The sequence below is a fragment of the Rosa chinensis genome, chromosome 5 (assembly GCF_002994745.2).
Source record: "Rosa chinensis cultivar Old Blush chromosome 5, RchiOBHm-V2, whole genome shotgun sequence".
NCBI lineage: Eukaryota > Viridiplantae > Streptophyta > Magnoliopsida > Rosales > Rosaceae > Rosa > Rosa chinensis.
The window spans coordinates 37,060,972-37,188,195 of NC_037092.1; the positions used below are offsets into that span (position 1 = coordinate 37,060,972).

The 127,224-nt window shown below is 38.3% G+C and overlaps 11 protein-coding genes and 1 long non-coding RNA gene across 13 annotated transcripts; 3 read left to right on the forward strand and 9 right to left on the reverse strand.

Annotated features, from left to right (window-relative positions):
• Positions 1–2,361: 2,361 nt before the first annotated feature.
• Positions 2,362–8,589, reverse strand: LOC112201551 (leucine-rich repeat receptor protein kinase HPCA1). The gene is made up of 19 exons (XM_024342452.2): positions 8,394–8,589; positions 8,048–8,165; positions 7,890–7,961; positions 7,578–7,652; positions 7,420–7,491; positions 7,173–7,334; positions 6,999–7,073; positions 6,652–6,723; positions 6,475–6,546; positions 6,302–6,370; positions 6,092–6,166; positions 5,852–5,923; positions 5,524–5,658; positions 4,892–5,376; positions 4,649–4,782; positions 4,440–4,568; positions 3,816–4,035; positions 3,479–3,714; positions 2,362–3,056 (listed from the first exon to the last, which is right to left on the reverse strand). Exons 1-19 carry the CDS (start codon positions 8,479–8,481, stop codon positions 2,592–2,594), a joined length of 2,826 nt encoding a protein of 941 aa, XP_024198220.1. The 5' UTR covers positions 8,482–8,589; the 3' UTR covers positions 2,362–2,591.
• An 11,201-nt stretch (positions 8,590–19,790) lies between these two features.
• LOC112167306 lies at positions 19,791–20,779 on the reverse strand. Its single transcript, XR_002923699.2, has 2 exons — positions 20,461–20,779; positions 19,791–20,183 (listed from the first exon to the last, which is right to left on the reverse strand). It is a non-coding gene; the product is annotated as an uncharacterized LOC112167306 (long non-coding RNA).
• A 5,965-nt stretch (positions 20,780–26,744) lies between these two features.
• On the forward strand, positions 26,745–28,931 carry LOC121053130. Of its 2 annotated transcripts, XM_040519634.1 has the most exons (9): positions 26,745–26,956; positions 27,131–27,312; positions 27,621–27,705; positions 27,793–27,864; positions 27,954–28,064; positions 28,148–28,288; positions 28,369–28,386; positions 28,512–28,548; positions 28,628–28,800. In XM_040519634.1, exons 1-9 carry the CDS (start codon positions 26,831–26,833, stop codon positions 28,663–28,665), a joined length of 810 nt encoding a protein of 269 aa, XP_040375568.1. In that variant the 5' UTR covers positions 26,745–26,830; the 3' UTR covers positions 28,666–28,800. The 2 variants fall into 2 exon arrangements, with proteins under 2 accessions (XP_040375568.1, XP_040375567.1); XM_040519633.1 differs by having other exon boundaries at positions 28,369–28,548; positions 28,628–28,931.
• Positions 28,932–30,924: 1,993 nt separating this feature from the next.
• Positions 30,925–32,052, forward strand: LOC121049202. Its single transcript, XM_040505849.1, has 6 exons — positions 30,925–30,942; positions 31,043–31,289; positions 31,378–31,484; positions 31,559–31,677; positions 31,775–31,898; positions 31,990–32,052. The coding sequence occupies exons 1-6, from the start codon at positions 30,925–30,927 to the stop codon at positions 32,050–32,052; spliced, it is 678 nt and encodes a 225-aa protein (XP_040361783.1).
• Positions 32,053–39,508: 7,456 nt separating this feature from the next.
• LOC112203752 (protein FAR1-RELATED SEQUENCE 5) lies at positions 39,509–41,342 on the reverse strand. Its single transcript, XM_040505850.1, has 2 exons — positions 39,852–41,342; positions 39,509–39,679 (listed from the first exon to the last, which is right to left on the reverse strand). Exons 1-2 carry the CDS (start codon positions 41,340–41,342, stop codon positions 39,509–39,511), a joined length of 1,662 nt encoding a protein of 553 aa, XP_040361784.1.
• A 15,932-nt stretch (positions 41,343–57,274) lies between these two features.
• Positions 57,275–63,410, reverse strand: LOC112203753 (leucine-rich repeat receptor protein kinase HPCA1). The gene is made up of 19 exons (XM_024344675.2): positions 63,272–63,410; positions 63,002–63,110; positions 62,841–62,912; positions 62,543–62,617; positions 62,375–62,446; positions 62,083–62,244; positions 61,930–62,004; positions 61,600–61,671; positions 61,425–61,496; positions 61,268–61,336; positions 60,871–60,945; positions 60,647–60,718; positions 60,314–60,448; positions 59,685–60,160; positions 59,410–59,540; positions 59,118–59,246; positions 58,806–59,025; positions 58,192–58,427; positions 57,275–57,800 (listed from the first exon to the last, which is right to left on the reverse strand). The coding sequence occupies exons 1-19, from the start codon at positions 63,408–63,410 to the stop codon at positions 57,339–57,341; spliced, it is 2,853 nt and encodes a 950-aa protein (XP_024200443.2). The 3' UTR covers positions 57,275–57,338.
• Positions 63,411–69,439: 6,029 nt separating this feature from the next.
• Positions 69,440–70,394, reverse strand: LOC112203754. Its single transcript, XM_024344676.1, has 2 exons — positions 69,590–70,394; positions 69,440–69,453 (listed from the first exon to the last, which is right to left on the reverse strand). The coding sequence occupies exons 1-2, from the start codon at positions 70,392–70,394 to the stop codon at positions 69,440–69,442; spliced, it is 819 nt and encodes a 272-aa protein (XP_024200444.1).
• A 2,310-nt stretch (positions 70,395–72,704) lies between these two features.
• Positions 72,705–75,109, reverse strand: LOC112203755. The gene is made up of 7 exons (XM_024344677.2): positions 74,901–75,109; positions 74,738–74,796; positions 74,491–74,594; positions 73,698–73,765; positions 73,211–73,299; positions 73,018–73,105; positions 72,705–72,800 (listed from the first exon to the last, which is right to left on the reverse strand). Exons 1-7 carry the CDS (start codon positions 74,970–74,972, stop codon positions 72,705–72,707), a joined length of 576 nt encoding a protein of 191 aa, XP_024200445.1. The 5' UTR covers positions 74,973–75,109.
• A 28,406-nt stretch (positions 75,110–103,515) lies between these two features.
• On the reverse strand, positions 103,516–104,751 carry LOC112203756. Its single transcript, XM_024344678.2, has 3 exons — positions 104,731–104,751; positions 104,480–104,555; positions 103,516–103,935 (listed from the first exon to the last, which is right to left on the reverse strand). Exons 1-3 carry the CDS (start codon positions 104,749–104,751, stop codon positions 103,613–103,615), a joined length of 420 nt encoding a protein of 139 aa, XP_024200446.1. The 3' UTR covers positions 103,516–103,612.
• Positions 104,752–105,911: 1,160 nt separating this feature from the next.
• On the reverse strand, positions 105,912–108,478 carry LOC112167488 (mitochondrial import inner membrane translocase subunit TIM22-3). Its single transcript, XM_024304513.2, has 5 exons — positions 108,188–108,478; positions 107,302–107,366; positions 107,046–107,118; positions 106,913–106,966; positions 105,912–106,306 (listed from the first exon to the last, which is right to left on the reverse strand). The coding sequence occupies exons 1-5, from the start codon at positions 108,381–108,383 to the stop codon at positions 106,071–106,073; spliced, it is 624 nt and encodes a 207-aa protein (XP_024160281.1). The 5' UTR covers positions 108,384–108,478; the 3' UTR covers positions 105,912–106,070.
• Positions 108,479–114,355: 5,877 nt separating this feature from the next.
• LOC112166218 (40S ribosomal protein S15a-5) lies at positions 114,356–117,049 on the forward strand. The gene is made up of 4 exons (XM_024303005.2): positions 114,356–114,513; positions 115,141–115,324; positions 116,264–116,424; positions 116,596–117,049. Exons 2-4 carry the CDS (start codon positions 115,195–115,197, stop codon positions 116,692–116,694), a joined length of 390 nt encoding a protein of 129 aa, XP_024158773.1. The 5' UTR covers positions 114,356–114,513; positions 115,141–115,194; the 3' UTR covers positions 116,695–117,049.
• A 497-nt stretch (positions 117,050–117,546) lies between these two features.
• LOC112201904 (kinesin-like protein KIN-12F) lies at positions 117,547–123,545 on the reverse strand. The gene is made up of 17 exons (XM_024342827.2): positions 123,152–123,545; positions 122,986–123,039; positions 122,771–122,896; positions 122,412–122,495; positions 122,201–122,326; positions 122,035–122,094; positions 121,873–121,926; positions 121,667–121,759; positions 121,471–121,566; positions 121,159–121,307; positions 120,723–120,872; positions 120,465–120,594; positions 119,471–120,376; positions 119,261–119,356; positions 119,102–119,173; positions 118,262–119,005; positions 117,547–118,127 (listed from the first exon to the last, which is right to left on the reverse strand). Exons 1-17 carry the CDS (start codon positions 123,434–123,436, stop codon positions 117,885–117,887), a joined length of 3,468 nt encoding a protein of 1,155 aa, XP_024198595.1. The 5' UTR covers positions 123,437–123,545; the 3' UTR covers positions 117,547–117,884.
• Positions 123,546–127,224: the final 3,679 nt, after the last annotated feature.

The window sequence follows — 127,224 nt, forward strand, 5'->3', positions numbered from 1 at the left end:
CCGTCGCCCACTAGATGGATGATCTCAGCTAGCGCCGCCGTAGAACACTGTGCTCCAAGGTATGAAACGAGGCCACCACCAACCATCAATGGAAGTGCAACCAGATCCAGTCACACACCCATAAATAGGATCCGAAGAGCATCTCAGCCACAGGCCCAGCCACCACCATCCGCCGCGAACCCCCTACCAGTATAGATACCGCCCTTAACTGGAAGAAAAGTCTATTGAACCCTCGCAGCCTTCCATCCCGACCACCAGAAACATCAAGCTCCCATCCGGCCACACTCAATGGACGCCAATGAGGCCAGAGGCCTGCGCCAGCGCCGTGGTGCAGCCGGACGAGAAAAAGCCAAAGAAACGACAAGGGAGGCTAGGGTTTTTTTTTTTTTTTTTTTTTTTTTATCTTTAGTGGTGTGCAAATTTCATTCCCCTTAACTTACTATGTAAGTTTAATAATCGCATTTGCATATAAAGTGTATAACAAGTCATATTGCAATGTCATTATTAAATTATAATTTGTAAAAACCTAGTTAGAAGCCGCCAACTCTCTCTCAACCTAGGGTTAGGGTTTTCGATTTCTTTGCTTTTCCTTGTTAACAAGATGAGCTCTGTTGATGCCATGGCTGCTAGATTAGCCACCTCTCTTGCTATTGCTGAAGGTAAGAGGTAGATTGATTTGCTCCCAACACAGAGCCAAGGTTTGCGACAAGCAAACATGTTCTTGGTGGGCAAACTTCTCACAGCTCGTGACTATAAGATCAAGTCATTCATGGGGATGTTTCGCAACGCCTGGAGGATTCATGGAGCGTTGAGGAGCAGAGGGTGTTCTTCACCTTGTCGGACCTTGCAAATCGTGTTCGGGTCTGGCGCAGTGCGCCATGGGGCTATACATGCTCCAGTGGCGTTGGCGTGGTATGATGGCATCATGCAGATTGATAAGGTCCCTCTGACCACAGTGTCTTACTTGATCACCCTCCAGGAGATCTCGCCGACGTTCCGGTCGGAAAGAGTTATGACTATGATTGGCTACACATTGGGGGATTTTCATGAGATCGACAAGAATGCCCAGAAGGCAGGGAAACTTCGAATTAGGGTTGAGATCCCATTGAATAAGCCATTGCAGTTTAAGCAATAGTATCTAGTGGAGGACGAAGTTGAGTTTCGGTGCAAGTTCCGGTATGACAAGCTGTTTGGGCGATGTTCCACTTGTGGCCTTGTAATGCACGTTGGACTGCCGTGCTCGGGGCCGGATTTGGATGAGGACGATGATGCTGCTGAACGGACTATGTTGAGATCCCAAGGTTGGGCTTCGGAGGCAAATAGGGGTGGCATGCCAATGCAAGGGAGTGTAGGGGCATCATCTTCTGGCACCGCAAGCACTGGCGGGGCTCTCACTGGTATGAGGGCTAGGGTTTCTACCCCGTGCCCTTCTTTGGTGTTTTGGACTCCAATGCTTAGTCCAGGCGGCAAGCCCTCTTTGAGTGCCTTATTTCCGAAGCAAAAGAGACAGGTGATGGTGCATGACCTTCAGAAAACCGCCGGAACTCCAGAGAGCCTCACTGCCAAATGTCGTGGACGTGACGATGGCTTGACCATGTCCCCTAAGAAGCTAAAACTGAGTTTGGTTGTGGGTAAGAGAAACCTCATTTTGGATTCTGAAAAGCTTGGTTTGGATCCGGTCTTGCAGATAGAGCCCAATTCTGGTAGCAAGAAGAAGAAGAGAGGAAGACCTACGGGTAGTAAGAATAAGTCACCTTCTGGTGACCAGGCTATGACCTCAAAGCATGAGGAAGGCCATCCGCAGCACAAGTCTCCCAACAGGAAGCAGTTTGTGGGTAAACACTCCAACTCGAAAGGGAAGGAGATAGTTATTGCTTAATTTCTGCTATTGGGGTGAAGCTTATGTGAGAGTGCATGGACTTCTATGAGTCTTCTATGACGTTTCTAGTTTTTTGCTTGTACCATAATTGCGTGATTGGTAAGGGAGGGCTAGTTGAATGATTTCCTTTCCGTAGAAGGCGAGGTTCTTACATTCTTAGATAGGTTTGCTTAAAAGTGAGCGTCCCAGAGATTTTAATGATCTATTTTAGCTTAGATAGTTAGTTCGGTCTTTTCTGCCGAGTTCTGCTTATGTAAGTTTTGGTAGACTCTAGACTTTGGCTGTTGATCTAATGAATTCAACTTCTATTTCAAAAAAAAGTCATATTGCAATGTGACATTTACATATTTATTCAGGATATTGATTTTTTTTTTCCTTTCGTAAAGTATTGATTGAACTCATTTGGTTTTATGTTATGAAATCTTTACCTAGAAACTCATGTCCGCTATTTTATGAACAAAACCATTTCAGTCTATTACTTGGGCCACAATTAACATGTGTCGTCTCAAACAAATGTAAATAATGGAACCATTATGGTTCCAACAATATGACATTACGAATATATATGTATAAGATACTGATACAAACATCAGCAGGTTCAAATCCCTTGTTCAAACCAACATAACTGATATTCACACATCAATCTAAATTCTACCAATTTCAATAGTCTAACTGTGCAAGTTACTATACATATATCATACTAATTGAGCCTCTATCTTCGTCCTTGAACAGCCACACTATAATCCAAGACGCTGTAAAGATCTTTGGAAACTTCTCTACTCACATCCTCATAACTTGCTGAAGTAGCTGCTGAATTGGCACCGGCGTTCCAATTAGTAGCAGAAATCTGTATTATATTCTCTATCTCTTTTACCACTGCACCCATACTAGGCCTCTTAGCCCGTAATTCGTCTACACACAACATTGCCAAATTGACAAACATTTCTAAACCTTTCAGCTGATCATTTTCTAAATCAATGGCTGGATCAAGTACTTCATGAAGGTTATACAAATCTTTTGACTTATCCATTGCCGACTGTACCACTCTCACAATGTACTTCCCTCGCTCTATTGGCCTTCTCGCAGTTATCAGCTCCAACATTACCACACCGAAGCTATATACATCACTCTTCTCAGTTAACTGTTGAGTCATGTAATACTCAGGATCCAAGTAGCCCTGTAATCATGAAAATCAACACTCGGTTAAAATGAAGATGGTATTGCGGTATTTTGAATTTTCCGAACCCATGCCTGAATAAAAGAGATGTTTCATGTTTATTGTCTTAATTTGCGGCAGGTCAGAGAGCATAAAATCATGGAATTTAAGGCCAAAAATTCCGACGAAGTCTTTAGTATACCACATACTGTTTCTATGAGAACCTGAAGGTATCTCAACAGTGAATATTCTCTTTCATTTTATTGCTAGAGAAGGATATTTTCATTCTAATCTTTGAAGTCACAAGGTCGATCAGGCTTGTATTATTTCACTAAGAGTGATTAGAAAAATAGAGGTCGACTCATTTGACACTATTAACTATGGAAATACTTCACTAACTATCACACTACCAATCATGAAAAGTTGGAGTTTTGTATACTGACCATTGTCCCTTTGACTTGAGTAGTAACATAATCCTTTCCACTGTCAGCCATAGACTTGGAGAGACCAAAGTCAGCAACTTTTGCTTCCAGATCTTTATCTAGTAGGATGTTGTTTGATTTGATGTCACGGTGAATAATGGTAGGGTTTGCATGTTCATGAAGATATGCTAGACCTTTTGCCGCACCAAGAGCAACTTTCAGTCTCCTCATCCAGTCTAACCTGATTCCTGACTTTCCTGCATGGACAAAGTAGCCATATGTATTGATCAACAATTAACCAATTAAAGCCTCAAAGTCCTACAATTCATAAATGAAGGTAAAGAACTGCATGAAATACCTAAAAGACTATCCAGTAGATCACCATTTTGAACATACTCATATACCAACATTTGTTCTCCTTGGTCCAAACAAAAACCAACAAGGCTGACAAGATTCTTATGGTGTACTCTTGATAGAAGCTCAACCTCGGCCTTGAACTCAGGCGCACCTTGCATAGATTCCCGTTTAGCTCTTTTAATGGCAACCGTTTGGCCCATAGGAAGAGTTCCCCGATACACCTGAGAAATGTTGCCAAATTATACCTAGTATAATTATCTAGCAGTTACCAATGGGATGACCTGTTTGCCATGTATTGTGGCAATCTTTGGCTTCACCATTGATAGCATCCACGAGAACATTAGGGAGTACTATCTTCGAAATAATAGGAAATAGGGTTTGGGCATAATCTAATATTTACTTCTATATTTTTTTGTTGTGAATTTATAATATAGGACAGGAACTAGAGCAACTTTTGTAAAACATAAAAACAAAACAGTGGTATATGATTTCCGGCAGTAATTAAGATCGCCATCTTATAGAGTGGGCAAAACAAAGCAATGATGTGTCCTTAGGTCAACTAGCATGGTGGAATCATACATTTAGAAAATAATCTCCATCACAATGAAAGACAGTTGAGGCTAACCTGGCCATAACCCCCAGATCCAATATCATTTTCTTCTGAAAAACCGTTTGTATATTTCTTCAGCTCTTCAAAAGAGAACAACCTTGCTCCTTTTAACTGTGGACCACTGACATTTGAAACCCCTGTCTGCTGCATGTATATGGCATGAAATTAAACGTCATGTAAATTAAGGGCTAGTGCTGTATTTTTTCAGCTGCATATGGTCTTACCATGAGGATTGATCCACGTGATGGCGAGTCTCCTCTCCTCTTTTGGTAGAGAGCATAAAACCCTACAAGGACTATTAATAACAGAAGCACAGAACCACCAATGGATGCACCAATTATCAGTCCCTTATTTGATCCTGCAGGCTCCTCAAAATGATGCAACCAATGGTATTGAGTAAGTTAGCATTCCCTCTTTCTGAAGTGGAAATGCATGCAACTAGTATTTTTAGGTTCAATGCAGAATACCTCCAGAGCTACCGGAAGGATAAAACACAGAGTAGGGTCCAAAAAATATTGGACGCCCTTCGAGAGTCTGGTTGCTTAAAACAGAAGCAATAGCTGAAGCTCCTGTTTGGTTGAAGCGCACTTGATCACCAGATGGGAAGACTTCTATGACTAGCTCAAGATGAAAAGATGAACCCCAGGAAGGACGGCCCAGAGAAACTGAATCCACGGGGAGGTTAAAGGACTGACAACTTTTCATGATAGCTTTCTCAAGCTCTCTGTAATAACTAAAGTTTCCCAAATTTGAGAAAGAAACAAATATGAAGACTAGAGTTCCTCTGTAGGGAGATGCACATTTACAGTTGGGGGAAGAAACCTGGCCTGAAGGACAAGCAACAGCTGTACAGTTACTTAAAGTTGGTGACATTTCGTTTGGTGCATTAGTTGGAGAAACAATGCAGTAATTATTAGTCTGACTCCCCTCACAAATTGGATTATTAACCAGTCTGCAAAAAGATAATGGATAATTAAGCTCAACAATTTGATAAAACACATAACTAGGTACATCTTTTGGCAGTTAATCTTCCATTTCTCTCTGACACCCTAAAAAGATGCGAGTGACAAATATGTAATATCTCATGTAATTTGCTTACATCAATGTGTAGTTTGATCCTTCCTTGCTTGGTGCAAGTTCAGTAATGAAGTTCCGCTGCAGATCAATTAGTTGCAACTGGTTGCTGGAGTTGCCAACATCCAATAAGCCACTGAGAAGGTTGTTCCGCAGTACCCTGCCTCATGTCAGATATAATTATTTTCATAACTGTCGGACATGATATTTAGTAAATGGAGTGCTAGATTCCTTTGATGTGTTCTCTTCTTTGGAGCAGAGTCCTATGTTCAAAACTAACATTGTTTATATTCATGTAACTTCTATTACATTCAATGTGGTGGTGGTGCTATAAAGATGAGTACGATACTCACACTGTCTCCAAATTCCCAAAGCCAAAGAGGGCACGAGGAACTTCTCCCTGAAGCCCCGTGTTTTCCATCATTCTGCAATACAGGGTTGCTGTCAATCTCAAGAACTTAATCTTTCTTAATTTTTTGATGATATTTCAAATGCAAATGCAGGCACTCAAACTCAACGTGCAAGCATGTGTGCCTGAAAACATGTTACCATTAGCTTCTCTAATGATGTATGGAAGAAGAATGAAAACATACAATGTTGTCAAAAGCTTCAAGGTAGAAAACCAGGTAGGAACCTCCGACACAGCAAAAGTATTGTTGCTCAAATCCCTGCAGATTAAATTTGGTCGAGGGCCAAGAAATGATATCGATAATATTGAATATGGTTTTGAAATTTTCACAGAATGATTCTGTAAAATTATTCTCCATGGGAAAGAAGTGATGGACAGCATATTATCTTCTTACACATAGTTGAGGGAATTCATGCCAGTAAGGTTGGGCATAGGGCCAGTCAGCATATTATTGGACAAGTGCCTGAAACATTAGCCTCTCTAAGTAAAGTGAAATCCAAACAAAATGTTCAAAGATTTCCTGAAAGAGATGCTGATTATTTATTTGGTTATGCCTCCCATGCTTACAGTTCAGACACATTAGTAAGGTTGTTGAGGCTCGAAGGCACACTCCCACTTAATGAATTTCCATCCAGGCGTCTGCACCAGAAAAAGAAAAATATTCAGTACAAATAACTGTATGTATGCAGGCCACATCTCTAATAGTAGTATAACTACACTTGTGAATATTAGGGAGATACTCACACCGCCAGCAATGTCTGAACAAGTCCAACAGTTGAAGGGATGCTACCACTTAGATTGTTTCTGTCAAAAATTCTGCACACATAAAAGTAAATTGTGTCCTTTAACATCTGCATTTCCAAATGATGAAAGCTCAGGATTCGGAGACATTATATCCAATATTCCATTACAAAAAGATGAAGCTAGCAGAGGCAATGCCCTTTAAGATACGAAATGTGTGCAAAAGTAGAGACAATTAGACACATGTTTTTTTCTAACAAATAGCTCCTATTTCCTATTTGTCGGTAGCCAAATGGTATTGATTTTTACTAGATCCTCAAGCCATAGTTATTAAGTTTAACAAAACTTACAAATGTATCATGGCCATCGTTGAGCTGAAAAGTCGAGGTGGAATTGGGCCCGAGAGCTGATTGTTCCCAAAATGACTGTATTTGAAAAAGATCAGAGGAAAAATATGGACAGAACAAATACAAGGTAAAGAAATTAAACTAGTCAGCTAAGAATTATAAGTACTGTTGACATACAAGTGTCTCGCCTTAAGTAACTTATCAAGACCAAGTGTAGTCCCATTAGAGACTGGGATGGATCCCTGAAGCTTGTTGTCAGATAGGTCTATAAAAGTAAGATTGGCCAGATTACCAATGGAAGGCGGAATTGGCCCACTGAAACTATTGTTTTTCAGAGATCTGCAGTAGAAAACCAATGAAGATTGCCATACTTTGCATATTAGCCAAAAAAAGCAATAGGGAATAGAAAGACCAGACATCTTACAGGTAAGACAGCTTCGTTAGAGATCCTATAGCGTCTGGAATAGGACCAAAGAAACTGCAACCAACCAGGTTTCTGATGTGCAAACAAGAAAGCAAGTTAGTTGGATAGGCAATTGCATAAGAAACCAACGAGTGGTGAAACCAGTAATTTTCATTTACAAGTGTACTAGTTTCGTCAATTTTCCAATTGAAGCTCGAAGTTGTCCTGTCAGGCCCTTGTTGAAAGATAAATTCCTATATGAAACATGACCAGAAATGAGTTCCACAAGACTAATTGACATGTCTATTAACCATAATTTTAATGCATCAGATAATTGGGACTGAAATGTAGTAAACAGAATTCTAGTAATGATGATAAATTCTTCAAAGAAGCGAGCGCTTATGAAACACTGAGCACTGAACTGTGTTCCTGGAATTTGGTCTCACATATTATAACTAAAGTAAGATGCCAATTGCAAATAGAAGACCTACAGAATTTGTAGCTCAGATAACAACTCGATATCAGTCGGTAGCTGGCCTTTCAAACCCATGTCTGCCAACACTCTGCAATTAAAGAAACGGAATATCCTCATAAAATATGAAGCTAGTAACTTCCAGGAGCACTAAAAAGGTGAAGACCAAGAACTTACAAGGCAGTGATGCGTGAATTGGTGCACTTAATACCTTCCCAGCCGTCACAAGGATCGGCACTCACCCAACTAGGAGGTTTTATATTCCACTCATCCATGAGAATCTGCATGTAACCATCTGCATCCAAAATTCAAATCATGTTTAATGCTTCAATCCACAGTCAGTGACTTACCAGAAGCTTAGAGAGCAGAAACAGTTACATAAAGATTTTTGTACAACTAGGGAATGCAAAAAGGTGCTTATTAACAAAGCTAAAGAAGAAAAACCAATGTCTGCTGCCATACCATCAAGGAAAACTGATTAGCTTCACTTTGAGAAAGAACATAACAATTGAAGAGAACTTACATTCCTGAGTGTTTGCCTCTGCTGCAATAACAAAGAACTGGACTAACACAAGCACCGCAAACGCACCAATGGCTCGAGCACGACCCATTACAGAAAACTGGAACCAAAGCCCTGTAAGTCCTTTCACTTGTCTTGTTGTGCATAAGAACTTATGAACAACTAATTCAGATTAAACCAAATCAAAATCTTAAACTATTGAGCTTAAACTATTAGGCTACCTACTTTTAGGAAGTCGGTCAGATTCCAAAACTTTTAATAAAAGCAATTGGTCCGATAATTTTGGATTATGAAGTCAACATTCATATATTAATTGATCATGATCAAAAACAAAGGAATGATTATTGTGAACTTTATCTTGGTTAAAAAGGATGATCTGAATAAGTCTTCCCCAGAAAATCGAGGCAAAAAGTGTTAAACTAAAGTTTCCAGTATATTCATTGGCTGAAGGTCATTATCTGTACCTAGTAGCATGGATTGAGTCTCATCCCCGTACAGAAATATTCAGATGATCACAAGGACAACCCAAAACTGGCATATACTATTCCAAGTGTATGTAGGACAAAATCATATAATACGAATTCAACAACTGCAACAAGGAGAAATATTAATTTGTTATTCACAAGAAAAAAGAGTACGCGTACGTTATTAGTTTATTACTGGGATGGAGCCCAGTGAACACGACAAGGCTCAAAACAAATTAAGCCAAGCAAAGTTGTCGTTGACAAAAGATTGGGCGGATGTTGCAACCATTTTGTTTGATGCCAGAAATTTTGGCGCCAAGACGATCAAGTTAACTCTGACTACTTGCTTGAGTCCAAAACCAGCACCCTTGAACTCCATGTACTTATTAACTTGTAATTTGTAAGCCATTTCTCATTTCTCTGTTTCTTAGGGAGCATAAGTAACATGTCAAATGCGCTACCAAGTTGGGCTAAATCCCTTTCGATTCCACTTTAAAAGTGAGCAAGTGTCAATTGGGGAAAGCTGAGTGATGATTTGTGCCTAAAATATATACATCATAGTGATCATACCCTATTTACTTGCTGACAAAGGTTTCCAAGACTACAGACTGTTTCTTGATCAGATGATTGTATTGTGATACAAACATCAAAAGGTTCAAGACAATCCCTACCTTCTAACTGAGGTAACAATACTAACTAACATACAACTAACCAAATTCTGCCAAGTTTAGTCATTCTAAATGCATGTGATTCACCCTGTGCCTATATTTTTTCTAGATAAAAACCCCACACTACTCAAGGACATGCCCGCTAGCTGTAAGGATCCTCGGCACCAGCCTTACTCACATCCTCATACCTGCTTAAGTCGATGCTGAATTATGCACTGCCATTCCAAGTACCAGCATCTGTATAATGTTCTGTATCTCTTTCACCACTCCCCCCTTTTAGGCCTTTTTGCGTGTAACTCTTGAACAGACGACATTGTCAAATTGACAAACATTTCTGAAGTGTTCAGCTCTGTTACTAAACAAATGGCTGGTCAAGAATGTACTTCGCCTGCTCTATTGGCCTTCTAGCAGCTATCACTTCAAACACTGTCATGCCCAATCTGTACACATCACTCTTCTCAGTCAACTGTTCGATCTGTCATCTAATATCCAGGAATCAGGATCCAAGTTGCCCTATATATATATATATATATATATATATATATATATATATATATATATATATATATATAAAGAAAATCAATACTCAGTCATAACTTTAAATTATAATGAGATCTTTTCTAAACTCATGAGGCCGGTCAACTACATTAAATTGAAACCGAATGAAAACCTCTGTTGACCAAGGTAATCTACAGTTTAGGAAGTGCAGAGGCATTATTTTGCTAAACAAGTTCCCAAAAGAAATTTTTCTGAAAGGTCTCTCCTCATTAACATTTCAACCATGAGTTTAACTCCAATTATCACTTTAGCTTTCCAATTGATGGAGAACTGCACTATTTTGACAGAGGAGAGATTTGAAGATTATAATACTAACCATTGTTCCTTTAACTTGAGTAGTTGCATGATCCGTACTATTAAGTTTCGCATCCATTTTAACCTAAATCCAGTGCAGATTGAAATGGATGCAAAACTTAATAGTAGCATCTTTATCCATAATTTTGTATGTATGCATAAAGGGGTAATCAATTTTTTTTTTTTTGAAATCTGAAAGCAACATTAATGCATCAAACTTGAAGGGGTAATCAATTAAGGCATCAAACTTGAAGGTGATCAATCCTTTGGGATGAAATCAGCTGTCCCAAATACACTATCCCTATTCCTCATGCATTCATTGGTTCACAAAGATTAAGAAAATATTTTCTTAATCTTTTGTTCCATTTTTTATTTTTTGTGGACCAATGAATGCATTGGGACAGAATGGAGATAGTGTAATTCGGGACAACTGATTTCATGCCCAATCCTTTAGGAATGAACATTAATTGTGTGACGTCCCGAACCCGAATTCACCGGTTTACTAGTCACTTAGACGGTGAACGATCTTTACTTTCACTTTTACTATCGTTTTAGTGCTTTTAGTGGCCCTAAAAGTTGGCTTTTTGTTTGGGTCAAAATTTGAGAAAATGTTCTTTATGAAAGTTGTAGATGACATTAAACCGAGTCCGTGGACATATGGTACGTAAAAATCGGAGTTTGTATGCGAAAGTTATAAGCGAAAAGGTAAAGTTACTGTTCATAGTAAGTTTCTATAAAAGATGGAAACTGCTGTGGTAAGTTTCCATTTTCGGAAACTTACCGAGTTTTCTCTCTCCTCTCCCCCGATCCTTTCCTCCTCTTCGACCCGATTTTTCCTCCACCGATTTCTTCCTCCTCCGGCCACCCCACGACCGAATCCGGGCACAGGCAAGTTCTCCTCCTCCTCCTTGTCACACTTGCGGTGGTGTTTTTCGATGACTCGGCCGGAGGAGCTCGGATTTGAGCCGTGAAACTCACTGTAGCAATTTGGAAGTTTCGTCAATTTCCGGCGATTCCGACCGTTTCCGGCCACCAAACTGACGTCGAAGGTGCGGTTTTTGCCAAGCATCATTTTCCCCCTAGCCTTGAGCCACGATTTGCAGTGTAGAGGGAGAATCGATCAAAACCCGATCCTAGGGTTCTTGGATTTTTTGGGTTTTCTTCACCGGCCAATTTCGAGCACTTAAAGGTAAAATTGGAATGTGCTGTAGTTGAGAAACTTGTTGGGTCTGTTGTGATGTTGCTGCTGCCAAAATTTGGTGGCCATCGGAGGTGGTGGCAGCCGGCGCGTGGGGCCACTGTAGGTGGCGCGTGGACGCACGTAGGGCAGTTTTCTAACTTCGATTTTTTAGCCTATTAAATCCTATAATTGATATAGAGCTAGTAAATGTGAATTTGGTTAGAATTGAAGAAAAGTTGTGTTGATAATGAAATTTCCGGAATTTAGAATTCTATTACTGATTTACGAGAATCCGACCGTCGGATATCTCTCGGTTCTGCCTTGGAACCTTTAAATTAACGAATTGGTATTAGTGGTATAATTTGGGTTGAATCCGAGAAGAAGTGAAGATATGATTATGAGGATTTGATTTTAAGAATCGTATTTAATTGCCGAATCGATATTCACGAATTATAATTGTGTACAGGGCGATATACTGAGTTATTACTCGATGAAGGAACTCGTATGCGTGATCGCCAAAATTGTACTATGAGTGGACATTTATTTTAAATTAATTGTGCATGCAGTATATTAATATTTTCTGATTGAGATTTAATTTATTATTTGAATTATTGAGTTTTATGGTTTTATGAGATTTAGTTTATTGATTTGAGCTTTATGAATTACAAGGTTAGTATTGAAATTCCTTCCCGAGGGCTTTTTTAGTAGATTTTCGAGATAGTTATTTATGAGTTATTGAGTTGGGAAATGATTTTCGGGAAGTGATTGATTAAGAAAATATTATGAGAATTATTGATTTCAAATATCGGTTTTTATGAGGATTCACGAGTACGAATGTTTCATCGAATATTTGAGCATGATTGAATTATCGAGATTTATTGAGCTTTGAGCTCCGCACTTATCAGCCTTGAAGTTAGATTGAGATTTCTTTCCGAAAGCATTTATTGATTTACAGAGTATTTTATGCTTTCGAGGATTTATTGAGATATTGAGGTTTGAGTTAGCGAGTTAATCATGAGTTATGCTTTCGGTGAATTATTAATGATTTATTGAAGTAATATCGAGTTTCTTTCCGAAAGCAAGTAATTGAAAGAGGTTGTTTCCAGTTTATTGAGGAGGCTATCAGTCAGTGCATGCATGCATTACCTAGTTGGCAGTCCCTTCTAGGTAATAGTCTGGTTGGTAGTCCCTTCCAGACTACATCCCAGTTGGCAGTCCATTCCGATGCATCACCTGGTTGGCAGTCCCTTCCAGATGACATGAGGTAGTTAGTTAGCAGACCCTTCTAACTACCTGTGGTTAGTTGGCAGTCCCTTCTATCCACGGCCTCCTATGCCGGTTGGCAGTCCCTTCCGATGCGTCATCTGGGTGGCAGTCCCTCCCAGATGGTGTGAGATGACTAGACAGTAGTCCTTTCTAGTCATCAAACGAACCTCTTGAAAAAGGATGTTTTAAAAAGAATTGAGGATAAGATCTTAAGAGATTGCAGTAAAGGTGATGATTTAAAGTATTTCCAAGATTGTTATTGCATGCGAGGTTTTAGAGAATAACTTGGGAAAGCATTAAGTTTTACTTATTCATTCGAAATTACTTATTTTTCGTCCACTCACTCTAACTGATTTTAAATGTTTTCCCCTGGGCCCTTCGGTTTTAAATGCTCAGTTTGCAGGCCAGTTTAGCTTGAGGTCGAGCGTACTTGGGGTTGAGACATAGCTGTCATAGCTTCCGCATTATAAAAGTATTGGTCGTTTATCTTGTATTCTATTCTCTTGTATGCCTGTACATTAGATTGCTCTGATAACCTATGAGATTAATATTCTTCAGTTCAGAATTGTTTGTGAAATGGGAGATGTTGTGATATAGGGAGCAGGGTGGCTCTAGTGAGAAGAATAAGGGTGGATTATTTTAGAAGTGTAATTGTTTTTCTACAGGTTTTTTGGGTAATCTACTTTTAGAGGGAGTTCCGCCAAATTTTTGATAGAATTTCTTCTGAGGTGGGCCCCGCAGAGCCACTTTGGATTTTCAAGGTGAAATCCGGGGTGGGTCCTGTCAAATTGTACCAATGGGATTGGTCTTCTCCATGACTCATTTGCTCCTCCTCTTTTAGTTGTGAAGCAGAAATCATAAATCCCTATAACTAACACAAGCATTAGCACGGTATGCACCAATTATCAAGGCCCTTTTGATCCCATTGGCACTCCAAAACTACAAAAATAAAATAGAAATGTGGCATCAAATAATCAATAATAAATTTGAATTTTCCATTGCACACCTTCGGCAAGCAAGATGTGCAACTAATGTTTTTAAGTTCAATGATATATCCTGGTCAGAGCAGGACCTGACATGAGACCCGTGGGTCAGTCGTCTCAGGCCCAATATCTCGTTGGTGCCTAATTTTTTTTTTTTTTCTAGGGGTATTTAAAAAAATTATTAAGTAAATAAAATGTAAGCATTTTACTAAAAAATGAAATTGGTAACCACTAGGGATAGTGGGGTGGTAGAAGGTCCCAGTCTGGAACCCCCAGGTCTGGCTTTCGAATCCCCATGAGGCCTTAATGCCCCGTGGCATTCAGAAGGGATTAGTCCGACTCTGCTGAGATACCCCCCAAAGGATGTGTGTGTTGCTAACTACCTAATGCTAACCTCCCCGAATCAAAAAAAAAAAATTTGGTTTAGTTGGCAAGTTGCATTCCTTTCTTTTATGTTACTCCTAGCCTAGGTTTGAATCCCCTTTCTATTGTGTATTTATTTTTCTTTTCAATTTTTTTTTTTGTAAATATTTTTTGGCTATTTTTTTTCTTCTCTATAAAAAATGTAGGCTCATTTTTATTTTTCGCATCAAGCCTCAAAATCTCGAGTCCGGACCTGATCCTGGTTTACCTCCAAAGTTGGCAAAATTTACAACATAGCAATACTTTTCATGAATCATCATTTTTATTTTTATCCAAGAGTACAGTGCTATAACAACTGATACAGTTCACAAAAGTCAGTACTAGTTATTCATACATAGTTGACGCGATGCATGCCAGCAAGGTATGTTAAATCAGATTATAAATCCCCTCTATCCAAACAAGATATTCAAAACTATTACATGCACAACTTTTTTAATTCCCCTTCTTTTCAACCTCTTTTCTTCCGCCTTTCTTTTTCATATCTTAGCTCTTATTAAATGAAAAGTTCTGTGATACATCAAATAGATTTAGTTAATCTACCAATATATGCAGCTAGTCTACCATCCCGTACACAGAATTCTTTATTAAAAGTATATAGGAAGTAAAATTCAAATAAAAGCAAACATATGAAAAGAAAAAAAAAATCAAAGACAATAATTTGGGGAAAAAAAAAAAAGAAATTAGATCAATTTATTATTGAATTTGTGAATTTTGTACAATTTGAATAACTTGAAGAAAAAAAAATCAGCCTAATCCTAAATGCCGTTACTATTGACTCTAGCTCGCCCAAAGCAGTGCTTCGTACTCCTCGAGTGGCAACCCAGTTTCGTTTTTCACCGTCACCGTTACATCCAGCTTCTCCTTTGGTCGCCCAGACCGAAAAGCTTCATCGACGACACGCCGTATTCGGTGCACCATCTCATTAACCTCATCAAACGGCACGCCTCCATAAACAACACGCCCAATTCGGGTTATCATGTTGTCTACGACGCCGACGTCGTCGTCGTCGATGACGGTGAAGAGCCGATATTCCAGATCGCGAAAAGTGGCGGTTTCGAAATCGAGATCAACGATCGGCCTGGTGGGATCGTCGGAGCAGTAGCAGGTTCGCATCACGTCCCAGGACACCGTGACCCTCATGTGATAATCCTCCCGGACCTTTCTTTTCCGGCTGGGCTCGGCCGGATCTTTGTCGGAGACGGAAATGCGGTAGTGAAAATTGTTCAAGGGTCGCGAAGCTTGCATCTTGAAAGATCGAGAGCGATGACGGAACTAGGGTTTTCGACGGATTGCGAAATCGGAAGGAGAGAGAAGATTTAGAGATGGAGAGCGATGGAAGTGTGAGAGCGAGTAAATGAAGCCAAGTGAGAAGAGAGTAATGTGCTTCTACTATTTTATAGGCGATACTGGATTACTAGGTATTTCTACGCGTATTTTTGACGCGTATTTTTTTTACGCGTATTTGCAACGGATACTTTTTTAAGCCTACTCCTTGTGAAATTAGGATATGACAAAAATGAATAAAAAAATGAATTTTTTAAAATGAAAACCAAAATTTGTTCGTTTGCAACTTGCTTTCTCAAAAATAAAAAAAATAAATACTTATTTTTGATTTAGAACAGAAGTCATAAGTTTTGCCGAGTGGACTGCGGTACTCTTCTCAATTTTGAGTGATTTAGTTGTTAAGCTTAACAAGGTCACTATTTACCCTACTACAAATTTATATCAAGTTGAATGAAGCTTTATTTTGATTAAAAAAGTGTTCCTAATAATGGTTTTGAATTTTAAATTTGATTTTACCATTCCTCATTCCTTAAGAAGTTCTATGACGATCCCCATCTTTTTTTTTTTTTTTGTTTAATATCTAAGCAATTAAGTTTCTAAATCATCATGATGTTTTGTTATGATTTTGGTAGTGGAATAGTGTACGTGGTTTCATTAGTCACTCAAACAAGATCATATTCTTTCGACCATGAAACAAAAAAAAAACAAAAAAATCCCTCATTTTAGTTTTGATACAAGCATTCCAGATTCTTCGAACCAGCTTGAATATTAAAATATGAAATCCAAATCAAACCAAGATTGGGAAACCATATAGGGCTCTAGCTAGTTAATTGGTCTTCTTCTTTATTTATGGCACAAAACACAATGTAGATGAATATACAAAATTCACCCTAAACTTTTCAATCTCTCTCACAATTTGGATCAGTTTCTTATGGGTGCAGCTATTGCCACCCTATCATTTTCTTAGTTCACCCTACAAACATTTGAATTATTGAAATACTATATTACCCAAGTGCAAAATGACTAATAAATACACTAATTTTCTAAAATCCAAATATGTATGAAAAAATAAATATATAAGTAATTAATTAAATACAAAGACTACTTAATTTCTCATTGGATTACATTAATTTTTATCTTCTCAATCCAAATTTGAATTTTTTTTTTTGTCTCTTTGTTGCCCCCTCATCTTTAATTTGTTATTCAATTCACAAAATTATTACCTTTAACTTCATCAAAATATTTGCAATATTCTTTATGACCATCGAAAGTAAAAATTTAAAACACGAATTTCTTCATTGATCATAGTTGTAAATTTACTAATCTTTTTACATAGATTGAAATAGAGAACATGGGAGATTCTAGTTTGACCTCCAAATTTGTTATTTGGACCTCACATACTTAGTATACCTCTAATTTACTTTTTAGAATACTTGAAACGCTAAGTAGACCTCATTATTTTTACCAAAACGCTCTTAAACATGAGATATAACAATTTGTTACTCTATCTTTTTTCTCTCTTCAACCATGAGAAGAAGAATGAATCAAAATCACATTATATTGCTCTCTTATGAGTAAGTCTCTCCTCCATAAAAATTAATTAGAGGGTTGGTTCTCGATCTTCATATGATATGTTGTTGGAATCTCTTTGAATTTGCTAAAAGAAAGATTTCAACGGTTTTTGGGTCAGAAGATCGAAAAATAACTATATCATAATATTCAATTAATTTAGTTTAAAAAAATTTCAAATCAGATTGTTTTGAATTTATTTTTGTATTAAATGATGAGCCATGTATAGAAATTATTATTTTTACTTAATTATTTTAGGTAAATTGTAAAACTACATAGGCAATATAAGGAAATTTTGAAAAAAAAAAAACAAATTAATTAAATGTTATATTTGATTGGAGGAGGTAAGATGAGTATTTATTTATTTATTCATTTTTCTCTCTTTGTCCATATTTATCTTTTCATATAAGTTGACAAAGTCTATTAATAATTGAAAAAAGTTGGAGGTCCAACTAGAATCACCCCATTGAAATTGAAAGAAAAAATTTAAAAAATGGGAGTAAATCTGATTATGATTTTATTAGGAAACTTTAATAAATTTTAATTTTTTGTGAGTATAAATTAAATGAGAGATGTTCGTTAAAAATATTTATTTTTTAATTAGATATATCATATAAGGATATTCTTGGAAAGAGAAATGGGTTAAATAAGTAAATTTAATAATTGATATTAAAATGTAGGGCGTAATAAGTAAGTAGGGTGAACAAAAAAAATAGTAGGGTGGCAATAGCTGTACTCAATAATCTTAATTTCGTGCTTGCAGTAGATTGATGATCATTGGGTTCCGCCCCCAAGCACATGCAGTGCGACCAAGGTTCTAAAAAACGCTAGGCGCTAGTCGGGCGGTGACCCGGGGACTAGCGCCTAGGGGCCTAGGCGGGAGTCTAGGCGGGGACTAGGCGGTTTTTATTATTTTATTATTTTATGACATAAAATTAATTAATAATAATATTTAAAGTCCAATAATTAAATAAAAATAATCAAATATGTAAAAAAAAAGAAGGTACATGAACTTGTGAGCCTCATGATAGAAGCAGCACGTGTTGTTAACGTGGCCAGATGAATCTGATGAAGACTCTCCGACTATTTTAGCTTATCTAAGAGGCTGAGACCAATTTTCAAGAAAAGAAAGACCAAGAGCAGTAAACCCATAGCTCTCGTTCTTCTTTCTCTGAAACACACAGTGAGATGGAGGAGAAAACAATCAAATGGTGGAAACCCAGCATCACTGCCATCCTCACCATAACCCAAATAACCCATCAACACCGAGCTTGAAGCCTTGAACCCATAAATCAACACCGAGCTTGAAGCCTTGAAACCCAGAAATTCAATTGAAAGACAAAAACCCAGAGAGAGACAAAATCGATCGAGCTGGAGAGCTAGAGAGCTGGCGGGAGACTCGGAGAGAGACTGAGAGTCGACTGATCGAGGGATGAAGGAGCGACGAAGTGGCGTTCCTTCTTGATTTCAAACCCAGAAAATGAAACCCGATTTCATGATTTCGTCCCGTTTTGGTTTTCCTTAAAAAAAAAAAAAAAAAAGACAGAAAGAGCCTAGGCGCCGACCGCCCAGAGCCACCCAAAGACGCCCAGCCCCGCCTAGGCGGCCGACTTTACTCCCAGCGCCCAGCTCGCTCGACTAGGGGAGAATCGGAACGGTGTTGCTGCGCCTAGCGCCTAGGCGGAGCTAGGCGCCGATTTTTAGAACATTGAGTGCGACTACTGTAAGGATATTGGCGAGCTTGAAGTCCGGCTGAGACTGCTTAAATGTAAGCTAGAGGAATTACGTAAGGGAAAAGGGGCCATTCAAGAGCTTGAAGATTATAATTCCTTGGAGCCCAAGAATCCCCCGGTAGCAACAACAATGGACAATTTAAGAGGACTAATGGATGACAGTGAAAAGCTAACAGAAGAGTTATTGAAAACAACAACGCTTCCTCCTCCTGCTGAACACTCTTCCATAGTTTCTTACAACAAGCAACTCGAGTGCTTCAATCGTGAACTAGAATTCTTGTTTGGCTCTATAAAGAGCAGACTTCAGCTTATAAAACAAAAAGAAAAAGAAGAAAGAATAAGAAAACAACTTTGGGTTTCCTTTATTACTGCTCGACAGATTAGGTATCATTGTATATACAAGAATTATGTGTATAATGATTGGGGTAAAGCTATGGTATATTAACATTTTTCATATATCAACTATTTTTATCCCTTTAAAGACTCATGTTACCACTTTGAGGACTCACTACTAGCAAAAATAGCTATACACACTGATTGAAATCAGTGTGTATAAAACCTAATAGCTACTGAAATATGTGTGGGAAGCCCAATGGCTACCCTACTGTCCCTACACTCACAATTGCTACGTCTATTCCATTTGGTGGGGTGGTCTTTGGTCTTCCCCCACTGATAGAAAAATCAATGTGAGATTTTTGGTGGGACCCATTAACATTTCACATTACACAATTAAAATTATAATTATAACGTTAATATCAAAATCTGTGTGAATGATGAACAAAAAATCTGTGTGAATTTGATGAACCAAGAAACCGTGTGAAAGAATGAAAACGAATTCAACCTGGCAATAATATATCATCCTCCTACTGCAGTAAAAAATAAATTTCAACCACAATAAAAATTGCATTCTCTTGTGGCACAATAATAAAATCCTTTACACACATCCATTGATCCAAACTAACAGAGCTACGGAAAATATATACAAAGGAAAGAAAATTCTTCATTCCAAAATATAATTGTTAACATACAGACTACAATTCATATTGTTCTAGCTAGAGTTAACTTAGAAAGCATGAAGAGTTCTTGAAATTCAAAACAAGCTAGGTAATTGTTGAGTCATAATTAGTGTAATAATTTCTTGTGTCAAATCTATCTTTTAGTCATAATTTCCAGATTCACCGTCCCGGCCACCACCTCCACCACCGTTTCCATAGCTACCACCACCACGGCTGTATCACCGCCTCTAACCTCACGAAGGCCACCACCGCCACCACCTCCGCCTTCACGATGGCCACCGTAACCACCGCCTCCCAGGCTGCTACCTTTTATGTTGCTGAAGGTGACGAATCCAGTCTCACGGTCATTGATGATCTGAAGAACAAACAAACCAAAATCGAATCAGATCTGAGCAAACACAGAAATCAGAATCACAAAAAGAGATCAAACAAAAAGAAATAATAAAGGAACCGATCGATCTTCAATCTAGAAAGATGCAAATGAACTACCCGATTTTGAGATAGTAAAACATAAGAATCACAGTGGTATATAGTAACAGAGGGAATAGTATCATAGATCAAGTAACATAGAAACACAGATCACAGAGATGAGAGAACAGATCCGATCCATCTGATCTCTGCGACTAACAGACCTTCGATTCGATGATCTCCTTTCGAGCGCATCGTTGTCGGTGGCGCAGGCGATCCCTCCGACGAAGCAACGAAACTCGATGTCGGCAGAGGCCATAGCGAGGAAAACAAAAACCCTATAGAAAAGATGAGTCTCAAACTTAAGAGGAAGAAGTGAGAAACTGAGAGAGCAGAGGAAGTGGCTGTTGCAACCTCTACTTATTAAACTAATACAAAGATACAGATATTATGACAGCCGCAGCACATTTTACAACAATTCTATTATAAATTAATACATCATTTAGCCACAGCCATCGCATATCTGTGTGTGCGATGTGTTTCTAATCGTCTTAATTTGCTATACACACTGACATCTATGTGAGATGAATTTTTTTCTTTTTTTAGTCAAAACTACCTCTTAAACAAATATTGCCATAAATGTTTGTGGGAAAAGTAGAACTTGCTACAAAAAAAATGAGGGAAACTTCATACTGATATCAGTGTGAAAAATCAATTGTTACAGATGGCCATGTGAATGAAAATTATTTTTAAAAATGATTTTTTTAATAGTGATGAATATCTGTGTGTAAAATAATTTTCACAGATATTAGTATAGGTTAAATATTTGCTACATACAGACATCTGTGAGAAAGTTAAGCCACACTGATTTCAGTGAGTAATAGTATGAGCATATGCTTAGGCGGGACCCATTCTTCATTTCACACGGATATCAGTATAGGTTAAATATTTGCTACATACAAACATCTGTAAGAAAGTTTAGCCACACTAATTTCAGTGAGTGATAGAGTGAGCATGTGTTTATCTGGGACCCACTTTTCAGTTCACACGGATATCAGTGTATGTTAAATATTTGGTACATACAGATATCTATAAAAAAAAAGTCTAGATACACTGATTTCAGTGAGTGATAGAGTGAGTATGTGTTTATATGGGACCCAGTTTTCAGTTCACACAGATAACAATATATGTTAAACATTTGGTACATATAGATATCTGTGAGAAAGTCTATCCACACTGATTTTAGTGAGTGATAGTGTGAGCATGTGCTTATGTGTGACCCAGTCTTCAGTTCACACGGATATTTGTATCTACAAGCTCAAAACCACTGATTTTTTATCAGTGTGAAAGTCAATATGTATAAAATCTGTGCGTATTGCTCATTTTGCTAGTAGTGGTACTAAGAGCAACCCCAACAGATTCCCTATATTTTGATTTTTCTCTACTTTAGGGAAAAATAAGCCTCTTTTGCTCTAACAGATTCCCTATAATTACCTCTATTTTAGGGAAAGTGAGGAGAGAGAAAACCAAATTCCCTATATTTACAGCAAATTCCAAAATTTTAAAGAAGAATATGGAGATTTTATAGATTACTGTAAACTAGGGAATCTGTTGGAGTTGGAGAAGAAAAATAGGCTAAAGGTTTGACTTTTGTTTCTCTATAATACAACAATTATAGGGAAGCTGTTGGAGTTGCTCTAATATTACTATTTTGAGGACTCATATGGTAAACTAAGAAAATTTGCCACTTTAAGGACTCATGTTACCACTTTGAGGACTAATATTACTATTTTGAGGACTCATGTGGTAACTAAGAAAATTTACCACTTTAAGGACTCATGTTACTACTTTAAAGATTAATATTATTATTTTGAGGACTCATTTTACCACTTTTAAGGCAATTATATGTATGTCATACGTTAACACATTGTAGAATTTTCCTAATGATTGATATGTCAAGATTCAATACCCTTTTTTAATTCCATGTGCGACTTAATTTGATCCAAAGGTAGAGCAAATACTCTTGTATTTCTTGTACATGTTGAATTAGTAAATATTTGAAGTTTTACGACCTAAATCTGAAGGGTTTCGGTCAATTCGCCCTGGATTATTCATACGTACATAATCTTTAGAAATAATTCAACTACAAAAATGGAACAGATCTAGAAAAAGAATCACTTTTTTTTCAAATTGCTGGATCTCCTAATCATTCCCGAAGCAATTCTCAAATGATAAAAATCGAAACCGTTGCACAAAAAACTAGGCCAACCGCCATGGCCAAATGACTTTCACGCGCGCTTACGGTAAAATGGTAATCACAACCTTTGAAAGGAGCTTCCAGTTGGATTAGTTAACTCTCGATCACTTAATAGTTAATACACATTTTAAAATAAATTCAAAAGGCTCCATTGGACCTGACAAAATGAAGTTATGCAAGGTTCACTTCTTACCTACTGATAATCTAACTCCGTCTGCAATACGGACTATTTCTTGCTCACAGGATACTGATACTGCGATCCAAAACATAGATCATCAAGTAGGTTGAATAGAAATCCTACCTTCCATAGACTCTGCATGTGTGTGTGTATTAGTATATATAACATTCTAGCTAACTGTCTCCCTGTGCCGCTGTATAATAGTCTCTAGAAGATTCATTCATTTGATTTTGCTGATGTAATCATGGAAATATTGGAGCTTACCTCAACTAGGAAACTACTAACCCTGATCAAATAAGGACTAGCTATTATTTCAAAAAAAAAGAAAAAGGACTAGCTATAGCAAACATTGCTCTAACTTTGAAATAGGAAATATTACAATTATAAATCCTAATAATATTAGGAAGGCATATCGGATGGTTCTTCTTCTTCATATATATATATATATAGCAGAATAGATCGACGATGGGGATGAATATACAAAATTCACCAAAAAAATCTCTCTTTCTCTGTATTAGATCATGTGCTTCCGCCGCAAGCAGCGGCGGTGCAATATTGCAGAGCTTGAATCCCACCTGAGACAACTTCTTTGGGAGCTAGAGGACTTGTATAATGGACAAGAGACCAGGGCCGCCATTGACGAGCTAAAAAGACCCGATCAGATAGCTAAAATGAAAGACAATTTAAGACGACTAATGGACGATGGCGCAAAGCTGGCTGAGGAGTTGTCGTCGTTGCCTCCTCCTCGTAAACACCTCTCCATAAATTTTTACAAAATACGAATTGAGTGGTTGAACAATCAAGTAGAATTGTGGTCCAGATTTGTAAAGAGCGAACTTGCCTATATAGAACGAAAAGACAAAAAAGAAAGAAGAAAGAAGAAAGGGTCATTATCAAATAATATAGTTTGTTTCATCTTGCCTATCGCGATTAGGTGGAATTCTTGACTATTAAATTGATTCATTAACAGCTTGCTAGAATCCTTGTTCAATGGAGATCTATAACAATGATTAATTCAATATTAACTTCGGAGGAGTTCTCGAAGACGCAGACAAAGAATTTCGCATGAGAATATATGAAATTCATTGCAGAAAGCATTAGCGGTTGATTTGGTTGCTATTCCGAATGTGAGTTGTGAGTGAATGATTATTTATGGAGGTAGCAAACGGATTGCTAGGTCCGAGCACGGCACAAGCCCGGCAAGTTTAAAAGCGGCTCATATGGTCCAAGCACGTTATTCTAACGGGTGGGGCTGGACCAAGAAATATTGGCCTAATGGCCTGACCTAAGCCAATTATGGGCCCGACACGGCCCGAGCACGACATATTGCCGGCCACAGCCTGACTCATTTCTATAAGGATGTAGTTTTTTTTAATAATATATAATTTATAAACAATATAAATTAATTTCTTTATATGAGTTACAACTTATATATTTTTTACAATATAAAGATAATATATAATTTATAATTATAGTTTTCGGTGGTACATGAGTTGCAACTACATGAATAGTTTTCGTTTCTGTAATAAAATATATTTCTTTATATGAGTTACAACTTATATATTTTTTACAATATAAAGATAATATATAATTTATAATTATAGTTTTTGGTGGTACATGAGTTGCAACTACATGAATAGTTTTCGTTTCTGTAATACAATATTTATTAGATAATATATAATTTATAAATAATAAACTATAGCATTAAATTTTAATGAATAGTTTCGGTGGTACATGAGTTGCAACCAGGGGCGGATTCACATATAGGCGAGCTTAGGCACTTGCCTAGGCTGGTTTTTTTTTGTTTATCTTGGATTATATAGGTTGGTTGTAGGCAAGCCATGTAAAAATGGCAGAAAAGGGCAAAACCAAATGAATGTGGGGAGAAGATGACTACAACGCGATCATTTTTTTTTTCTTTGATAGCAACTCAAAACAACGTCGTTTTGAGCTTTTCATTCAATATTAATGATAGGTCAAAATGACGTCGTTTTAAAACTAAATATGGAAAAAAGAAAAAAAAAACCAAACGCACAGTTCAAATAGGACTTGGAGTTAAGAGACGTCGATTTGTCTGCTACTTACATCGTTCTCCCAAAATTCCCAATTTTGTAGAACTTCCATAGCTCTCTTTAGCCATATTCTTTGGATTCGTTTAGCAATTGAAGAATTGAAGATTGAAATTGATCCATTGACAATCAAGTAAGTTTTCTTCTTTTTTTTTTTTTTTTTGGATCGTGACGTCTGATGATGATGCTTTGAAACTTTTCAATGTCTCAAAGTCCAAGGCGTATTACGGTCCTTCACATTGACAGCTTGACCCGTTATGCTATGATGATGATGCTTTGATTTGTATAATTACATAGCTACTGACCATATTTATGCTATTGGATTTCATCAAACTATGCTTTTGTACTTCATCAAATTAGAATTAGTTTATCCATTTGTATGCATTTTATTATTTTATGGCAATATCTTTTATGTGTAAAATTCAATGAAAACAGTTATGAAGAGATATTTTAAAGAAGTATCGAAACCAGAGGAGACTTCATCTTCTACAAAGAAAAATGTTGATAGTGAAAGCTCAAAGAAAGATGAACTTGAAGCAATTTTGGATAATCTTCCTTCAAACCCTGCACGATGAAAGCGTATCTTGGATTATGATCCAAATATTCGTGATCAAGTTTGACGGCATTATTTGCTCAAGGGTCCTTGTCAACCTCGAAACCATGAGTTTCCCCAAACGTTAATAAGTGGAACACAACGATGTTTTGTTCCTTCTTAGTTTGATGAAAATCCTGAATGGTTAGAGTATAGCATAGAAAACGAGGATGTGTTTTGTCTCTGTTGTTATCTCTTTAAACCACGTCATGGTGACCAAGGAGGTATCCTTGGTTTTAAGAATGAGATATCCTGGTTTACCTCCAAAGTTGGCAAGATTTACAACATAGCAATAGTTTTTTTTTTGGTTCAAATAGCAATAGTTTTCATGAATCATCTTTTTTATCCAAGAGTACAGTGCTAAAACAACTGATACAGTTCACAAATGTCAGTGCTAGTTATTCACAGAGCTTCTTCTACCCACCCAGGTGGGTGCTCACTTAGGGTCTCCAACGGTGCGTGTAATATACGCGCTGTTAGGATCCTAAGCCAAAAAAACGTCTAGGTCGCAGTAAAACAAGTTTTACCACACTCACCCTTGCTCGTGATATATGAGATAACGTAAAACAAAAAGAGATAAGAGAATTTTCAGCCGCATAGAACGGTTAGAACCCAAATGAGAAGAGGAGACGCAGAAATTGGGAAGGAGAGATCGAATCAAGCTGATTAAACCTCAGCATCGGTGCTTTATGCCGATTCTCCTCTTTCTTGAAGTTGACGCCGCCGTTCCCGAATCAGGACCTCCCCTTTCCGGCTACTTCGGTGCCTTCCGCCGATTCCCCTGTTTCTTGAAGTCGACGCCGTCCCGGAATCAGGTCCTCCCCCTTCCCCTCGTTTTAAAACTGTCCCGCTGATTCCCCTCTGTCGGTCTGGTGTGATCCTATGTCAATGGTATAGTCGTCGGCAACAATCGCAAGTTGGCGTAAATTGAATCCGAGTGAGTTCGAGTCACTGGAATTGTGAAGGATTCCATTATTTGGGTTACTGGGTTTTGGCGATTTGATCTTTGGGGCTGCGCTTTCAGGACCAGAACAACATTAGCAGGTTATTCATCTGTGATTTTTGTATAGTCAATTGTTTTTGTTTATATTTGTTCCTGCGTATCATAAATATTGAATAGTGAATTAGAGTTTTAGCAGAATGTATCACCGGAATTACTGAACAGGTGATGGGCTTCATGATGGAGGAGCATAATCAGAAGAATTTTGAAGAGTCCAACTCAGGACCAAAAGGGGTACATTTGGTGGATTCAGCTAATTTGGATGTCGCATGTTTAGAAACAGAAATTGGGAGGTTGACATACACAGTTGATTGCATGGAACCCAAGCTGGAGGATTTAAGATTACATGTATATAACTTAGAACATGCGATGCTTGAAATATTGAAGGGTGATTGTATTGAGGAAATTGTTTCTGAGGTTGTCGAAATTGTGAGTTTAAAGGCCAATCAGACTCATAACCTGTTGAGTCGAACTGTTGGTACAACCTTTGTGGAGCAAATGGATGAGGATTTGTTTGGTGAACATGGGAGAAGCAGTGAAGACCCACTAAAAAAATTGACCAAGTCACCAGTGCTGGATGGCTATGCTGATGAGGGACCCCATGAGGAACTCATACATGATGAGGTAGCTTCGTGAACACTCCCACCCCCTTGATAAACTGATTAATGTACATAATGCTATATTCTTTTTAAGCCATTTTTCAACTAAAATTATGTGATACTATTAGAAAATTATATTGTCACCGCTCTCATATCAACGCCGCTCTAACTTGCAAACTCTATTTGTTGGTGAACACAGCACAAACCTGACCACGTTACGAGGGTTAAACAGCAGCCCCAAAAGACTCTTCGTTCTCGGAAGCAACAAAGGAGTAAACCCAAAGCCCCAATTTTTGCAATAAGCGGTCTCATCACACCTGAGAATGCACATCTCATGAAATTTTTATTTAGGAAGAATGGAATTGGAGAAGACAAGTGGAGGTAAAAAATCATGCTATTATTTTGTGTAATTACTTATCATTATAATTGTAGGCTCTGATATATGTTCCTAAGTTATTGTAATTGTAGTTTAGTCTGATATGAACCTGGTTATCTCTTTATTCATGAAATTTTATCCACTGTTGTCAAACTAATATTGGATTTAATAGCATAAAACTATATCTAAGTTCATCTGTGTATGTTGGAACCCGGTCATGTTATTATACTGAAAGTAGGAGTAGGGGCCTTCAGTTAATCAATACAGGGTCAGATTTATATTCCTAACTAAACACTCTTAAATATTCGTGCAGTGAAGTAGTAGCTAGTTATGGTGACTACGCCGTTACTAGAAAGGAATTTCAGTGTCTCTCTCCAGCAACTCCACTATCTTGCAAGGCTAGACTCTCATCTATTTCCCATTGTACATATAATTGATTAGATATTTATTTTCACACTCATTTAATGTCCAGTTATTATAACCAGGTCATAAACATATCTGCGGCGTATTTGAATGAGCCGGAGTCAGAACATTGGTTTCTCCCTTCCTTTTTTGGGGTATGAACATCTGTTGCCCAAAACATTGCTAGAAAATTTGAAATTATTGCATCCTCATGGTTTGGCTAACAAATCATTTCATATCGCAGGAACGAGCGAGGGTAAAAGATGAATCATGTAGCTATGCTAAGTGGCTCACATCAACCATTGAGATGTGTGGTCTGAAGAGGTTTCATCGCCGTCTCCAACAATGCTCCAAGGTAAATTTCTGCAGCCATAGTTCCATTATACTTGAATTTTTATTGAATGTATATTCTTTACCGTATTGAGGACTATGATGTAGATATTCATTCCCTTGCACGACAATATGGAAGACCACTGGATTCTGTTGGTCATGCACCTCCCTGAAAAAAAGGCAGAGGTGCTGGACAGCTTCCCTGATGTAAGGTCACGTGAGAGGCGAATGGATCATGCAAGAGATGTGGTTAGTTCCACATAGACAATGCCCCTTTTTATTAATTGCATTATTTGTCTATGATTATGATGTGATATCAATGTGGGCAGATGGCAATGTTGCAGAAGGTATTTGGTACTGAAACAACATGGTCAAACTCCAAATTTTATCATTTTCCATCATTCACTCTTAACTTTTCGGACTTTAACCCAACGCATGAACAAAAATCTGAGAGCGGGGTATTTGTTATAAGGCACATGCAGTACTACCGTGGCATGTGGTCAACAACGGTTAGTACTGCAACTTACCTAACGACTTTTTTGATGCAATAGACTGATTAAATATTTACTTTTTGTACTTTGGTGTCAGTTTCATTCGGAGGACCAGCGTACTCGATTGGCACTTGAAATTGTTCTTCATCCAAGGAATGAACACCGTCAAATATTGATTGGAGCAGCAGCAGGAGCTTCGATGCCGCCAATAGGTGAAAGTGAGCTATTCAAAAATATTCCTCTTCCACCAACCGGAAGAAAGTTTCGTAGCCACCGTAAGCGGCGAGATCATGTGTCGAAGGACGTCTAGGTTATATCTTGGTCTTAAGTATTAATTAAATGACAGTTTGAGTAATTTATTGTGAGAGCCCATACCCAAAACAAGGTCGTTTTTATTTTGTTTTTGTTTGGTTGTTGTGGTAGTCATATTTTCAGTTTTGGCATCACTTTATCAGTTTATCTAGTGCTACTGTTTTCATAGACTTTGTGGTATCCTTGTGTATTATTTTTGTTTCCATGGTCTAGTGTTTGTAATTTTTGTTTGTTTGTTTGGCAGCAATTTGTCTAGTCTTCGTAATTTTTATTTTAGATGCATTACTTATAGTTATATACTGTGTTAGCTTTTTTATTTGAATCCTTTTCTTTTTATTTCTTGAAGCATCCAAACTAAGTTTGAAATTTTGGCCTGGAACAATTTTGAAAGAGTGAAGAAATTTTTGGTGGCTGTGTATGTTTATGTGTTTTTGATTTAGAGCTTTCAAATATTGAGATATATTTTGAAATGGATACACAACTGCTCGGTACTATATATAGCTATTGAAGTTTCGAGAAGTATGAGTCAAGGTTAGCACTACTACAAAGCTTTAAGACGATGTAAATAGTAATATAGGAATTCCGTCAGAAGTTAAGGTTTCCAGTTTTTAAGGTGATGCTAATCTGCATATAATCTTGCAATTTTTACAACTTCATTAGTATTCCCTGTTTCCATTTTAATTTAGGTTGATAAGGTGGTCTGGGTTGGAGCTTTTTCACTGTTTTGTTTGTTTGGACTTTGGAAATTGATATTGACTCTTACTTTACGCAATTGTCTTGAAACTCTTACTATAATTTTATAAATGTATATCACTTCTCTTGATAATGACAAGGATTATTTTTTTGAGATCTCTAGACGATTAATTTCTTTGAAGTTGTAAGTTATGAAACAGGGTTTTGGTTAGATTGCTCTATGGTCTCTTACCGCTGGATCTCACCGGGAAAATGCAGGTATATCGATAGGTATAGATTTTCAACTGCTATTTTTGTTGTTGTTGAAGAAAGACAAGTTGATTTGTACCAATTATGGCAGACTTTCTGATTTTGTTCATAGTTTTCTGTCCTGAAGCTTATTGATTTATGTATCTGCTATGATTCTCATATTGGTAAGGTGATTTTGTACTTTGCACACAGTGTTTTGAAAATGGAAACTATGGGAAGAACAAATTGAAGTTAGATTTCAACTATAACAACCAGTACGTTGAAAAGAGTGGTAATACTGGAGTTGAGTGGATTGAATCAGAAACTTCCTTTAACACCTAGAAAACTATACTTCTGTCCAAAATTTGTGTGCGATATTATTTGCTTTCTATGACATAGTGAGAAAACCTAGAATTGGAATTTGAAGTTTTTTGATAGATTGTGTTCCCTTGGGGTTCAATTCTCCAGGTGGTTTTGGATGCCACACCTAAATTGAAGAAATTTTTGCATTCATTTTCTTTATGGCATTGATATTCGAATAATTGTTGATTTGCTTTTTGTGTTGTTTCCGGGAATTCTTATTAGTGTGTTATTGTTTAGGGTTTGATCTTGGAATTTCAAGATGCTGGCCAATTTTGTTCATAGAATGAATGGACCAACACCTTTTTGAGTGTAGAGTGTAGTACTCTTGCTGCCTGCCAGGTTTGTTTACATTAGTATGTTCTTTCTGATACCATGAGTGGCATGTTGTTTATATTAGAATGAATGGACCAACACTTTGTGGGTGTAGTACTCTATGATTACATAGATAATGTCCTCTTCTTATCCTTTTCGTTGACAGTTCTTACTTGATCAATGCTCTCATCAGGGAATTTGACTGAAGTTTCAGGCGCATCTGACATTGTTTCATCAAACTTGTTGCAGGTACTTTAACATTATCACTACCGAAATGTGTCACTGTTATAACTGAACGAAACTTTGAAATTTTGATTTTGATGAGGCAGGTAATCCTGTTGAATGACAATACTGAAGTCCGCACTATTAGATTAGGACTTCAGTTGCCTGAGCCTTGCATCGACATGGAGATTATTGTTCAAAGCGTTAGACTAATGAAGGTTGATGGTTATGTACTTTCTCTGAACATAAATCACAGCTCAAGACATGTTGCTGTGGGATCTAGTAAAGGACATGTAAGCTTAGTATCTAATGTGATCATTTCCTTTCTCAACCAGTCTTCTCCTATTCCCCTTAATTGATTGTGAATATCTTCTCCTCACAGGTTTCAGTTATTGATATAGAAGGGCCCACTCTATTATATAAAATCCACATTGCAAGTGAAATTTCTACCCGCATCATCTCTCTGCAGTTTGAAACCTGCAGTTTTAATGGTTTCGACAAGAATGTCTTAGCTGTTGCAACAGAGGACTCATCTGTTTTGGCTCTTGATAGTGATAATGGAAACACATTGAGCACTAGTCTGGTTCATCCCAAGAAACCCACTAGAGCACTTTTAATGCAGATATTGGGTAAGTTTTTCTCAGGATGGAATCTTGTCATTTTGACAACATTAAACAATCTCACAGAAATTTTCTTTTAAATGTATTAATGGTCTAGACTCCAGCAAAGGGAGTAGTGTTGAGGATGCCATGCAAAAGCAGTCTTTGCTACTGCTATGTTCCGAAAAAGCAGCATACATATATTCCTTCACACATGTCATGCTGGTAATTAGTACTTCATCTTATGTAGGCCCTACAAATCTGATTATGTCCTCTTATCTTTCTTTCTTTCAACTCAGGGAGTTAAGAAGGTAATATACAAGAAGAAATTTCAATCATCTTGTTGCTGGGCATCGACATTCTACACCTCTGATGTTGGCCTTATACTCGTTTTTACAACTGGAAAAATTGAGATAAGGTGGTGACATGTCATAGTTTTTTTCTTTTGTTTTTCTTTATTTGAATATATTCACAAGTAAATTACATAGCCTAAAAACCTGTCTATGAAATGTTAGGTCCTTGCATGACTTATCTTTGATAAAGGAGACTTCAATAAGGGCCTTCACATATTCCACATCAAAACTAAGTTCACATGCTGGCAATTCGATATGCTCTTCATCCGAAGGAGAACTTGTTATGGTATAGTATTAGATTCCAACCTTTTGATAACAGTTGCTTTAGGGGTGATTTAGTAAAATCTTTATCATATGATTTTCTCATCCTTGCACAGGTGAACAGTGATCAAGAAATCTTTCTCTTCTCTCTCATTTTCCAGAAGCAAAGCTTTTGGTAAATGTATATTTGAAAGTTTCTATAATGATTTTGAGTGACTAATTGCTATTGTAATTTGTAAAGGAAAGCTCTTCTAGGCCATAGTTTTCTTACTTTTCAGTGTCTTTCCTCATTCAAGGCTTTTAGACTCATTCAACTTGACGTACCAGAAAGATCTGATGGTTTCACAAGAAGAGCTTACATCAGGACGCATCATTCAAAAGGAAAAGAAAAAGGTATTATGTATGGTAATGATGATCACATGATTTCATCTGTCTACGCAACCTATTTGTTGTAGAATGAAAAATTGCACAAGTATTTAAATTTATTTTCTTGGCAGGGTATGTTTAGTTCTGTTCTTAAAGATATTGTGGGAAGTAAAGGGAAGAATGTCCCTGAGATGGAAAATGAAGATACTAAAGAAAGTATTGAAGAACTTTCAACAATCTTTTCGACTGCTAATTTCCAATTTGATGCTGAGAACACGGACAACCAGGCCATGGGTGTAGATGATCAGTTAGATATAGGTATTGTAAACATAAAAGTTTTCTTGCAACCAGGCCATGGGTGAGAACAATTGGTGTGAGTTCTCTTGCAAGAAAATTAATCAAGTTTCAATGTACAGTTTCGATGTAAATTCACTTATATCAATAGTGTACCCGCAGCACCGCGCGGGCTATTTGCTTGGTGTCAATTTACTAAATCCCCAAAAACGTTGAACCTTTAATTTTTTTTTTTTTTTTGTAAGTAATTGAGAAGTATTTAATATGAACTCCATGATTGCATGACAATCCTGATAGAACGCCAGCAAACGGAACAGAAGGATCACAAAAGGAACACCATGAATGGAATAATATTGGATCACACCAGCAAACGACAGAAGGAACACCATGGAATTAATGAAATAGATAAGATATATCGTTATCCAATATCATTCAAAAATGAATGATTATCCAATGAGATACCTTGTTCAAATGATATTCAAAAATCAATAGTTATCCCATCCTTCAACAAATCTTTATACATTATCAGTTTCTATTAGTTATGGAGACGTCACAGTTAGTCCCATGCTGCAACAGATCTTTATACAAACTCAGCTTTCCCTTCTAACAAAGAGCAGGTGAAGAAGAATTATAAGACTGTGAGCCATGCAGGATAGTAATATATCTCTGATATTAATATCAGATTCTATGTCAACGGGCGACGCCATTAATCTAGTGAAGAAGAACGAAATACAAGATGAAGAAGTGTGTACGTTTATGTTAACGCCAACGCAATTCATTGAAACCACTCAGGGTCTGACAATGGACCAAGCAAATGTCGTCTCCAGTATCGGCTTCGGGGAGTTACATCACCTGGGATGCAGCACAATATTTGACACGGTATGTGAGATGATGCTTAATAGCATTGATCCTCTAAATGAGATTGTGTTGATACATGGCAAGGAAATACCCTTTGGACCCGCAGATTTTGCACGTGTCATGGGCATAAAGGATGGTGGATTAGACATTCAGAACATGGGAGATACGAACGAAAGTCTTGTTAGGTTAATTAGGAAACACTTGGGGGGTGGAGAAGGTGGACTACACATTGCAAGTTTGAAGAAATGTATCATGGAAAGTACACGGGCTGATGAAATATTCAAGATAGCTTATGCACTTTATGCGGTCGCATGCATTTTATGTCCCAACGGAACCAATTTGGTCGACCAATCATTGATTTCTACTCTAGTAGAGACGAACTTGATAAAGGATCTGAATTGGGCAACGTTCTGCTATTATAAGATGCAGGAATCAATTATATCGATGCAATCGAAAGGGTTCCGCAACCAAGCAATTTGTGTGCTATTCCCAATGTTCTAAAAATCGGCCTAGGCGGCCGACTAGGCGGCGCCTAGGCGTTGGGCGTGGCTTCACCGTTCCGATTAGAGGCTAGGCGATGCTTCTGGGCGTTTGGCTTCTCGGCGGCCGCCTAGGCGGTATTAGGCGGCATTAGGCGGGCTTTAGGCGCTGGGCGTTCGACGTTGGGCGCTGGGCGCTTTGCCTTTTTTTTTTTTTTTCCTCAGACTTCGGCTTCGACTTCGTATAGGAATCTCAGACTTCTCTCTCAGACTCTCAGTTTCAAAGTTTCTCACTCTCTCAGGCAACGACATGGTAGGCCAAAACTCAGAAAATAAAATTGAAGAAGCAATGAAGAAGAAAGGTACTGTCCTGATCGGAGTCATCGGATGGTGGTGGTTCCGTCAATCAACCAATGAGAGAGAGAGAGAGAGAGATTACAAACATTCTTGGAGCTTACAGCTTGAGCTTGATGGTGCTGGGTTTGATTGATAATCTTCAGAAGCGAAGAGCCCAGGCTAAAGTGGTTTGGTTTTTCTGTATAGTTTATCTAAATAGTAAATAGTTTAAATATGCTTTGCAGATAAGGTCAACACTAATGGATTAAGATCACGCTGGTTTCAAATACAAAGAATAAAAAAATATATTATCTTATAGTATATAAGATAAGAAGTATCTGACATTTGCTTTAAAGTTTAAACCAAAAGAAAGACTGATTCGGTAGGGAGAGAGAGTGGAGATAATTAAGACCAAAGAAAAAAGAAATGTTTTAAAAGGAAAAAAAAACACACACACACACACACATTAATTAACACTTATTTATTTATATGTGTTATAAAAATAAAATTAATAAAAAAAAGAAAACCGCCTAGTCCCCGCCTAGGCTTCCGCCTAGGCTCCTGGGCGCTAGGCCCCGAACTACCGCCCGACTAGCGCCTAGCGTTTTTTAGAACCTTGGCTATTCCTACAAAACTTTTACTTTGACGTCGTTGATAATGAATCCAGATGGGTTGACAAAGGAATCACTCCAATCGCTGCATGGAACACTACTTTAGTGAAGAAATTGATTAGGTGGGTGGAACAAAATGGGGGAGTCACCAACACAAACCAGAATGTTTGGAGGAGACAACCTATAATCCATGAGAAGGAGTCTGATGCAAATGGGAAAATATATGATGCAAAACAAATATTGTTGAGTGTAGAAGGCCTGCATAAAAGGGTTTCTAATATGGAACAAAAAGAAAGTCGGCTGACAGAATCAATGGAGAGAATGGAGAGGATGCTAGGCTCATTCCAAGGGGCAACAATTAAACATATTGTTGGAGAGGTGTTGGCTCCTTTAGAACAGCGAGATGAAGGCAAGCATGGGGAGTGCCAAGATCAATTTAAGTTCAGAGCGGACCTTAATGTGCATGAATTCAGAGGCTCAGAGGCACAGTCTAATGATCCATCAAGGCTATTGAAGGGCAAAAATATTTGCATGAACCCCCTGCCAGACGAGGTCATATGCTTTATTCTTTATATAACTCATTTCCTAGGCATGCATTAATTAATTAATTTCATTGTATAATTTTATCATATCATGAAGAAACAAGGTCGTGACTTGGTGGCCAACTTATATATTTCTCATGGAATAATTCATATGTGTAGGTTTGCATGGGTAGAAAGATGAATCCCCCGCTCAAAGTCCAATCAAAATGTTCATTTAGCCCAGATGGTCCTCCGAAGCCGGCTAAGCGATCAATAAAGGAAAAGAAACTAAGGGGTGTCGGGGTGCAGTCAATGCATATACGGAAGGCTCTTTTCAAAACACGAGGAAGAACATATGGCAAGCAAACAAGAGTGGAACTGAAGGATGATGAAAAACAAGAGGAACAAGGTCTTCGTTGCCTATTCAACGTCAAAGCAAATACTCCAAAGGAGGACATCGAGTTGTTGACTTTCATTGGGTTTAGTAAGAAGCCACTTACAAATCTTCAAATGAGGTGTGTACAATTTACCAATTGCTATATATAATTCAAATTATATATTGTAATATTTAACAATGTTTGCTTTGATTAACAGATATTACAATGTCACAGTAGCTAAACATGGGGGAGTGATTGTATCAAGAGCCGACATGCAATGCCTACTGCTTGGTCAACTTTTGAGCGACTATGTACGTCCTCTATTTCCCATACAATTAGCATTGCATGCACAAACGTACATTTTCTTATTAGGACTACCATTTTTTTATTAGGAAGATATTTTTCATTAGAATGGTATATTAGGAATGCATGGGTTGGTGCTTAATATTAATAGTTTGGCAGCCCCTATGTTTAATATTAAACTCTGATAATGGAAAACGGATTGTGCAGGTCATCAACATGTTTGCAAGCTACCTTAATGAAGATGGGTTTGGGGATTGGTACTTCCCAACCTATTTTGGTGTAAGGAGTTTAATTTGTCAATGATTTTCAGATTAAATTAACTATTCCATTAGAGGCCTTGTTCTAACATGGTGTATAAATTGTAGGCAAGCTCTAATGTGAAAAATATTCAGATGACCAGAATGGAATGGATTGAACACACCTGTCGCGTTAGCATGTTGGATAGATTCAAGGGGAAATTCAGGATGTGCAGAAGGGTATTCAAACATGTTTTTTAGTTCAAATGTTAAGAGATGGCACAATCGAACAAGAAACATTATTCAATCCCATTTGCTGAAATTGTGTCTTCTATGCAGATATACATTCCTTTGCGCGATCCTGCATCTGAGGGGCATTGGTATTTGTTGGTGGTGCACAAAGACTCCAGATTTGGGGAAATCGTTGACAGTGCACCTGATGATGATAGGACTTCATTCCGTGAGGAAGTTGCAAGAATGGCGGTAATACTAAACAATAACGTTTATGTTAACTATTGTCATATTGAATTGAGCTGTCAGCAACCACATATCTTAATCAGTCAAAAATGAATTATTGGTGGAAATACTTTTTTGTTACAAAAACAAAATGGATAATAGCTGCTTCTAATATGTGATGCTGCCATCTCCGCAGATGAAGATGCTAGACAGTGTTTTTGGTGATGATATTAGGGAGGAAATGGGAGTGCTACCTCATTTTACTGATCTTCCATTCATGGATAAGCACAACCACCCGGTTCAAAGAAACTCGTTCGACTGTGGTGTGTTTGTAATAAGAAACATGCAGCATTATGGCACACAATGGAATGAGGATGTGAGCGGCCTCAAAACAAGAATCTAATGTTGCATAAGGTATTACTAATTATACAAAACAAATATACTTATACACTGTTTGTGGATGCAGTATGTTTCAGATGAGCACCGCGCAAATTTGGTCCTTGAGTGTGTCAATCACCCTCGCAATAAGGTGGAAAATGTAAGAGAAATGGTGGCAGATTGTTTGTCGCAACGAGGGGGGGATGTGGTAGATGGAAACAAGCATGAATTTTGTAATCTGTGTTCAAGTTGCACATCTGACCTGCAGTGAAAACTGGGTGAAATAGGTCATGGAACTGTTTTTATTTATTTATTTATGCATGAATTACCATTGGGTATCCAAGGTGATGACCAGTGAACCATATTGAATGATTGTGATTTAAATTTGAACCTAAAGTTATGGACAAAAATAATAATGACATGGCTCGTCTTTGCTTGAATGCATCTTTTTTTTTTTTTTTTTGATGGTTGTGAGGACCCTGTTCAATTTATCGTGCCAAGTCTGGCTACAGTTAGATTATGGTATCAGTCATATCGATGCTTATCAGCCAGTACTTTACACAGTAACTTGAAAAATTACATATCAAGTACTGAAAACTTTTTGATCAGTTGGAGCACTGGCCTTGTTCATCCTCAATGGAGAAGGAGTAGCATAAATATATGTTACATGCTTATCAGCTAGTACTTTACAAAGACAGTAACTTGGAAAGTTACATATCAGGTACTGAAAACTTTTTAATCAGTAGAAGCACTAGCCTTGTTGATCCTCAATGGTGAAGAAGATGGTTGCTTGATGGCTAGGACTCTGCAATTCATGAAGTTGTTTGCAGTATTGCTGCCTTGGGCCATTGCCAACCTATATAAACCAGATGATGAACAAAAACACTGTCGTTAGCATGTTGGATAGATTGAACACACTACTTTAGTGAAGAAATTGCAGTCACAGTAGAGCTTGCCTCAAATGAGATTCCCAATATTTTCTTAATTAGCTGCAAATAAAAGAAACTCCTCCTACCTCTATCTGTAAATAGCTGCATTTAATATAAAGAATCATGAAAAATGAGAATGGCACTATGAAATATGGGATCTGCCTCACATTTTCTAGAATCAATTGATCTATGAGTCATTGTCAACAGCCAAAAGAGGTATTTTTATTCATTGAAGATGCTATATTTTACAGAGTCACCCAACAATACTACGTTTATTTCTCAAATTATTTGCTAGATGGAGCCCTCAAATTATTTCTCAACCCTATATCACCAACATGTCACATGCACAGTGACTCCGATGAACCATATAGGGTCTCCATTTCCCACCAAGACCATGCTATTAACAGAAATTTTCCTCAAAACTTATTAAGTAAAAAGTACATTCTAACCACTAATTAGTTCTTTCTTGTAAAGCAGGACTTTCCTAGGAAGCTCACCTTATCTCTGACTGTTTCATTATGCATTGAATTCTTATCCCAATATCAACAACCCCAAACATCTCAACCATAATGATGAAAATCAAACACATAATTAGTCACCTAATCAATGATTCTAATCAAATTTGCTAACCAATGTCCATTCAAAACTTACTTGTATAGAAAGCTGTGATCATGGAGTCCAAGAACAAGCTCAGAAGCCCCAATCTCCCTCACCATTGCTGCAATCTTCTTCCCTTCTTCATCTCCTTCTGTCACAACCATTTTGCACCAATTTCTGTATTGGCACCAATCATCACATACACTGGTTTGATCATAAAAACTAATCAAATGGGCGACTATATATCTGAATCCTGAATAACACATAAAGTTTGCAACTTTGAATCCAAACTTTTTGAATTAATACCTTTCCTTAAATTGAGATTGAAAGCCCTATTCAGTCTCCTCCGTAGGTAAGAACCAAAATCAAACCCCTAGATCTCTTTTACTGAAAGAACCCAGAAAAACCCCAACTTGGAAATGAGGCTGTTCCCACACACCCAAATCAACCCCATTGCCAAAATCTCCAAAAACAAAACATAGACTAGCAAACATATATACAACAACAACCTTATAAAGTACCAGTAGTTACCTCACAAAAACAACAACAAATCTGCGACTAGGTAAAAAGATTACAAAAGACTCACCTTAACTGTTCCAATGGTTATGCAGATAATCCATTGATAATGTAAGTTTCTTATCTTCTTCGTTTTTGGTCTAGTCCCTTAAACGAACTTAAACCAGAATGTTTGTCATAAACTGTTTCGCCGAAATTAAAACACAAGTAAATACTCATGATGACCAGCGAATAATGTCTGAACAAAAACAAGTACATAGACAAAATACTCATGCTTTTCTGACTATAAAGTTTCACACTACTGATCTATAAATATATCAGTACCACAACTATTTCATTGCCTGTCAGTCCTGCAAACTTCTGGTAATGAATTGATGCTCAGAAAGGCTGCACGAATGTGTTCCCACCATTTAGATTTGCAGATGGAGCACTCAAGGAAGCCAAAAAGGTGTCGTGACGGGTAAAAAAGTCAAACGTCCTAGATTCTTCAACATGATGCAACATATGTTGACTGCTAGTTTGATTGAGGAAAGCATCATCCTCATCAATCTGACCAATGTTTGTGAAACCAGCTGGACCCTTATATCTATTGGAACCCGAAGTAGACTGCAAGCTAGCATCAATGGAGCTGTTCCGTGCTCTTTGGAGACAAGGTTCATCCTTCCCCCCCCCCCCCCCCCCCCCCCCAATTTTGTGCAGCTAGCAGTGCACAAGTGCGTACATTATGACCTGGCCGACTGCAAAATCCACAACCCCTCCCTCCTGGCTGATCCCTCTCAACCTCAACACTGGTGGAATGCCTGGAATGAGTGCCCTTGGTTTTGCACACGTTCGGATCCCTAATCACATTAGGGTGTAGACCATCAACAGTTTCTGGTGGTTGACTATCATTGCATCTCTTGAATGTTTTGGACCTAACCATTAGTCGACTAAGACAGTTAGTGATTTCTTCATATGCCTCATCTGAGAATGAAGCTGAATGACAGATTTGAGCACAATCACCCATCATTTGCCCATAACGGGCAAGCTGCAAATCCTTGGCGGGCATTATTCCACTACTAAGGGTGCTGGTATCTTTGGTACAAGCCTGTTTTGTCCACCTCTGATTAACCAAAGAATCTGGAAGGGTAGTCATATTCATTGTCATGACTGTGAAGATGTGGCAGCAAGGAATACCATCCGACTCAAAGAGGTGACATGAGCATACAAAAGAAAGGTCGGGCTTACCTTGATAATGTGTCACATGCCATGTCCTTTCAGGTTTACCATATTGGGTTACAAGATGAAGTGTTGATCCTTGATTCTCATAACGAACACGGTCAGCAACGAGAAACTTTGACTCAAAAAGAATTTGATCTTTTATGAGGAGGAATACGTCGTGGGTAAACCTTACACTAACCTGCTGTTGAATACACCGCATGTGGCTGCCAATAACCGGGTGCGAGTTCATTGATTTGAAGTCATCGTTAAGCCCATTAAACCTGATGCGTTCAATTATCTTGTCCATGCGTGGCAACACCTCACACAACCTCATGTAACGACTAACCCCACCTTTTAAATTTCTATGCATTGCCTCGCATCTTTGAGTGGTACACATACCACCGAAGAAATGGTTCCTAAAGAAAGCTTCTGCCCACCTCTCCCTCTTGTTGTACATTGCAGCAACCCATTTGTTGTCTTGAAGCCCATTCATTGTCACCATGTAATGCCACGACTTTTCCCACTCATCAACTCCGAGTCCGGCAAAAATTAGGTGGCAAAAATCCCTTTGGACATCCGCATCCCTAACATTTGTTACAACATTCTTAGCAATGTGCCATGCACACAATCGATGTCGGGCCTCCGGAATGAGATTCACAACTGCATTTCTCAATGCCTCGTCCCCGTCAGTGAGGACCGATATTGGTTTTTTCCCCCTCATGGAAGTCAAAAAGGCTGTAACCACCCAATTGTAGGTGTCCTCACTCTCATCAGCCAACAATGCACACCCAAATAGTACTGTCGCCCTGTGGTTATTTGCACCAACAAAGACGGCTAATGGTATGCCGTATATGTTGGTCTTGTAGGTGCTATCAATAATCAAAACATCCCCAAAATTATTGTAATCTGCTAGAGACTTCGTATCTCTCCAAAACATATTACCCAGCCGGCCTTCGGCATCAACACTGAACAAACAGAAAAACTCTGCCTCTTTAGATGCTTTCAAATTCATGAAACTAATTGTGGACTGGGCGTCACCATCAACCATGAGTTCCTTCCTTCAGAGTCCATCTTGTTATACAAATCTTTTATGAGGAAACCAAAAAATTCATGGCCACCGGCTTGGTGGACCAACAACTCATAAGCCCGGCAAGTACCAACAGAGACTTTCTTAAGTGCTGTTACCTGAGCAACGTCATGGTCTCGAACCTTGCGGTGGGATCGGAGGAAGGGAACAAACTCTGTTGTAGCAAGGTCGTGGTTATGTTCGGTGATGAATTGGACCACACGGAAGACACCATTTTCCTTGCATCGGCGTGCTGTGATACGGGCTTGACAATTACCTCTGGTAATATTTCTTTGTGGAGGGCGCTGCCTTTTTTTTTCATGTTCACCATCACCAAACTGCTTCCCAGAACGTTTCATACTTCTTGTATCAGCATCTTCCACGATTGGTTTCTGGTTAACTGTCTTCCTCTTGCAGACCGGTTTTGTCCCATGAGGTGGACTAGTATTTTTGGCGCATGAAATGATTTCTGATGCAAAACTAGGATCAGACTTGCCCCTTTTTTTTCTCTCACCCTCCTTTGAACACACTAACTGTCTTCTCACCACCACTTGTGCTGCATTTCGACACAACTTTTCCTTTCGGAAACTGAAGCCCATGGCAAGTGAATAGTAAGCATAGAATGTGTCCACTTCCTTGACGCTGCTAAACTCAACACCAATCATATCAGAGGATCTAAGATCTTCATACTTCTTGCCATTGAAGTGTAGACAATCCAGATTCTCATCCATATTTGCACTCTGCGAAGCTTCCTCATCCGAGAATAACTCTTCGTACTCATCTGAAAAGTCATCCTCATCTACAGACCAACCATGGTAATTCGGTTCACTGAATCGCATGCCGCTCCCATCCATGATTTCTCTCCCTATCTGCAGTGCAAAGAAAGTAGAATTTTACAAGTGGGCAAGATTCGTATAATCACATGCTTTCAAATTGAAATTTTTTTATTTAATCACAGAAAGCATAATCACAGAAAGTATAATCACAGATTATAGCCTTTGTGCTCTCTGTACGTAGAGGGAGTGAGGGACGAACATCAAGAAGCCAAGAACGGTTTTGTCAGATAGCATAATTGCATATCCAACTTCGAAGCTTACCTTGGTGTTAAAGGTTTAACCTTTTTATCCCTAATCTATAACAAACATTTAAAACTCTAAATCAACCGCAGTAATATATCTAAACGCAACTCAAAACATTACAATCTGTCAAGGAAAAGACCAATTCTCTCTTACTCCTCCTTCACTCTCAGTTTCATAGCATACTAGAGCAATTGATTTTGTCCGCAATGTTCATTTGACCACGAAATCTTCAATCCATTGCTAAATCAAAACCCACGAAATTGAATTACATATCAATCCTTAACCCTTAAAATTGCCCCAAATTGAATTGATTAAATTGAAATCATACTTACATTGAATTGATTGATTGCCTGGAATTGAAGAGGGAGGCTGACAGAAGTAGAGAGGGTAAAAGTCTGAAAGACTGAGAGGAAGTGAAAGGATTCGTCCGGCGAACAGGTCATACACTCGGCCACACGGGGTTCCAGTTCGCCACTTCGACAGTTTATTGCTTCGGGTGGGCTTGACAATCCTACACCAAATTGGTAAAACCAAACATAAAAAAAATATATACCAAATTCTTCCGGTGGGCTTCAGTCCTCCCAAGCCAATACCACTAAGTTACCTCATATTTTTTTTTTTATTGAAATCTTTTTAGTAAGTTATACCTCAAAATTTATGTCAATAATTAACATTAGTCACATAAACATTTGCACGTCAAAAAAAAGACCAATTAACCCAAAAAAAAATTGTGAAAATATATTGTTAAGTTATTTTTCAAGTGGACGTAATAATCATTTGAATAATGTATTAATATAGTAAATGAATAACTCAAGTTGATAATTTTACACAATACCTACTAAGACGCTATAAATATATGTGTAATCTCAAATTTATCAATTTATACATCTCATAACCAAAAAGGCTGAGGAAATAGAATTCATGAAATTCAACTGTTGGATGTTTACATGACATGAAGAAATGGTTATGATCAAAATTTCAACTATTTTCGTCTTCGTTTGGGTCTCGATCTTTGTGGTCAACGGTAAACCCTAAACCCTATTTATATTTTTCAAATTAAATCCATTTGATTTTCATGTCACTAATTGCCACCAAATTTGAGATAATAAATTCAGTTTATTATAAATTGAACCAAAAAACAAAACAAAGTGAAAACCAAAAGGGGGTGAGATTTCTCCAACCGCACTTTTCTATTTTTTTTTAATCAATTTTTATAATTTTAAGTTTCATAAATTCATTAAAAATATTTTATGTGTTTCCAAAAATTCCCATGAGCTCATCACACAATTTATTTTCAAACTTTTAAATTTGAGATTTCTCCTCAATAAAAATTTTGAAAAATTTAAAATGTCACTATTAGGTTTGTAACCGATGTAAGTTTTGTAACTATTATGTTGATTAATGATGTATCCACCAACAACCATGCCATTAATTTCACACGACATATGTAACTACTTGATGGATACATCTAAAGAGTTGAAAATAAACTTTATCAACTGATTTGGTTATTAGAAAATAATATCAAGACGCCTAGTACTGTTGTATATATAACTTGTTCATTACATATAGGAATATGACTTTCAAAATCGATTGCGTGGTGAAAACTTAATTTCAAGAAGCCGACCATTGGATGAGTGGATTACATTTTTTTGATTCCCAATTTTGATTATATGGATTGCACAAAATCCTTATATGCATACTAATGTGATCTAACTTGTTTAGTAGTTATATCGAGAAGTAAACCTTCCATGAGCAACAAGGTGGACTGGTGGAGTAAATAGAAATGATCAAAATCGACCGTTAGATGTTACCATGATAAGAAGAAATGGTTATGGTCAAAATTTCATCAATTTTCTTCATCGTTTGGGCCTCGATCTTCTAGGTCAACTCTAAACCATAAATACTACATAAAATTAATATGCTCATAACTAGTCATTCGCAATTTCTTTTTTCGATCTGTCAGCTATCACACTCTCGTGGATATGAGATATATCAACCAATGTAAAACTTTTCAGGAAGTTTATCTCTTCGTGGTATAGCTCCCCTTAGGGATGTATAAGTGTATAAAGAGTTGATCGCTTTAAGGAGATATCGAAATGACGGTGGATCGGATTAAATTTTTTTACTCAGTACCTATTGATACGCTATAAATAGATAGGTAATGTCACATTTATCGATTCCTAGTTTTGATTTTTTGGATCGCACAAAATCCTTATATGACTTCTAATGTGGTCCAACTTGTTTATTATGTGTATAAAAATATAAACCTTTCACAAGAAACAAGGTGGAGGAAATAGAATTTATTAAAATAGACCGTTAGATTTTATCATGATAAGAAGAAAAGGATATGGTCAAAATTTCAGTTATTTTCGTCATCATTTGGGTCTCGATCTACTAGGTCAACTTTAAACCAGAAATACCACATAAAACTAATATACTTATAACCGGTCATTCGCAGTTTTTTTTCTTCAATCTACCAGCTCTCACACTCTCGTGGGCATGAAATATATCAACCAATGTAAAACTTTCGAGAAATTTATCTTCTCGTGGTATACCTCCCCTTATGGAAGTGTAAGTGTGTAAAGAGTTCACTGCTTTGTTTGATGTCAAAATGACAGTGGATCGGGATACTTTTCTTACATAATACCTATTCATATACTATAAATTATAGATGGGTAATGTCACATTTATCGATTTTCTAGTTTAGATTTTTTGGATCGCACAAAATCCTTATATATGCCTACTAATGTGGTCTAACATGTTTATTATGTGTATAAAAATATAAACCTTTCACAAGCAACAAGGTGGAGGAAATCAACTTTATTAAAATCGACCATCGGATTTTATCATGATAAGAAGAAATGGGTATCGTCAAAATTTCAGCTATTTTCGTTATCGTTTGGATCTCGATTTACTAGGTCAACCCTAAACCATAAATACCACATAAAACTAATATGCCCATAACCAGTCATTCACAATTTTTACTTTTTTTTTATCTATCAGCTCTCACACTCTTCTGGGTTTCAGCTATATCAATTAATGTAAAAATTTTGGAAAGTTTATCTCCTCGTGGTATTGTTTCCCTTAGGGAAGTATAAGTGTTTAAAGGGTTGATGGTTTTGTTTGATGCCGAAATAACGGCGGATCAGGTTAATTTTACACACAGGACGTACTAATACATTATAAATAGATGGATAATGTCAAATTTATTAATTTCATTTTTTAAGAATGAAATTGAAAATCGATAAATTTAACAAAAAGTTTATTACTACTAGGAAAAATTTAAGGTGGAATACATGAGTAAGGTAATATCAAATATTACTACTGTCAAATAATGGGTACATATCACTACTCGAAAAAAAATTAACGAATTAAAGAGGAATTATTAGAAATTGAGTATATGGTTTCGGTGATTGTTTAGAGATCTTGGAAATATTTTCTAAATTTTTCTTGATGTAAAATCTCCATTTTATAGGTTCGATAATAAAAGACGTGACGTGACGAATCCGTGAGAATTTTCTGAAAATTTTTCAGAACTTGAGCTATTTATTACAATTTTTAAAAATTATATAAAAATATTTAAAGAAAAGGAAATCAACACGGTGCAATCTGAGCCGTCTATAAACTCACCGCTTGACATGAGCCGTTGACCAAAATATAATTCTTGGCTGTATATACCCAATTCAGATCGAAGAGCCAAGAAGCATCGAGACTGTTGACCCGTTTTCTTGACCCGCGAAGCAACAACTATATCTCCCAGGTTAGGCCGCGTCCCTTCCGACCTGCCTCTTGATCGCCAATGTCTCTATGGTCTTTAGTTTGTCCATCAGTCGATTCATCAGTCGAGATTGGAGGGAGAATCGAAGGCTGAAAGCTTCGGCAGCTCCGGTGGTTCTACGATTCAGTTTTCCGGCGACTCAGTCACCATTGGCAGTGCTCTTTGGCTCCGGTAACGGCCATGTTTTCCTCTTTTTCCTTACTTTTCATAGATACAGCAATCGAAATGAAGTAGTAAAGCTCATTAGCTAATTATTTCACTCTAAACATTTATATCCTCTCGCTTTGTCTCTGTTCCCCCTCTCTGCAGCTCTTCTCATTCTCAGACCCAAACTCCACAACAAAAGAAAATCAATTCCACCTTGGGATTATGAATGAAAAAGGAGGTTGAAAAACTATAACTTCCAGGTCAATCTCATCTAATTAGGTGCAGACAAATTCAAAACAGTTGAATCTAATGATTGAAAGTTTGAAACGCTAAATTGCTTGGCTGCACAAGAAATTTTTGGTTAGGTTTGCAGGCGGCAATGGTGATTATATGTTGACTTCCCTATCAATTAACACCATTGAAATTTAGTTCCTAAACCATATATTCTAAATCAAACACGATTTGTTTCTTGTTTGGCTACTTCTTGATTCCGGCTATGAGGCAGTGTAGTCGACGTCCTCGACGATGAAGGCCTTGCGGCCGGCTTAGCGACTGTGGAGGAGGATCACCGCATTGGTTGGCCTCAGACACTTCACCGTGCTGGCAGCCTCTCTCCTGGGTTCTTTCAAAGCTCTCGCTGCTCCTGCTTGAAATCACCCAAAACAAGGAAGAAGAAACAGAGACCCGAATTAATCGTGACCCATTCATTGATTTTTTACCGCATATATTGAAGAGTTTTTTGGCCAACAATATTCGAAACCGTGAACATATCTCCGTCTATTCACTAACGACTGATCCAATGGCCTACATTGGCTAGTCGCGTAAGGAGGCCAGATCTCTTGACACCACACGAGGTGACCACCCACCTAGGTGGGTGGAAGAATTTTCGAGTTATTCATGCATAGTTGACGCGATACATGCCAGCAAGATTTGTTAAATCAGATTATCAATCCCTTCTATGCATCAATTGGATTATTCCTAACAAGATCTTCGGATCTATTACATGCACAACTTTTTTAATTCACCTTCTTTTCAATCTTCTTTCTTCCGCTTCTCTTTTTCATATCTTATCTCTCATTAAATGAAAAATTCTATAATACATCAAATAAATTTAATTTGAGTCTCAAACTAATCTTCCAATATATGCAGTTAGTCTACCAATATATGCATCTGACCTATACACAAAAGTCTTTATTAAAAGTATATAGGAAGTAAAATTCAAATAAAAGCAAACGAAAAGAAAAAAATCAAAGACAATAATTTGGGAAAAAAAAAATTAAATCAATTTGTTATTGAATTTGTGAATTTTGTACAATTTGGATAACTTGAAGAAAAAAAAATCAGCCTAATCCTAAATGACGTTGACTCTTGCTTGCCCAAAGCAGTGCTTCGTACTCCTCGAGTGGCAACCCAGTTTCGTTTTTCACCGTCACCGTTACATCCAGCTTCTCCTTTGGTCGCCCAGACCGAAAAGCTTCATCGACGACACGCCGTATTCGGTGCACCATCTCATTAACCTCATCAAACGGCACGCCTCCATAAACAACACGCCCAATTCGGGTTATCATGTTGTCTACGACGCCGACGTCGTCGTCGTCGATGACGGTGAAGAGCCGATATTCCAGATCGCGAAAAGTGGCGGTTTCGAAATCGAGATCAACGATCGGCCTGGTGGGATCGTCGGAGCAGTAGCAGGTTCGCATCACGTCCCAGGACACCGTGACCCTCATGTGATAATCCTCCCGGACCTTTCTTTTCCGGCTGGGCTCGGCCGGATCTTTGTCGGAGACGGAAATGCGGTAGTGAAAATTGTTCAAGGGTCGCGAAGCTTGCATCTTGAAAGATCGAGAGCGATGACGGAACTAGGGTTTTCGACGGATTGCGAAATCGGAAGGAGAGAGAAGATTTAGAGATGGAGAGCGATGGAAGTGTGAGAGCGAGTAAATGAAGCCAAGTGAGAAGAGAGTAATGTGCTTCTACTATTTTATAGGCGATACTGGATTACCGGGTATTTCTACGCGTATTTTTGACGCGTATTTTTTTTACGCGTATTTGTAACGGATACTTTTTTAAGCCTACTCCTTGTGAAATTAGGATATGACAAAAATGAATAAAAAAATGAAAATGAAAACAATTTTTTTTTTAAATGAAAACCAAAATTTGTTCATTTGCAACTTGCTTTCTGAAAAATAAAAAAATAAATACTTATTTTTTATTTAGAACAGAAGTCATAAGTTTTGCCTAGTGGACTGCGGTACTCTTCTCAATTTTGAGTGATTTGGTTGTTAAGCTTAACAAGGTCACTATTTACCCTACTACAAATTTATATCAAGTTGAATGAAGCTTTACTTTGATTAAAAAAAAGTGTTCCTAATAATGGTTCTGAATTTTAAATTTGATCTTACCATTCCTCATTCCTCAAGAAGTTCTATGACGATCCCCGTCTCTCTTTTTTTTGTTTTTTTTTTGTTTAATATCTAAGCAATTAAGTTTCTAAATCATCATGATGTTTTGTTATGATTTTGGTAGTGGAATAGTGTACGTGGTTTCATTAGTCACTCAAACAAGATCATATTCTTTCGACCATGAAACAAAAAAAAAACAAAAAAATCCCTCATTTTAGTTTTGATACAAGCATTCCAAATTCTTCGAACCGGCCTGAATATTAAAATATGAAATCCAAATCAAACCAAGATTGGGAAACCATATAGGGCTCTAGCTAGTTAATTGGTCTTCTTCTTTATTTATGGCACAAAACACAATGTAGATGAATATACAAAATTCACCCTAAACTTTTCAATCTCTCTCACAATTTGGATCAGTTTCTTATTCTTAATTTCGTGCTTGCAGTAGATCGATTATCATTGGGTTCCGCCCCAAGCACATGCAGTGCGACTACTGTAAGGATATTGGCGAGCTTGAAGTCCGGCTGGGACGGCTCCAATTGGACCTGACAAAATGAAGTTATGCAAGGTTCACTTCTTACGTACCTACTCATAATCCAACTCTGTCTCCAATACGGACTATTTCTTTCTCACAGGATACTGATACCGCGATACAAAACATAGATCAACAGGTAGGTTGAACAGAAATCCTACCTTCCATGGACTCTGCATGTGTGTGTGTATTAGTATATACAACAATATATATTCTATCTAGCTGTCTCCTTGTGCCGCTGTATAATAGTCTCTAGAAGATTCATTCATTTGATTTTGCTGATGAAATCATGGAAATATTGAAACTTACCTCAACTAGGAAACTACAACAGTGTAACCCTGATCAAATAAGGACTAGCTATAGCAATTAGCAAGCATTGCTCTAACTTTGAAATAGGAAATATTACAAGACCAGGAATATAAATCCTAATAATATTAGAAAGGCTTATCGGATGGTTCTTCTTCTTCATATATATAGCAGAATAGATCGACGATGGGGATGAATATACAAAATTCACTAGAAAATCTCTCTTTCTCTGTGTTAGATAATGTGCTTCCGCCGCAAGCAGCGGCGGTGCAATATTGCAGAGCTTGAATCCCACCTGAGACAGCTTAGTTGGGAGATAGAGGACTTGTATAATGGAAAAGAAACCAGGGCTGCCATTGAAGAGCTAAAAAGACCCGATCAGAGAGCAAAAATGAAAGACAATTTAAGACGACTAATAGACGACGGCGCAAAGCTGGCTGAGGAGTTGTCGTCGTTGCCTCCTCCTCGTGAACACCTCTCCATAAATTTTTACAAAATACGAATTGAGTGGTTGAACAATCAAGTAGAATTGTGGTCCAGATTTGTAAAGAGCGAACTTGCCTATATAGAACGAAAAGACAAAAAAGAAAGAAGAAAGAAGAAAGGGTCATTATCAAATATAGTTTGTTTCATCTTGCCTATCGCGATTAGGTGGAATTCTTGACTATTAAATTGATTCATTAACAGCTTGCTAGAATCCTTGTTCAATGGAGATCTATAACAATGATTAATTCAATATTAACTTCGGAGGAGTTCTCGAAGACGCAGACAAAGAATTTCGCATGAGAATATATGAAATTCATTGCAGAAAGCATTAGCGGTTGATTTGGTTGCTATTCCGAATGTGAGTTGTGAGTGAATGATTATTTATGGAGGTAGCAAACGGATCGCTAGGTCCGAGCACGGCATGAGTCCGGCATGTTTAAAAGCAGATCATATGGTCCAAGCACGTTATTCTAACAGGTGGGGCTAGACCCATAAATATTGGCTTAATGGCCTGGCCCAAACCAGTTATGGGTCCGACACAGCCTGAGCATGACATATTACGGGCCATAGCCTGGCTCATTTCTATAATGTAGTTTTTTTAAATAATGTATAATTTATAAACAATATAAATTAATTTCTTTATATGAGTTACAACTTATATATTTTTTATAATATAAAGATAATATATAATTTATAATATTAAATTTTAACAAATAGTTTTCAGTGAAACATGAGACATGAATAGTTTCACATCTATAATACAATATTTAATAGATAATATATAATTTATAAATAATAAACTTATAACATTAAATTTTAATGAGTTGTTTCGGTGGTACATGAGTTCCAACTTATATTTATAATATTAGCCTGGGCTAATTTTAATTTTCGATACAAATCGAGCACGTTACGACCCGCCTATTACCCTAACACGGTCACGGCTCAACACGTTGTGGGCTTAGACCGTGGGCCACGTTGGGCCTAATGTTTGAGTATATGGGCTGGCCCGAGCCCGATAAGAAACGGGCTTGTAGGCGTATCCATACACTTGAGTGTGAACACCAGGCTCGCGCGGAGCGAGTAGCTCTAGCATGGGACCTATCCAGACCCCATGCGCTTCCCAGGCGAAGACTTCTAGAAGGATGAGGTGTAGACGTACACGTGTGGGGACATAATCCTCTAGGCGAGAATCGGTGCAACAGCTGGCACGAACTCCTATTGACCCCCGACATCTATAAATAGAAGCTCCCCTGGCCTCCTCATTTCTGCGGTATTGATTTCTTGAGCTCCAACCTCTCCTAATTTCCCACATAAAATGTATCCTGACTTGAGCGTCGAAGGAGTGAAACTTCTTCCTTTCCTTGCAGCTATTAGCGAACAAGAGGAACGGTGGGACATCGCCGGTCTAGTTCTAGCGAATCCCATTTTCAGTGAAAACATCCCATAACAGGGCTGACTCAGGCCTGCCTGAACACAGCCTGAAGCCCGATTAAGTCAGCCAAGCCGGCAGGGCCGACCCGTTTGCCACCTCTAATTATTTAGCAAGAGTGCAAGACAGTAGAAAATGTTAGGATTGGTAGGTGTGTCTTAATGGGGAAGAAGAATGAAGGCAAAGGCAAATGGGTCATTTGACTATGAACATAGATTCACACTCCCACATGAATCATTTTTCAAGGGAGCTCTAATTGAAGTTGGTCATAGGTACCATTTTAAATAAGATTGAAAACTTTAAGTATTGGCTATATATGACAAAAATTAAAGTTTGGTCGGGTATCATCAATAAAATGGGGGTAGACTTCAGGTACTATTGATAACCTAAGAGGACATACTTTGTGTGTGTGTGTGTGTGTGTTTTTTTTTTTTTTTGGAATCAAGATATAGTAGTTTCTCATTCATCTCAAGCCAGAACGACACGAATACATACCTTCCACTGCCAACACAACAAGCAAGTAAGAAAGTAGCATGCTAGCACCACTCATTAGACGACCAGTGCACACGTATTAAAAGCGAGCCTATAAATCTATGAAAATAAACATAGTACATAGACACACCCCAAAACATAGATAACAAAATGGCGATTAGCTGAGCCAATCCTCCTAGATCCCAAATGCAAAATCCCATAGAATTAAAGTCTATCAATTTGGTCCATGAAAGAACTCAAGTCCAGAAAACATTCATATATGTTGTGGGTACCCAAAGCTCTTTGGACTTCAGCATCCACATCAATTTGGGCAGCTAATTTTTGGGCCTCTAGTTGGGGCTCAACAATGATCTGGGCACCCAAGTCAGATTGGGCACACCCTCTCTTGCACCAATCTCCGTCGCAGCTACCATCGCCGCAGCACATACGAGATGCAGGCAATCTCATCTCCCCCTGGATCTTGAGACATTTCTCTCCATGTTAGCATAGGCCTTATCCAACGCCGAGAATCACCAAGAATTCCAACTTTGAAATGCCCCCGACGTGGTCGGGTTCGACCAAACTCATCTTCCCCTACAGGCTTACTTTGGCAATGAATCACCGATCTCACCATCTTTCTTAGGTCCTAGAGTTTGACCAATGCAGGACGAGGCCAAGAGAAGCCTCTTATCGACCACCTACATGAGGTAGATCGAAGACCCGACTCAAGAGAAGCACCGGATGCATAATCTCCACACCGTCGATTGCTAGAGACCGTACTCGCTCCTAAGAGCAAGCCGCCACTACCGCTAGGAGGAAAGTGCTTGAGAATCGCCCCTGGAGGTCCGCCGCGATCTAGATCTAACTCGATTGGGCAAGAATCAGAAACCCTGAAAGTTTCAAAAACCTTGGATTTGTTGGGTGGTTCTCGGGTAAAAACAGCATTGGAGGGCTGAGATTGGATTGTAGGATGTGAAACGGGTTTCTCCACTTAGAATAAAGACTAGTTGTCACGTCCTGAATTTTGAATAAAGAAAATTCAAAATCTTAAATGCAATAACTCAACCGTTCGCTCATAATACATAGAAACTTTTTCAATTTAAACTAAGTAACAAAATAACCAAGCTCACAAATGTCAATACCGACTCGTTCTCTAGAGTCACATATTACATCATCAAGTGTTTACACAACACGAAAGTATCAAGTAAATGTAAACGCTCACCAGGAGAATACTACAAACAGCAGTAAATAAAATAAACAAAATAGGTTCTATACCTAATACTATTGAGACAATTAATGAGCTGCGGCCTCAACCCTGGTTACCCTGACCTGCAGGAAGAACCCCTACACCATGGAATAGTACACCACGTTGCAGCAACAAACCCGGTAAGCTTTTTAAGCTCGTATGAATAAACTGAACTAGAAAAACTCAAACAACACATGCTTATAATTTCTCAACTTATGAGCTAGATTAAAGCAACAACATTTAACTCCAAAAAACATAACCGAACTTACAATCACACAAGGTAAAAATTAGTAATCCCTTCATAGAAAATTAGTTCAGGAGATCACCAAAAAGCACACAAAACAAAACCACAGTAATCCTTGCAAGTAATTTAGTTCTGGAGATTACATTAAAATCAAACAAAAGAAATCATAGTAATCCCTATATAAAGTTTAGTTTAGGAGATTTCATTAAAATCAAGCAATAGAAATGAAAAAGTAAATAATAAGGAAATCAAACGACTCACGTTGAATTCAAGAAACCACTCTTCCAATTCCAAATAAATGATCCCACAAAATGACTCATTTTCAAACTCGACATCCTTACCTCTCAAGGTAACACACATCACTAAAGTGATAAAATCATATTATTTCAACTCACACTATAATATGAAATGAGGTCCCTTGTCGGACATTTTAAAAGAAAGAATACACCCCAGACTCTCTTTTAAAAACAAGTACTCATGAGTTGCAAGTAACCTGCTTATTACCCACCATGACATATAATGGTGGACATACTAGAGCTCTAACTGAGTCGTGACCATACCCCAGCCAAGGGCATATATGGTTCCGATAACCAACCTCGGTCACTAATGTGACCCTTGGTACAAAGACCCTCGGTACAAACACCAAAACCTTTAAAATAAACCCCGTGAGATTTACTCACCTCAAAATCCCATTGTGTCTTCTCTTACAGCCAAGATAAAGTACAAAACACACTCCGTCAAGCACTAATCACAATTCTAATACACTTCTATGATCAATTACTCAAAATAAAATCATGATCCAACAGTCAGATCCTCACAGATCGCATTTAGGATCATCTTTTCAAAATTATATGACGACCAAAGGTCGGATCCTCATCCGAGATCACTCAAAGTCTCTGGAACACTTCTACGGTCAATACTTCAAAACTACAAGTTGATTGGACGGCCGGATCCTCATGCATAAAAAATCGAGACGATCGAAATTTTAAAACCCTAACATATTCATACGATCTCAAAAAATTACTTATTATTTATCAAAATGCTCGTATCGATATATAGAACTAGAAATTGCCCCTAACATAGCTGGAAACGCCGCCAAGTGTCGCCGCTAGCGACCTCCAAAATTGGACCATAATACCTATGCCAAAATCTTCCTCACAACATGTACAACAACTTTCACAACTACACTGAAGTCAAGTTGTAAGCCAATTGGTCGGAATTTACCTTGGAAGGAAGAAGGCCGATTGAAACCCTAGAATTTCAATTCCAAAATTTGATCTCCATACTTCAATTCATTGCAAGCTGCTTTGAGGGAAGCATCTACATCCTCTGGGCTCTAAAAGCCCTCAAGAATTGTTGCCTGAAGTGGCCGGAATCTAGAGTTCCGACGAGCCCCCCGACGCAGCGCCGCCGTGGATCTTCTCCTTCTTGATGCGCCTTCCATAGCTTGATTCATGCTCCGATGCTACCACAGACTTGGAGAGGAAGGTGAGGCAAAGCTTTTGGGATCGGTGGCGCAGCCAACGGTGGCCGGACAAAGGAGAAATCGTCTGACTAATGTATTAAGGTGACCCCGGATCGGGGAGAGAGAGAGAGGGGCTCGGGTCTCGGGTTTTCAATTTTGGAATTCTGTCCTTCTTTGCAATTTTTGCAGACTTTTGGGCTTTATACAAAAATGACAACTTTTTTTCGGAAGTCATAACTTCTTCATATGAACTCTGATTTTCGCATTCCACATATCCACCAAATCATATCAATGGGCTCTACGACTTTCATGAAGAAAGTTTCCATAGAATCCTAATGTATAAAAAATCAACCCTTGAATTGAAGCATTCCGAGCGAGTTCGAAATAATTTCGCTCACCCTCGAACCACAAAATTGTACAAACGACCAACTTAATAATTTTTTAAAGATCGTCAGAAATTAATAACGAATTTTTAGGGTATTACACTGGCAGCGGTCGCCATGTTTGGATCACCGAGCACAGGCAGCTAGATAAAGAAACTGAAAGATTGATGGTGACTTTATTTTGTGTTTTTATTGATCATGAGGTAGATCATTATACGTACAATGTGTTTCATTGAAGAACAACACTATTGAGAAAATTGTAGGAGTGAAATGCTCTCGATATCCTTCTCTTTTCATCAACAAAGGCTAGGTTTCTCCTTAGTTCCCCTATACAATCTTTCAGTTTTCAGAGATTGCAATTTGCTTGGTGTGCTTTGCTTGCTCATGGTGGGGTTAGGGCATTTCTAGTTGGTTCCAATGCCACATTTGGTATCTTAGGTCAAATCTAGATTTGGATTTGGATTTGGATTCCAAGTAGAGTTTACATCTTGAATTCAAGTCGGACTCGAGTCTTGATTCTATATTCAAGTTGTTTACCATTCAAGTGTCACTTGAAGTCATTTTTTCTCGTGGCAGTATCTAATTTAGTTTATTTGGTGGAGGAATAACCTCCAGTGTTTGTTCTGAGCTGTCAATTTTCATGTTGGAACTGAAGGGTCAGCTTTAACTCAGGCATCTCCTAGTTTTTTACACAAGGATATTGTGGCACATTTACTTACTTGGAATGAAAAAAGTCATGAATCAGAGACAACTGGAATGGAAGAGGTCATGAATCGAAGACAACTGGAATAGGAGAAGAAAAAAATTAGTATGGGAATCATTCCTAAACTCATACCCCTCTTGGTTATTAAACTAAAAGGAGGTGGGACCCACATCTATTCTAATACCTATATATGTTAGTAAACGCATGAAATTTCATACACCAGAATCACTCCTTTTATTTCCATTCTCATTCCAGATATGTAAACGTGTCATAAATGTTTATAATTTACATATTAGGAATTGCCTTTGGGAACTTACTAAACTTTCATTTCATCTTGTTCTTAATTGCTTCTAGTCAACAAATTCTCTAGAGTTCGTCTATAACACTTATTCGGTTAATGTACGTTCTTTAACCTTATTTTTAATACATAACTAATCAAGATTTTCTAAGAAAACAAAAAATTTATAAATTTTTAACAAATGGCTAAAAAGATCCTGCGCACAACTTTGTATTGGACTACCAAGCTTTTAATGATCGAAGACTACTTGGGTCAGTCAATCTTGTTTTCTGACTTTGTTTTTCCAAGTATCTGAAGGTCGTCATCCAGATTCAATTCTAGGTCGGCCAAAAACATATTTGTCAATTCTTTTGTTTTTGTAATATTTTGTTTACCAATTCTATTTTTTATTTTTAGAATATATTGCTTATCAGAATGCTAATACACCCCCACTACCACTAGTCCACTACATATCTACTTTTCTTACTTTGAAATTATGATGTACAATTTTTAGTAATTACTAGCGGTTATTACCCTAACTTTCGCATCTCAGTGTTACTGTCAGCCCAGCAGAGTGTGTGTAGTAACACTGTTCGTTTCTATAGTCATGAGGGTTTCCGGCCAATTTGCCGGTTATCATACACGCATAATCTTATGAGGGCAACTTAGAACAATATGGTGGCATATCGAAAAGAGTTCAATTACTTAAACAGCAATCATTTCGATCATCACATGACACTGATACTATGATAACTATGACTCCAATACTACAGGTTAACCATGTAGCAGATAGGTTCTTTACTTCTTTTCTTACTTAATCACAAGCTGACTGTGTCTCCAATAGCCGTACAATTTCTACATCACATGATACTGATACTATGATATAAACACCAAAAGATTCAAGAAAAATTCTACAATTAATATATACAATAGAGCTATCCGACTTCTACCGAGTTCAACATTCTAAATGCATATCATTCTCCCTGTGCCTCTATCTTTGTAGGTTGAAAACCCGACTATGATCAAGGACATGACCGCTGTAGGGATCCTCGCTACTATCCTTACTCACATCCTCATAACCTGCTGAAGTGGATGCTGAATTTGCTCCGGCGTTCAAACTTGCAATCTGTATAATGTTCTCTATCTCTTTCACCACTTCCCCCATTCTAGGCCTTCTAGCTCGTAATTCTTTTACACACGACATTGCCAGATCGACAAACATTTCTAAACCTTTCAGCTGTGTTACTAAACCGATGGCTGGATCAAGAATTTCTTGCAGGTTGTACAAATCTTTTTTCCTATCCATTGTCATCTGTACCACTCTCACAATATACCTCCCACGCTCTATTGGCCTTCTAGCAGTTATCAGCTCCAACATTACCACGCCAAAGCTATACACGTCGCTCTTCTCAGTCAACTGTTGAGTCATATAATATTCAGGATCCAGGTACCCCTACACCGATAAACAAAATCATTACTCGATCAGTTATGACTTGCAAGTTACAATGATATACTCTGGTATTTTCTAAACTACAGAAATTTGGTCTTCATTGCTTGGATGAAATATATGCTTGTGATCTAAAGATTGATTAGGGGCATGCTTTTCCAATTTGTGTCTATTTGGTAGCAGTCAACTATACGATAAACTAAAATCTAATGAAAACCCTAGTTGACTATGGTAAACCATAATTCCCAAAAGAAGAAAAAGTTATGAAAATGCTGTGCTCGATCAGTTAACTCGATGAACGACCATGACTCCGATTATCGTTTTAGCCTTCATTTATGAAAACAAAAAGAACTTGCATGCCCTATTTTGATGTCGGAGGTGTCCGAAGATTACTGACCATTGTCCCCTTAACTTGAGTAGTCACGTGATCCCTTCCACTACCAGCCATAGACTTGGAGAGACCAAAATCGGCAACTTTTGCATTTAAATCTTTATCTAGTAGGATATTGTTTGGTTTAACATCCCGGTGTATAATAGATGGGGTTGCATGCTCATGAAGATAGGCCAGTCCTCTCGCTGCGCCAAGGGCTACTTTAAGTCTTCTCATCCAGTTCAACCTAAATCCTGACTTCCCTGTACAGAAAACTTTCTAATATATCACATAAGAACAGACTGAAACAATAATTAATCCTGGTAATTAAAATTGGATTCCGTTCCAGGCTTTTCTTCTCTGGTAGAATAGCTAGAGCTAACAAAGCTTAATTTTTAATTTCCGGATTCCAAGGATGCCAGACCAGGACTAGGGTGGATCTCTTATATACACTCCTAATTGGATGACACTGCTGAATTCTGCTGATTATTTTCATATTTGCTAATTCTCAGATCATCGGAGATTCTATTCTATTACAGGTCAATATAAGCTAGATACTTGGACCAGTGTATGTATGCATAAAAAGCATTAAGGTCCTAATTTCTTATTTATATTGAAGAACAATACCGTATATGGATTACCTGAAAGACTATCCATCAAGTTACCATTTGGAACATACTCGTATACCAACATTTGTTCATCTTGCTCCAAACAAAAACCAACAAGGCTCACAAGATTCTTATGATGTACCCTTGAAAGCAGCTCAACCTCAGCTTTGAACTCAATCCCTTCCAGGATAGATTCCCTTTTAGCTCGTTTAATGGCAACCATTTCGCCTGTTGGAAGTACTCCCTGATACACCTGTAAAATATTGACCACATGCATTTGTAAGTTTACAATTATTTAGTGTGGGGATATGAGACATTGAAGATTTAAAAATAGTAAAAGCTAACATTTCCATAACCCCCGGAACCAATATCATTTGCTTCTGAAAAACTATTGGTGCAATCCTTAAGCTCTTTAAAAGAAAACAATCTTGCTCCTTTTAACTGAGGAAGACTGCTTTTTGATATCCAAGCGTGCTGCATTTGATGACATGAAGGAAAGTAATCAACCAATACTATTGTGCATTCAGGTGATTAAGCTCAATTAAAACATAGGGTTTTATTTACCCCAAAAATAATATATAAGAAAATCTATATAAAAATTTTCTCGGCATTACTTTTGTAGGGATGAACAACATACCAAAGGGGCTCTGCTCCGTTGATCATTTGCTCTCCTCTTTCGTTGGAGAGCATAAACCCCTACAAGTGCTATTGATAGCAGCAGCACAGAACAGCCAACTGCTGCACCAATTATCAAGGCCTTGTTTGATCCTGTAGGAACCCCAAATGATAGAAATGGAAATAGACTTGGGTCATTAACATTTGATGATATGATTGAGTTTAACATTGCAAATATTTTTAAGCAGTATGTAAGTTCAAATTTCTCATCGAGTTTAATGTGAGATCCTCACTTACCTCCGAAGTGAGCATAATTTAATGCAACAGAGAAGGGTCCAAAATACGGGGGACGTGGGAGAGTCTGGTTACTAAGCACAGAAGCAAGTGCTGAAGCTTCTGATTTGTTGAAGTGATCTTGATCAGATGGGAAAACCTCTAGGATCAGGTGAAAGTTATAAAATAAGTCGAAGAAAGGAGAACCCAGAGAAACTGAATCCACAGGAATGTTGTAAGTCCGAAAAGATTGGATGAGAGAGATCTCTAGCTCTGTGTAATAAGTTGAGTTTCCAAAGTCTGAGAAACTGACATATAAGAAGACTAGAGTTACTGTGTAAGGATGTGCACATTTACAATTCGGGCTGGATACTTTTCCCGAACTACAGCCAATGGGCGCACAGTTATTTGGTGGTGTTGAGTATAAGGAATCTGATGAAGAAACAATGCAATAATTCTTGGCCATGTTTGTCTGATTACAAATTGGATTACCAACAAGTCTGCAAAAAGATAATCGAAAAATAGTTCTGACATATAGAGGTAAAAATTAATCACTAAAGCTTTTCACAATTAAGCTAATAAGTAACTAAATTATTTAGTTATTCAACAGTACCCAAGGAAATTACAGACAAAGTTCGGAAGCTATTGCTTACATCAATGTATAGTTGGATTCTCCACTTTGTGTAAGATTAGTAATGGAGTTATTTTCCAAATCAATTAGTCGCAGTTGGTTGCCGTAATTGGTTTCAATATCCAAGAAGCCATTGAGACTGTTGTTCCTTAGTACCCTGTACTAGGTCAGAACAATCACTTTAAATTTATCACAGCAAATCTACCATGGCATATAGCTACAGTGTTAGACGACTATGTTACATTATCTTCTTTGGAACAGAGTCCACATTTAAAACTAAAGCCATTAAAATTGGTGCAGCATTCATTATAGTGAGTGTGGTGTGCTTCTAGGCATCGATCAGTTTGATACTTACACTGTCTGCAAATTGTAAAAGCCAAATAGGGCTTGAGGAACTTGTCCCTGAAGCCGTGTGTTTTCCATTATTCTGCCATCAATGATAGATACATACATTAATACCGAGCACTTAAGCTTTTCTGATTTCTTTTCGTTTGATGATATTTCAAATACATTATGCATGTTAAACTCAAAACACATACAGATACACACAGAGGTAAATGGAGGAGGAATGAGACATACAATGTCGTCAAGAACTGCAAGGTTGAAAACCAATCAGGAACTTCTGACACATCAAAAGTATTATTACTCATATCCCTGCGCATCAAATTTAGAGAGTATATATGATGACTAGTAGTGAATATAGTTTTCAACTCTCACAAAAGCATGACTATCCAGATAAGTATTCTCCTAAAGGGGAAAACAAATGCATAACTTATCATATTGTTTTTTTTTTTTTTCTTCTTCTTCTTTTTTAAAAAGGATAAAAGAATTTCACTCATACCCCCATGGTGACTCGAACGAAGTACATAGGTAGTGGGTGTTCTAACCACTGAGCTAACCACTTATCATATTGACTAGTGTATAATGCTAAACAACTGATACAAAACATAATTTCAGTAATATTGTTGATACTTACACATAGTTGAGAGGATTCATGCCGGTAAGGTTTGGTACTGGGCCAATCAACTGATTGTTAGACAAGTACCTAAAAACAGATCGATGATCAATAGTATAACCTAAATTGGATTCAAACAAGATATCAAAACTTTGTTTGGCATTCCATGTGAGCTTACAGTACAGTCATGTTTGAAAGATTGTTGAGGCTTGAAGGCACCAGCCCACTTAATGAATTCCAATCAAGGCGCCTGTAACAGAACAAGTTATATCCAGTGCAACCAAGTCTACAGAGGCATGAGCCTTCACTAAACTTGGTATAAAGCCAGTTGAGGAGATAGCACAGATACTCACACTGTCACCAGAGTCTGTACAAGTCCGAGTGTGGAAGGGATCTCGCCAGTTAGATTATTTCTATCCAAGAGCCTGCCACAAAAAAGTGATCAAGAAGATAAACTTAATCTGTTTTCAGAATTGGAGATTCCGAAATGAAAAGGCTTCAATTACTCAATTACACATCAAAAATATTTCATCCAGTATTCCATACCGAAAGATGCAGAAAAGGTGATACTCTTTGAAAAAGAAATGTGCACTAAGGAGAGACATGCATGTAGATATAAACTTCCCCATACAAATGAACAAAGCGAACACCTTCTAGCAATTAGGTGATTTAACAAAACTTACAAGTGCACCAGAACCATCTTTGAGCTGAAAAGTTGAGTTGGAATTTCGCCTGAGAGCTGATTGTCTCCTAAATGACTGCATTTAAAGGAAAAAAAAATTATCAGATGGGAAAAAATTGACTAAGCAGCTCTAAACTACTAAGAGTTGACATACAAATGCTGCGCCTTGTGTAACATATCAAGACCCGGTGTAACCTCACTACTGACTGGGATGTATCCTTGAAGTTTGTTGCTAGTTAGGTCCAGATAGAAAAGATTTGAAAGAGCACCAATTGAAGGCGGAATTTGCCCACTCAGTCTATTGTTATTCAGATCTCTGCAGAAGTGTGTATATATATGAAGGAGCTTCCGGAGGTTAGAGCATAATAGCCCAGACATAACATCATTAAAACCAAAAATAGTTAATAATAAAAAAATAAAAGTATTGCAGCTTTAGAGATCCTTACAGATAATATAGATTCTTCAAAGTTCCTATAGTGTGAGGAATAGGCTCAGAGAAACTGCAGCCAGCAAGGTTTCTAGCATGCAAACAAGTATTTAGTAGGATAATGGTCAGGTACCGAATATTTAGCTATAGAAGATGAGAAAAAAGTTTATTTTTATGTTTTGGGTACAAGTTCACTAGTTTTTTCAAGTTTCCAATTGATGTTGGAATTGGTCCGGTCAGGTCCTTATTCAAAGATAGGTCCCTGTATGAAAAATCATGAGACAGGAGTTACATAAAAGCAGTAATTGAGGCCTTTTTTCTGACCCAAAAAAAAAAAAAACAGTAATTGAGGAACCGATTATCAGAAATAATTTCAAATGAATAACTGAGGAGTTGATCAACATCAGTTAAAATAATCTATCAATATGACATGATTTTCAATAACTGCTGTAAAATGCAATATAATGTGGAAATAAAAGACCTACAGAGTCTCTAGCTCGGACAACAACTGGATATCGCTGGGTAGCTGACCTCTCAAACCCATGCCTGCCAATATTCTGAAACCAAAGCAGCCATTTCATTGTCCAAAAATGGAAGGAAGCAACTTTCGGAAGCATCAGAAGGTCGAAACAGACCAACAACTTACATCGACGTAACACGTGCATTCGTGCAGTCAATACCTTTCCAGCCATCACAAGGATCTGAGCCCACCCAACTTATGTCCCACGCTTGCATCAGAATCTTCAGGGAAATATCTGCATGTGAGCATGTCAGAAACTTTAGTTTAACACTCCAGATGGATTTATGATTTATGAAGCTGAGATATGATACTAGCAGAATGCATCGACTAATTTCATCAGAGAATACATAAAGATAACAATACACTAATCGGGGTGCAGCATTGAACACAACTTACAATCCATGTTGTTTGCCTCCGCTGCAATACCAACAAATTTGGTTAACACAAGCAGCATAAAGACATGAGTGGCAAGGGTTCGACCCATTACTTTACAGGCAATGAGCATCAAAACCTTATTAGCCATTTCATTTGCCATTTTCTGTACACAAAATTAGCTCTCAAGGAATGAAGCCTTTTATAATTGAGAAACCTACTTGACTAAGTCCATGGTCAGATTTTCCAAACCTTGCAACAAAAGTAAACACTCTTCCACAGTTTAACCGATTGGTGAGACAATTTATTGGATTAAAAATGAAAACAGTACAACTCTAAGGTGGTACCGGGAAAGAAGTCAATAGCCAATATATATATCAAAATGCCAAGCGTCAAGGTTTCATCAAATTTCAAAATGCCCGAATTAAACAAAGAAACAAGAACTATATGAGAAATTTACATGATGGAACCTGCAAAAGGCGACCCTGAATAAGTTCTTCCCCAGAAACATATGGATAAAAAGGGTTTCAATAAATTATGAGTAATTCAATGGCATTGGATTGGTGGGAAGTCGAAATCTTTACGTAGTAGTAGTAACTTGATTTGTAGTTGTTGTAAAGAAACATTCATCTGAAGAAACTCAACAATCAAATATGTTATGTCTCATTTTCAAAATATGTCTGATAAAATCAACAAGGACAAAAGCATTGACTTCATTGTTGTCAGAATTGTGGAGGCCGGCAAATTAACATGGCCCAATCCAGCTCCAGTTCTCTTGTTGTCCCACGTGAAGTCTTGCTTAATCCCACAAAGGACCCTTGGCCTCCCTTTTCAAACCCACAAAGAACCGTGGCATCTCTGTGGTGTGCATTTTAAAGAGAAATTAAGTAACTTTTCAGGGTGGAAGAGTGAACCGCTAATGGTATGCCCCCTTTTCCTTTTTCTCTTTTTGCTTGATAGTCGTCTCACATACAAAATGTCACGGGATCATTTACTTGTCCATGCAGAATACGTGCCTTCCTCGGTGGATTCTGTCCTCGACGAGACAGGCACCACTTTAATTAAAAAGGCACGTGTTGTGTCGAGGATGAAGTGCTGCTCAATTTGCATCTGGGGCTGACCTCGAAGACATTTCCAAATCTCGAATAGGAGTGATGTACTCTTCATGCCTTCAGTCGCTGGAGCCTATTCTTTCTGGGGAAGAATTGTTTCGCCGAGTCGTTGATCTAGAAAATAAATTTCTGACCTCTGAACATACTCCCACTTTGTTTTGCCTCGAGGTCGGAGATTCCTTCAAGGAGCCGGAGAAAACAGAGAAGTGGAGATGAACATCAGACGCGTCAAGGTTCCATGCCAGAAGGGAGGAAAACCAGAAGCAGAAATTGTCTCGAGCTGACACTGAAACTGTTCGAGGTGAGAAAGAGCTGTCGGAACTGTCTCCCCCACCTGTTGAGTAAAAATAGTAAATAAATGTACCGAACACAATCTGTTTTATTTCATTAACGAAAGTAGAGCTTTTATTATGTTAAGTTCTGTCCATTCAAGATAAAAGAATATCTCTTATACTCTTAATAAAGACTCAAACACTCGAGTTGAACGTATGATGTAGGACGAGAATGGGCCTGATTTAGTCAAAAAACCATAAAAGCAAAGAAGCGGCGTAGAATCAAGAAGAGTGATTGGAAAATAGGTAACTCACGCGTAATGAGATTATTAGCTGCCGGAATATTCAAGAAGATTTGGTTTTGGACCTTTCGAGTTACTCGTACAAAAAGTAAGGTTTTGATTGAGAACTAGATTTGATCAATTTTTGGCCAAAATGTCCGTTTGAGATGCATGATACCTTTCCAGAATGGGAACTACAAGATAAGTGAGCCCTAACGGATTTAAGCCAAAATATGTAGTTTTAATCATCCGATTCGGGATATAGTTAATTAGTTAATTAGTTAACTCTTAATATAGTTAACTCTAATATAGTTAATTAGTTATAAGTCCAAAAACCATGACCTGTTTTGATTGTAATCCAGACGAAAAGTTTTGTTAATTGCGGTCCAGTGACTAAGCATCCACATCAACTTACTTTCCTATATTAGCATGATGAGTCAACTTCTAATTTTTCACATACCAAATTTACCCAGCACAATATTACTCAAAACAATCAATAATTTATGTATCAATAAATTGAGAGTTAATGTTGTTTTTCAATCAATTTGGTATTCATAAAAACCATATCAATTATAATATGTCATCAGCACAACAATACCCTTAATTGATGCATCGTCATTAAAAAAAATTATAACATATGATCATTTTACATACCTTACCATCATTTTTCTACACCCTATATAAAATGATCATACCTTACCATGGATTTAGATGACAGTTCCACTACTTTGGGTTGGGAAGACAGACTTCGAATAGCAGTAGACGATGCACAAGGTCAGCAACTTAATGATTTTGGTCCATGTTTTTACCTTTTTTTGTTGAAAGTTTTTGTGATCAATTTTGAAATGCAGGATTGGAGTATCTGCATTATGGTGGTAAGCCACCTATAATTCACAGGGATGTGAAATCAGCAAACATCTTGCTGATTGAAAACTTCCAAGCCAAAGTAGTATCTGATTTTGGCCTATCCAGAAATTTCCCTACAGACCTTGTGACTCATATAACAACTAGCGTTACTGGTACTCCCGGGTATCTTGACCCTGAGTAAGTAGTACTTCTAGATTAATTTTAGTTTACTGATCATCATTAGTTTTCAAATCTTTATTTTTCAAACTTAAATCCAACGTTGTAATTTTGCGAAATCATTGTGATTCGAGTTGCATGGTTTGGCTTTGCTGCAGGTACTACCTAACAAGCAGGTTAAATGAGAAAAGTGATGTTTATAGCTTTGGGATTGTGCTGTTGGAAATTATCACAAACCGACCTGTTATATCAGGAACTATAGAGAGAATTCACATTAGTCAATGGGTTGCTTCCATGCTTGCGCAAGGAGACATTTACAGTATTGTTGATCCAAGAGTAGAGAGAATTCGTAGCTACCTTTATTATAGATTTGGTAAGAAGTTTTTGCTTACCTTTAAAATAGAATCAATTATGATGTTATAGGTATGATTTGTCCTAGAATTTGATTAGACATTTTTATTTCACATTTACATGCCTTATTTATAGGTAAGATTTCACAAGTTTTAAAAAAAATCAAGTTTCTCTATATCTCTATATCAAAGGTTCCATCATTGTCTCACATTTTCTCTTTCAAACATTTTATCTTTTAATTAGGTATAAGTTCTATATATACATATTTGTACCTTTTGATTTATATTCTATGTGTTTTTTTTCCTACTTCGTATGTCTAGATAGATTAAATCTCTACGATACAACTTTAAATACCTACTATCTAGATACAAATGAAGCAATAATGTTTGAATTTTTGTTCTAATGTTTTTCATCCTATAATGTAGGTATATAAGTATTAGACCTACATCTTAGGTATATTGAGTTTATATGAATGCATTTAGTCTTCTTTGTCTAAAAATTATTTATTGATGAATTGTCAATTTTGGAATTTGAATTTAAAATTTAAAATTGAGCTAAAATTGTGATCTAATTAGTGAATTTGAAATTATATACCTTATTTGGTTCTAAGGGCAAATTGGACTATTAAAAAAAGCAATGGACCGCAATTAACAAGAAAATATGCGCGGACTAAATCTAATTTTTATATAACAAAAAGGACTTGAATCGAATTAACTCTTAATATTTTTAGGCTAGTTTACATTTGTTTTAGAATTCTTTTATTTTAGGTTTTTAGTTTTCTTTTAAATTTGGATTTTTTAGGATTTCTTGTTAGATTATGATTTTAGGTCTTGGATGCCTATATAAGCACCATCATGTTTTGTATTAGAATCAGTTTATCATATCAAATTAATAAAAATTAGAGATTTTTCTCTCTCTCTTTGGTGGATTCCAGAATTATGTCCGTTAGGGTTTATTCCTTGTAAACATCGTTACTTCCGACTGCGTCAACGTATAACAACAAGTCTTTACAAACCCAAATGAAATGAAACATGAATGTGAACGCTCACTAGAGCATAATACAACCAGCAGTAATAACAAAAATAGGTTACGAACCTAAACTGCTGCAACTACACCTCGAACTCAGCCCTGATGATTCTAACCTGCAGGAGTAACTGCTACACCATGGAATAGTGCACCAGGATTGCAAACAACAAATCCGGTAAGCTTGTGAAGCTCGTATGAGTAAACTCAAATAACTACAATTGTACTCACAAATAAACTAGATAAAACAGTAATCCCTGCATAGAAAATTAGTTCAGGAGATCACCCAAAAGCACTCAATCCAAAGTCATAGTAATCCCTGCGTGTATTTTAGTTCAGGAGATTACAATTAAATCAAACAATAGAATTCATGGAAATCCAAATCTCACATAAACACTAAAGAAAGAACCCCAGAAACCTTCCCTGAACTACGACATACTAGAGCTCTAACTGTATCGTAACCTGCCACCTTGGCCAAGGTGCAAGCATCCGATATCTTTACACCCAGGTTTACCACTGTAACCTTCGAACGTCAGACCACTTGGCCCTTAGAAAAAAAAACCCCAGATTATCATTGTAACCTTCGGACTTCAGACCACTTGGCCCTCAAAATAAGATATTTAAGGAAATCTCACACGACTCACAAATATCACATCACAACTTCAAATCACTCTTTCAACAATATAATCATCAAATATATACATATCACAATGCCACACCATCCAAATATATATATTCCATGTAACTATATATATACATAGTCATTCACACATGAATAACCACTAATACCAACTATAGTTCATACGTATTAAAACCAAGAAATTCATTTTTTTTACCTGTGAACCGTAGCCTTATGAACCGAAGTCGATCGAGTTCATATTATTTCAAACAAATCTTTATTTTCGAAAAAGATTTACAATTATCAATCAATTCCGACAATTAAATAACTCGGTTCGTAAATGAACCACGTGAGATTTACTCACCTCTAATCTAGTTGCGTCTTCTATACAATTCAAAATCACAATCGCAACCGTCCGCCCAAACAAAACCGTCAATCACCTGGAGCTAAGTGAGATTCAGTCTAGATCGTCCTAGATCAAGCTTGGAAGTTGAATTAATCTCGGCCCCCTTATCAGATTCCAGATTCGTTGTGGACCGTCGATATATTCAAACCTTGATCTTTTGCTCCACTCTCCAAATCGTGATGCAAGGCCTATATGGGGATGATCAAGAGGATGAGGAGATTCTAAAACCGGGAAGAAGTAGGCCGGGAAGTCACCGGATACCGGAAAACCAGTCGGATCCCGATCGTGCTACTGAAGGTGGTTTCGATCTCCTTCTGGGGTGCTCGGTCGGTGAAGCTGACACCAGGGATCGACGGAGGGAAGCAAGACTCGTCGATCTGGGCCTGGTCCTCGGTCGTCCGCCACCGGGAAGGGTAGTTTCCAGCTGGGTCGGGTCGAGAAAGACCAGTCAGGTCTGAGGAGAGAGAGCATAGCGTTTCTGGGGAGGAAAATGAGATTTTCGGAATTTTTGGGATTTATGAAAAAATCCAGAATTTTCTTATATTTATAGAATTTTTCCAATTTTCTATCGCTCATAACTTCTTCATGCGAATTCTGATTTTCGCGTTCCGCGTATCCACAAACTCGTATCGACACTCTCTACGATTTCTGCGAATGAAGTTTTCACAAAATCATAACGTATAAAAAGTCAAAGTTCGTAACCCCCTAAAACGTACATTTCGGATAATTAATCTTCCGAAACAATTTCGCTCTATCATTGAACCACGAAATTGTACTAACAAACACTTTATTAATTCCAGGAAATTTTGAGAAATTAATAATGAATTTTCGAGGTATTACATTCTACCCTCCTTAAAGAAATTTCGTCTCTAAATGTAAGCGTACTACCAACAATCAGGTATGGCCAACCTAAATAGTCGAATCTCCACCATTACCGAAATTGCTACAAGTCTGTAAAACTACAGTTCTATGCACAGACTACACAAGAGTCATGGATCTTGTTATCACAACAGTATTCTCATCATTTCACCAATCATGTAACTCCAACATTACAAGAATTGGAAATAAAACCTTCATTTCATCTCAAGCAAACCTAGAGCATGCATCACACAATAACACCTACTCAACCATAGGAAGTCACACGCAAAAGTCTAACTGTAAACATCATGCAAAACCCAACCCAACACTACATTTAGGAAGAAGCACTCATCATCACACATCACTCAAGCGAGCTAAACAAAATTTGTTAGAGTACCTTCTGCCCCAGCACCTCGCTGACCGATAGCGAACACTCTAGCCTGACCAGGTGGCAACAGTCTCTGCTGGTTCCCCTGCCCGTCATTCTGAGGCCGGGTACACTCTTTGGCGAAATGCCCTGCCTGTCCACATCTAAAGCATGCCATGTTCCTCAGCTTCATGCACGCTCCTAAAGCATGGCCCATCTCGCCACAGTTGTAACATCTCAGAGATGCGGCAGGTGCTACATGCCTGATCGGTACAGCCCTAACAGGTGCAGTTGCCACTCTAGCTAGAGCCTGATGATGAGTCCGCTGTCTCTTCCGGGACCCACCCCGACTGTCCATCTCATCACTGCTCCAGGCAACTGCCTTCCCCTTTCCATGGGAATCTCTTGAAGCCAAGGTCTCACTCTCATGCATTTTGGCCACCTGCTCACGGGCCATAGCACTAGAGAAGATGAGTGCCTTCGTAGGCAGCATAAGGGGGTACACAATCTGCCTGATCTCATGCTTCAGTCCCCACAGAAACTTCTTGGCCAGGTCCTCTGCGTCTATCTGTGGGACGAACTGATACAACTGGGAGAACCGTGCCTCATAGTCTCTGACGCTTATATTCCCCTGAACTATAGCAATGAACTCGAGCTCTAACTGCTCCCTCACTGCAGGCGGAAAGTAATGGTACCGGAAGAGCACCACAAAACCCTCCCATGTCAAGGTGGACACATCCATAGCCCTCTGTGTACCGATCCACCACACTCGTGCCTCACCCTGAAGAAAATGCGCAGCTATCTTCCTCTTCTCGATCTCAGTGCAGATGACCATCTAGAAGTACGCCTCCATATTCTCAATCCAGTCATCGGCCAACATGTGGTCCGTACCTCCCTTAAATGGGGTCGCTCCCAACTTAGAAACCTCCTTAGCCAAACTAGCTTAGCGAATGGCCTCGCCTACATCAACGACAGGTGGAACAGGCACCACGTATGGTACCTCCACCTCCTCCTCATAGAACTCCTCTACAGGAGGGACCCTGCCTCTACCCCTAGCTCTACCCCCTCCTCAGGGCCTACCTTGGCCTCTAGCTCTGCCTCTCGGAGGATCCATCGCCTGAGAAGCATAGCAACACTTGGTTAGTACTTGTATAAAACTTAAACACGAGTATAAGTTGAATACAAGACCAGGTAGACCAAGACACTACATAAGGAGGGCACACAAAGCTTCTAAGATAACCTAACGTTCAATACGACACTTAACACTCTCACATACCCAATGACAATATCAATACCGAAGAGTATATGATGGAGATCCGCTGCAGATGAGCCATCACTCGAGTAGTATTGATTATCACTAAATATGTACCCTACGCTCTGATACCAAACTGACACTGCTAGCAAAATATCAATTACCCACATATTTAAATCTGTGTCAAATAAGACTATTTCACACGGATTTCAGTGTATAAAGGGCTTTACCTATGGTGCAACCATGGATTGTTTTTCGGTTGCCTTCGGAGGAGGCGCTAATGCTCTATTCACACGGTTTTAGGAATTGTTCTCTCAAAAATTGCCTCGACCACGTGTCACCTAGCCGAGGGCTTCTTTGGCTTATACGTGTCCTTCTAGAGTGGTGACGTGTGCATGGGCGTGCCAACTAGTGGCCGGTAGGCCAAACGAGGTTTTGTTCTAGATTGTAGATCTTGCGCCTATCTAACTTCTTATCAGTTGATTATGGGCCGAGGAAGGATCACTACTAGAATTCTGTTCATTTACATCAGTCCAGAACCGATGTAAAACTAAATTCTGACCGATGTCTTTGTGGCTGATGTAAAAGATATAGACATCAGTATAAGCGCGTTTTTAACTGATGTCTCAAACAACAACCAACATCGATTCTTAAAAACAAATCGATGTATAATCATCATAATCATCATAATATTATATGTTAACTTTATTTAATTCTTCAAATTTTCACATTTTATGCTTTATAAAGTATATCTCGAACAATACCTAAGTGAACATTTAAATCGATTACAATTTCAGAATTGATGTCTAATACACTCGTAGACATCAGTCTCCAAAAAATTTTGTTTGTTCGTGTCCATTTTTCCGTGCGTCTTGCCGCTTTATTCTCCTAATAACGATGTATGTACCTTTAGGCAACATCAGTTAATCTATTAAGAGTGATGTTTTATGTTACTAGGAACATCGCTTTTCGTTTGTTGAAATGATGTCTAGTAGTTTTGTAGACATCATTTTTGGGTGACATTTCGATATGTTCATAATCATGAGACATCAGTCCAGTTTTAGGTATTGATTTATAATCTTTGAATTGACATCGTTTTCTTTGACATTAGTGTTTTGTTGCCCATTTATATACATTAGTTCATATATATAAGAATGATGTGCAAATAATCATCTAGCTAGTGGTGGTTGGAAAAGATCTAGAAATACATTTCTCATCATCCAAAAATTGGGGCTTTCCATTAATTTTCTCATCTTCATTCATGATTCTACATAATTCACAAAATAAAACCCCAAAACCTACAAAGGCTAGCCCATAAACATAATAGCAACCAACTATATCAGTTCTACATATATACACCAAACTTTCCTTCAAAGAAAAAACTAGCTAGCCTTACTCAAAAATTTCTTCGTAGCCACAAGTCCTACACCCAACTCTGTATATAATCAGCCACTTCAATGCGCACCTCGTCAATTTGAGCTTGGCTATATGATTTGCGCGTCTTTACCGCCCACTAGAAATGTATTAAAGAACATAAGTCACAATGGGGCTAAACAAGCTAATATTAATTAAACCAAAATGTTCTTCATAATAATGCATATGCCACTAAACTATCAAAGGAAAGCTAATAAGCACGACAATATAGCTAATTAGCAAATATACCCCCAGTTCAAAGTTTCAACTTCTCAGCCACAAGCAAGTTCCAAATGATTCAAAGGCTCACTAACATTAATAATCAAATTCTCAGCAATCTATATAATTTCCTAACTCGACAAAGCATTACCAGCTATATATTCAATCCAAAATGCATGAACATCACCTACAAATTCTTATTTTCATACTCCTAGATGCAGGTAACCATCAATATTTCCAAAGGTAACGAGTATATAGTACCTACCGAGAAGATGTTGCATTAGCCTCCGTGCTTTCAGTTTTCCGTCTGCTGTTCCCCACGTTTAAGAGTTCAAGGATCTTATCAGCTGACTGAACCTGAATTAGTGGCACATGTCATAAAGGATCAGCGAAAATTCTGCCCATAGTACAGACATAGTTGCCCTTGAATTAACACATACTGTTGCTTACTGTAATATAAAAACCAAATTATTTTAAGAAAAACATTTGATATATAAGGCAGAATGGCAGATTGACAACACTTGTGGAAAGTTAAATGGGATGCAACTAAGTGGCCAAGTGTGGACCTTTATACACCTGAGGCCAGCAACAATGATTCCTTGCTCTGGATCCTCTCTGAGTTACAAATGGCCGGATGACTTTTCAAGCAAATCATAGATAACCTATATTTGATGAAATTAGAATATTTAAACATTTTTCTACGAGAATAGAGGTAAAGCATACGCATAAAGATGAAAATTAAACACAAGAATACATGTTCTTAGTACCTTCCGGTAGAACCATACGCAAACACAGTTGCATTGAGACCATGAACAACCCCAGAGATCACGGACGATATGCATTTTGTGTAGACATCCTGTATACATATATAAAACACAGTCAGACGAATAACTCCAATCACAGCTACTAGAAATCAACAACTACATCTTCTGTGGTTTACGCTAAATTTCAAGAATCAATTTACCAAATTAGTATAGTCAGGATCGAATGCATGATCAAAGCAATACTTCTTCTCCTTGGTTCGATTATGTATCCTCTCCAGAATTGATAACGTTAGGCCATGCAAGCTGTACAGTCATGTAAACTAATTGCAAAAGTTCTTTCTACTGAGTCAAAAGTTGAAAGGAAAAGATTAAAACTTGCCTGAAGCACAACAGAATTGATAACGTCTGCATATCTGACAGCTAAGTTCCATGAAATTAAACAATATCACCAAATACACACACACACACACACACACACATATAAACAAACCTTTGCTTGAGAAAGCTCATATATTTCCAGGAATAGCTGCTTTGGAAGCTCTTCTAACGATTGCACCTCTGCTACCATGTTATATATATATATATATATATATATATATATATATATATATAGAGAGAGAGAGAGAGAGAGAGAGAGAGAGAGAGTATCAGGGAGATAAACTGAATAAAACAACTATGGAAATTCATTATATAGAAATGAAATAATGATGATCCTCTGAAAACTTAATAATACAACAACATATTTTGATTGTTTTAGATGCATGCAAGTAACTTGGCTATAAAAGTATAAAAATTAGAAACGATCAAATTCTACAAGAAAAATATGCAGTACGTATTCTATTCTAAGGAAAAACATAAAGATACCAACCTTGCTCCTTTTGATCCGCTTGCATAGATCGCACAACAGTGCCAATAATTCTTTTAAAGAAAATTCTAGCCTTTAATTTTTGCAACATATAAATTTAATAAGGCAAAACCAGGACTTGGGTTTATAAACAATGCTAGTGACTAGAAAGTTATAGCATATACTAGTAGAAATTGAACCAAGGGGCACAAGTACTAGAACTATTGAACCAGAGGATAAAACATCCAGTCATAAACAAACAGTCCAATTAGTCTATCATTCGTGGTGCCTGAATACAAATCCTGACCAGAAGTGAATGCCAGAAAAAAAAAACGATCGGAGTATCTAAAATTTTTTTCTATAAATTCATTACCATAATTTGTAAAACACAAGAACAGAAACTGAATAGCTAAAAATGAGTATCATACAACTAACATACCAATCTTCTCTGCTTGCCGCCACCATTTGACGCAAGTAGTCCGTCCACATGAGGATGATGATATGATCATTTCTGTCTCATTGTTTTGTATCTCACCTTTGTTTCTGTAGTTAATCAATGAATGATACATGAGCTACTTTAAAGCCAAATACCAACACTAAAGATTGAAACAAATTGGGAGGTGGCTAATAAACCCTCTGTCTATACAACACATGGATGAGATAAATAGATAAATTAAGTCTTTTGCCTTTTTTGCTTATGGTTGTCACTGCCATCTTTTCTTTCCCGTCTTCCTTTCTTGGGTCCCTGGCATTAGATTATAACAAATCAATTAGCAACTTCTGGTCTCTGCCTACCAACATGAAGTATAATCATGAAGAAATAAGTCCAAAAAGGAAGCTAAAGTATACCTGAGCACTGAGTGACTTAAGGGGGTCCTTATCTTTCTTGAATCCACGGCGACCAGGGTTGTTGTTACCCATTGCAGCTCTTGCAAGCTTAACTTTCTAGTTGGCTTCTTTAGTTGTTGCTTCATTTTTTTATTCTAATCTGGTGCTCTTTGAAGTGTAGGACTGAATGCATTACAAGAAATCCAAAGTGGCACAACATGATAAGAACCAAACATATGTTAGTGTGAGTCATCGTTTCCCTATTAGGAATGGACTATAAGGGAATATATTATTGTAACTACTTACCTTGTATATGTTGTGTAGTACAGTAGTACACAATAGTAGTAGTACGATTGTAATCTGTTTATATACACCACAGAATGGGTGTAATCTAATATTAGAAAATTCATTCTCTATATCTCGTCTTATTTGACTTGGTATCAGAGCAAAGATCCGAGAGGACTTTGTCTCTTATTTTCTACTTCCTAATTTCCTTGGTCGGGGAATTAATCCCATTGTTAGGGTTATTGTTTCTCCCATCGTTGTCTCTCATCCAAGAACGACTATATTGTCTTCTTCTTGGACTTCAACATCATCAGACCAGCCACCTTCCATCGATTCAACATCATCAGACCGGCTTCGTCTCCAGAACTAGACCGCCGTCGTATTCGTTGGTCAGATCCAGTCACCTTCTTCCTGCAACAGATCCGGCATCAGACCAGATTCATCGAGTCTAGTCGGCTTCGTCTTCAACCCGAAACCGCCGCCGTCATCTCTCATCAACCCAGATCGGCATCTTTCCCATCAAGTCCAGTCGGCTCCGTCTTCAGCCCGAAATCGCCGCTGTCACCCCTACCTAGATCGGCATCTCTCTTGGTTACCAGCCCAGAATCATCCATCTTCCTCGATTTCCAGATCGGCATCAACGCTTTCTGTCCAGATCAGCGCCTGCCACCAATCTCGACCCGATCTTCTACGACCCGGCCCGAGTTACAAGGTGACCCGTGCAACCAGTTGAACCCGGGTCAACCCGTGCAACAAGTCAACCCGACCCGACCCGTGTACAACAGATAAAAAAAATATAAAAAAAAATATAAAAAAAAAAGGTTATGCACGTTCTATCCTTATTCTTTTTAAGAATCTGTCTTTTTTCCACTGCATATTTTGTGTGATTCTGCTGCTGTATTGTTGTGATGGGTGGTGATCAAAGTGAAGGTCAGGGTTCTAAGACCAATGAGGTTCAGAAAGTTGAGGTCTCTGTTAAGAGCTCAAAAGGTGGTTCTTTTGGTGGTACCAAACTCACTGGTACCAATTTCCGAACATGGAAGAAGATTATGTCTGTTTATCTTCGCGGGATACACAAGATGGGACATGTGACAAGAACAATCAAGGTTCCTAGTGAAGATGACATAGAGGCCTATGCTAAGTGGGAAGATGATGATGGGTTAGTAATGTCTATTTTATTTAGAGCCATGAGTGATGATGTGCTACAGATGGTAGGGGAATGTGAAACTGCTGAGGCAATATGGAAGACATTGGGAGATCTATATAAAAATGAGTCTGATTTTATACAGGTTCATGAACTGATGTGCAAAGCTGCAGGAATGCAACAGAATGGGCAACCAGTGTCAGTGTTTTTCACCAAGCTAAAGAATGTATGGGCTGAAATTGATCAGAAGCGTCCTTGCAAGATCAAGAATCAGGAAGATCTTGTGTGGTACCAGAAGGAGAAGGAGCTAGAAAGGGTTCATGTCTTCCTGAGAGGGCTTGATGAGAAGCATAGCAGTGCCAAGGGAGAATTGGTCAGAATGACAGACCCTCCTAGTTTGAACACAGCTTTTACTTACATCCGCAAGGATGAGTCTCAGCAGGAAAGTGTCAAACATGCACAGGTCGAAGTATCTAGCCTAGCCATTCAGGCCAAGTCACCTGCACCTTTCCTTCAGCAACAGAGTTCAGCCCCACTTCATCAGCAAGGTTTTCCCCAAGGCTTCTCCAACCGTCCTCGTCCTCAATGCTCTTATTGCAACGATCTTGGGCATGTTCGGGAGACTTGTTGGAAGTTGAACCCACACCTTAAACCTAAAAAGCAAGGTTATCGCCTTAAGGGGAAAGCAGCTGCAGTTCACTTGGTCCAAGAACCGGATTTCTATGGAATGGCTGGCCAAGATCATCATACAGCAGGTGGAGCTACCCCTACAGCCTCTATAGCAGGTCGAGGTAAAATTGGTTTGGCTTTACAGATTTCTAACTTTGTTGGTTCTGATACATGGATTATTGATTCTGGTGCCTCCGATCATATGACTTATGACAACTCATATTTTACTGAATTGTCTTCCCCATCAGTGTCCTATGTAACCAATGCCAATGGTGAGGCTTTTCCTGTGTTAGGGTCAGGGTCAGTGCGTATTACTCCCACTTTAGAACTTCATAATGTGTTATATGTGCCTGACTCATCTCATCACTTGATATCTGTCCCACAATTGAACACTGAGTCTAAATGCTCTGTAACCTTTTATCCTATGTATGTGATTTTTCAGGATCTTCTCACCAGGGAGATAGTCGGTCGGGGGTATCTGAGGGGCAGGTTGTTCCATCTGGATCAGACATACGCAGGAGAGAAACCAGGAGCCCAGTCCCGAGCCACTTTGACTTCGACTTCTGATAAGCTAAGTGAGATTTGGTTGTGGCATCGCCGTTTAGGGCATCCATCTTTTAGTCTTATGAAGAAAACCATGCCTACTCTGTTTATTGGTGTGGATGAGTCAGTTTTACATTGTGAAACATGTGTTTTGGCCAAGAGTCATCGTGCTACTTATTCTCCTAGTATTTCTAATAAAAGTGTTATTCCTTTTGAGTTGATTCATTCTGATGTTTGGGGACCTTCTAGAGAGCCTACTGTATCGGGTATGCGATATTTTGTGTTGTTTATTGATGATTGTACAAGATTGTCATGGGTTGCTCTTCTTAAAACCAAAGATGAAGTCTTCCCCGCTTTTCAAACCTTTCGTAATCTTGTTCAGACACAATATCATAGCACCATTAAAGTCCTTCGTTCTGACAATGGGGGGAGTATGTTAATCATGTGTTCCAAGAGTTTTTTAAAATCCATGGGATTGTTCACCAAACCACGTGTCCACAAACACCAGAACAGAATGGAGTGTCCGAACGGAAAAACCGTCATTTACTTGATATGGCTCGTGCCCTTCTTTTTAGTGCTCATATGCCTAAGTATCTTTGGGGCGATGCTATACATGTTTCCTCTCATCTTATCAATCGTCTTCCATCCAGTGTCCTTCAGGGAAAAATTCCATTTGAGGTTCTCGCCTCCCATGTCTCCTTACCATCCTTTCACAATCTTCCAGCTCGTGTTTTTGGTTGTGTTGCCTTTGTCCATGTACCTAAAAATCAGAGGTCTAAGTTGGATGCCCGGGCCCTTAAGTGTGTGTTTGTTGGCTACGGAGGTCATCAGAAGGGGTACAAGTGCTATCATCCATCCACCAGAAAGTATTATGTCACTATGGATGTTAATTTCTTTGAAGACATGAGCTATTTCTCCTCTTCAGCTACAGCTCTTCAGGGGGAGAATTCATATTTTGAAGAGCTATATCATGGAGAGGGGGAAGAGTTAGAGGAAGAAGGAACAGCCACACAGCCAGGAGGGGTTTTGACGGATCCGATTGAAACTGTTAGCTCGCCGCCTCCAACAGCAGAAGCACCAGTTCCCATCACTCAAAATGAGGTTGGAGACACAACTGCCCCTCCTGCCATCGCTTCTACCCCTGACCCACAGCTTCCTGGTACTGAAGATCATCCATTTGAGGTATGTCCATCCACTGATACTAGTAGTAGTGAGTCTAATGTTGAGTCTAATGTTGAGCAATATGTGTTACCACATAGGACCACTCGAGGTCATTCAGCCAAAAGATATGAACCTACTCTTACTGCCAAATCAACATATCCAGTAGCCAACTATATGTCCACTAGGAGGTTGTCTAAGTCATATGAATCATTTGTGAACTAAATATTTGCTGTATCAGTACCTAACAAAGTGCAGGATGCATTGGGGGATCCAAAGTGGAGGAAGGCTATGGATGAAGAGATGGAGGCGTTGCAGAAGAACAGTACTTGGCAACTTGTGCCTCCACCACAAGGCAAGAAGGCTGTAGGCTGTCGTTGGGTGTTTACCGTGAAGCATAATGCAGATGGATCAGTGAATCGATACAAAGCACGTCTTGTAGCAAAGGGATTTACTCAGACGTATGGTATAGACTATGATGAAACTTTTGCTCATGTTGCCAAGATGAATACTATTCGGGTTCTGCTTTCATTCGCTGCTAGTTTAAACTGGCCACTCCGACAGTTTGATGTCAAGAATGCATTTCTTCATGGAGAGTTAGCCGAGGAAGTATACATGAGCCTCCCACCAGGGTATGTAGTTGCTTCTCCTGGTGAGTTTGTATGCAAATGAGAAAGTCTCTGTATGGTCTCAAACAGTCACCTCGTGCTTGGTTTGGAAGATTTTCACAGTTCATGCGGAAGATTGGTTATAGGCAGAGCAACTCAGACCATACCTTGTTTCTCAAGCATCAACAGGGGAAGGTAACAGCTCTAATTATCTATATGGATGATATGGTAATCACTGGTAATGACACTGTTGAGATGGATAGACTGCAGAGACAGCTAGCTTCTGAGTTTGAGATGAAGGACTTGGGTGAGCTTAAGTACTTCTTAGGAATTGAGGTAGCCAGGGGGAGAGAAGGAATCTATCTGTGCCAGAGGAAGTATGTTCTTGACTTGCTGACTGAAACAGGTTTGTTAGATTGCAGACCTATTGACACTCCTATTGAGCAGAATCATGGTTTAGCTGAGTATCCAGATCAGGTACCTACTGATCGAACTCGCTATCAAAGGTTAGTTGGGCGCTTGATTTATTTGGCTCATACCAGACCAGACGTTGCGTATGCAGTGAGCGTGGTGAGTCAGTTCATGCATAATCCGAGTGAGAGTCACATGGATGCTGTTATGCGAATTCTGAAATACTTGAAGTCAGCTCCAGGTAGGGGAGTACTATTTTCTAAACATAACAACATTCTTGAGGTTTATGGCTTCACAGATGCAGATTGGGCTGGAAATATCACAGACAGGAGGTCGACATCAGGTTACTTTACCTTTGTGGGAGGTAATTTGGTTACATGGAAGAGTAAGAAACAGAAAGTTGTGGCATGTTCTAGTGCTGAGGCCGAGTATAGAGGTATGGCTCATGGAGTGTGTGAATTGTTGTGGCTGAGGAATCTGTTACGTGATCTGGGTTTCATACTCAAAAATTCCATGCAGTTGTATTGTGACAACAAGGCAGCTATTGACATATCACAGAATCCAGTACAGCATGATCGTACTAAGCATGTGGAGGTTGATCGTCACTTTATAAAGGAGAAGCTAGATGCCAAGATCATTAGCTTTCCTTTTGTTCCAACTGAAGAGCAACTTGCAGATGTACTTACCAAAGGAGTTTCCAGGAAGGCGTTTTATGACTCACTAATCAAGTTGGGCATGGTTGATGTATATGCGCCAACTTGAGGGGGAGTGTTAGTGTGAGTCATCGTTTCCCTATTAGGAATGGACTATAAGGGAATATATTATTGTAATTACTTACCTTGTATATGTTGTGTAGTACAGTAGTATACAATAGTAGTAGTACGATTATAATCTGTTTATATACACCACAGAATGGGTGTAATCTAATATTAGAAAATTCATTCTCTATATCTCGTCTTATTTGACTACATATCAATCACTACTAAATAAATTAAACCCAGGGTGCATCAAGAATGACTTCATCCACCCACCTGCACAAGTAAAACTCACTGTTTATGGTCTTGACTACACAACTCTATGGTATGAAAATTTCATTGACACACACACACACACACACAGATACATATGTATGTGTGTATACATGTATTAAACTATAGTCCCAAGAATATCCACAAAACCAAAAATAAATTTTCTGGAAAAAGGACGTGAAATTTAAGAGGGGGGAGGAGGGAGAAGAAAGTAACAGAGAAATCATCATATTTGCAATGGCAAAGAGATTCATACAGTTCTGACTCCGTCATAACAGTTTTCCCTTTAAACTTGTGAGTGGTAGCATCATTGCAAACACCAACGAGCAAATAGGTGTTAGGAAACCTGAATTCAGAATTTCGACTTATAAGCAAAATGCAAACAAGGATGCCACATGGTATCAATTTCAAACATAGACATAGCAAGCACCCCATAAGGATATAGAATATCACATACAACAGCAAATCGCAAAAACAAGAGCAAAAGTAACAAACCAAACAAAACTTAATCCCTGCTTTTTTTTCTCTCTACTCTGCTTGTAGTCCGATATAATGCCTACAAACAGTATCTTACATGTTTCACCCTCAGAACCATCCCTATAATCTTACAAAAATAGCTTCAATGTTGTTTAAAATCCAGAAATTCATATGTAATATAAAAGCAATTCTGAAGTGTGAGAAATTGATTGCGAAAGATTAAAAACACATAAGGAGCACTAGCTCCAAACCCAGCAGAGCAAAACCCATCTGCCCTAACCCAGAATCAAGAAGGAAAGAGAAAAGCAAAATGATAATCACAAGGGCTTTATGTGAATACGGAGTTAAGAGTTCAAACAGATTGAGGATAGAGAGAAGCTTACCGAGCTGGTTGGAGTCGAGCACCCACCGAGTTGAATCAAACTCTTTCATTGAAGCTGACATTATAGAATCCTCCGGTCGTTCTCTGAAGCCACTCGCGCCGAATCGCCACCGCTCTCTTGTCCCCGAGCTTCGATTCAAGAGAGTAAAACGGAACGGCGCCGTCTAGAACTGCCTGGGTGATGTCCTCGTCCTCCTCAGAGCACAACACGGGGTCGGCGTCCACGAATTTGGGTTTGGCAAGGGGAGGGCAGCAGCGGGAGTCGATGAGGACGTCTTCGTTGTCGTCTTCCCAGGCGTCGTCGATGCCGAAGAGATGAAGGACTGGACCAACTCGATGCCGAAGAAGCCGATAAGGTAGATGCAGGAGGCGATCTATTTAACAATGGCAGCGAGTTCGAGTGAGGAGAGAGGAGCTCGAGTTTGGGAGGAGACAGGAGCTCGAACTTTAGAGTTCTATTTCAGTTTTGGGGTCGGGTGCTTTTTTTTTTTTTAAGTGTGAAAATTTTAAGTTTTAGAACCCGCTTCCATTCAATTCATTAAACACTTAGCGCGTTCACGAATTTGAGGTTCCCGCAAATTTTGAAACAAAAATTTTAACATCTGTCATTTTAAGAACTGATGTTAATGATACACATTTAAATCGGTATTTTTCAAAAGCGACGTTAGCTTACTTTTTTACATCGTGTGCAAGTCTGACCGATTTAAATGATGTGATGTAAATGAACAGATTTCTAGTAGTGGATCAATCTCGGCCACGGGGTTCTCTCTGCCTTGAATGCAAGGACTTTGGCACAGATTGGCCTTAACTAGCCACAGTCTTTGTGCTGTGTAACTCGGTGATTAAGGTGAAAGTGAACTGATGATAATTCTTTTTGTGATTTTGTATAAAGTAAATGATGTAAAGTAAATAACAACAAATAAATAGCGAAAGTGCAGGTAAAGGAAGTACAAGAATGTAAAGGTGCAGCAAATAAAGTGCAGGAAGATAAAGAACGAGAATGTAAATCGCGGGAAATAAAGTGCAGGAAGATAAACTGCTTGAATGTAAAGAGCAACAAAGTAAAGTGCAGGAAAGATAAATACCGGTAAAGAAAGTGATAAGATAAACACGTAAAGATTGATAAGTGTTGTTGAATTTTTGAAACGTATTGAGATAAAATTTGAGTAATAGCGTAGAGCGTTTGGTCGAGGACCCTAACAATGAATCCTATGGTCCTTTGTATAGTGAAGCTAAACTACTGAATGAAGGAAAAGAAGCAATCTCAGCAGTATTCATGTTTGTGATATTTTTGACGTTATCAATGATTGATTCTTTCATGAGCAATCAATCAGGTCTTGTAACTGATGATTGGGCAATAACACCTCCTGATGCTCATTTAAGTTAATTGCCTCAAACTTTAGTAATGTTTCTCCTGACAATCAATCTCTTTGATATACCGTGGCTAATTAGCCGCGGTCATTCATTATTACTCGTGGGTCCACGGTCATTCATTACTCCTTGTGATTCATTTGGTCTCTCTTGATCTAATAACGGCTCTCTGCACACATTCTATTCAGTCATAAATTTGACGATAAACATTTAATGTGCCGCGGCTAATTGAGAATCAACTTTGTAAATTTTTAATGTGCCGAGGCTAATTAGCCGCAGTCATTCATTACGTCTTGTGGATCGGGCCCACCTATCTGCCACATGAGCCTTGCCAAATATTGGTTCAAACAGGAATCTATGAGAATATTTATCATGGGTCCCACTATCTTTCAACATGCATAATTAAATTTAGATCAATCCGTGTGAGTTCAAAATAATATTTTAATATTCTAATCAGTATGAAAAATCTTGCTAACTCACACATATTTCAGTGTGGGAGAGTGATGGCATTCAAAAAAAAAATTTCAAAATCAATTAATGGTGACGGTGTTCAACTCTTGCATCCACCATTCACTGCCTCACCATTAGCTCCACCACACACGCTGCCTTCTTGATCGCATCCTTCTTCGCTCTCTCTGTGCGTTCACGAAGCGTGATATCATTCTTGTCACTAGAAATCTCGGAGCATGATGCAACTAGTGCTTTATAAGCATCATCCCAACAAGATTTCAGTTATCTTTTATCAGCCTCTTCTATTCATTCAATTGCCTTTTCATTGTGGAAAGCTTTCATGGAGAATTTAACCGAACTTCACCGGACATTTGTAGAGTTTCTGGATGTTTCTAGCCAGTAGTCTTGCTAGAAGAAAAGAACCACCAATCAGACATACAAGATCTTGAGAGAGTTAGGAAGATCAACATTAAAAGAAGAGATTTGAATCGGCCCATTTGCGCTTCTTCCCTTGCCAATATCTTTTAGCTACTAAACAATCACCAATATCCAATAGTAATCTGCATTACAAATTCCAAATGCGCAATCAATTAAGTTTTTTTCTTTCGCCAAAGTGTGGTGCAATCAAAACGATTGAAGTTGTGGGAAGAGTCTTGGACCAATTGGTTTTACTCTCTTGCAGGAATCTGGAAATCAAATCAGGAAAATGGTTATCCATTTGGTGAAACTAATGATTTCTTTATTCCTTCAAGCAATCCAATTGCAACCTCCAAACTACCAGTCTTACAGCACCCATCAATCAAAGAAGTAAAAGCAAACAAATTCAGCGACACCTTAACCTTCACCATATCACCATAGACTAAATACCTAAATCCAAATCCTCCGTCTTACAAAACAGATCTATAAATGTACTATTCGGTTCAAAACTCTTCCACATCAAACCTATATACACAAACACTTCTCTCTCCTCATCTTAACCTTACAAAACCCATGTATTGAAAAATGAAAGTAACCAAATCAGATCTACACAAACACTTCAAATTGCGTTTACCTATCGCTATGTCCCTTATGGTAGTCTGCCTTGACCTAATCTTCGCAAAGAATCTCCACCGCCAAAGAAACTGCTATTGGATAATGAGATGTGGCATCGATGCTGAAGAACAATGACTATAGAAGAACAAAACATATTTCATCGAGTTGACAAGTACCTCATGAAATGGATTTTGTCAGATTTAGATAAAGAAGAGGTTGCTGAAGACTCTCTAACTATAAACAAGGTGGATCCAGATGAAGATAAATTGGCTTAAGATGATTCAGATGATGAAGAACTTGGACTTTGTGACTTCTGTTCATTTTGGATAGGGCGATGGAGTGAGAGGAGGGAGGGAAAGAGAGAGAGAGAGAGAGAGGCGATAATGATGATGGAATAAATGCAGTAGTTTAATGGATCAAATTGCGATAGAAATCTATGTGAAATGAATTTTCATTTGTTTAATGGATCGATCAAATTGCTACAGACATCCGTGTGAAATGCATTTCTAATTTTTTTACAGATGTCCGTGTGTATTTACCTTGGGAAATTACACTGAATTTCGTATGTGTATCTTTTTCTCACATAGATGTCTGTATCTTCATTTCATACAGATATATATGTAATCTCACACAGATGTCTGTTCTTCATCTCATACAGATAAGTATATAACCAGATGGAGTATGATGAATAATAGTGAAAATAGTATTCAACTCTCACAAAAGCATGAATTAACCAGATAAGTATTCTCGTAAAGGGTAAAACAAATGCATAAGTTATCATATTGACTCTAGCATATAATGCTAAACAACTGATAGAAATCATAACTTCAGTAATATTGTTGATACTTGAACATACTTGAGGAGATTCATGTCCGTAAGGTTTGGTACTGGGCTAACTAACTGATTATTAGAATTAATGTTGGAATTGGTCCTGTCATGTCCTTATTCAAAGATAGGTCCCTGTATGAAAAATCATGAGACATGAGTTACATAAAAGCAGTAATTGGTGAACCTATTATCAAATAGAAGAATAAATTCAGTGAATAACTAAGGAGTTGATCAACATCAGTTAAAATAATCTATCAATGATGACATATGTTTCAAAACAGTTAGTGCCTATGACACATATTGAGCATTGAACCTCTTAATATATGGCACTGCAATCCTGGATTGAGCAATAACTGCTGTAAAACGCAATGTGGAAATAAAAGACCTACAGATTCTCTAGCTCGAACAACAACTGGACATTGTTGGGAAAGACAGTACAACTGTAAGGTCTTAATTACTGTACTCAAAGGTCTTAATTTCTTTAGCTCAGACAACAACTGGACATTGTTGGGAAAGATGTCAATAGCCAATATATGTCTCTATACTATAAAGCCGAGCCTCAAGGTTTCACCAAATTTCAAAATGCCTATATTAGATAAAGCAAACAAAAACCGTATGAGAAATTTACATGACGGAACCGGCAAAGGGCAACCCTGAATAAGTTTTGCCCCAGAAAGATATGGATGCAAAGGTGTTTCAATAAATTATGAGTACATCGATGGCATTGGAATTTTGGTAGGAAGTCAAAATCTTTACGTAGTAGTAGTAACATGATTTGTAGTTGTTATAAAGAAACATTCAAATGAACAAACTTAACAATCAAATATGTTATGTATCATTTTCAAAATATGTATTATAAAATCTAGGGCTGGGATTTGGAACCGTAAAACCGAAGGAACCGCACCGAAAGTCTTGGTTCGATTCGGTTCTACGACATATGTATACACATTTTTTTCGGTTCGGTTCCTGGAGAAATATTCTCGGTTCGGTTCTGGTCCTTGTTTTTAAAACATCCTTGGAACCGAATTACATATGTCAGTGTATAAGTGGACATTAGTGGTGAGCTTACTCATGTGATCAGGCACACACTGATCCTTCCAAATGCAATCAGAGCCTTCCATCTTATCTCATAATATCCTATCCATTCGATCAAAACCCTAAAATGTTATCTCTTCGACTCTTCCCTCAAACTCTCACTCTCTCAGTCTCCATCCTATCCATTCGAAAGTAGAAACACAAACGGCGCTCGTCCTCGTCTCGTCTGTTGCTCGTCCTTGTCCTCGGCTCGATTGTAATAGAAGATCGAAACCCAGGCGACCTCCCTCAAAGTCTCACTCTCTCACTCTCCTTCTATTTGTGTAAGCTTTCATTTTTCTCATTCTACTCTCATCGCTCTGCAATTTCCTCAGATCCATGAAATCTAACTACTTTTTCCTCCAGCGAACACAGCTGAGTGTAGTTCAGCGAACATAGCTGCAACCCGCTCCGCCAGTCAGCCTCTCAGGTCTCCAAGCTCCGCCTTTAGGCTCTAGGTATCTCACTATCTCTCTCTCCCTCTCTGAGCTCCGCTCCTCCTCTTCTTCTCTTCTGAGTTTCTGAATTCTAAATTTCTAATCTGTAAAATTGGGTTCTATACTTGGATTTCCATTTAATCTTATGGGAAATGGGTTTGATTTTGAATGGGTATAGTTGAAATGGGTTCGATTTCCATTTGATATTTTGATCTTGATGGTAATTTTAGGTTTTTAACAAAGATAATGTTGCTAATTAACTGAACATCACATCAATCAAAATCGATCTCTCCCTCATCCCATATCCAAGTGCCTAAGATGTGTTTGGGATTTTTTGTTTTTAGTATTAGTTTCTGATGGAAAGGATAGTTCTAGGTACAATATGGATTGTGAATTCACTCTGTTACTTGGATTCTAATTAATGCAAGTATAATTTTCAAATTGGGTATTCCATGTGCATGGAATTATTGTGAACTGGTTTGTTTTCCAATTTGAATTTATTAGTTTGATTTTTGGTGAATGACTGAATGCTAGTAATTCAATAAGAAAAACAAACACCTTTCCTCTATTTCGAAGTTCTTGCCCAAGTTTTGAATGGTTGAAGGAATTTTCCATTCCAATTTGAAAATGTAAATTACAATGCAGTTGTTACTGAATAAGCTATAGTAGTTAAAACAAGGAAGTTGAACTTTTTAAGTTGTTGGATGTTCTGGAATATGTATTGGAATAGATTGCAGAGTCAATACCCTTCATATGAAAGAATTTTGAGCAAGTAAGAGTGTAAGACTATACGACACAATAGAACTGAAAAATAGACCAGACATGAAATCTCAGAAATGAAGAGCTGATTATATTGGAGTAATAAGTAGTGCTTTCTATCAAAAAATTCCATATACTATGCACTGGCTCTCATGCAGAGTCAAAATCCCATATACTATGCACTGGCTCTCATGCATTGTGTTGTCACATATATACAATACCATCCCAGTAGATTTTGATTGATCGATTTTAACTGATTTGATCTTGATGTTAATTTTAACTGTTGTTGACTGGTCAGATTGCAAGAGGGACTGGTCAGATTGTCAAAGGAATCTTCATGTGTAGCAATGCTTATGCTAATCAGGTCTGTTTTAAACTTTTAATTTGGCCTTGCTTTTTAGTCAATTTGGTGTCCTGTGTTTACAATTTAGCTAATTTGGTCATGTTTATCCGGATTGGCAGGAAATCTTGACCTACTTTCATGGATCTGGGTCGCAGAATTATTTTACCCGTATTTTGGAAGACAATTTGAAGGTACAGATTGCTTCTTGACCTACAGATTGCTTCTTGCTTACTGTCTTGGAGTTGGAGATCTAATTCCACGTCCGAAGCATCTGCTAGCTCCTCTGACCCATCCGCTTCCAATTTTGAACGAGCCGCTTCCAATGAAATTGTGTTTGCAAACAACAACCCTGAAACATCTCAACAAGCAGCCAACAACACTGTTCCAACTTCCAGTAAACCAACAAAAGCTTCTACTGCTCGGAGCTCTGTTGCCAAGAGAAGAAGAAAGGCAAGCAGAGGTCGGATGTCTGGGATCACTTCACGAAGGAGGTTCATCCTTTAATTGAGACTGCCGATGGAGTAGAGAAAGTGGTTGGCCATACTAAGAGGGCTCAATGTAAGTACTGTACAACTCATTTAGCATGCAATTCATATGAAAATGGCACATCATCTCTTAGGAAACACATTGAGATAGTGTGTAAGAAATACCCTGGTAGAGTTAATGTAGAATCCGGCCAACAAGTTTTGACTAGTGATGGAAAAAGAGGTCAGAGTAGTTTGGTTAGTGTGAATTGGTCACAAGATAATTGTGTGGAAGCTGCAACTCCTATGATAGTTTTTGATGAGCTACCATTCAGTTTTATTGAAAAACCGGGGTTTAATTATTTTTGCAGTGTTGCTGTACCCTTGTTTAAAGTCCCAGGTAGGAAAGCCATAGTCAAAACCTTTCTAGGCACGTATGATGCCAAGAAGGAGGAGTTGAGGAGGGAATTGAAGTCACATTGTGTTTGTTTGACAACAGACAATTGGACTTCTTGTCAGAATATAAACTACATGGTGATTACTGCCCATTTTATTGATCGGGGATGGCAGATGCACAAAAGAGTGCTTGCTTTTTGTGTGGTTCCAAACCACCAAGGTGTAACCATAGGAAAAATCTTAGAGAAGTGTTTGATTGATTGGTCAATAGAGAATGTTTTAACAATTTCTGTTGACAATGCCTCTGCCAACAAGCATGCCATTGATTATGTTAGGAAGAAAATGTGCAATTGGGACATAAAACCAATCTTTGGAGGTAAGTTTATGCATGTGAGATGTTTGGCTCACATTGTAAACCTAATTGTGAAGAGTGGACTGAATATGATGGAGAGGTCAGTGTCTAGCATAAGGAATGTTGTGAGATATGTTAGAAGTTCGGGTGCTAGGTTAGATGAATTTAAAAGTTGTGTAGAGCAGGAGAAAGTTGAATGCAATAAGATTTGCATCTTAGATGTTCCAACAAGGTGGAATTCCACCTTTCTTATGTTGGACACAGCTTTGGAGTTGAAAAAAGCATTTGACAGATTGAAGGATGAGGAGGATTCAAGGTACAAAAGCTACTTTGATGAAGATGAGGAAGTTGAAGATGATGATGAAACTGAAAATCAGAGTAAAAAGAAGAAAGTGGCTGTAAAAAGGGTAGGGCCACCAAGTGATGTAGATTGGGACAATGCAGCTGTTTTTGTGAAGTTCTTGAAAGTCTTCTACGATGTGACCCTTAATGTTAGTGCTTCACTTACCCCCACTGCATACAAGGCATTCCATGATATTGTTACTATTGAAGCAGAGCTTGAAGATCTCAGTTCTATTGGGGTAGGGCCTGATTCAAGTGAAGCAGACAAAGTCTTGTACGACATGGCAGTCAAGATGAAGGCCAAGTATTCCAAGTATTTTGGGAACTTAGATGACATGAACCAACTCTTCCTAGTTGCTTTGGTCTTAGATCCTAGGTATAAATTGAGAAATATTAGTTGGTTGTGTGAAACAATGTTGAATTTGTGTGATTGGGAGATCAAGAAGAAATGTGATGAAGTAAAGCAGCTTATGGTAGACTTGTGTGACTTGTATGGGCAGTCTAATGGTTCACATGGTGGACCATCCAAGGCTAAGGGTAAAGGTCCAATTACTAGTGACACAGCTACTAGTAAGACTAGAAGTAGAGCATGGATTCTTAGTGGGAAGCGGGTTGTTATGCAAGAAGACTAGAATAGGCTGCTTGAACAGAATAACGATGTTGTGGTGGGACATGAAGTTGATAGATATTTGCTGGATTCAATATAAAAACCTGTTGAAAATGATGATTGGAAGATTTTGGATTGGTAGAAGCTTAATGGAGGTAAATATCCCAACTTGCAATCATTGTCTAGAGATATATTAGCCATACAAGTGTCTACAGTTGCAAGTGAGTCAAGTTTCAGCACTGGGAAAAGGGTAATAGATCCATACAGAAGCTCTTTAAACCCAAAAACAGTTGAAAAATTGATATGTCTTCAAAATTGGTTGAAGGCTGATGCCATTATGGCGTTGGAGTACATTCCAACTATAGAGGAAATGGAGTCATATGAACATATTGAAGCTGATATGTGTTTTTGATGTTTTTAGTTTACTATTTTTTAATTTGGTACAAGAAATTAGTTTTAAAATCTATGTGCTTTACTGTTTTGAGTTTTGACATTGTGCAGACCATGAAAAAAAGAATGATAAGAAGGGCAAGAACACTATTGCTGCTGCATCTGCACCTAGTGGCAGAGTAACCAAGAGTTCTGAGGCTTCGGCTTCAGCCCCTACAACCAAGAAGAAAAGGCAGAAAAAATGATTCAATTCACTCAATAATCAAGGCTGCATACAGGTCTGAACATTTTTGCTTCATTTGAAGTTCTCTTTTTTAAAAAAAAAATTCTCCTAATACCATTAATTACAGATTTGTAAATTTCTATGTAGATTTAGTATTGACGGAAGGTTGGAAGCATTGTTGGCTTGTTGCATTGAGGAAGAGGAAGCTTTGTTGGAAATATGTTTGCAGTTGTGCACTTTGATGAAATATTCATGGACTATTTCAATTTTAGGTTATTTGTTTCAGTTTGAGACTTTGAATTGCTCAGTTTCAGACTTTCAGTATTTCAGTTTGCTGCAAATTGATGCAGCTGCATTGTTCAAATTGGACAGTTTATTGTTTATTTTTATTTGCTGCATGTGAGACTTTGAGTTTGCAGTTTATGCATGTGAAACTTTGAGTTTGTATTGCTGGAAATGTGTATTATTGCAGACTTTGAGTTTGTAGTTGTATTTCTAGAAAGTGCTTGAGTGTTTGTGTTTGATAGTTTGAGAGTTTTGATTGTTTGATAGTTTAATGCTTTCATCACTTTCATGCTTTGACAGTTTGGGAGTTTGCAGGAAATTGCTAATTTGCTATGTTGATGTTGATGTTGATTGTTGAATATGTATATTGTAGATACTGTTTTGAGTTTGAATGAGTGAATAAATTGTGATATATTGAATCATTTGAATATATGTATGGAAATCAGGAAAAGTGAAAACTGGAAAGTAGAAACAGCTGAAAAGCAGTGTTTCTATATGGAAAAACCGAGGAACCGAATTTGGAACCGATTCGAGTTTGGAACGGAAAAACCGAGAAACCGAGAATGGAACTGATCTGAGATTGGAACCGAAAAATCGAGGAACCGACCCGAGCATGGTCGGTTGGTTCTACATCGGTTCTTGATACAAAAAACAGCAAACCCGAACTGAAAATCAGTTATCAGTTCCGGTTCCGGGTTCAGTCCTTGAAATTGCATAACCGACCCGAGTCCAGCCCTAATAAAATCAACAACGACAAAAGCAATGACTTCACTGTTGTCAGAATTATGGAGGCCGACAAATTAAGATAGCCCAATTCAGCTCCAGTTCTCTTGTTGTCCCACTCAGAGTCTTGCTTAATCCCACAAAGGACCGTGGCCTCCTTTTGAATTCAAACGCACAAAGAACTGTGGCTTCTCTATGGTATGCAACTGTGCATGTTGGTTTCTAGGGTTACTCTTCCACCAGTTTCCATGGTACGGTTTGCTGCTTTTGGGACTTTTTTTTTTATGTGGGGCTTTTCAGTTTTGCTGGTGTTCTTTTTGCAAGTTCTTGATGTCCTAGGTTTGATCTGTTTTCGATCTTCGGGTTTTTCTCTCTTTTCTGTACCGTGGACTCTCCCCTTTTCTTGCTTTTGGGCTTACATATGTTGCTTGGGGAATAAGCAATTTGGTTAAACAAACATCTTCGACTTTTAACATGTGTCGTATAGTACACGTTAAAATGTCACAGAGTATGCATAAAACACTTTGGCCCCTTTTGGGATTGCTTCGCTTTTAAAAAAATCAGCTTTTGTTCAAAATTTTAGATTTTATTGTGTTTGGTAAATAAATAAAAAGCAATTTTAATTGAAAGTTATAGGTCACTGACAGCAGATTTTAGAAGCAGCCCTCTAGAAGCTGTTGTGGATCAAAACACACTATGCAGTTGTTTTATGTACTGAAAACACTTTTAAAAATATTATTTACAAAACATGAAATTGTTTTAATTCACAGCTGATTATTCTCACAACACAGCAGCAGCAGTTTTTTTTTTAAAAGTCACAGCAATCTCAAACTAGCCCTTAGAACCTTTATTAAGAAAATGAATCCTTAATTATGTCAAAGTCCGAGTCCTGAACCTCAAGACTCGAAGATAAAACACAATCCTCTTCATCCTCATCTGGTTCACATTTGTCCTCATCTACTTATTTTTCTCCAAGTTAATTCATCTCATGTTTCACATGATAAATCTATACTATTATTAAGAGAATAAACTTTGTGAGCCAAAATTGAAATTTTTTACTGTTATACCTCAAAATATTAAATAACTTTATATATCTATTTAAATGTCAGGGATAAAAAAGTCAAATTTTAAATTAAATAATTTTTAAAAACAAATATTATTTTTCAGAAATGAGCTACCCACTTTAGAACTGATAACCACTCACTTCTCCACACCCTGCAGTTTCTAGTATTCATTTACTCAAACTAATCATGTTAAATGTATCTCTCCCACTCTCACCTGAAGATTCTTACCTTAGTGATTATCATTTACATATGATTATCTTATTAGATAATTAGAAAATAAGTAACAGACCAAATTTATAAAAACAGAAACCCCATCTTGTATTAGATTTATACAATTAAGGACACAAAGCCCAAGCCCAAGCCCAAAGAGAATAGAGTAGACTTAACCTCTGAAATTTTATGTGTAATTACAAATTACTACAATTTTTCATTAAAATTACTGCACTGCCATTATCAGACCAAAACTTCTCTCATCTCTCATCAGATTTTCTTCGATTTATAATGGAAGACATGAATATCAAGAAGCAAGTTGGGAGCTACAAGTTCGACTCGGAGACTCGGTCGAAGTTAAGTGACTTAGAGAAGACCTACTGGACTTCCTCAACAATTTTGATCCCATTCCAGCAACAGACTCATTCATGAAAGGCTTCAAGGAAGAGATCTCCAATTCTTGTTCAACGTCACCTCGTCTAACTCCGGACACTGCCACAGCTCCTGTGCCGGTGGTCGATTTCACGTCAGATTTCGGCGAGTCCAACTCGAAGCTCTAGAAAATGCAATACCCGTCGGAGCTGCTATACGCTTTCCGGCGTTCGTAGTTCATCCATGGTGCACGATTAGAATAACCACAAGCGTGACGGTGACGGTGTGAAGAACCAAACCCGATAGGTTTCCAGGCCGGAGGTGGTCAAAGCGAAGAATTCCTGTCGGATCTTGATTCGGGTCGCGGGTAGTCGATCGGGGTCGAAGAAGCTTGAAGCTTCTGGTAAAATCTGGTGTGCTCGGTCCTATTCCAGCCACTATATTCTTGATCTCAATGGTTGATATCAAGTGATGGAGATAACACACGGACCAGATCAGGCCAAATTTTTTTTTTTTTTTTTTCTGAAATAATTTCTTTAATACTAAAACTGCTAAAATTCATAAAAATTAGTTCTGGTATCCGAATAATTCCCCGAAAATTCCCACAAACTCATCTTGTCGCATCCTTTATTATCAAACTCTTAAATCAAGATCAGTACGAGTGCAATAGCAGAACTAGATGAGTATGAGTGTAGTAGTAGGATTAGATGATGAAGAGTGCAGTAGCAGGATTAGACGATGACGAGTGCAGTAGCAGGATTAGACGATGACAAGTGCAGTAGCAGGATTGGACGAGTGCAGTAGCAGTGTAGTAGTAGGATTAGATGATGAAGAGTGCAGTAGCAGGATTAGACGATGATGAGTGCAGTAGCAGGACTGGACGAGTATGAGTGCAGTAGCAGGATTAGGTGATGGCGAGTGCAGTAGCAAAACACGAGTACAAGTGTAGTAGCAGAACTGAACGAGTATGAGTGCAGCGAGTGCAGTAGCAAGATTAGACGATGACGAGTGCAGTAGCAGAACACGAGTACAAGTGTAGTAGCAGAACTGGACGAGTATGAGTGCAGCAGGATTGGACGATGACGAGTGCAGTAGCAGAAAATGAGTAGCAGAATTGGACAAGTATGAGTGCAGTAGCAGGATTAGATGATGAGATGAGAGTAGTAGGAGAGTGAGATTTTGTGAAGTAAAAGAAAGAGATTATTCTCAAGGAAAAAAAAAAAGTAACATAAACGGATTATTCTCAAGAAAAAAAAAAGTAACATAAGGGGATTAGAAGTCAAAAGAAGTAGTTAAGGGTAAAAAAGTAAATTAACTCATGACATATGGCAAGTGGAGAGCAGATTGTCCTTATTTGTAAGATTTGATCCTTATAAAGGGATTAGAAGTTAAAAGAAGTAGTTAAGGGTAAAAAAGTAAATTAACTTATGACATGTGGCAAGTGGAGAGCATATTGTCCTTATTTGTAAGATTTAGTCATTATATGTTTAATTCAATCTTTAGAGGATGTATTTGTTAAGTCATCTTTTGTCAATAACTTATATGTGTTGTAGAGAAACTGAAATTGAGAGGAAATCGCTATGTATTCTCATTGATAATAGGGGTCTATTTATATAGAGGATTACAATGCATAGAATCTCAATTATACAAGGAAAGTAATCGTACATTGAATAGGAATCTAGATCCTTCTAATTTAACCATATTACCACTGGGTCAAGTCACCTAGAGTTTGGGCCAAACACAAATTAGGGTTTTACTTGAACACTCTACCTTGTGTTGCCCAAACGCGGTGCTTCTCTCGTTGCCTCGTTAAAAACCTTGCCGAGTAACAAAAACCCAGTGGAACAAAAATAACCTCAGCCGAAGGGGAAAAAGAGCACAACACCCCCTTCAAGTTTCGAGGTGAACATGTAGACATCTCCCCCTGATGTCTGCGTCTCCCCCTGATGACTACGATCATGGGAGTTCAGATAATTTCCTCAAGCCAATTCTTGCCACATGTTTCTCGAACGTGGATTTGGGCAATGACTTGGTAAACAAATCTGACACATTATCCTCAGATCAAACCTAGTTCACTTTGGTATTTGAAGAGAGTCTGTTGTTGCTGATTATGCTTGGTGTTGTCGCTTTTGATATAGCCTTGCTTCATTTGTTCAAAACGAACAACATTATCCTAAATACTCGTAGGCTCATCTTGTGTTAGACTTCAAACCACAATTTTTCGAACATGCGTAATTATGGATCCAATCCATAAACATTCACGAACACTTCATGAAGAGCAATAATCTCTGCATGGTTCGAAGATATAACGACTACGGTCTGTTCTGTAGACCTCCAAGATATCGCGGTCTTTTCCCATGGTGAACAATTAACCAGTTTGAGAGCGACCTTTGTGTGGGTCAGAGAGGAACCCAGCATCAGCAAAACCTTCCAAAACACTTATATCATTTTGGGATGGGGATAGAGAATGCAGGCTAGCATTGGCGGCGTTTCTGGTGTGTGATGGGTCCAAATCCATCATCTCTCTGTAGGGATAGAACAAGCTCATATCAATCGTACATCTCAAGTACTGAAAGATGTCTTTTACACCAATCAAAATGGTGTCGCGTTGGGGCAGAGCTATACCTTAGCTAACAAGTTTACTACAAATGAGATGTCTGGTCCTGTGCATTGAGCTAAGTACAATAATGCCCCTATTGTACTCAAGTAAGGCACTTCTGCCTCTAGCACATCTTCGTCATCATCCTTCAAACGAAGAGAATCCTTTTCAGGATCAAGACTAAGGACGCTCATGGGGGTGCTTGAAGGTTTGACCTTGTCAAAATGCCTAAGCATCTATCAACACGATACTCAAGTTCCAAACCGAGACATAATCGTGTTCTCCCAAAATCCTCTATCTCAAACTCGGATTTGAAGTGTTCAGCGGTTTCCCTTAACTCTTTAAGGGCTTCTAATGAAGATCATGTCCAACATGAACCGCGATGGAATCCTAAACTTGTTATGGAAATGCGTGGGTATATCCCTTCCCAATCAAGTAGTCATTTTAGCGAGCGTTTCAACCTCTTTGTAAACGCGTCCGTGGTCTAGAGCCACTTGACTTGGGTAAATGAAGTTCACCATGAATCTTCATGTATATTCCGTATCTAGATCCTTATAGAGATACGTAGTGACCACATTTGTAAGTTGCATGTTCAGTTATTCGGAAACTACCAAACTAACAGGATAGTGGAGTGCAATGACATCCATTACGAGAGAATATGTCTCATCGTAGTCGATTCCAGGGCGTTTTGTGAGAAGCCTTGTGCCATAAGGCGAGATTGCCATCTCTTTTTCTCATCACGCTTTCTAACGAAGACCCTTAGTCAATAGGTTTTATGTTAGGAGATGTTGGCATCCCAGGCTCAAAAACCTTCCTCTTCGTTAGAGAATCCAACTTAACCTGGATTGTATCTTTCCATTTAGGCCAAATCTCTCTACGTTGGCATTCATTCATCAACGGAGTGTGGTTTGATATCATTGGACTCAACAAATTCATGTGCAACGAAATGCCAACTACATCATCAATTATGATGGAGTTTATATCCCACGTCTCATGTACACTAGTGTAATTTTCATAGAGCTCTATATTCTCAGGAATAGGTTCTGACGTTGAGGCATCCCCCAACGATAACCATAACCCGGAAGATTCTCATGAGACTGATTTTGAGTGTCGATGATCAAAGGATTGGAGTGTGCCAAAGCATCCTTCGAACCTACGGGCCTCCCACGCATCCTAGCTGGGGCTATGGCCAGTAACGCCACAGTGCCACTCTCTTTGGCGTTCGCGCGATGCCTACCTCCATGTAGGGTGGCGCTACATCCTCTCGTAGGGACTTCCTTCCTTGTAGGCTTGTTTGCAGCATATTTGTGCGATCTCGTCACTTTAACAAGGATCGAGATGAGACATAGTGGGGACAGGCCACGACAATTCCTGTCGTTCCTGCTGAACATTCGTGTTCTTATCTCCCCCTAACGACGGGAAGATTGTCTCATCAAAGTGATCACAACCGAAAAATCTAGCGGTAATGAGATCTCCTTGCAAGGGCATTAAGTGGCGGACGATTGTTAGAGTCTCAAATTCAATGTAGTTGCCCATTCGTCTGTAAGGACCCATCATAGAGTGCTGTGGCGGCGCAATTGGCACATAAATGGTTCGTTCAAATATGTGTAAGTACGATACTTGTACCCAATCACTAGCTATAACGCAGAGGTACATTGAGTGGCGGTGGGTCGTAGACAAATTAGCATAGCTGCATGCGATATTGCATCACCCCAAGCGAATATAAGGAGATTGGTGCGCATTACCAATGTCCGGACTACCATCGTAGTCGTTTCTGCAAGACCATTTGGGTGTGTACATGGGAATGTGATGTCCAACATCAGTCCCATTGCAATATCCATTGAAAGTCTTTCGATGTAAACTCTCTAGCATAGTCAAATTCAATTGACTGAATAGGATGATCTGGGGAGTGAGCCTATTGTCATATGATATGTGCTAGGAGTGTAGCATAAGCAGCATTTATAGGTGGACAATGGCATAACACGTGACCAAAGTGTTTGCGTGTCAACCAACATCATGAAATATTTAAGCGTCCGCAAGTTGGTTGAATCAATCCACAGAATCCACATGGATTCTATGTAAGAATAGAATGAGTATGTTCATTTCCTTTGCATAGGACGGTCTTAGTCCTAATTTCCCTAAGGCGTTGGCTTTGTAAAACGAGGGAGAGGCTTTAGAAGCAACCAATGAGTATTTTGGTTAGGCCTCAGCGTATGAAACGCTATTTGAAGCAAGTTGGTAATCACATAGGGCGCCATCACCATGATGGACGCTATCCATGGTGTTATGGATAGGGACTGTCCCAGCCCCAGGCTGGTGGTGGACGGAGGCGGTGCCCTGGGCAGCAGCGTCGGTCACACTTAGTCCAGAAATCAATTTTTGATTCATGCTTTGTTTCGCTCGAAAGAAAAGATGTCAATGTGAAGTCTTTAGTAGACGGATCATCATATCATGACCAAGATGACCTATCCTGTCGTGACAAAGACAATATGTGTCTAAATCCAAGAGATCTTCTCTCGTAACTTTACTAGATTTAATAGCTCGAATAGTGACATAAAGTCCACTAGAGAGACACATAAACTTCTCTAAGATGCGTATTTGTTTGCAATCATTAGAGGTATTGCAAAGGAACTCATTTCTGTTCTCTACATTCATTTTCGTATGGAATCTGTTGGCTATTCATAGGTGTGATTCGCCCTAGGAGCGTAGAGAGTTTCTATGACAGTAATTAAGGTGTCATTTGGCAAGTGGAATTTGGGCTATTCCATGTCCTTGAATTAATACTGATGGCCCAGCCATCGTAGTCACAAAAGTCATATGCTCATAATCAAAATGGAGTCATAATGAAAAGAACTCGAAATTTTATTCATAAGCCAACAGAGTTACATCATTGTCTCTTTGACTAAACAAAATCTAATCCAAAGTGCTAGCTAATGCAAAACAATGGTAGTCGTCTAACTTCTTTCGGTAATTCCAAAATAAATGTGACCAGGTGAGTAGAGAGATGTCGGTGGAGCAAGGCTCGCTTAAGTACCACTAATCTCATAACCTTCCTAGACATCACACTTACTTTAGGTGAGCCTACTTTGAAGAAATAATAAACCATTGGCATCTACTACAAAAATATATGGCAATTGCCTATTACATCTCTTGGAAAATAAAAAGACTTAATCAAAATTGCCAGTCTCTGGATCTTGGCCTTTGAAGTCTTCAACCCTTAGAGCAAGATCGTCATCTTGATCTTCTTGCTCCATGTAATTTGCTTCCCTTACTTCACGATACGTCTTGTACGTGTTAGCAACATTCTGGGGTGCATTACATGCTTTAGCCCAATGTCTGGACGCTCCACACCGAAGACAAGTATCATCATGGTCAGGCTCCCTTGATCGAGGTGCGCCTAGGGCGCATTGAGGACGGCTATGATCCTTGGTGGCGCCACCACCATAGCCGGAGGCTCTACCTCTCTCTCTCTTCACACATTGACCTCTACGGTTCGGTGCACGCCTATCTTGGTGATTTCCTTCCTCTTTGGGGCGAGAATATGGACCAGAACGTCCAGAATAATCCTTTTCCTTAGGGTTTCGCTCCTGGCGCTCTCCCTTAGGGGTGCGACTATAATTAGACTCTGGAATTGGCTTTTCTCCTACGAGTCTAGAGTTATAGTTCTTCACAAGTATGTTGTCGTGCTTTTCAGCTACGTTCATGGTTCTAATAAGCTCATGAAATCTTGTGATGAGTCCAGCATTGACATCAATCCGATAGTTCTTGGCTATCATCAATGCAGAGACGGGGAAGGTAGAGAGAGTCTTCTCGATCAACATCGTATCAATGATTTTCTGCCCACAGAAATCCATCGAAGACTTGATACGAAATGCTTCCGAATTGTAGTCAAGTACAGACTTGAAATCACAAATGCGGAGGTTATGCCATCTCACTTCTAAATCAGGAAGCAGGGAGTCACGAACGTTGCCAAAGCGCTGCTCGAGTTCTACCCATAGTTTTTTGGGGTCTTCCTCATTGAGGTACTCATTTTGGAGCTCGTCATTCATGTGCCTTGTCATGAGAATTATGGCTTTAGCTTCATTGGCCTCTCTCGTAGCTCTATTCGCTTCAAAAGCGGTAGCTTGTTGAGGAGTAAGCACGTTCTGACTTGGTTCTTGGATCGTACTCAGGATCCCATCAGCCTTAAGATGCTGGCGCACATCACGGACCCACTTGTGGTATCCTGCGCCTGTTGTCTCTAGTGGAACGAAGCTCAACTTGTTCAGGTTACTCATCCTGAAAAACAACAAAAGATTAGGGTTAGTTTCGGAGCGAAAAAGGCTACCACGAAAAGGATAAAAAAATTTGAGCGTAGTCGCTTCCAAGAAATTCGATTCCAAGAGGGGTTGGATTAGATCGAAACAATGATGTTTGCGGTCGATCATTTTATCTCCACAAACTCTAAGTTTGGAGGACTCTACAAGCTCCAAGCTTGGAGTGAGCCCGAACCCCTACAGTTCGGCTTAATTTGGTCTCCCCTATGATAAAGAAAGGGGGGGTAGAAGAAGGGATGTTGGAAGTCCCCGAGAAAAACAAGAGGAAAGTAATAAAAACTTGGGCAAAATACTGTTTAGTCCCTGTAGTTATAGGGTCTCAACGTTTCAGTCCCTGACGTTTCAATTTCACCTAAAAACTTCCTAAACTCTTAAATTTCACCCAATTAGTCCTTGCCGTCAACTTTCCGTCAAAAACTCCGTCATCTTGCTGACGTGGCACTCATTCTACAGTAAAATGACTATTTTACCCTCACTTACCAAAAAAAATCTTCTTTTTTAACTCTCTTTTTTTTAATTTGTTCTTTTTTTTTTATCACTCTTTTTTTTAACTCTCTTTTCTTTCTTTCTTTTTTAACTCTTTTTTCTCAATTTTTAAATTTGTTCTCTTTTTTTTTCCTACTATTTTTGTTAACTCTTTTTCTAAACTTTCTTTTCTCTTTTTTTTTATTTGTTCTTTCTCTTTTTTTTTTATTATATTTCTTTCTCTTTTCTTTTTACCTCTTTGGTAGACCTGTAAATGGACCGGATTTGGATCAGATCGACCTAAATCCAAATCCGTTTACTTAAAAAAAAATTCGATCCAAACCCGCTTGGTTAATCCGGTGGATCATTGATAGCTCAATCCAAATCCGTATCCGCCGGATTAACGGATACAAGATCTGCTAATCCGACCCGTTTATTAATTTCAAATGTTTTAAAATTTTTATAGTAATATTAAATTTATATCATGATACCTCATAAGATATTAATAAAATATTAAAACAACTGCAAAAAAAGGTGATTGGGAGGGGTGGTGGTGCTTGCTGGAATGGCCAACGGTGGTGGGCCGGCAAGGTTTTGGCTTGCGAGATGGTGGCGGGAAGATCACAATAGTCTGCAATCTTAGCTTGGGTTTGCAGTGAAGACGAGAGAGGGGAAGAAGAAGAGGTTAAAAGAAAAGAGTGTAGGTAAAAAAAGAAAAGAGAGAGAGAGAGAGAAAAGAGAGTTAGAGAGAGAGAGAGGAGAGTTAAAAAAAAAGAGTAGGCAAAAAAAACAGAGAGAGAGAGAGAGAAAAGAAAGTTTAGAAAAAAGAGTTAACAAAAATAGTAGGAAAAAAAAGAGAACAAATTAAAAATTGAGAAAAAAGAGTTAAAAAAAAAAAGAAAGAAAAGAGAGTTAAAAAAAAGAGAGAGAGAAAAGAAAGTTTAGAAAAAAGAGTTAACAAAAATAGTAGGAAAAAAAAAGAGAACAAATTAAAAAAAAAAAGAGAGAAAAGAGAGTTAAAAAAAAAAAAAAAAAAAAAGAGAGTAAAAAAAAGAAAAAAAAAAAAAAAGAATTTTTTTGGTCAGTGAGGGTAAAATAGTCATTTGACTGTAGAAGGAGTGTCATGTCAGCAAAATGACAAAGTTTTTGACGGAAAGTTGACGGCAATGACCGATTGGGTGAAATTTAAGAGTTTAGGGAGTTTTTAGGTGAAATTGAAACGTCAGGAACTGAAATGTTGAGATCCTATAACTACAGGGACTAAACAATATTTTGCTCTAAAAAACTTCAAAAAACGGGAACTTTTAGAAAAGTTTACCTTGAAAAATGGCCGGAAAAGTCGCTGGAAAAGTGGCCGGAAAAAGGTTGACCGGTGTTGACCAGCAATGCTAACGTGGCAGGCTGACTGGGTGCTGACTGGAGGCTGACTGGGCCCTGCTGAAGTGGACGGGTTCTGGGCTGATGTGATTTGGGCCGAGAGCAGCGATTGTGGGCTTGAGGTCTGCTTCTGGGCCTAGGGCTGATCTGCTGGGCTGGGCTCTGCTTCTGCGTCCTTTTTTTTTCTTCTTTCTTTCTGCCAGTTCGGCTGCAATCTATTCTGGTGGCCGGTTCAGGTAACTTCAGGCCGGTTCCGGGATTGAAGTTTCTGGTTCCGGGGTTCTGGAACAATGGTGTTGCTGCTGGTGGAAGTTGGCAGCAGGAGGCTGGAAGGAAGGCTTTGAACTGTGCAGAGGGACTTTCGTTACTTCCGGTGGCCGGTTCAGTGGTTTTCCGGCCGGTTCTGGATTCCTGGAGTTGAGATCTTCAAAGTGGGCGGCGGTGGTTTCTGGGATTTGAAGGCTACGAATTTAGGGTTTCAGGGTTAGGACTTCGTGCTGATAATGTGTTGTAGAGAAACTGAAATTGAGAGGAAATCGTTGTGTATTCTCATTGATAATAGGAGCCTCTTTATATAGAGGATTACAATGCATAGAATCTCAATTATACAAGGAAAGTAATCGTACATTGAATAGGCATCTAGATCCTTCTAATTTAACCCTATTACCACTAGTAACCTAGAGTTTGAGCCAAACACAAATTAGAATTTTACTTGAACAATATGTAATTTGTTATTACATAATTTTGCAGTTACATGAACGTATTGATCTCTTTGTATTCTATTATCACTTTGGTGATTGAATTCTACTTCAATTGTAAGTTCTGTGTACATATCAATATAAATACATCAGGCAGCCCACAAATGTTTTGTGTGGTTTTGCTCTCAATTACATCTTTTTCATGGTATCAAGAGCACAAAACGTCTAACGACATAAACACAAAAATACCAAAACTCACCTCTCCAATGGCCTCCTCCTCCTCTCCAAAATATCTTTCACTCTGCCCGTCATGCTCCAACGGCTTCTGCTCTTCATGCTTCAAGGTCTTGAGGTTGTGACCATGGCGCTTCTCATTATCGGAAGCATGAAACAGAGCGTTGAAGTTGAAATGTCTAATTTTATGCATGACATTTACAGAGCCATATCATACTTACTCATTTGTAATAGTTCTCATTCTTGATACAGATGTTAATAAAGATAAAATTTCAACTATTCAAATAACATGGAATATAACTATATAATACTTAATCAAAGAAATGACAAAGTATACTCGATTAACACCCAAAACAAAATAACATCCGGAAAAACAAAATCTGCTTCCTCTTGAAAAAACTCGAGGAAATGTTACACTTTTAATCTCCCATAACAGAAACAAAATGCCTAATCTCAAACATCAAGTAGTACCCAAATCTCAAAAAACCATGAATACTACGTCGATGCAGATACTAATTCTAAATATATAAGACGGTCGATCTTTTTCTGATCAACCCTGGCTCATATAATTGCACCCACAAAAAATTGGTGATATTAGTATGTAAACTGTTCTTGGCTCAATAAAATCCACCATAACCTTGGCCGCCATAGGGATAATGATGGGTGATAGGAAGCTGATGATGATGGCTGTATGAAGAAGAAAGATGGTATCCAGCTGCATGACCATTGTTCACATAATTGTAATCATTATTATAAGGACTATAGTGATTACTATACGAGGTTGGATCTTCAAAATAGACACTGTCAGTTACTCCACTATTCACCCACAAGATCTCTGCTACTTTCCCAGCCTTCTTTATCCTGTTCAGTACTTTCGTCGGGTTTACTTTCCCAGAAACATGGAGCGTTCCTTCTTGGACGTTTAAAGAATACTTTGCTCCTAGAACATACAAACACAAAGACTTGGATACATATACATTCACTCAATCTAATCCCAAAATTACAAATACATAAACAAATTCCTATTTAATTAGCTAGTAAAAACTTTTTTAACACATTTGAACAAATTCAAATTCTTATTTACCTTTTGTAAGTAAAACTTTAAATAAAACGATTTCTGTTAAAATAACTTATAGGAGAAACATGCATGTGCCGAATAAAATCTCTTTTGTTTGAAGTTGATGGCTGACAATATTGCTCTATTACTCAATAAAGTACTAAGTTTTGTGTACTACATGCACTTATAAGAGAAACATGCATGTGCTGAATAAAATCTCTTTGGTTTGAAATTAATAGCTGACAATATTGCTCTATTACTCAATAAAGTACTAAGTTTTGCGTACCGCATGCATGGATATATGTTTTATTGAATCTGTCATCCTCAAAGAATCAAAGAGATGGGAAATAAATTTTTCCTAGGTTTTTACGAATAAAAAAAGAAGACATGGATGGATGCATAGTGAAGAATAATAGTGTAACTATACCTCTGATTTTTTTCAGCATCTTGGTCAGGCACTTTTCCCATCCACCAGATTGCGTGTCAACTTTCAGTAGACAGCTCTGCAGAGAAACAACGATCCACCATAACTCAAAATTTCAGACGTATAAAAAAAAAACTCAAAATTTCAGAGCTAAAAAGAATATCTAAAATGGGAAAAAATATATCGAAGAAAGTAATTGGTAACAAGAAATTTAAGAACATGTACAACTAAAAGAAGAAGAAATCGTCTCTGACCATGTTAGTACTGTAATCCATAGCTAGGTTTAAGAGAGGTTGGAAAAACTAGGGTTTTCTGGAAAGAGACAAAGTGACAAAGGTCGGTATGGGCTATAGTACGAGTTTTGAATGCCAATGGATTTGAGAAAATTGTCAAATGAAGGTGTGGTATTTATACAGGTTTTGGTCCTTTATGATCAAATGGTAATAAAATCTTTGAAGTGTGTAAATTAAGAAGGTTTTGATTAAGATTTGCAGCAGTTAACAACGTCTAAAAATTAAAACTATAAGAAATGAATCGTGACAATTTAAAATGTTGATATGATCTCATTTTCTCTTTTTATTTTTCATGGTTCGAGTATGGTAAGAACTACGATCCCTAGAAATAAGTATCACAACAAAAACATGGATCCTTAGCCCCTAAAAAAAATTATGATCTATTTGGAAAGTGATCGAGCTAATTAATAATGGGTATAAGAAGGAACAATTAATCTTTCGCATTGTAGGGGTCACACCTCAGGATATTGCATATCTCATTTCATTATGGCACTATATGTATGGGCTAAACTAAATAACTAATAGAATTTCTTTTCTTGAAAGAGCCTAGTTTTTGGGAACACTTTCTTGAAGTAGGTCTTTTATCACAATGAAATCAATTTCATTTAAGTAGAAGAAAATGTTACAACTAAGGTTTCAGTACAACACGAATATACATTCTTATATCCAATGCAATATAAAATGAGCGAAAAATTCTCCAGTACACTAAGCAACAAAAATAAAAAATAAAAAACTTGTAAAATCGAAGATAAAGCCCACAAACAAAAATTTTGATGCATACAAACATTTAGTGGCCCTCACCCATAGAGATGGCTGACCGAGTTCATAAGTCATAACTACATCCTACAACGAGCATCTCTATGAAGGCATCAACAAGACATGTAGGCATCTCCTACCTCAGGGTCTGGACTCTGGAATTTACATTTCCCTGTTGCAGTGACTCACCACAATGAGCGCAAAGTAACTTGCTCGTGCACCCAAATGCATATTATTTAAAACAGGTTCCCAATCCATCCAAGCTTCTTCCGGTGCATATTGTACCACATGCATGGATACTCCGTTTTCATTTGATTAGGCAATTAGTAGATATTTCTCGTTGTTGGCCATAAATTTCCATGGTCATCAAAACCAATAAACTCAGATTCAGAATCAATAAAGCAATGGGCGAATTTCATAACTTGCAACTAGAATTTCAACTAGAAATTTACATCAAAGATAATGTCCCGATCTCACCAGGGAAACAAAAAGAAACCACTTAAATTAAAGATCAAAACGCTTAAAGAGTGATGAAACAAAACTTCTTAGGCTGTGCGAGTGCCCTTGTGATTTTTCAAGGAGTTACAGAAAGCAGTGAAACCCTCTTTCAGCTCCCCAGTAAGTGATAGTTGAAGAGGGAGCACCAATGAAGGACGTTCTTCACTTTTGATTCTCAGAGGAAATGATTGTGCCAGAGCTGGCTGCTGCTTATTAAAGCCTTCAAGAATAAATGAAAAGGCCCCAAAAGTGAGACAACTTTGTAGAAGTTGCTGGGGTGCACCTGCAAAATTAGAATCAAATCGTGCATAAAACTCTTACTCCAGACCGAAGAACTTGCCAACCATAACTGTGTTCAGCAGGATATAGACACAGGTGCAGCAAAGACCAGAGATATATGTTCAAGATTTTGTAATTACAAAGGATCTTTAGTAACAAAGTCACCATTTACTCATTTGTAAACTACTTTAATCAAGAAAATAACAACCAAACACCCTAATTAGAAGTTGGTATATTAGACAAAAGATATGAAAATAAAAACTCAAGTTTAAAATCTAAAGGTAGTAATATAACAAATGTACCATGTCCGGATATGAGAAAATACGTCCCAGAGGAAGCATATCTTTAAACTACATACGATGCATGAATGAAACAGAGGACACAATCTATCATGACTACATGTACCAAATGTAAAGACTATATGTCAACAAGTTACTATCTCACTGACATAAATGTGCCATTTTTGGTACATATTTCTAAGAAGGGTGGAAAAAGAGGTTTAGGAAGGGGCTGCATCAAGGAAATGCATTAATATACATAGCAAGTATAGGAGCTAAAGTGTCCAGGGACATTGATACTGGAGATTGGTCATATTGTTTTTAAGTATTACCTGGAAAACTAAGGGCGAGACCGGTACAACATCCAGCTACTCCTGCATTAATGACTGCACAAGGGAGAAAGCATGATCATGATCTAAATAAATGAATAATATGTAGTACCAGTTCCAATTCAAACTTCCATACCATCATCCTTTCCTCGAAGCCTCTTCAAAATGCAGACAACCAAACTGTGCACTCCAGACAAAACTGCAAATGTCTGAAGAAGGAAAACATATGAAGGAACCTTAAATTCTGAAATGAAACTAAACTATTAAAAAAAAACTTATGAATAAATCAATAGAATGTTAATATAATGAATATTTCAGTAAAGTATATTTAAATTAAAAAAGAAAATGAACCAACTCACTCAAATAGTTACACTATCACTTAAATTTAATACCTTAGCATAAGATCCTGCTTCTCCAAAGGATCCTTTAAAGCCTTTTTTCTTGACCAAACCCGCACCTGAAAGACATTGATAATGCAAGGTAAAGAAAAGTTTCTTAAAGTCTATAAAAATAACATGTTAACTGTGCGCACAGATTCTTGAGAAGGGTCTATGCATATTTGATTCGGTGCTAAACTTGTATCCTTGAATCTCTTCCTTTTACAAGTACAAAATTTTCAAATCAAAAGCCAAATTTAAGAGGGATGGTTTGTTCTTCATCCTTTGGCATGTGTGCATGATTACCCAGAAATCACTGCCACTGTCACTTCATGATAGAGTCAATGATTGCTGTATATAAACCAGAGTGTTAAAGCAAGTGTCTTGGATGACAAATTCTAAAGGCTCGGTACTTGCATCGAGCAAAACATGGTTCCAAGCAATTAGCAGTAATATAAAGATAACAATCCCGAATATAAAAGGCATTACATAACCAATAAAACCATAGGCCAAAACCAGTCATATATCCTGCACCAACCCATCTCCACCCTCAGACTCGTGCAATTTCTAACCTTTGGTGTTGTTCTAACAACTTAACCTCAATCACTGACTTACAATCATATCGCATTCATACGGCCACAACACAAATCACACCCTCATGCATCAAATTAAGTAGCTTGAACTCAATTCCACCATACAAACCATGACATCAAACTTTCAAACACTAGCATACTTCAAAATAAGCAATATTGAACAAAAAGAACAAATCCTTTTATTCTTAAAAGAAAGAGCACAATCCCAAATTGTCAAAAATTCGAAATTCCATATCGAGAATCACTCAAATTCCCATAAGCCATGAAATAGGGAGATGAATAGAAACAGAAGGAGGAAGAGGAAAGACCATAGCCAAAGATGGAGCCCATGAATGCGCCGCCGGCGGAGTCCCCAGCGAACCGGAGAAGGCAGACAGCAGAGCCGTTTGGGGAAACAGGGAATAACGCGTTTGAAGGATTAGTAGGGTTAGGGTTTGGGTCGGGGTCGGTGTCGGCGGCTTCGGAGTCGGGTTTCGGAGGATCCAACGGCGACGCGGCGGCCATGGCTGCTGCTGCTGCAACTGCTCTAGTTTTCTACGATTCTATCTTCTTAAAGAGAGAGAGAGACTGAAATCCCAAAACTACCGAGCCAGAGAAATAAAGTACGCCCTTTTCCATTTCTATTTGTTTCACAATTCGTTCCATTTTCATGGGCTCTTCCTGCTCTTGGGCCTCTTTACACCTCCAAGATTTTGTTGCTCTGGCCTGATCTCACACTTAAGCCTCATTTAGTTCGCGAAAAGTAAACATCAGCAAATAAAAATTGTTCATTTTTTGTGTTTGGGATGCAAAAAAAAAATAATACCTTATTGAAGCAAATGAATCATTTTTTCTCTTCTTTCCTTGCATTTATTACTCAACCAACACATTGTTTTATTGCATTAATTACTAACTTTTTAATTACTTGTCCAGATATCTTTCATTGTGTTACCAAACATCCCGAATGAAAAGTTCTTTGAAATGAAAAATTTCTCTTTCCACAGGAAAGATAAAGGAATTACTTTATGTTTGAACCAATATTTGGCAAAGCTCACGTGGCAGATAGGTGGGCTCGACCCACAAAGTGTAATGAATATATGCGGACCCACAAGTCGTAATGAATGACTGCGGCTAATTCAAAGAGATTGATTGTCAGGAGAAACGTTACCAAAGTTTGGGGCAATTAACTTGAATGATCATCAGGAGGTGTTATTGACAATCATCAGTTACAAGACTTGATTGATTACTCATGAAAGAATCAATTATTGATAACGTCAAAAATATCACAAACATGAATACTGCTGAGATTGCTTCTTTTCCTTCATTCAGTAGTTTAGCTTCATTATAAAAAGGACCATGGGATTCATTGTTAGAGGTCCTCGACCAAAACGCTCTACGCAATTACTCAAATTTTATCTCAATACAATTCAACAATTCAGCATACTTATCAATCTTTACTTGTTTATCTTATCGCTTTCTTTACTGATATTTATCTTTCCTGCACTTTACTTTGTCTTTACCTGCACTTTCGTTTATGTTATTTATTTCATGTTGTTTACTTTACGTTATACAAAATACAAAATCACAAAAAAAAATCACCAGCACTTCACTTTCACCTCAATCACCGAGTTACACAGCACTACAGCTAGATAATGTCGATCTGTGCTAAAGTCATTGCACTCAAGGCAGAGAGAACCCCGCGGCCGAGATCGATCCTTCCTCGTCCCACAATCAACTGATCAAGTCAGATCGGCGCAAGGTCTATAAACAAAACAAAACCTCGCTTGACCTACAGGCCGCGAGTTGGCACGCACGCTCACACGTCACCACTCCAAAAGGACACGTGTAAGTCAAAGAAGCCCTCAGCCTAATGAAACACAGTCGAGACGATTTTTGAGCGAACATCTTTTGGCTCGCCCAGTGAGACCACACTTGGTGAATGTTAGACCATTTAGTGAGACATTACATATTTTGTATTTTCACTAATGAGTTATCATGAGCCGAATTTACTTGGCTCTCTTTCAATAATTGATTTCAATGGCCATTATGGCCAAAATCAATTGTATGATTTTGATGGCAGATATAGCTGCGATGCGTACCAAAGTTTTGTTAATTTAAATTGCCATGCATCTTGGGATCAACAAAATCCCACAATACTACCTCAATATGGCTTTGATCACTGAAATGGATATGGTAGCCAATGGTTATGGGCAGGCCAACGAGCCGTATGATAATTGTGGGCAAACAGTTAATGCATCATGCAATAGTTATTATTCAAATTATCATCATAACTTCACATGCGCCGATGTGATGACCTGGTTTTCTGTTATTTAAATTTGGTATTTAATAATGGACCAGTTGTACGAATATTTATTATTGTACTTTGTTCTTAGGTTGTATGTGGAGTGGAATGGTTTTCGTACGTATAAATATTTGAATTTCACAGTTTAAGGGGTCGTGTGAAGTTTGACTTTTTATATGTTGGGATTCTCGGAAAACTTCCTTCACAAAAGTTGTAGAGCGCGTCGATACGAGTTCGTGGACATACGGAACGCGTCAATCGGAGTTCGTATGAGAATGTTATGGCTATCGGAAGAAGTTTCCATTTTAGTATAAATATTATTTCATTATTCCACTTTCCTTTTCCGGAAGTTCTTTTTTTCTCTCCCTTTTCTCTCTCGGTCGATACCTTCAATATCAAAGATTTTTGACTGACCCGACCCGAATCCAATGACCTGACCCGGCTTTTCCGGCGAACTGCGGTGGTCTCCGGCCGTGAAACTTGGTCAGCTGGTTCGCCTCCTCCGTCCGGTCGTCCCTGTGGTGTTCTCTAGTGACGAGATCCACCGTGTGCGGCGCTGCAAGGCTGTGCAGTTGGAGTTTTCGGACCCGGCCGGAAAACACAACTCCGGCGACTTCGTGGCTTCATGCTTCCTTGGTTGAGTTCAGAATAGGCTTCCTGATCGATCTATGGTATTTGTTTTGATCGATTTACGTGGAAATCGGTTCAACTCAGTTTGAGCAATAATCCAAAGCTTGTGAGGTAGTTTTCGATCCCTTAAGCTTGTTTTCTGACTTCGATCCAGTTATGAAAGTTCACAAGCATGCTTAGATGAAGCTTTTTTATGGTGGGAGTTTTGTGAAATATTGAGTTTTGGCCGGCGGCGGTGCGCCACCGCCTGTGGAGGAGTTCCGGCAGTGTTCCGGCCATGTAAGGGACTGTTTGTGGTATCATATATGTTCTAGGCGTTGATACGAGCGTTTCGATATATAATATGCAAATTTTGGAGTTCGTATGAAATTGTTATGATTTTTACAGTTTCATACCGATCGATTTATTCGATCTGTGTGGATTCGAGCGTCCGATCGACTTGTGGTTTGGTCACATCGATCGTGAATGTATTCCGGAGACTTTGGGAGGTCTCAGATGTGGTTTTGCCTCGATTGGCGCCACTTTGGGGGTTTTAGTTCAAAACAGAGGGTTTCGAACTTAAATCAAATGTGAATCGTCACTAAATTGGAAACGTATGTGAATAGGTACTTGACGAAGTACAGTGGACGATTATTTGTGAATTGACGGCTTTGTGTTTTGTTGAAGACGCAGCAGGAGTTCGAGATGAGTAATCTCACAAGGTTCTTTATGAACAAAATTACCATTATCGTTTTGGCGTTAATTATTTAACTGCAAACTATAGTTAGTATTAGTAGGCATTCCTGAGCGAATGTCTACGTATATATATATTCATGTGAAATATATATATCCTTGTGGATGATTGTGATGAATAATAATATGCATGATGATGTTCATATTATTGTTGAATGTGACTTTTCAGGAAACAATATTGTGGAAAAAGATGTTTTCTATTGTTTGAAAAGTATTGAGCTTGATGTTACATTTTTGAGTCAAGCGTGACTCATTTTAAATGTATTGGTCCTTATACCAAGAGTCACAGATGGTGAGCAAGGGTTAGGAAAGCCGAAGCTAGATGTTGTAACGTTTTTAGGTCGGTTGCGACTTACTTAATGTTTAGCTTTAAGACCAGACAGGGTCTAAGAAGATTACATATCACAGATGGTGACAGGTTGCAGATGGTGACCTTGACGTTTGATTTCATGATCAAACGGGGTCTGAAGATCATGTGTCACAGATGGTGACAGAGCACAGATGGTGATAGAGCACAGATGGTGACCTAAATGTTGATTTGAGACCAGACGGGGTCTGAAACCACATGTCACAGATGGTGACAGGTCACAGATGGTGACCAAGACAGGAAATAGGTAATTACGTCCGTAGTCGGACGAGTGGTTACGATTTCAATAGAGCGATAGTCTGTCTGCCATTATAGATTATGGGAGTGACGGTCGAGGTTGCTGGAGACTCATAAGTATGTAGTTAAAGGAGAATTCCGTGAGTATTCTTCTTTTATTGTCTAGATGAGACTTGATTTGCTTCTTGATGGTTAAGTTAGCAAATAGAACATTTTCACAACGGTGATTTATGTTTTCCTTTAGATGGAAAGGTTTTGGAGTGTTAGAAGGAATCATGGCTACATGGTTTCCTTTAGCTGATGTGTATGAGTTGTTGATTGATGTTCATGGATTACTCATACGAGCTTTCATAAACTTACCGGGTTTTGTTGTGTGGAAACCCGGTGCACCATTCTTTTGGTGTAGGGGTTAATCCTGCAGGTCAGGAAAATCGTGGCTGAAACTGAGGTAGCTACAGGCAGCTGAATGGGTAGGAAGCAAATTTTGTTGGCTTTGCCATTGTTATGACTTCCGCTATGTAGTAAGCTCTGAGGAGCATTTACGCTTTATTTTGTGATGGCAACTTAATTCGTAAATTTGTGTAGTATATGACTCTATGGAGTGAGTGTATATTAACTCGGATGGTTTCAGGACATCATTATGTACTTGTTATAAAGGAAAGATGTTCCAGGTATTTGTATTGATGACTGAACATTCACGCATGTATAATTATGGGATTATATATATATCGATTTTCATGTGTGTAAAATCAGGGGCGTGACAGCCGAAGGGGTTTATCTTGGGCCTAGGAAGCCTTTGGGTTCCCCTTGACAAAGTCAAAAAATTATCATCATAACAACCAAGACGGCTACAACCAAATATGGCCCTACAACAATTTTGATGGCTAAAGTTGCCAGCTTGTACGGGAGACTCCACTAGCCGCGTTGCAGCCCCTGTATGATCAACAAGTTTATCACAATCAAATGGTCGAAGGAAATGTAAGCTCTTGGGCAGATGATATAAACTCTTTTGAAAAAGCCATAAATGTGAACAGGATCATTAAAAAAGGGGTGGCAAAAATAGCCACACAATTTTCTATTTTCAGAGAAGAGATGAAGTCACACTTGAATAAGATAAAGATGCTGAGACATCAAAAAATACTGAAGGAGACAAGCCACCGTAACCAGGACCATGACCTCCAAAAAGAAGTATTTATTGATGATCATATGGAAACTTGGCCACCTATTGTTCTTCCCTCAAAAATGGAGGCAAACATGGTAGGTCAAAATTTACAAAATGTCAAGGAGAATGACCATCACATGGTTGAGTGTACAATTAAATACGTAAATATTGATAAGTGTTGCTGAATTGTTGAAATGTATTGAGATAAAATTTGAGTAATCGCGTAGAGCGTTTGGTCGAGAACCTCTAATAATGAGTCCTATGGTTTTTTTTTTATAGTGAAACTAAACTACTGAATGAAGGAAAAGAAACAATCTCAGCAGTATTCATGTTTGTGATATTTTTGACGTTATCAATGATTGATTCTTTCATGAGCAATCAATCAGGTCTTGTAAATGATGATTGGCAATAACACCTCCTGATGCTCATTCAAGTAAATTGCCCCAAACTTTGGTAACGTTTCTCCTGACAATCAATCTCTTTGAATTAGCCGCGGTCATTCAGTATGACTTGTGGGTTCGCGGATATTCATTATGCTTTGTGGGTCGACCCACCTATCTGCCACGTGAGCCTTGCCAAATATTGGTTCAAACACTTTCCTTTCGGTGAATCAAACGAGACCTTAGAGGCCCTCTCTTCTGTATGTTTTTTTTTTTTTTGTTGAAAAGCTCTTCTATATGTTTTTATCTCCCATAAAATCACCAAAATATTTATTTTTCATTATTTACGAAAGTTCCATTACAAAAATGCAATAAAAATAGACACGCATGAGTAATTTGCATATTCTTGTATTGCATTTTGAAGAAAAACAAAAATTATCTAAACAAAAGAAAGTCACTTTGCATAGAAAAATATAACAAAAGGAAAAAAGAACTAATTGACACACTCGTCAACATGTGCTTTTTCATGCCATTTTGATGTAAAAGCAAAAATAAAATGAGAGTAATAGGGCCAAATTGGTTTTTTTTTTTTTTTCCAAAAATTTTTGGCCAAATTTTTAGAGTAGGTTTTTCTGTTTTCGTTTTTTACAGGGACATAGTTGTTATTTCCTATGTCCAGGGTTATAGTTGTCATATGAGGAAGAGAATCTGTGTGTATCGTTGGAATCCAAAACATTTTCTCAGACTCGGTGGCTTCGGCTAGGTCCTTCTACTCCACACTCGTTCGCTTCCTCGTTAGATTTCCCGATCAACTTGCTGTTGGGTTTCTCCGACAAAGGGTCGAGGTATTGCTCTCTTGTTTCTCTTCTTATAAATGAGTCTCTCTTCCTGGTTTTTCTTCGTACTCTCATTTCTGATCTATAAGCCTATAATCATCTCCATTCTTATATGTTTTGTTGCTGGTTATTATACGACAATAACAGTAACAAAGGTGAAAAATTTTAGACATAAATTGGTTTTTCAGGCAAGTTTTAGCATGTGTTATTTGGTTTTTTGAAGCACATTTTAGTATTCGAATCCTAAAACCCTAAACCCTAATTCTACAGTATTTGTGAGTTTATACTACGTTTTTGTAATGCTGTGTGTTAAACATAATTGTTTTTGTTGTTGCTTTCTAGTTACTATTTCGAGTTGGAAAGAAAGGCTGAGTGTTACTGTGTTGGTTTGATTTGAACTGGATAGCATGAAGAAGAATTGGGCATTGCATTATAAAATATTTCCACTGTCAAATTAGTTTTTGAGAACAACAGAACCGAGTTATTTGAAGTTCGATTGACACATTTAGTGATTCACGGTTGACATATTTGAACATCGAAATGTATGTTGTATTATGACATTGCTTTTGAACTCATAGTCTTTTACCAAATGGTTGGTTGCTTTACCTCACAGCAGTATTGTATTCTTCCTTACAGAGACTTCATCTGGGTCTGTGGGATTTTTGAGTTTGCATTTTGCAAAAGACAAGGATGGGTAGGATGATATTGAATAATGCATTGAGAGCAATAGTGAATGCAGAGAAAAGGCAGAAAGCTACGGTGGAGTTGCAACCTATTTCCACAGTCATGTCATCTTTCCTGAAAATTATGAAAAATCGAGGTAAAACTCTTTATTCGCCGCCTCCTTCTAGAAATTGATTTTATTAATCAATACTAAATAAGCCATTTTCTTTCAATTAATAGCGTTAGTGTTCAATACTAAATAAGTCATTTTTCTGCATTAATATTTATTTACTTTAACTTGGGTTGTTGTAAAGTTGTCTCTCAGAGGGTTTCAGAAGTCGTAACTTGTATTGATTAAGAATATATAACTTATATGATATGGACTCTAGGAATTCGGCTTCATTCGACGTAACGTTTCTATTGTTCATTTCCATTAGTTCACACAAGCAAGAAGATGGTTGCCTGAACAGGTTGACTAGCTTAGTGCCCTGTTGTTTCATTTTTCTTTTCATCTGACCGTACCTCTGATGTAAAATACTGTCAAATACATTACATTTGTTAATGTCATGGGATTTCAATGGTCAATCTGTAAAAGAATTATGAAAAACAGACAATTCTATCTTCACTTTGATGTGAGGCATAATTCGGGAAGTTTGGACAATGAGCCTCAAATAATATTGGCTTGAAATAATTTGGTAATGCGTAACAGCTTAGAACTGGGTATGAATTTTAGTCTTTGTTGGAAACCAAATAGGGATTCTAAATTCTTTGGCCATAAAAGAAGAGATTCTATATTCAGCCTGAAAAGGGATTCAAACTTCTTTGACCATGGAAAAGAGATTCTACATTCTTCGGCCAGAAAAATGGGATTCTTTCTTCACAGCATTTGCTATATGAGACGGGTGGGTCATTGGGAGGTTGTATTATGAATACAAGGGCAGTCAGAAAGATAAGTAGCTAGTGGACTGTTTCGCTCTGTATCAAATGCATAATACTTGTTTGGTTTCTTTGTATGAAGGAATAACAAATCCTTGTTAACTCTGAATGATATTCGTTAAAATTGTTGCATGTTGTAATGTTCCCGAGTGCCTTGCAGGATATATCAAGGATTTTGAAGTTTTTGAGCCACATAGAGTGGGGAAAATTACAGTTCAACTACAAGGCAGGGTTAATGATTGTCGAGCTCTTACTTACAGGCAAGACGTCAAGGCAAGAGATATTGAAGAGTATAAAAAGCGCAAGCTTCCAACACACCAGGTATATTATCCTCCTGATGTCTAAAGAGTAAAGATCTGTCAAAATTGTTGATTCTCACTTTTATTATTGAAATACCTGTCACGGAAGGTCTGTCTGCAAATTTTTTTTAGGGTTCGAATGTGTTCATGAGAGGATAATGGTTTATACCTTTTTTTCATTCCCTCTGTGCAGTGGGGTTATGTTGTGATTACAACTCCTGAAGGTGTAATGGATCACGAAGAGGCTATTACTCGTAACGTGGGGGGTCAGGTTCTTGGCTATTTTCATTAGCTATCTTCTTAGTGGAAACAGTAAAGGTTCTCCTACATGATGAGAGGCTGATTTCACCAGCAAGAATATGTTGTTTTGTTGACCTACAAATCAATTTTATGTGAATCTTGTGCCAATTGATGATTTAGATCAACAGTAGAACATGATTGCTCTTCTTTAAAACATATGCAATCACTTCCCATTTCACATAAATGGCTGCCTCGTTGTCTTTTTATGTGTCAGTGTGTTTGCCTCACGAGGACCATAGGGTCTGTGGCTTTAAATCCTTTAATGACGCTATCTGGGTTAATTTCACGCTGTATAAACTGGATATAAGTTTGACAACACGTATCTCTGCAGGTTTATTTCAGTCTTACTATTCTTGATTGGGAATTTGGGATTGTTGTTGACGGGACATGGAATGATTATATTTGTAACGTGAATTTGAGAACTTGCTTGTCTAGATATATTAGGTTAGTTGTTTCCAAGAGAAGTATTTGACTATTTGGTAACAAACCAGTTGTCTTAGTAGTGTTAAAAATAAGAAAAGAAAAAAGAAACAGTTTTAGAACCAATTTCCCACCAGTCCAAGCGAATGTGATGTGCATAACTGTTTAAATGTTTCCTATATACAGCTATATCACGATGGGGTTAATCGATGGATTTATATTATACTGGATGCTAAGATATGATCTTATGGTTCTTCCTGCAGTTTATTCCTTTTACAGCAGGCACCTAGCTAGAGATAACTAGGGAACACCAATACTAGAGATAACTTCCTCAAATATGACATCTACCATTGCCAACACCGTGAAATCCAATGATCCAAAAAATTTCTTGGTTCTTATGTAAGAATCATTTTTCAGGAAACTTGTCACATCCGTAACTGTTTGATCATGTGAACTGGGCAAGCAATTAAATACGCACATACATCTCACTCAAATTGTTAAGTTGTATGCATTTTCAGCAATACAGGACATAACCGTTTATGAGTGTACAGGACAGAATTATGAGAATGAATAGGCATGAATGTTATATATTAAAGCATACAAGATAAATTATAAATGGAAGAATTCAGATAAATTATAAATGGAATGAATTCAGATAAATGGCATGAACCCAAGTTAGGTTGCAATGCCAGTCCCCCAGAGCGAATAAGTTTCCCTGAGCCAGATAATAAATCTTCTTGCTTGATATCATTGTTCAGCAGTTCAGTAATGCTCTTGATATATTGCTCCAAATTCTGCTCTCCATGCCTGATCATCATCTACGATTGTGTTGTTGTGTGGAATGTCAGAGTCCTCCCGGTACATTGGTTGCAGAGCAGATTGTGGCAGTTTACTCTCCGCCATGTACTGCTTCATGGTGATCATCTCCATCTTGTGCTTTCTTTTAACCTTCTCCACTTGCTTCTTCAACATTTCATTTTCTTGATGCACATTCATGAAGTTCTCCTGTGTTATGGGGATAAACACTTGAGATTAGTTTAAAGCATCAAACACTCTACAACTTTTACTACAGCTGTGCAACTGATGCACATCAAAGATCACTTATTAGTTTTACGTTCGAAGCATAGAACATGACTTACCTGCGCAACTGATGCAGCATGTTCAGCTTCTCTAAGCCGAACAAGGAGTTCTCCAGCAGCATGAACAGCTTCTGCAGTATCCCTGAGTTGAATCTTGAGACTTTTGTTCTCCTTCTTCAAAAGTTCCCTCTCCCTCTCTCTTTCCACTCTCAATACAGAGAGCTCTGCTGCCAGGGATTTGGAGAAACGAGATCCACGACCTTTTCGTCCTGCCTTTGCTGCTGCCCTCTTCACTTCTGCTATCCCTTCCATGATGGCACGGTGCTTTCCACCCAACTCATTATACTTCTCTTGTAGTTCAACATAGTGTTCCACCATTCTAGCATGCCCAAGGACAGATCTATGAAGTGCATCATCCAACTCTTCTGTACGATTCTTCTCCAAGTTCAGCTCCATCTCCACCTTCTCTGCTCTCCGGCGGATGGACTCAAGATCTATTCTCAAGTCATCAGTTAAGGAAATCCAGTCACTCTCCATTTCTGTCCATCTCTGTCTTTCCTTCTCTAGTTCTTCCCCACTGAAATCTCGATATGAACCGCTTTTTCGTAGTTGGATAGATCTTGACAATAAGGATGATCTCAGTTTGTCAGTAGACCTTCTGGCAGATGGATCATTTTGTAACTGCAACTTGCTTCTTAGTGCCTGAACTTCCTTAAGAAGTGCTTCCTTCTCATTCTGATCAAAATTTGCAGTCCCATACCCAAGATCCAACTCATTATGAACTTCTTTTATCTCACATTCCTCCTGCAAAAAACAGTGAGAACATGTAAGAGAACTTAAAAACATATGAAATTATATTTCATATGTGGACTGGAATGAAGAAGTTAACCTACTACCTACCTCCTCATATGGTATCATTTCTTTACCATACCCTGCAACTGAACTACATTTCTCACGTTTGTATTGCTCTACCTGGAAATCAGATTCTCGTTCATGTAAGACCCAAAATATGGAGAAGAAAATCATTGAGGTCCAAAACCAAAGAAAAGAAAAAGTTACCAATTGATTTAACTGCTCAATTTTAGCTGCTTGCTCCATGCAACGATTCTCAAGCTCCTCCCTCTTTGTAGGTTGTTTCATTACATCATCTGCACCCTGATTTAAGGAAAAAAAAATGAAATGAAATAAGAAGGCAGTAATAGACACTTATCTAGCTACATAAGAAGGCATTCATAGAGTCCTGAGGTAGGTGGGCTAAGCTCAACACACCTCTTTCATTGACTTAGAATTCCCTGCTTCATCAACTGCTATAATCAGTGTCTTCACACTGTCCTGGCCCCCATTGGTACCATCTTCAGGCACTCTTCTTTTGCAAGATGCACAAAGGAAAGAAACAGAAGGCTCATCTATGGATGGTCTTGTTTCTGGTAATGTCTGAGCTGAAGAAGGTTTCAGTGCCAAGTGCTCGAAGGAGAAGGAGACTGTAGATTTGTTCAATGAAGAGTTCTGCTGATGATAGTCAATTAACTTTAGGCCCCTCTGAAGGCTGGCAGCTAATGACTCGGTGGGACCAGAAAAATTCCTGCTTGACCGCAAAGAGGATTGGATGTTTTCAAGGGACTCTCTCACCACATCCGACTTAAACTTGGAATTGTCTGGTACCTTGTTCTGACTGACTGAACAACTTGATGCAAAAGTGACACTTTTCCGTTGTGTATTTCCAATTTTTGGAGACTCTGTCAATGTAGGTTCTTGAAGGATGGGAGACCGACTGCATAAGCTAATAGAGATGCCACTACTTCTAGCTGCTGGATTAATAGCCTCTGAGTTAGTGTTAGGAGGAAGTTCATCCTGAGATTCTTCCATATTAACTTCTTCAAATTCCTCTGTTTCTTTTTCTTCTGAGGAATGGAAGTCATCATCTTCACTCATCAAGTCCATCCCGTCTCCTATATTCTCCTCACACGAACTATGCAGCTTATCTAGCTGCTGACCTAATTCCCTTACATCCTCCTCATCCACATATACCTCTTCATCAGAATCATCCTCTATGCGGGGTAAGAAAGAGCGATTCAGGCTAACTCGTAACTGATTCAAGCTTTCACGTACATTTTTCCCTTCAAAACATCCATTCCTACCACCTTCTGAGGTAGACTTCGCTTTTATAAGTTCATCCTGCAAACAAAAATATGAAAAACCTTAAAATTGTATTCTATTCAACCTGTGTGACAGAATTCCACATCTGCTCCAAAGAATATGGTACCTTCAACTGACGAATCTGATCACTCAAATCATTAACAGCATCCTCGGTTATTTCATTTATTACTGGGTGGTTCCTGATAGATTTCACTCGTTCTCCGAATCTTAGTGTTTGCAGTATCTCACCGTGATTGCTGCATTCACAACAAGCAGAGTCAGTTTTCAGATTCTTTCAATTTTCAAGCGCACCTTCAAACCAATGACTACACAATGACCACATGTATGTACATGCATATATACTAGTATATGAATCAAACTTTACTTGTTATCTGGGGCAACAGCGCAGATGACTGTTAGTTTTGAGTTGCCACCAAGTGATTCCCGAAGTAAATGTGTTAAGCAAGAAGACTTGTATGGCACATCTTCAGATTTTCCAGAATGATGCACTTTAGCCAGAGCATTTACCAAAAGCCTGCACCAAATTAACATCAACCACTAAAAAGTCACATCATTGTCCCAAGGCTAACTGATCTCAGCCAAAGTCTAGAAATACACTTATCTCTTGTGCTGTTTCCATAAACATGTTACATGATAATACATATATCAGAATGTTCAATTGATCAAAAAAATTGTTTCTCTTATATCTTCTTTAGAAATGCATCTCTCAGATCATAACGATACCACCACAAGTTGTCCACAATCTAGCATTTGATGGAACCTTTATCAAATAGTCAAATACAATGATTATGGACTCTTACCCAAGTCGCGACAAGGACTTCTTTACATATTTGCCTTCCCTTGCACATTGTCTACCTGCATCCTCGTCTTTATTCCTATCCAAACCAGCAAGATCAACAAAGCTCATTCTGCTTGTTTTTGAACTACCAAAACACTTGGATGAGGTCTCCTGTGGAATCAAGTAATAAATCACTGAACGAAGCGACAGGCAAAAAAAACTAGTAAACCACCTTCTATCCCAGAAAAATTAATATCCACTAGTAAACATAACCCTTTAAGACAGAAAAGAAAAGAAGGTTTGAATCATCACAGTAAACAATATGAGATGATACCTTGCACCATGACTCGATGATGAAGGTACAAACAATATGGGACCTAGAGCTCTTAGAGTTTGTGCTAGTTGCTCCAACTTTTCTACTTGAAAGCCCCTGCTCCATATAGAGAGAAATTGATGAGTATCCAAAGCACAGAACAAAGAAATAGACATCTGGACCTTTATAGTCACTGGAAAAATTGCACATTTCCCACCTTAATCAGAAGTTGTGTCACATCCTCATAGCTAGTCACATACTCCTCTGTCAGATTCTCAACGTACAATCCATTTTTGGGATCATCTTTTATCTATAGCAATTTAAAACAAAACTCATTTGTACCGTAGCATATTCTAATGAAGCATGATGTAAAGAAAACGAAAGCAACAATGAGTGAAACAACTAAATAAAGAAAATCTCCACCTCAAGGTTCCGCATGGTTGGATCAAGTAGATCTCCTATTTGTTCATTATATACCTGTGATAAAGAAGAAATTGACAACAGACATTACTACACAAAGACCTAAGAGACCAAATGTTGCCCTATAGTTTCCAAAAGAATTTAATTAAGAAAACAAAAATGTACCTCAAGAAAAGAGCAACGGAACTGGTAATTAAACTGTTTCCCTTCTGAGTTCTCTTGCTCCTATACAATAATCATCCCAAACAAACATTCATGAACGCATGTCAGATACACGATTACTTTCTACATTTCAACTTACCAAAATGAAGTAGAAAAAAAAGAGACATACTTTCTCTATCTCCGAGAACAACATTTGGAACATACGAGGAACAATGCCCTGGCAACTATCAGGAGATGAATCCACAACCATGGCGCTTGGAGGACCCCACAGCGTGTATGTCTTCCCGCTACCACTCTAAAAACAATTCAACAAAACATTTTCACATAGGCATTACAGAATTCATTTATACTTGAAATGAATGTAGGATATGAATGAATACCTGTCCATATGACAAAATCGAAGTGTTGTAACCGGCTAAGGCATTTTTAACCAAGGGCACACCAACTGTCTGAAAAACATCTTCCTGGTGGGATCCAAACAATACTCATGAATCAAAATCCACTAGCCTAGAAACTGAGAAGCTAAGAAAATTACCGATAAGACCATTCCTCACTCTTTATATTGTTCAAGTAACTTGGTTTTTATAATGCATGGTTGACAACTCCTCTACTATTAACATCTAGAAGTTCACAATTCTCAATTCATTACATCTTTTTGTATTCTTTTCTTTGAAACAAAATCTGCACCTAGCTAAAACCGAAAACGCTCACAATTGAAGATTATTTTTTCCTATCATACCTGATCGGATTTCGAATCAAAAACCGAATCAAACTCAAATTCACGGTCCCCAACCGACACTGTATTGGGAGAAACCTTGTTAACGGTCCAGTCTCCTCCTTTAGTAGGTCTAATTCTCACCACAACCTATACAATTTTCAAACCACAAATCAAAAATGAGAAAAACAAAACAACGAAAGCAAGCAATAGAAAAAGTAAAAAACTATCAAACATACCTTCACTGCAGGGTCCGAAGGTGCCTGGATTTCGTCAGATCCATCAATCTCACTCTGCAATTCAAACAATTTCGATACTCAACTTTCCAATGCACACTCCAATTTCAAATTTCAAATTACAGAACAATAAAATAGTAATTTTAAGCTACTCCATTTCTTAAAGTACCTTTGCCGGAATGTTCTGAGCGGCGGCGGTCGGAGATTTGGGCAAATCGGACTGCACTGGTAGCGGCTTGGTAGCAAAATCAGATTCGTCGCCGCCGGGTTGGATGTTAGGGTTAGGAGGAGGGGTGTTTTCGGCATTTGGCGTGGCGACTTTGTGGCTGAAGAAGGATTTTCCGTGCTTGGTTGAGATGGATCTGGGGAGGAGGTTTCGAATCGATGAAGCGGAGATGGTTCCCAAGAATCGGGACTCGCCGCTGGTTTCTGTGGCGGTGTTCTTCGGCTTCATTGTTTCTGAGATGAAGAGAGAGAAAGAGCTTGGTGGAGAGAGAGAGAGAGAGAAAGAGCTGTACAGATTTGAATTTGAAATGGTGGACAGAGAGACAGGGAAGAGAGCGTTATTTTGAAGTGGAGTAGGGAGATAGATGACCGTTATACAGTGAATTTTATAGGTGAAATTTCAAATCCAAGGATTTTTTTTTTTTTTTAAAAAGAGAGAATAATTAATGAACTTGGTTAAAGTTATTCGAAAATGATAATTATGCCTCACGCCTTTCTATTTTTCTTCCAGATCTATTTCCGTCGAGATGATAATTTTTATTTTTTTTTGTTACTAGTTTCAGATATTCATCTAGATTCTATTAAGGGTTTTCTATTTCAACAGTGTCTGAACTCTTCGAGGACTTTTGAAATGATTCCTGAACTTTCAAAATTATCAATGTGATACATTGACTCATTTTTTCGTATCAACGTCGTACCTGCGGTCGATTTCAGTCACAGAACCGTTAACTATGACCATGTGCCCAGCATGTGAGGCACTTAATGAGGTTAAAAGACTAATTTACCCTCAAAAGTATAAAAAAAAGGTTTTTTACTTCAACAGTGTCTGAACTCTTCGAGGACTTTTGAAATGATATCTGAACTTTCAAAGTTATCAATGTGATACCTGAACTCATTTTTTCGTATCAACGTCGTACCTGCGGTTGATTTCCGTCACAGAACCGTTAATTATGACCACGTGCCTAGCACGTGAGGCACAAAATAAGGGTAAAAATGACCTTTCCCACTTCCTTTAGTTCTTCACGTGTCCCGTCGTACCTTAAGTTCCTCTTCTCCATTTCTATTTCCTTTTTCACCTGCAAAATGCAATCAGATGGGATGATGACATTTCCTAGCAAAATGCAAAACCCAAAGCAAAACTTGAAACAGTGTCTGAACTCTTCAAGGACTTTTGAAATGATACCTGAACTTTTAAAGTTATCAATGTGATACCTGAACTCATTTTTTCGTATCAACGTCGTACCTGCGGTCGATTTCCGTCACAGAACCGTTAATTATGACCACGTGCCCAGCACGTGAGGCACAAAATAAGGGTAAAAATGACCTTTCCCACTTTCTTTAGTTCTTCACGTGTCCCGTCGTACCTTCAGTTCCTCTTCTCCATTTCTATTTCCTTTTTCACCTGTAAAATGCAATCAGATGGGATGATGACATTTCCTAGCAAAATACAAAACCCAAAGCAAAACTTGAATCCAATTCTCTGATAGACGGACTCTGCCGGGGACTCCATCTCGTTGGAGTTCTCCAAGCACAGCTTGCTTGACGGCTTTGCTTCTCTGAATTTATTGCAAGCCGGAGCGGTGTAGACAGTTTCACAACTCTTGGCCTCCAGATCTGAGACTTTGAATTTACCTGAGATTTCAAACAGAGGGATCAGAGAGAGAGAGAGAATATGGTCGGCGGCAATCCAAACCTTCTTGTGCAACTTGCCGGAGATATGACGGAGGCGGGCCACGCCGTCGTGGCACTCAGCTTCCTCACCGCAACTAACATCACAACATAAGTTCATGAATTTCAAAAATAGTCTGTCTCTTTGTAATTGAATCAAAATTTGTAAAAGTGAAGGAGACTGAGAGTCTCTCTCTTTCTCTCTCTGCAACTCTCTTTCTTTCTCTCAACAGTTGCGAAAAGGCAAAGGATGGTGATGATGGGAGAAAACCCAAAACTGATTTTTCCGCGACTGCGTGTTTGTGTATAACTATGTCTATCTGTATATGATTTATTGAACAATGGAGCAATGATCATTTCACTGATTCTAGCTTCTAATCAATTTGTCCAAAAAAGAACCGGCCTTTGGTTATTTGTGGCTGTAATATCAGTACTTAGTGGGAGCATCGGACGAGGTACTCCTGCAAGGCAATCGGCGGCGGTCGGGGCGGGTGAGGAACAATCTGAGGGTTTTACGGTGGAAGAGGTGGATGACGGGGCTACGCGTGGGGCTTCAGGCGACGACGAGGCATTGAGTGGCGAGGAGCTTGAATTTTTGCAAGGTAGCCATATCGATCTAGCTGAGTTCAATGTGGTTGTAGTCAGGTAGTGCTTGGAAAGGGTTGGGTGGTTGAGAGAGAATGTGAGATTTGATTTGCTGCCATGGCTTCCAATCGGAGGGGACAAATCAAAGGGAAGAAGACGTCGAAAAACAAAAACAAGAAAGAAAAAAAGAAAGAAAGAAAGCAAAAATAAAATAAAAAAAACAATACTTTTGAGGGCACGTGGTCATAATTAACGGTTCTCTGACGGAAATCGACCGCAGGTACGATGTTGATACCAAAAAATGAGTCCAGGTATCACATTGATAACTTTGAAAGTTCAGGTGTCATTTCAAAAGTCCTTCGAAGAGTTCAGACACTGTTGAAGTAAAAAAAAACCCCGTAAAGAACTAAAGAAAGTGGGAAATGTCATTTTTACCCTTATTTTGTGCCTCACGTGCTGGGCACGTGGTCATAGTTAACGGTTCTGTGACAGAAATTGACCGCATATACGACGTTGATAAGAAAAAATGAGTTCAGGTATCACATTGATAACTGTGAAAGTTCAGGTATCATTTCAAAAGTCCTTGAAGAGTTCAGATACTGTTGAAGTAAAAAACTCTTCTACTAATTAAGGAGGAGATTGTGATGTATTGAGTGATTCTAATAGTTGGGAGATATTTATTGAGGAAGAATATGAATTTTGGTTACTTGGTTAGTGTGTCCGCTTAGGTAGAAACATAATATAGTGATGATGGAACAAGTTCATTTCATGACTTCCTTCATTACTTTTGATTTATGTGGAGAACGTTATTCAACGTGCAAATTTGTTAGACGTAGAAGTCTGAAAAACTACCTATGTATGTATCAATGTCGATAGTAACCTAGCTATATGATTCTCTTTCATTACTTTTAATTGATGTGGAGAATGTAATTCAATTTGTAAATTTGTTGGACGTAGAGGTTTGAAAAGCTGTATGTACCAATATCAATAGTAAAATTTTTGACTATTATTCAAGTAGGCATGCTGCAGGCCTTGGGAACTTGGATTTGCAATTATGGTTTTCTTTTGTACAAGTAGTCTTTCTACAACATTGCAATGTGATGCCTTTAATCAGTGCTAATTAGACACTTCATTTGCCAGTTGAGATAGCTTGCTTCTATCAAAAGCATGTACCTAAATTGGTATAAAGAGGAACTCGATGAATTCACATGTATGTATTGGTCATGGTTGTAAACCACTAAAACTGCCACAAGATCACAAGGCTTAGAAAATAATAAGAGCATAACCAGCCATTTTTGTTTTGATCAAATAGAGAACTATATTAATAAGAGCAAGCTAGCCCAGATTAATACAAACAGACCCATGAAGGGGAAGCCCATAAAGGGTTATAGACATAACGGGGTACAAACATAACATAACACATTACATAAAATGATGGGCCCAAAATATGAGACCCAGCCTACAAGTGCTGCCTAAACAAGAAGCTCAGCCCAAATCGGTGAACACCAATCATAGATTCATCACCATCTCCATAAGGGAAAGCGTCGTCGTCCGGGGGGCGGGGGTGGGGGGGTTGCAGTGGTTCCGCCACCGTTTTCTCTCCTTTGCCCCCTATCATGAAGCTGTGAACCTTCGCTCCGACACCCAGGGTAGAATCTTGAGGGATCTCCCCACTCTTTTGTCTTTGAAAAAGACGGGATCATTCTACCGTCCAAATCACCAAGATAAGGTCTCGGGGATGGATCCGATCTCGGAGACATTACT

Excerpts from the sequence above, each read along its gene's own strand:
- LOC112167488 (XM_024304513.2), bottom strand. The coding sequence starts at position 108,383 with ATGGCCGCCGCGTCGCCGTTGGATCCTCCGAAACCCGACTCCGAAGCC. Across the intron at positions 107,119-107,301 it reads AAGCAGGATCTTATGCTAAG|ACATTTGCAGTTTTGTCTGG; the intron begins GTATTAAATTTA and ends TTCCTTCTTCAG. Across the intron at positions 106,967-107,045 it reads GCTTCGAGGAAAGGATGATG|TCATTAATGCAGGAGTAGCT; the intron begins GTATGGAAGTTT and ends TCCCTTGTGCAG.
- LOC112203755 (XM_024344677.2), bottom strand. The coding sequence starts at position 74,972 with ATGGGTAACAACAACCCTGGTCGCCGTGGATTCAAGAAAGATAAGGAC. Across the intron at positions 73,300-73,697 it reads ATGAGCTTTCTCAAGCAAAG|GATGTCTACACAAAATGCAT; the intron begins GTTTGTTTATAT and ends ATATGTATACAG. Across the intron at positions 72,801-73,017 it reads CATTGTTGCTGGCCTCAGGT|GTTCAGTCAGCTGATAAGAT; the intron begins GTATAAAGGTCC and ends CCACTAATTCAG.
- LOC112203754 (XM_024344676.1), bottom strand. The coding sequence starts at position 70,394 with ATGGTCATCTGCACTGAGATCGAGAAGAGGAAGATAGCTGCGCATTTT.
- LOC112203756 (XM_024344678.2), bottom strand. The coding sequence starts at position 104,751 with ATGGATTACAGTACTAACATG. Across the intron at positions 104,556-104,730 it reads TGGATTACAGTACTAACATG|AGCTGTCTACTGAAAGTTGA; the intron begins GTCAGAGACGAT and ends GTTTCTCTGCAG. Across the intron at positions 103,936-104,479 it reads GATGCTGAAAAAAATCAGAG|GAGCAAAGTATTCTTTAAAC; the intron begins GTATAGTTACAC and ends TGTATGTTCTAG.
- LOC112201904 (XM_024342827.2), bottom strand. The coding sequence starts at position 123,436 with ATGAAGCCGAAGAACACCGCCACAGAAACCAGCGGCGAGTCCCGATTC. Across the intron at positions 122,897-122,985 it reads CTTCGGACCCTGCAGTGAAG|GTTGTGGTGAGAATTAGACC; the intron begins GTATGTTTGATA and ends AAAATTGTATAG. Across the intron at positions 120,595-120,722 it reads GCTGTTGCCCCAGATAACAA|CAATCACGGTGAGATACTGC; the intron begins GTAAAGTTTGAT and ends TTGTGAATGCAG.
- LOC112201551 (XM_024342452.2), bottom strand. The coding sequence starts at position 8,481 with ATGGGTCGTGCTCGAGCCATTGGTGCGTTTGCGGTGCTTGTGTTAGTC. Across the intron at positions 6,167-6,301 it reads ATGAATTCCCTCAACTATGT|GGATTTGAGCAACAATACTT; the intron begins GTAAGAAGATAA and ends TTTAATCTGCAG. Across the intron at positions 4,569-4,648 it reads CACGTGGATCAATCCTCATG|CAGACAGGGGTTTCAAATGT; the intron begins GTAAGACCATAT and ends ATATACATGCAG.
- LOC112203752 (XM_040505850.1), bottom strand. The coding sequence starts at position 41,342 with ATGAATTTGAAAGCATCTAAAGAGGCAGAGTTTTTCTGTTTGTTCAGT. Across the intron at positions 39,680-39,851 it reads GCAGTCGGCCAGGTCATAAT|ATTGATGAGGATGATGCTTT; the intron begins GTACGCACTTGT and ends AACATTGGTCAG.
- LOC121053130 (XM_040519633.1), top strand. The coding sequence starts at position 26,831 with ATGGATGAGGATTTGTTTGGTGAACATGGGAGAAGCAGTGAAGACCCA. Across the intron at positions 27,706-27,792 it reads CAACTCCACTATCTTGCAAG|GTCATAAACATATCTGCGGC; the intron begins GCTAGACTCTCA and ends TATTATAACCAG. Across the intron at positions 28,289-28,368 it reads TGGATCATGCAAGAGATGTG|ATGGCAATGTTGCAGAAGGT; the intron begins GTTAGTTCCACA and ends CAATGTGGGCAG.
- LOC112203753 (XM_024344675.2), bottom strand. The coding sequence starts at position 63,410 with ATGGCAAATGAAATGGCTAATAAGGTTTTGATGCTCATTGCCTGTAAA. Across the intron at positions 62,005-62,082 it reads TTACACAAGGCGCAGCATTT|TCATTTAGGAGACAATCAGC; the intron begins GTATGTCAACTC and ends CTTTAAATGCAG. Across the intron at positions 57,801-58,191 it reads CTCAAGTTAAGGGGACAATG|GGGTACCTGGATCCTGAATA; the intron begins GTCAGTAATCTT and ends TTATCGGTGTAG.
- LOC112166218 (XM_024303005.2), top strand. The coding sequence starts at position 115,195 with ATGGGTAGGATGATATTGAATAATGCATTGAGAGCAATAGTGAATGCA. Across the intron at positions 115,325-116,263 it reads GAAAATTATGAAAAATCGAG|GATATATCAAGGATTTTGAA; the intron begins GTAAAACTCTTT and ends AGTGCCTTGCAG. Across the intron at positions 116,425-116,595 it reads GCAAGCTTCCAACACACCAG|TGGGGTTATGTTGTGATTAC; the intron begins GTATATTATCCT and ends CCCTCTGTGCAG.
- LOC121049202 (XM_040505849.1), top strand. Across the intron at positions 31,290-31,377 it reads ACTTTTAATGCAGATATTGG|ACTCCAGCAAAGGGAGTAGT; the intron begins GTAAGTTTTTCT and ends TTAATGGTCTAG. Across the intron at positions 31,678-31,774 it reads ACTGGAAAAATTGAGATAAG|GTCCTTGCATGACTTATCTT; the intron begins GTGGTGACATGT and ends ATGAAATGTTAG.